Source organism: Corythoichthys intestinalis, chromosome 4 (genome assembly GCF_030265065.1).
Source record: "Corythoichthys intestinalis isolate RoL2023-P3 chromosome 4, ASM3026506v1, whole genome shotgun sequence".
NCBI lineage: Eukaryota > Metazoa > Chordata > Actinopteri > Syngnathiformes > Syngnathidae > Corythoichthys > Corythoichthys intestinalis.
Window position 1 is genome coordinate 66,275,674 of NC_080398.1, and position 144,179 is coordinate 66,419,852.

Sequence of the window (144,179 nt, forward strand, 5' to 3'; positions counted from 1 at the left end):
TAGATCTCACTGTGAAAAGGCTTAAATGGCTTTTTTGACCTAAGTTTAATAATTGCGCTCAAACCAAATGTCCTAGAACGAAATTTTCAAATGTAACTACTAGAATGTGATACAATACACTATTGGGTGAAGTTTGGTTGACTTCTGCGCAGCGGTTTGGGAGTTAACATCAAAATTACATTTCTCGGCCATATCGCATAGATCTCACTGTGAAAAGGCTTAAATGGCTTTTTTGACCTAAGTTTGAGGATTGCGCTCAAATCAAATGTCCTAGAACCAAATTTCCACATGTAACTACTAGATTGTGATACAATACACTAATAGGTGAAGTTTGGTTGACTTCTGCGCAGCGGTTTGGGAGTTAACATCAAAATTACATTTCTCGGCCATATCGCATAGCTCTCACTGTGAAAAGGCTTAAATGGCTTTTTTGACCTAAGTTTGAGGATTGCGCTAAAATCAAATGTCCAATAACCAAATTTCCACATGTAACTACTAGATTGTGATACAATACACTAATGGGTGAAGTTTGGTTGACTTCTGCGCAGCGGTTTGGGAGTTAACATCAAAATTACATTTCTCGGCCATATCGCATAGATCTCACTGTGAAAAGGCTTAAATGACTTTTTTAATTAAGTTTGATGATTGCGTTCAAACAAAATGTCCTAGAACAAAATTTTCAAATGTAACTACTAGATTGTGATACAATACACTATTGGGTGAAGTTTGGTTGACTTCTGCGCAGCGGTTTGGGAGTTAACATCAAAATTACATTTCTCGGCCATATCGCATAGATCTCACTGTGAAAAGGCTTAAATGGCTTTTTTGACCTAAGTTTGAGGATTGCGCTCAAATCAAATGTCCTAGAACCAAATTTCCACATGTAACTACTAGATTGTGATACAATACACTAATAGGTGAAGTTTGGTTGACTTCTGCGCAGCGGTTTGGGAGTTAACATCAAAATTACATTTCTCGGCCATATCGCATAGCTCTCACTGTGAAAAGGCTTAAATGGCTTTTTTGACCTAAGTTTGAGGATTGCGCTAAAATCAAATGTCCAATAACCAAATTTCCACATGTAACTACTAGATTGTGATACAATACACTAATGGGTGAAGTTTGGTTGACTTCTGCGCAGCGGTTTGGGAGTTAACATCAAAATTACATTTCTCGGCCATATCGCATAGATCTCACTGTGAAAAGGCTTAAATGACTTTTTTAATTAAGTTTGATGATTGCGTTCAAACAAAATGTCCTAGAACAAAATTTTCAAATGTAACTACTAGATTGTGATACAATACACTATTGGGTGAAGTTTGGTTGACTTCTGCGCAGCGGTTTGGGAGTTAACATCAAAATTACATTTCTCGGCCATATCGCATAGATCTCACTGTGAAAAGGCTTAAATGACTTTTTTAATTAAGTTTAATGATTGCGCTCAAACAAAATGTCCTAGAACAAAAATTTCAAATGTAACTACTAGATTGTGATACAATACACTATTGGGTGAAGTTTAGTTGACTTCTGCGCAGCGGTTTGGGAGTTAACATCAAAATTACATTTCTCGGCCATATCGCATAGATCTCACTGTGAAAAGGCTTAAATGGCTTTTTTGACCTAAGTTTGAGGATTGCGCTCAAATCAAATGTCCTAGAACCAAATTTCTACATGTAACTACTAGATTGTGATACAATACACTAATGGTTGAAGTTTGGTTGACTTCTGCGCAGCGGTTTGGGAGTGAACATCAAAATTACATTTCTCGGCCATATCGCATAGATCTCACTGTGAAAAGGCTTAAATGACTTTTTTTAATTAAGTTTGAAGATTGCCCTCAAATCAAATGTCCTAGAACTAAATTTCCAAATGTAACTACTAGATTGTGATAAAATACACTATTGGGTGAAGTTTGGTTGACTTCTGCGCAGCGGTTTGGAGTTAACATCAAAATTACATTTCTCGGCCATATCGCATAGATCTCACTGTGAAAAGGCTTAAATGGCTTTTTTGACCTAAGTTTGAGGATTGCGCTCAAATCAAATGTCCTATAACCAAATTTCCACATGTAACTACTAGATTGTGATACAATACACTAATGGGTGAAGTTTGGTTGACTTCTGCGCAGCGGTTTGGGAGTTAACATCAAAATTACATTTCTCGGCCATATCGCATAGATCTCACTGTGAAAAGGCTTAAATGACTTTTTTAATTAAGTTTGATGATTGCGTTCAAACAAAATGTCCTAGAACAAAATTTTCAAATGTAACTACTAGATTGTGATACAATACACTATTGGGTGAAGTTTGGTTGACTTCTGCGCAGCGGTTTGGGAGTTAACATCAAAATTACATTTCTCGGCCATATCGCATAGATCTCACTGTGAAAAGGCTTAAATGGCTTTTTTGACCTAAGTTTGAGGATTGCGCTCAAATCAAATGTCCTAGAACCAAATTTCCACATGTAACTACTAGATTGTGATACAATACACTAATGGGTGAAGTTTGGTTTACTTCTGCGCAGCGGTTTGGGAGTTAACATCAAAATTACATTTCTCGGCCATATCGCATAGATCTCACTGTGAAAAGGCTTAAATGGCTTTTTTGACCTAAGTTTAATGATTGCGCTCAAACCAAATGTCCTAGAACGAAATTTTCAAATGTAACTACAAGAATGTGATACAATACACTATTGGGTGAAGTTTGGTTGACTTCTGCGCAGCGGTTTGGGAGTTAACATCAAAATTACATTTCTCGGCCATATCGCATAGATCTCACTGTGAAAAGGCTTAAATGACTTTTTTAATTAAGTTTAATGATTGCGCTCAAACAAAATGTCCTAGAACAAAATTTTCAAATGTAACTACTAGATTGTGATACAATACACTATTGGGTGAAGTTTGGTTGACTTCTGCGCAGCGGTTTGGGAGTTAACATCAAAATTACATTTCTCGGCCATATCGCATAGATCTCACTGTGAAAAGGCTTAAATGACTTTTTTAATTAAGTTTAATGATTGCGCTCAAACCAAATGTCCTAGAACGAAATTTTCAAATGTAACTACTAGAATGTGATACAATACACTATTGGGTGAAGTTTAGTTGACTTCTGCGCAGCGGTTTGGGAGTTAACATCAAAATTACATTTCTCGGCCATATCGCATAGATCTCACTGTGAAAAGGCTTAAATGACTTTTTTAATTAAGTTTGATGATTGCGCTCAAACAAAATTTCCTAGAACCAAATTTCCACATGTAACTACTAGATTGTGATACAATACACTAATGGGTGAAGTTTGGTTTACTTCTGCGCAGCGGTTTGGGAGTTAACATCAAAATTACATTTCTCGGCCATATCGCATAGATCTCACTGTGAAAAGGCTTAAATGGCTTTTTTGACCTAAGTTTAATAATTGCGCTCAAACCAAATGTCCTAGAACGAAATTTTCAAATGTAACTACTAGAATGTGATACAATACACTATTGGGTGAAGTTTGGTTGACTTCTGCGCAGCGGTTTGGGAGTTAACATCAAAATTACATTTCTCGGCCATATCACATAGATCTCACTGTGAAAAGGCTTAAATGGCTTTTTTGACCTAAGTTTGAGGATTGCGCTCAAATCAAATGTCCTAGAACCAAATTTCCACATGTAACTACTAGATTGTGATACAATACACTAATGGGTGAAGTTTGGTTGACTTCTGCGCAGCGGTTTGGGAGTTAACATCAAAATTACATTTCTCGGCCATATCGCATAGATCTCACTGTGAAAAGGCTTAAATGACTTTTTTAATTAAGTTTGATGATTGCGCTCAAACAAAATTTCCTAGAACAAAATTTTCAAATGTAACTACTAGATCAGGGGTTTTCAACCCAGTCCTCAAGGCACACTGTGGGTCCTGGTTTTTGTTCCAGCCGATCCAGCAGAGACAGTTGAACCAATGAGGCTTCTGCTAAAACAAGCCACACCTGACTGCAATCAACTGATTGCACTTGTAAAACACCAGATTGGGGAAAAAGTGTTGTCATCTTGTTTGGTAAGAATGAAATCCTGCACCCACAGTGTGCCTTAGTGGAATAGGTTGGGAACCCCTGTACTAGATTGTGATACAATACACTATTGGGTGAAGTTTGGTTGACTTCTGCGCAGCGGTTTGGGAGTTAACATCAAAATTACATTTCTCGGCCATATCGCATAGATCTCACTGTGAAAAGGCTTAAATGACTTTTTTAATTAAGTTTGATGATTGCGTTCAAACAAAATGTCCTAGAACAAAATTTTCAAATGTAACTACTAGATTGTGATACAATACACTATTGGGTGAAGTTTGGTTGACTTCTGCGCAGCGGTTTGGGAGTTAACATCAAAATTACATTTCTCGGCCATATCGCATAGATCTCACTGTGAAAAGGCTTAAATGGCTTTTTTGACCTAGGTTTGAGGATTGCGCTCAAATCAAATGTCCTAGAACCAAATTTCCACCTGTAACTACTAGATTGTGATACAATACACTAATGGGTGAAGTTTGGTTTACTTCTGCGCAGCGGTTTGGGAGTTAACATCAAAATTACATTTCTCGGCCATATCGCATAGATCTCACTGTGAAAAGGCTTAAATGGCTTTTTTGACCTAAGTTTAATAATTGCGCTCAAACCAAATGTCCTAGAACGAAATTTTCAAATGTAACTACTAGAATGTGATACAATACACTATTGGGTGAAGTTTGGTTGACTTCTGCGCAGCGGTTTGGGAGTTAACATCAAAATTACATTTCTCGGCCATATCGCATAGATCTCACTGTGAAAAGGCTTAAATGGCTTTTTTGACCTAAGTTTGAGGATTGCGCTCAAATCAAATGTCCTAGAACCAAATTTTCACATGTAACTACTAGATTGTGATACAATACACTAATGGGTGAAGTTTGGTTGACTTCTGCGCAGCGGTTTGGGAGTTAACATCAAAATTACATTTCTCGGCCATATCGCATAGATCTCACTGTGAAAAGGCTTAAATGACTTTTTTAATTAAGTTTGATGATTGCGCTCAAACAAAATTTCCTAGAACAAAATTTTCAAATGTAACTACTAGATTGTGATACAATACACTATTGGGTGAAGTTTGGTTGACTTCTGCGCAGCGGTTTGGGAGTTAACATCAAAATTACATTTCTCGGCCATATCGCATAGATCTCACTGTGAAAAGGCTTAAATGACTTTTTTAATTAAGTTTGATGATTGCGCTCAAACAAAATTTCCTAGAACAAAATTTTCAAATGTAACTACTAGAATGTGATACAATACACTATTGGGTGAAGTTTAGTTGACTTCTGCGCAGCGGTTTGGGAGTTAACATCAAAATTACATTTCTCGGCCATATCGCATAGATCTCACTGTGAAAAGGCTTAAATGGCTTTTTTGACCTAGGTTTGAGGATTGCGCTCAAATTAAATGTCCTAGAACCAAATTTCCACATGTAACTACTAGATTGTGATACAATACACTAATGGGTGAAGTTTGGTTGACTTCTGCGCAGCGGTTTGGGAGTGAACATCAAAATTACATTTCTCGGCCATATCGCATAGATCTCACTGTGAAAAGGCTTAAATGACTTTTTTAATTAAGTTTGATGATTGCGTTCAAACAAAATGTCCTAGGAAAACATTTTCAAATGTAACTACTAGATTGTGATACAATACACTATTGGGTGAAGTTTGATTTACTTCTGCGCAGCGGTTTGGGAGTTAACATCAAAATTACATTTCTCGGCCATATCGCATAGATCTCACTGTGAAAAGGCTTAAATGGCTTTTTTGACCTAGGTTTGAGGATTGCGCTCAAATCAAATGTCCTAGAACCAAATTTCCACCTGTAACTACTAGATTGTGATACAATACACTAATGGGTGAAGTTTGGTTTACTTCTGCGCAGCGGTTTGGGAGTTAACATCAAAATTACATTTCTCGGCCATATCGCATAGATCTCACTGTGAAAAGGCTTAAATGGCTTTTTTGACCTAAGTTTAATAATTGCGCTCAAACCAAATGTCCTAGAACGAAATTTTCAAATGTAACTACTAGAATGTGATACAATACACTATTGGGTGAAGTTTGGTTGACTTCTGCGCAGCGGTTTGGGAGTTAACATCAAAATTACATTTCTCGGCCATATCGCATAGATCTCACTGTGAAAAGGCTTAAATGGCTTTTTTGACCTAAGTTTGAGGATTGCGCTCAAATCAAATGTCCTAGAACCAAATTTTCACATGTAACTACTAGATTGTGATACAATACACTAATGGGTGAAGTTTGGTTGACTTCTGCGCAGCGGTTTGGGAGTTAATATCAAAATTACATTTCTCGGCCATATCGCATAGATCTCACTGTGAAAAGGCTTAAATGACTTTTTTAATTAAGTTTGATGATTGCGCTCAAACAAAATTTCCTAGAACCAAATTTTCAAATGTAACTACTAGATTGTGATACAATACACTATTGGGTGAAGTTTGGTTGACTTCTGCGCAGCGGTTTGGGAGTTAACATCAAAATTACATTTCTCGGCCATATCGCATAGATCTCACTGTGAAAAGGCTTAAATGGCTTTTTTGACCTAAGTTTAATGATTGCGCTCAAACCAAATGTCCTAGAACGAAATTTTCAAATGTAACTACTAGAATGTGATACAATACACTATTGGGTGAAGTTTGGTTGACTTCTGCGCAGCGGTTTGGGAGTTAACATCAAAATTACATTTCTCGGCCATATCGCATAGATCTCACTGTGAAAAGGCTTAAATGGCTTTTTTGACCTAAGTTTGAGGATTGCGCTCAAATCAAATGTCCTAGAACCAAATTTTCACATGTAACTACTAGATTGTGATACAATACACTAATGGGTGAAGTTTGGTTGACTTCTGCGCAGCGGTTTGGGAGTTAACATCAAAATTACATTTCTCGGCCATATCGCATAGATCTCACTGTGAAAAGGCTTAAATGACTTTTTTAATTAAGTTTGATGATTGCGCTCAAACAAAATTTCCTAGAACAAAATTTTCAAATGTAACTACTAGATTGTGATACAATACACTATTGGGTGAAGTTTGGTTGACTTCTGCGCAGCGGTTTGGGAGTTAACATCAAAATTACATTTCTCGGCCATATCGCATAGATCTCACTGTGAAAAGGCTTAAATGACTTTTTTAATTAAGTTTGATGATTGCGCTCAAACAAAATTTCCTAGAACAAAATTTTCAAATGTAACTACTAGATTGTGATACAATACACTATTGGGTGAAGTTTGGTTGACTTCTGCGCAGCGGTTTGGGAGTTAACATCAAAATTACATTTCTCGGCCATATCGCATAGATCTCACTGTGAAAAGGCTTAAATGACTTTTTTAATTAAGTTTGATGATTGCGTTCAAACAAAATGTCCTAGAACAAAATTTTCAAATGTAACTACTAGATTGTGATACAATACACTATTGGGTGAAGTTTGGTTGACTTCTGCGCAGCGGTTTGGGAGTTAACATCAAAATTACATTTCTCGGCCATATCGCATAGATCTCACTGTGAAAAGGCTTAAATGGCTTTTTTGACCTAAGTTTGAGGATTGCGCTCAAATCAAATGTCCTAGAACCAAATTTTCACATGTAACTACTAGATTGTGATACAATACACTAATGGGTGAAGTTTGGATGACTTCTGCGCAGCGGTTTGGGAGTTAACATCAAAATTACATTTCTCGGCCATATCGCATAGATCTCACTGTGAAAAGGCTTAAATGACTTTTTTAATTAAGTTTGATGATTGCGCTCAAACAAAATTTCCTAGAACAAAATTTTCAAATGTAACTACTAGATTGTGATACAATACACTATTGGGTGAAGTTTGGTTGACTTCTGCGCAGCGGTTTGGGAGTTAACATCAAAATTACATTTCTCGGCCATATCGCATAGATCTCACTGTGAAAAGGCTTAAATGACTTTTTTAATTAAGTTTGATGATTGCGCTCAAACAAAATTTCCTAGAACAAAATTTTCAAATGTAACTACTAGATTGTGATACAATACACTATTGGGTGAAGTTTGGTTGACTTCTGCGCAGCGGTTTGGGAGTTAACATCAAAATTACATTTCTCGGCCATATCGCATAGATCTCACTGTGAAAAGGCTTAAATGACTTTTTTAATTAAGTTTGATGATTGCGTTCAAACAAAATGTCCTAGAACAAAATTTTCAAATGTAACTACTAGATTGTGATACAATACACTATTGGGTGAAGTTTGGTTGACTTCTGCGCAGCGGTTTGGGAGTTAACATCAAAATTACATTTCTCGGCCATATCGCATAGATCTCACTGTGAAAAGGCTTAAATGACTTTTTTAATTAAGTTTAATTATTGCGCTCAAACCAAATGTCCTAGAACGAAATTTTCAAATGTAACTACTAGAATGTGATACAATACACTATTGGGTGAAGTTTAGTTGACTTCTGCGCAGCGGTTTGGGAGTTAACAACAAAATTACATTTCTCGGCCATATCGCATAGATCTCACTGTGAAAAGGCTTAAATGGCTTTTTTGACCTAGGTTTGAGGATTGCGCTCAAATTAAATGTCCTAGAACCAAATTTCCACATGTAACTACTAGATTGTGATACAATACACTAATGGGTGAAGTTTGGTTGACTTCTGCGCAGCGGTTTGGGAGTGAACATCAAAATTACATTTCTCGGCCATATCGCATAGATCTCACTGTGAAAAGGCTTAAATGACTTTTTTAATTAAGTTTGATGATTGCGTTCAAACAAAATGTCCTAGGACAACATTTTCAAATGTAACTACTAGATTGTGATACAATACACTATTGGGTGAAGTTTGATTGACTTCTGCGCAGCGGTTTGGGAGTTAACATCAAAATTACATTTCTCGGCCATATCGCATAGATCTCACTGTGAAAAGGCTTAAATGGCTTTTTTGACCTAGGTTTGAGGATTGCGCTCAAATCAAATGTCCTAGAACCAAATTTCCACCTGTAACTACTAGATTGTGATACAATACACTAATGGGTGAAGTTTGGTTTACTTCTGCGCAGCGGTTTGGGAGTTAACATCAAAATTACATTTCTCGGCCATATCGCATAGATCTCACTGGGAAAAGGCTTAAATGGCTTTTTTGACCTAAGTTTAATAATTGCGCTCAAACCAAATGTCCTAGAACGAAATTTTCAAATGTAACTACTAGAATCTGATACAATACACTATTGGGTGAAGTTTGGTTGACTTCTGCGCAGCGGTTTGGGAGTTAACATCAAAATTACATTTCTCGGCCATATCGCATAGATCTCACTGTGAAAAGGCTTAAATGGCTTTTTTGACCTAAGTTTGAGGATTGCGCTCAAATCAAATGTCCTAGAACCAAATTTTCACATGTAACTACTAGATTGTGATACAATACACTAATGGGTGAAGTTTGGTTGACTTCTGCGCAGCGGTTTGGGAGTTAATATCAAAATTACATTTCTCGGCCATATCGCATAGATCTCACTGTGAAAAGGCTTAAATGACTTTTTTAATTAAGTTTGATGATTGCGCTCAAACAAAATTTCCTAGAACAAAATTTTCAAATGTAACTACTAGATTGTGATACAATACACTATTGGGTGAAGTTTGGTTGACTTCTGCGCAGCGGTTTGGGAGTTAACATCAAAATTACATTTCTCGGCCATATCGCATAGATCTCACTGTGAAAAGGCTTAAATGGCTTTTTTGACCTAAGTTTAATGATTGCGCTCAAACCAAATGTCCTAGAACGAAATTTTCAAATGTAACTACTAGAATGTGATACAATACACTATTGGGTGAAGTTTGGTTGACTTCTGCGCAGCGGTTTGGGAGTTAAAATCAAAATTACATTTCTCGGCCATATCGCATAGATCTCACTGTGAAAAGGCTTAAATGGCTTTTTTGACCTAAGTTTAATAATTGCGCTCAAACCAAATGTCCTAGAACGAAATTTTCAAATGTAACTACTAGAATGTGATACAATACACTATTGGGTGAAGTTTGGTTGACTTCTGCGCAGCGGTTTGGGAGTTAACATCAAAATTACATTTCTCGGCCATATCGCATAGATCTCACTGTGAAAAGGCTTAAATGGCTTTTTTGACCTAAGTTTGAGGATTGCGCTCAAATCAAATGTCCGAGAACCAAATTTCCACATGTAACTACTAGATTGTGATACAATACACTAATAGGTGAAGTTTGGTTGACTTCTGCGCAGCGGTTTGGGAGTTAACATCAAAATTACATTTCTCGGCCATATCGCATAGATCTCACTGTGAAAAGGCTTAAATGGCTTTTTTGACCTAAGTTTGAGGATTGCGCTCAAATCAAATGTCCTAGAACCAAATTTCCACATGTAATTACTAGATTATGATACAATACACTAATGGGTGAAGTTTGGTTGACTTCTGCGCAGCGGTTTGGGAGTTAACATCAAAATTACATTTCTCGGCCATATCGCATAGATCTCACTGTGAAAAGGCTTTAAATGACTTTTTTAATTAAGTTTAATGATTGCGCTCAAACAAAATGTCCTAGAACAAAAATTTCAAATGTAACTACTAGATTGTGATACAATACACTATTGCGTGAAGTTTAGTTGACTTCTGCGCAGCGGTTTGGGAGTTAACATCAAAATTACATTTCTCGGCCATATCGCATAGATCTCACTGTGAAAAGGCTTAAATGGCTTTTTTGACCTAAGTTTGAGGATTGCGCTCAAATCAAATGTCCTAGAACCAAATTTCCACATGTAACTACTAGATTGTGATACAATACACTAATGGTTGAAGTTTGGTTGACTTCTGCGCAGCGGTTTGGGAGTGAACATCAAAATTACATTTCTCGGCCATATCGCATAGATCTCACTGTGAAAAGGCTTAAATGACTTTTTTTAATTAAGTTTGAAGATTGCGCTCAAATCAAATGTCCTAGAACTAAATTTCCAAATGTAACTACTAGATTGTGATAAAATACACTATTGGGTGAAGTTTGGTTGACTTCTGCGCAGCGGTTTGGGAGTTAACATCAAAATTACATTTCTCGGCCATATCGCATAGATCTCACTGTGAAAAGGCTTAAATGGCTTTTTTGACCTAAGTTTGAGGATTGCGCTCAAATCAAATGTCCTATAACCAAATTTTCACATGTAACTACTAGATTGTGATACAATACACTAATGGGTGAAGTTTGGTTGACTTCTGCGCAGCGGTTTGGGAGTTAACATCAAAATTACATTTCTCGGCCATATCGCATAGATCTCACTGTGAAAAGGCTTAAATGACTTTTTTAATTAAGTTTGATGATTGCGTTCAAACAAAATGTCCTAGAACAAAATTTTCAAATGTAACTACTAGATTGTGATACAATACACTATTGGGTGAAGTTTGGTTGACTTCTGCGCAGCGGTTTGGGAGTTAACATCAAAATTACATTTCTCGGCCATATCGCATAGATCTCACTGTGAAAAGGCTTAAATGGCTTTTTTGACCTAAGTTTGAGGATTGCGCTCAAATCAAATGTCCTAGAACCAAATTTCCACATGTAACTACTAGATTGTGATACAATACACTAATGGGTGAAGTTTGGTTGACTTCTGCGCAGCGGTTTGGGAGTTAACATCAAAATTACATTTCTCGGCCATATCGCATAGATCTCACTGTGAAAAGGCTTAAATGGCTTTTTTGACCTAAGTTTAATGATTGCGCTCAAACCAAATGTCCTAGAACGAAATTTTCAAATGTAACTACAAGAATGTGATACAATACACTATTGGGTGAAGTTTGGTTGACTTCTGCGCAGCGGTTTGGGAGTTAACATCAAAATTACATTTCTCGGCCATATCGCATAGATCTCACTGTGAAAAGGCTTAAATGACTTTTTTTAATTAAGTTTAATGATTGCGCTCAAACAAAATGTCCTAGAACAAAATTTTCAAATGTAACTACTAGATTGTGATACAATACACTATTGGGTGAAGTTTGGTTGACTTCTGCGCAGCGGTTTGGGAGTTAACATCAAAATTACATTTCTCGGCCATATCGCATAGATCTCACTGTGAAAAGGCTTAAATGACTTTTTTAATTAAGTTTAATGATTGCGCTCAAACCAAATGTCCTAGAACGAAATTTTCAAATGTAACTACTAGAATGTGATACAATACACTATTGGGTGAAGTTTAGTTGACTTCTGCGCAGCGGTTTGGGAGTTAACATCAAAATTACATTTCTCGGCCATATCACATAGATCTCACTGTGAAAAGGCTTAAATGGCTTTTTTGACCTAAGTTTGAGGATTGCGCTCAAATCAAATGTCCTAGAACCAAATTTCCACATGTAACTACTAGATTGTGATACAATACACTAATGGGTGAAGTTTGGTTGACTTCTGCGCAGCGGTTTGGGAGTTAACATCAAAATTACATTTCTCGGCCATATCGCATAGATCTCACTGTGAAAAGGCTTAAATGACTTTTTTAATTAAGTTTGATGATTGCGCTCAAACAAAATTTCCTAGAACAAAATTTTCAAATGTAACTACTAGATTGTGATACAATACACTATTGGGTGAAGTTTGGTTGACTTCTGCGCAGCGGTTTGGGAGTTAACATCAAAATTACATTTCTCGGCCATATCGCATAGATCTCACTGTGAAAAGGCTTAAATGACTTTTTTAATTAAGTTTGATGATTGCGTTCAAACAAAATGTCCTAGAACGAAATTTTCAAATGTAACTACTAGAATGTGATACAATACACTATTGGGTGAAGTTTGGTTGACTTCTGCGCAGCGGTTTGGGAGTTAACATCAAAATTACATTTCTCGGCCATATCGCATAGATCTCACTGTGAAAAGGCTTAAATGGCTTTTTTGACCTAAGTTTGAGGATTGCGCTCAAATCAAATGTCCTAGAACCAAATTTTCACATGTAACTACTAGATTGTGATACAATACACTAATGGGTGAAGTTTGGTTGACTTCTGCGCAGCGGTTTGGGAGTTAACATCAAAATTACATTTCTCGGCCATATCGCATAGATCTCACTGTGAAAAGGCTTAAATGACTTTTTTAATTAAGTTTGATGATTGTGCTCAAACAAAATTTCCTAGAACAAAATTTTCAAATGTAACTACTAGATTGTGATACAATACACTATTGGGTGAAGTTTGGTTGACTTCTGCGCAGCGGTTTGGGAGTTAACATCAAAATTACATTTCTCGGCCATATCGCATAGATCTCACTGTGAAAAGGCTTAAATGACTTTTTTAATTAAGTTTGATGATTGCGCTCAAACAAAATTTCCTAGAACAAAATTTTCAAATGTAACCACTAGATTGTGATACAATACACTATTGGGTGAAGTTTGGTTGACTTCTGCGCAGCGGTTTGGGAGTTAACATCAAAATTACATTTCTCGGCCATATCGCATAGATCTCACTGTGAAAAGGCTTAAATGACTTTTTTAATTAAGTTTGATGATTGCGTTCAAACAAAATGTCCTAGAACAAAATTTTCAAATGTAACTACTAGATTGTGATACAATACACTATTGGGTGAAGTTTGGTTGACTTCTGCGCAGCGGTTTGGGAGTTAACATCAAAATTACATTTCTCGGCCATATCGCATAGATCTCACTGTGAAAAGGCTTAAATGGCTTTTTTGACCTAAGTTTGAGGATTGCGCTCAAATCAAATGTCCTAGAACCAAATTTTCACATGTAACTACTAGATTGTGATACAATACACTAATGGGTGAAGTTTGGATGACTTCTGCGCAGCGGTTTGGGAGTTAACATCAAAATTACATTTCTCGGCCATATCGCATAGATCTCACTGTGAAAAGGCTTAAATGACTTTTTTAATTAAGTTTGATGATTGCGCTCAAACAAAATTTCCTAGAACAAAATTTTCAAATGTAACTACTAGATTGTGATACAATACACTATTGGGTGAAGTTTGGTTGACTTCTGCGCAGCGGTTTGGGAGTTAACATCAAAATTACATTTCTCGGCCATATCGCATAGATCTCACTGTGAAAAGGCTTAAATGACTTTTTTAATTAAGTTTGATGATTGCGCTCAAACAAAATTTCCTAGAACAAAATTTTCAAATGTAACTACTAGATTGTGATACAATACACTATTGGGTGAAGTTTGGTTGACTTCTGCGCAGCGGTTTGGGAGTTAACATCAAAATTACATTTCTCGGCCATATCGCATAGATCTCACTGTGAAAAGGCTTAAATGACTTTTTTAATTAAGTTTGATGATTGCGTTCAAACAAAATGTCCTAGAACAAAATTTTCAAATGTAACTACTAGATTGTGATACAATACACTATTGGGTGAAGTTTGGTTGACTTCTGCGCAGCGGTTTGGGAGTTAACATCAAAATTACATTTCTCGGCCATATCGCATAGATCTCACTGTGAAAAGGCTTAAATGACTTTTTTAATTAAGTTTAATTATTGCGCTCAAACCAAATGTCCTAGAACGAAATTTTCAAATGTAACTACTAGAATGTGATACAATACACTATTGGGTGAAGTTTAGTTGACTTCTGCGCAGCGGTTTGGGAGTTAACAACAAAATTACATTTCTCGGCCATATCGCATAGATCTCACTGTGAAAAGGCTTAAATGGCTTTTTTGACCTAGGTTTGAGGATTGCGCTCAAATTAAATGTCCTAGAACCAAATTTCCACATGTAACTACTAGATTGTGATACAATACACTAATGGGTGAAGTTTGGTTGACTTCTGCGCAGCGGTTTGGGAGTGAACATCAAAATTACATTTCTCGGCCATATCGCATAGATCTCACTGTGAAAAGGCTTAAATGACTTTTTTAATTAAGTTTGATGATTGCGTTCAAACAAAATGTCCTAGGACAACATTTTCAAATGTAACTACTAGATTGTGATACAATACACTATTGGGTGAAGTTTGATTGACTTCTGCGCAGCGGTTTGGGAGTTAACATCAAAATTACATTTCTCGGCCATATCGCATAGATCTCACTGTGAAAAGGCTTAAATGGCTTTTTTGACCTAGGTTTGAGGATTGCGCTCAAATCAAATGTCCTAGAACCAAATTTCCACCTGTAACTACTAGATTGTGATACAATACACTAATGGGTGAAGTTTGGTTTACTTCTGCGCAGCGGTTTGGGAGTTAACATCAAAATTACATTTCTCGGCCATATCGCATAGATCTCACTGGGAAAAGGCTTAAATGGCTTTTTTGACCTAAGTTTAATAATTGCGCTCAAACCAAATGTCCTAGAACGAAATTTTCAAATGTAACTACTAGAATCTGATACAATACACTATTGGGTGAAGTTTGGTTGACTTCTGCGCAGCGGTTTGGGAGTTAACATCAAAATTACATTTCTCGGCCATATCGCATAGATCTCACTGTGAAAAGGCTTAAATGGCTTTTTTGACCTAAGTTTGAGGATTGCGCTCAAATCAAATGTCCTAGAACCAAATTTTCACATGTAACTACTAGATTGTGATACAATACACTAATGGGTGAAGTTTGGTTGACTTCTGCGCAGCGGTTTGGGAGTTAATATCAAAATTACATTTCTCGGCCATATCGCATAGATCTCACTGTGAAAAGGCTTAAATGACTTTTTTAATTAAGTTTGATGATTGCGCTCAAACAAAATTTCCTAGAACAAAATTTTCAAATGTAACTACTAGATTGTGATACAATACACTATTGGGTGAAGTTTGGTTGACTTCTGCGCAGCGGTTTGGGAGTTAACATCAAAATTACATTTCTCGGCCATATCGCATAGATCTCACTGTGAAAAGGCTTAAATGGCTTTTTTGACCTAAGTTTAATGATTGCGCTCAAACCAAATGTCCTAGAACGAAATTTTCAAATGTAACTACTAGAATGTGATACAATACACTATTGGGTGAAGTTTGGTTGACTTCTGCGCAGCGGTTTGGGAGTTAAAATCAAAATTACATTTCTCGGCCATATCGCATAGATCTCACTGTGAAAAGGCTTAAATGGCTTTTTTGACCTAAGTTTAATAATTGCGCTCAAACCAAATGTCCTAGAACGAAATTTTCAAATGTAACTACTAGAATGTGATACAATACACTATTGGGTGAAGTTTGGTTGACTTCTGCGCAGCGGTTTGGGAGTTAACATCAAAATTACATTTCTCGGCCATATCGCATAGATCTCACTGTGAAAAGGCTTAAATGGCTTTTTTGACCTAAGTTTGAGGATTGCGCTCAAATCAAATGTCCGAGAACCAAATTTCCACATGTAACTACTAGATTGTGATACAATACACTAATAGGTGAAGTTTGGTTGACTTCTGCGCAGCGGTTTGGGAGTTAACATCAAAATTACATTTCTCGGCCATATCGCATAGATCTCACTGTGAAAAGGCTTAAATGGCTTTTTTGACCTAAGTTTGAGGATTGCGCTCAAATCAAATGTCCTAGAACCAAATTTCCACATGTAATTACTAGATTATGATACAATACACTAATGGGTGAAGTTTGGTTGACTTCTGCGCAGCGGTTTGGGAGTTAACATCAAAATTACATTTCTCGGCCATATCGCATAGATCTCACTGTGAAAAGGCTTTAAATGACTTTTTTAATTAAGTTTAATGATTGCGCTCAAACAAAATGTCCTAGAACAAAAATTTCAAATGTAACTACTAGATTGTGATACAATACACTATTGCGTGAAGTTTAGTTGACTTCTGCGCAGCGGTTTGGGAGTTAACATCAAAATTACATTTCTCGGCCATATCGCATAGATCTCACTGTGAAAAGGCTTAAATGGCTTTTTTGACCTAAGTTTGAGGATTGCGCTCAAATCAAATGTCCTAGAACCAAATTTCCACATGTAACTACTAGATTGTGATACAATACACTAATGGTTGAAGTTTGGTTGACTTCTGCGCAGCGGTTTGGGAGTGAACATCAAAATTACATTTCTCGGCCATATCGCATAGATCTCACTGTGAAAAGGCTTAAATGACTTTTTTTAATTAAGTTTGAAGATTGCGCTCAAATCAAATGTCCTAGAACTAAATTTCCAAATGTAACTACTAGATTGTGATAAAATACACTATTGGGTGAAGTTTGGTTGACTTCTGCGCAGCGGTTTGGGAGTTAACATCAAAATTACATTTCTCGGCCATATCGCATAGATCTCACTGTGAAAAGGCTTAAATGGCTTTTTTGACCTAAGTTTGAGGATTGCGCTCAAATCAAATGTCCTATAACCAAATTTTCACATGTAACTACTAGATTGTGATACAATACACTAATGGGTGAAGTTTGGTTGACTTCTGCGCAGCGGTTTGGGAGTTAACATCAAAATTACATTTCTCGGCCATATCGCATAGATCTCACTGTGAAAAGGCTTAAATGACTTTTTTAATTAAGTTTGATGATTGCGTTCAAACAAAATGTCCTAGAACAAAATTTTCAAATGTAACTACTAGATTGTGATACAATACACTATTGGGTGAAGTTTGGTTGACTTCTGCGCAGCGGTTTGGGAGTTAACATCAAAATTACATTTCTCGGCCATATCGCATAGATCTCACTGTGAAAAGGCTTAAATGGCTTTTTTGACCTAAGTTTGAGGATTGCGCTCAAATCAAATGTCCTAGAACCAAATTTCCACATGTAACTACTAGATTGTGATACAATACACTAATGGGTGAAGTTTGGTTGACTTCTGCGCAGCGGTTTGGGAGTTAACATCAAAATTACATTTCTCGGCCATATCGCATAGATCTCACTGTGAAAAGGCTTAAATGGCTTTTTTGACCTAAGTTTAATGATTGCGCTCAAACCAAATGTCCTAGAACGAAATTTTCAAATGTAACTACAAGAATGTGATACAATACACTATTGGGTGAAGTTTGGTTGACTTCTGCGCAGCGGTTTGGGAGTTAACATCAAAATTACATTTCTCGGCCATATCGCATAGATCTCACTGTGAAAAGGCTTAAATGACTTTTTTTAATTAAGTTTAATGATTGCGCTCAAACAAAATGTCCTAGAACAAAATTTTCAAATGTAACTACTAGATTGTGATACAATACACTATTGGGTGAAGTTTGGTTGACTTCTGCGCAGCGGTTTGGGAGTTAACATCAAAATTACATTTCTCGGCCATATCGCATAGATCTCACTGTGAAAAGGCTTAAATGACTTTTTTAATTAAGTTTAATGATTGCGCTCAAACCAAATGTCCTAGAACGAAATTTTCAAATGTAACTACTAGAATGTGATACAATACACTATTGGGTGAAGTTTAGTTGACTTCTGCGCAGCGGTTTGGGAGTTAACATCAAAATTACATTTCTCGGCCATATCACATAGATCTCACTGTGAAAAGGCTTAAATGGCTTTTTTGACCTAAGTTTGAGGATTGCGCTCAAATCAAATGTCCTAGAACCAAATTTCCACATGTAACTACTAGATTGTGATACAATACACTAATGGGTGAAGTTTGGTTGACTTCTGCGCAGCGGTTTGGGAGTTAACATCAAAATTACATTTCTCGGCCATATCGCATAGATCTCACTGTGAAAAGGCTTAAATGACTTTTTTAATTAAGTTTGATGATTGCGCTCAAACAAAATTTCCTAGAACAAAATTTTCAAATGTAACTACTAGATTGTGATACAATACACTATTGGGTGAAGTTTGGTTGACTTCTGCGCAGCGGTTTGGGAGTTAACATCAAAATTACATTTCTCGGCCATATCGCATAGATCTCACTGTGAAAAGGCTTAAATGACTTTTTTAATTAAGTTTGATGATTGCGTTCAAACAAAATGTCCTAGAACAAAATTTTCAAATGTAACTACTAGATTGTGATACAATACACTATTGGGTGAAGTTTGGTTGACTTCTGCGCAGCGGTTTGGGAGTTAACATCAAAATTACATTTCTCGGCCATATCGCATAGATCTCACTGTGAAAAGGCTTAAATGACTTTTTTAATTAAGTTTAATGATTGCGCTCAAACCAAATGTCCTAGAACGAAATTTTCAAATGTAACTACTAGAATGTGATACAATACACTATTGGGTGAAGTTTAGTTGACTTCTGCGCAGCGGTTTGGGAGTTAACATCAAAATTACATTTCTCGGCCATATCGCATAGATCTCACTGTGAAAAGGCTTAAATGGCTTTTTTGACCTAGGTTTGAGGATTGCGCTCAAATCAAATGTCCTAGAACCAAATTTCCACATGTAACTACTAGATTGTGATACAATACACTAATGGGTGAAGTTTGGTTGACTTCTGCGCAGCGGTTTGGGAGTGAACATCAAAATTACATTTCTCGGCCATATCGCATAGATCTCACTGTGAAAAGGCTTAAATGACTTTTTTAATTAAGTTTGATGATTGCGTTCAAACAAAATGTCCTAGGACAAAATTTTCAAATGTAACTACTAGATTGTGATACAATACACTATTGGGTGAAGTTTGGTTGACTTCTGCGCAGCGGTTTGGGAGTTAACATCAAAATTACATTTCTCGGCCATATCGCATAGATCTCACTGTGAAAAGGCTTAAATGGCTTTTTTGACCTAGGTTTGAGGATTGCGCTCAAATCAAATGTCCTAGAACCAAATTTCCACCTGTAACTACTAGATTGTGATACAATACACTAATGGGTGAAGTTTGGTTTACTTCTGCGCAGCGGTTTGGGAGTTAACATCAAAATTACATTTCTCGGCCATATCGCATAGATCTCACTGTGAAAAGGCTTAAATGGCTTTTTTGACCTAAGTTTAATAATTGCGCTCAAACCAAATGTCCTAGAACGAAATTTTCAAATGTAACTACTAGAATGTGATACAATACACTATTGGGTGAAGTTTGGTTGACTTCTGCGCAGCGGTTTGGGAGTTAACATCAAAATTACATTTCTCGGCCATATCGCATAGATCTCACTGTGAAAAGGCTTAAATAGCTTTTTTGACCTAAGTTTGAGGATTGCGCTCAAATCAAATGTCCTAGAACCAAATTTTCACATGTAACTACTAGATTGTGATACAATACACTAATGGGTGAAGTTTGGTTGACTTCTGCGCAGCGGTTTGGGAGTTAACATCAAAATTACATTTCTCGGCCATATCGCATAGATCTCACTGTGAAAAGGCTTAAATGGCTTTTTTGACCTAAGTTTAATGATTGCGCTCAAACCAAATGTCCTAGAACGAAATTTTCAAATGTAACTACTAGAATGTGATACAATACACTATTGGGTGAAGTTTGGTTGACTTCTGCGCAGCGGTTTGGGAGTTAAAATCAAAATTACATTTCTCGGCCATATCGCATAGATCTCACTGTGAAAAGGCTTAAATGGCTTTTTTGACCTAAGTTTAATAATTGCGCTCAAACCAAATGTCCTAGAACGAAATTTTCAAATGTAACTACTAGAATGTGATACAATACACTATTGGGTGAAGTTTGGTTGACTTCTGCGCAGCGGTTTGGGAGTTAACATCAAAATTACATTTCTCGGCCATATCGCATAGATCTCACTGTGAAAAGGCTTAAATGGCTTTTTTGACCTAAGTTTGAGGATTGCGCTCAAATCAAATGTCCGAGAACCAAATTTCCACATGTAACTACTAGATTGTGATACAATACACTAATAGGTGAAGTTTGGTTGACTTCTGCGCAGCGGTTTGGGAGTTAACATCAAAATTACATTTCTCGGCCATATCGCATAGATCTCACTGTGAAAAGGCTTAAATGGCTTTTTTGACCTAAGTTTGAGGATTGCGCTCAAATCAAATGTCCTAGAACCAAATTTTCACATGTAACTACTAGATTGTGATACAATACACTAATGGGTGAAGTTTGGTTGACTTCTGCGCAGCGGTTTGGGAGTTAACATCAAAATTACATTTCTCGGCCATATCGCATAGATCTCACTGTGAAAAGGCTTAAATGGCTTTTTTGACCTAAGTTTAATGATTGCGCTCAAACCAAATGTCCTAGAACGAAATTTTCAAATGTAACTACTAGAATGTGATACAATACACTATTGGGTGAAGTTTGGTTGACTTCTGCGCAGCGGTTTGGGAGTTAAAATCAAAATTACATTTCTCGGCCATATCGCATAGATCTCACTGTGAAAAGGCTTAAATGGCTTTTTTGACCTAAGTTTAATAATTGCGCTCAAACCAAATGTCCTAGAACGAAATTTTCAAATGTAACTACTAGAATGTGATACAATACACTATTGGGTGAAGTTTGGTTGACTTCTGCGCAGCGGTTTGGGAGTTAAAATCAAAATTACATTTCTCGGCCATATCGCATAGATCTCACTGTGAAAAGGCTTAAATGGCTTTTTTGACCTAAGTTTAATAATTGCGCTCAAACCAAATGTCCTAGAACGAAATTTTCAAATGTAACTACTAGAATGTGATACAATACACTATTGGGTGAAGTTTGGTTGACTTCTGCGCAGCGGTTTGGGAGTTAAAATCAAAATTACATTTCTCGGCCATATCGCATAGATCTCACTGTGAAAAGGCTTAAATGGCTTTTTTGACCTAAGTTTAATAATTGCGCTCAAACCAAATGTCCTAGAACGAAATTTTCAAATGTAACTACTAGAATGTGATACAATACACTATTGGGTGAAGTTTGGTTGACTTCTGCGCAGCGGTTTGGGAGTTAACATCAAAATTACATTTCTCGGCCATATCGCATAGATCTCACTGTGAAAAGGCTTAAATGGCTTTTTTGACCTAAGTTTGAGGATTGCGCTCAAATCAAATGTCCGAGAACCAAATTTCCACATGTAACTACTAGATTGTGATACAATACACTAATAGGTGAAGTTTGGTTGACTTCTGCGCAGCGGTTTGGGAGTTAACATCAAAATTACATTTCTCGGCCATATCGCATAGATCTCACTGTGAAAAGGCTTAAATGGCTTTTTTGACCTAAGTTTGAGGATTGCGCTCAAATCAAATGTCCAATAACCAAATTTCCACATGTAACTACTAGATTGTGATACAATACACTAATGGGTGAAGTTTGGTTGACTTCTGTGCAGCGGTTTGGGAGTTAACATCAAAATTACATTTCTCGGCCATATCGCATAGATCTCACTGTGAAAAGGCTTAAATGACTTTTTTAATTAAGTTTGATGATTGCGCTCAAATCAAATGTCCGAGAACCAAATTTCCACATGTAACTACTAGATTGTGATACAATACACTAATAGGTGAAGTTTGGTTGACTTCTGCGCAGCGGTTTGGGAGTTAACATCAAAATTACATTTCTCGGCCATATCGCATAGATCTCACTGTGAAAAGGCTTAAATGGCTTTTTTGACCTAAGTTTGAGGATTGCGCTCAAATCAAATGTCCTAGAACCAAATTTCCACATGTAACTACTAGATTGTGATACAATACACTAATGGGTGAAGTTTGGTTGACTTCTGCGCAGCGGTTTGGGAGTTAACATCAAAATTACATTTCTCGGCCATATCGCATAGATCTCACTGTGAAAAGGCTTAAATGACTTTTTTAATTAAGTTTGATGATTGCGCTCAAACAAAATTTCCTAGAACAAAATTTTCAAATGTAACTACTAGATTGTGATACAATACACTATTGGGTGAAGTTTGGTTGACTTCTGCGCAGCGGTTTGGGAGTTAACATCAAAATTACATTTCTCGGCCATATCGCATAGATCTCACTGTGAAAAGGCTTAAATGGCTTTTTTGACCTAAGTTTGATGATTGCGTTCAAACAAAATGTCCTAGAACGAAATTTTCAAATGTAACTACTAGATTGTGATACAATACACTATTGGGTGAAGTTTGGTTGACTTCTGCGCAGCGGTTTGGGAGTTAAAATCAAAATTACATTTCTCGGCCATATCGCATAGATCTCACTGTGAAAAGGCTTAAATGGCTTTTTTGACCTAAGTTTAATAATTGCGCTCAAACCAAATGTCCTAGAACGAAATTTTCAAATGTAACTACTAGAATGTGATACAATACACTATTGGGTGAAGTTTGGTTGACTTCTGCGCAGCGGTTTGGGAGTTAACATCAAAATTACATTTCTCGGCCATATCGCATAGATCTCACTGTGAAAAGGCTTAAATGGCTTTTTTGACCTAAGTTTGAGGATTGCGCTCAAATCAAATGTCCTAGAACCAAATTTCCACATGTAACTACTAGATTGTGATACAATACACTAATGGTTGAAGTTTGGTTGACTTCTGCGCAGCGGTTTGGGAGTGAACATCAAAATTACATTTCTCGGCCATATCGCATAGATCTCACTGTGAAAAGGCTTAAATGACTTTTTTTAATTAAGTTTGAAGATTGCGCTCAAATCAAATGTCCTAGAACTAAATTTCCAAATGTAACTACTAGATTGTGATAAAATACACTATTGGGTGAAGTTTGGTTGACTTCTGCGCAGCGGTTTGGGAGTTAACATCAAAATTACATTTCTCGGCCATATCGCATAGATCTCACTGTGAAAAGGCTTAAATGGCTTTTTTGACCTAAGTTTGAGGATTGCGCTCAAATCAAATGTCCTATAACCAAATTTTCACATGTAACTACTAGATTGTGATACAATACACTAATGGGTGAAGTTTGGTTGACTTCTGCGCAGCGGTTTGGGAGTTAACATCAAAATTACATTTCTCGGCCATATCGCATAGATCTCACTGTGAAAAGGCTTAAATGACTTTTTTAATTAAGTTTGATGATTGCGTTCAAACAAAATGTCCTAGAACAAAATTTTCAAATGTAACTACTAGATTGTGATACAATACACTATTGGGTGAAGTTTGGTTGACTTCTGCGCAGCGGTTTGGGAGTTAACATCAAAATTACATTTCTCGGCCATATCGCATAGATCTCACTGTGAAAAGGCTTAAATGGCTTTTTTGACCTAAGTTTGAGGATTGCGCTCAAATCAAATGTCCTAGAACCAAATTTCCACATGTAACTACTAGATTGTGATACAATACACTAATGGGTGAAGTTTGGTTGACTTCTGCGCAGCGGTTTGGGAGTTAACATCAAAATTACATTTCTCGGCCATATCGCATAGATCTCACTGTGAAAAGGCTTAAATGGCTTTTTTGACCTAAGTTTAATGATTGCGCTCAAACCAAATGTCCTAGAACGAAATTTTCAAATGTAACTACAAGAATGTGATACAATACACTATTGGGTGAAGTTTGGTTGACTTCTGCGCAGCGGTTTGGGAGTTAACATCAAAATTACATTTCTCGGCCATATCGCATAGATCTCACTGTGAAAAGGCTTAAATGACTTTTTTTAATTAAGTTTAATGATTGCGCTCAAACAAAATGTCCTAGAACAAAATTTTCAAATGTAACTACTAGATTGTGATACAATACACTATTGGGTGAAGTTTGGTTGACTTCTGCGCAGCGGTTTGGGAGTTAACATCAAAATTACATTTCTCGGCCATATCGCATAGATCTCACTGTGAAAAGGCTTAAATGACTTTTTTAATTAAGTTTAATGATTGCGCTCAAACCAAATGTCCTAGAACGAAATTTTCAAATGTAACTACTAGAATGTGATACAATACACTATTGGGTGAAGTTTAGTTGACTTCTGCGCAGCGGTTTGGGAGTTAACATCAAAATTACATTTCTCGGCCATATCGCATAGATCTCACTGTGAAAAGGCTTAAATGGCTTTTTTGACCTAAGTTTAATAATTGCGCTCAAACCAAATGTCCTAGAACGAAATTTTCAAATGTAACTACTAGAATGTGATACAATACACTATTGGGTGAAGTTTGGTTGACTTCTGCGCAGCGGTTTGGGAGTTAACATCAAAATTACATTTCTCGGCCATATCACATAGATCTCACTGTGAAAAGGCTTAAATGGCTTTTTTGACCTAAGTTTGAGGATTGCGCTCAAATCAAATGTCCTAGAACCAAATTTCCACATGTAACTACTAGATTGTGATACAATACACTAATGGGTGAAGTTTGGTTGACTTCTGCGCAGCGGTTTGGGAGTTAACATCAAAATTACATTTCTCGGCCATATCGCATAGATCTCACTGTGAAAAGGCTTAAATGACTTTTTTAATTAAGTTTGATGATTGCGCTCAAACAAAATTTCCTAGAACAAAATTTTCAAATGTAACTACTAGATTGTGATACAATACACTATTGGGTGAAGTTTGGTTGACTTCTGCGCAGCGGTTTGGGAGTTAACATCAAAATTACATTTCTCGGCCATATCGCATAGATCTCACTGTGAAAAGGCTTAAATGACTTTTTTAATTAAGTTTGATGATTGCGTTCAAACAAAATGTCCTAGAACAAAATTTTCAAATGTAACTACTAGATTGTGATACAATACACTATTGGGTGAAGTTTGGTTGACTTCTGCGCAGCGGTTTGGGAGTTAACATCAAAATTACATTTCTCGGCCATATCGCATAGATCTCACTGTGAAAAGGCTTAAATGACTTTTTTAATTAAGTTTAATGATTGCGCTCAAACCAAATGTCCTAGAACGAAATTTTCAAATGTAACTACTAGAATGTGATACAATACACTATTGGGTGAAGTTTAGTTGACTTCTGCGCAGCGGTTTGGGAGTTAACATCAAAATTACATTTCTCGGCCATATCGCATAGATCTCACTGTGAAAAGGCTTAAATGGCTTTTTTGACCTAGGTTTGAGGATTGCGCTCAAATCAAATGTCCTAGAACCAAATTTCCACATGTAACTACTAGATTGTGATACAATACACTAATGGGTGAAGTTTGGTTGACTTCTGCGCAGCGGTTTGGGAGTGAACATCAAAATTACATTTCTCGGCCATATCGCATAGATCTCACTGTGAAAAGGCTTAAATGACTTTTTTAATTAAGTTTGATGATTGCGTTCAAACAAAATGTCCTAGGACAAAATTTTCAAATGTAACTACTAGATTGTGATACAATACACTATTGGGTGAAGTTTGGTTGACTTCTGCGCAGCGGTTTGGGAGTTAACATCAAAATTACATTTCTCGGCCATATCGCATAGATCTCACTGTGAAAAGGCTTAAATGGCTTTTTTGACCTAGGTTTGAGGATTGCGCTCAAATCAAATGTCCTAGAACCAAATTTCCACCTGTAACTACTAGATTGTGATACAATACACTAATGGGTGAAGTTTGGTTTACTTCTGCGCAGCGGTTTGGGAGTTAACATCAAAATTACATTTCTCGGCCATATCGCATAGATCTCACTGTGAAAAGGCTTAAATGGCTTTTTTGACCTAAGTTTAATAATTGCGCTCAAACCAAATGTCCTAGAACGAAATTTTCAAATGTAACTACTAGAATGTGATACAATACACTATTGGGTGAAGTTTGGTTGACTTCTGCGCAGCGGTTTGGGAGTTAACATCAAAATTACATTTCTCGGCCATATCGCATAGATCTCACTGTGAAAAGGCTTAAATGGCTTTTTTGACCTAAGTTTGAGGATTGCGCTCAAATCAAATGTCCTAGAACCAAATTTTCACATGTAACTACTAGATTGTGATACAATACACTAATGGGTGAAGTTTGGTTGACTTCTGCGCAGCGGTTTGGGAATTAACATCAAAATTACATTTCTCGGCCATATCGCATAGATCTCACTGTGAAAAGGCTTAAATGGCTTTTTTGACCTAAGTTTAATGATTGCGCTCAAACCAAATGTCCTAGAACGAAATTTTCAAATGTAACTACTAGAATGTGATACAATACACTATTGGGTGAAGTTTGGTTGACTTCTGCGCAGCGGTTTGGGAGTTAAAATCAAAATTACATTTCTCGGCCATATCGCATAGATCTCACTGTGAAAAGGCTTAAATGGCTTTTTTGACCTAAGTTTAATAATTGCGCTCAAACCAAATGTCCTAGAACGAAATTTTCAAATGTAACTACTAGAATGTGATACAATACACTATTGGGTGAAGTTTGGTTGACTTCTGCGCAGCGGTTTGGGAGTTAACATCAAAATTACATTTCTCGGCCATATCGCATAGATCTCACTGTGAAAAGGCTTAAATGGCTTTTTTGACCTAAGTTTGAGGATTGCGCTCAAATCAAATGTCCGAGAACCAAATTTCCACATGTAACTACTAGATTGTGATACAATACACTAATAGGTGAAGTTTGGTTGACTTCTGCGCAGCGGTTTGGGAGTTAACATCAAAATTACATTTCTCGGCCATATCGCATAGATCTCACTGTGAAAAGGCTTAAATGGCTTTTTTGACCTAAGTTTGAGGATTGCGCTCAAATCAAATGTCCAATAACCAAATTTCCACATGTAACTACTAGATTGTGATACAATACACTAATGGGTGAAGTTTGGTTGACTTCTGTGCAGCGGTTTGGGAGTTAACATCAAAATTACATTTCTCGGCCATATCGCATAGATCTCACTGTGAAAAGGCTTAAATGACTTTTTTAATTAAGTTTGATGATTGCGTTCAAACAAAATGTCCTAGAACAAAATTTTCAAATGTAACTACTAGATTGTGATACAATACACTATTGGGTGAAGTTTGGTTGACTTCTGCGCAGCGGTTTGGGAGTTAACATCAAAATTACATTTCTCGGCCATATCGCATAGATCTCACTGTGAAAAGGCTTAAATGGCTTTTTTGACCTAAGTTTGAGGATTGCGCTCAAATCAAATGTCCTAGAACCAAATTTCCACATGTAACTACTAGATTGTGATACAATACACTAATGGGTGAAGTTTGGTTGACTTCTGCGCAGCGGTTTGGGAGTTAACATCAAAATTACATTTCTCGGCCATATCGCATAGATCTCACTGTGAAAAGGCTTAAATGACTTTTTTAATTAAGTTTGATGATTGCGCTCAAACAAAATTTCCTAGAACAAAATTTTCAAATGTAACTACTAGATTGTGATACAATACACTATTGGGTGAAGTTTGGTTGACTTCTGCGCAGCGGTTTGGGAGTTAACATCAAAATTACATTTCTCGGCCATATCGCATAGATCTCACTGTGAAAAGGCTTAAATGACTTTTTTAATTAAGTTTGATGATTGCGTTCAAACAAAATGTCCTAGAACAAAATTTTCAAATGTAACTACTAGATTGTGATACAATACACTATTGGGTGAAGTTTGGTTGACTTCTGCGCAGCGGTTTGGGAGTTAACATCAAAATTACATTTCTCGGCCATATCGCATAGATCTCACTGTGAAAAGGCTTAAATGACTTTTTTAATTAAGTTTAATGATTGCGCTCAAACCAAATGTCCTAGAACGAAATTTTCAAATGTAACTACTAGAATGTGATACAATACACTATTGGGTGAAGTTTAGTTGACTTCTGCGCAGCGGTTTGGGAGTTAACATCAAAATTACATTTCTCGGCCATATCGCATAGATCTCACTGTGAAAAGGCTTAAATGGCTTTTTTGACCTAGGTTTGAGGATTGCGCTCAAATCAAATGTCCTAGAACCAAATTTCCACATGTAACTACTAGATTGTGATACAATACACTAATGGGTGAAGTTTGGTTTACTTCTGCGCAGCGGTTTGGGAGTTAACATCAAAATTACATTTCTCGGCCATATCGCATAGATCTCACTGTGAAAAGGCTTAAATGGCTTTTTTGACCTAAGTTTGAGGATTGCGCTCAAATCAAATGTCCAATAACCAAATTTCCACATGTAACTACTAGATTGTGATACAATACACTAATGGGTGAAGTTTGGTTGACTTCTGCGCAGCGGTTTGGGAGTTAACATCAAAATTACATTTCTCGGCCATATCGCATAGATCTCACTGTGAAAAGGCTTAAATGACTTTTTTAATTAAGTTTGATGATTGCGTTCAAACAAAATGTCCTAGAACAAAATTTTCAAATGTAACTACTAGATTGTGATACAATACACTATTGGGTGAAGTTTGGTTGACTTCTGCGCAGCGGTTTGGGAGTTAACATCAAATTACATTTCTCGGCCATATCGCATAGATCTCACTGTGAAAAGGCTTAAATGGCTTTTTTGACCTAAGTTTAATAATTGCGCTCAAACCAAATGTCCTAGAACGAAATTTTCAAATGTAACTACTAGAATGTGATACAATACACTATTGGGTGAAGTTTGGTTGACTTCTGCGCAGCGGTTTGGGAGTTAACATCAAAATTACATTTCTCGGCCATATCGCATAGATCTCACTGTGAAAAGGCTTAAATGGCTTTTTTGACCTAAGTTTGAGGATTGCGCTCAAATCAAATGTCCTAGAACCAAATTTCCACATGTAACTACTAGATTGTGATACAATACACTAATAGGTGAAGTTTGGTTGACTTCTGCGCAGCGGTTTGGGAGTTAACATCAAAATTACATTTCTCGGCCATATCGCATAGATCTCACTGTGAAAAGGCTTAAATGGCTTTTTTGACCTAAGTTTGAGGATTGCGCTCAAATCAAATGTCCTAGAACCAAATTTCCACATGTAACTACTAGATTGTGATAAAATACACTATTGGGTGAAGTTTGGTTGACTTCTGCGCAGCGGTTTTGGAGTTAACATCAAAATTACATTTCTCGGCCATATCGCATAGATCTCACTGTGAAAAGGCTTAAATGGCTTTTTTGACCTAAGTTTGAGGATTGCGCTCAAATCAAATGTCCTATAACCAAATTTCCACATGTAACTACTAGATTGTGATACAATACACTAATGGGTGAAGTTTGGTTGACTTCTGCGCAGCGGTTTGGGAGTGAACATCAAAATTACATTTCTCGGCCATATCGCATAGATCTCACTGTGAAAAGGCTTAAATGACTTTTTTAATTAAGTTTGATGATTGCGTTCAAACAAAATGTCCTAGGACAAAATTTTCAAATGTAACTACTAGATTGTGATACAATACACTATTGGGTGAAGTTTGGTTGACTTCTGCGCAGCGGTTTGGGAGTTAACATCAAAATTACATTTCTCGGCCATATCGCATAGATTTCACTGTGAAAAGGCTTTAATGGCTTTTTTGACCTAGGTTAGAGGATTGCGCTCAAATCAAATGTCCTAGAACCAAATTTCCACCTGTAACTACTAGATTGTGATACAATACACTAATGGGTGAAGTTTGGTTTACTTCTGCGCAGCGGTTTGGGAGTTAACATCAAAATTACATTTCTCGGCCATATCGCATAGATCTCACTGTGAAAAGGCTTAAATGGCTTTTTTGACCTAAGTTTAATAATTGCGCTCAAACCAAATGTCCTAGAACGAAATTTTCAAATGTAACTACTAGAATGTGATACAATACACTATTGGGTGAAGTTTGGTTGACTTCTGCGCAGCGGTTTGGGAGTTAACATCAAAATTACATTTCTCGGCCATATCGCATAGATCTCACTGTGAAAAGGCTTAAATGGCTTTTTTGACCTAAGTTTGAGGATTGCGCTCAAATCAAATGTCCTAGAACCAAATTTTCACATGTAACTACTAGATTGTGATACAATACACTAATGGGTGAAGTTTGGTTGACTTCTGCGCAGCGGTTTGGGAGTTAACATCAAAATTACATTTCTCGGCCATATCGCATAGATCTCACTGTGAAAAGGCTTAAATGGCTTTTTTGACCTAAGTTTAATGATTGCGCTCAAACCAAATGTCCTAGAACGAAATTTTCAAATGTAACTACTAGAATGTGATACAATACACTATTGGGTGAAGTTTGGTTGACTTCTGCGCAGCGGTTTGGGAGTTAAAATCAAAATTACATTTCTCGGCCATATCGCATAGATCTCACTGTGAAAAGGCTTAAATGGCTTTTTTGACCTAAGTTTGAGGATTGCGCTCAAATCAAATGTCCGAGAACCAAATTTCCACATGTAACTACTAGATTGTGATACAATACACTAATAGGTGAAGTTTGGTTGACTTCTGCGCAGCGGTTTGGGAGTTAACATCAAAATTACATTTCTCGGCCATATCGCATAGATCTCACTGTGAAAAGGCTTAAATGGCTTTTTTGACCTAAGTTTGAGGATTGCGCTCAAATCAAATGTCCAATAACCAAATTTCCACATGTAACTACTAGATTGTGATACAATACACTAATTGGTGAAGTTTGGTTGACTTCTGTGCAGCGGTTTGGGAGTTAACATCAAAATTACATTTCTCTGCCATATCGCATAGATCTCACTGTGAAAAGGCTTAAATGACTTTTTTAATTAAGTTTGATGATTGCGTTCAAACAAAATGTCCTAGAACAAAATTTTCAAATGTAACTACTAGATTGTGATACAATACACTATTGGGTGAAGTTTGGTTGACTTCTGCGCAGCGGTTTGGGAGTTAACATCAAAATTACATTTCTCGGCCATATCGCATAGATCTCACTGTGAAAAGGCTTAAATGGCTTTTTTGACCTAAGTTTGAGGATTGCGCTCAAATCAAATGTCCTAGAACCAAATTTCCACATGTAACTACTAGATTGTGATACAATACACTAATGGGTGAAGTTTGGTTGACTTCTGCGCAGCGGTTTGGGAGTTAACATCAAAATTACATTTCTCGGCCATATCGCATAGATCTCACTGTGAAAAGGCTTAAATGACTTTTTTAATTAAGTTTGATGATTGCGCTCAAACAAAATTTCCTAGAACAAAATTTTCAAATGTAACTACTAGATTGTGATACAATACACTATTGGGTGAAGTTTGGTTGACTTCTGCGCAGCGGTTTGGGAGTTAACATCAAAATTACATTTCTCGGCCATATCGCATAGATCTCACTGTGAAAAGGCTTAAATGGCTTTTTTGACCTAGGTTTGAGGATTGCGCTCAAATCAAATGTCCTAGAACCAAATTTCCACATGTAACTACTAGATTGTGATACAATACACTAATGGGTGAAGTTTGGTTTACTTCTGCGCAGCGGTTTGGGAGTTAACATCAAAATTACATTTCTCGGCCATATCGCATAGATCTCACTGTGAAAAGGCTTAAATGGCTTTTTTGACCTAAGTTTGAGGATTGCGCTCAAATCAAATGTCCAATAACCAAATTTCCACATGTAACTACTAGATTGTGATACAATACACTAATGGGTGAAGTTTGGTTGACTTCTGCGCAGTGGTTTGGGAGTTAACATCAAAATTACATTTCTCGGCCATATCGCATAGATCTCACTGTGAAAAGGCTTAAATGACTTTTTTAATTAAGTTTGATGATTGCGTTCAAACAAAATGTCCTAGAACATAATTTTCAAATGTAACTACTAGATTGTGATACAATACACTATTGGGTGAAGTTTGGTTGACTTCTGCGCAGCGGTTTGGGAGTTAACATCAAATTACATTTCTCGGCCATATCGCATAGATCTCACTGTGAAAAGGCTTAAATGGCTTTTTTGACCTAAGTTTAATAATTGCGCTCAAACCAAATGTCCTAGAACGAAATTTTCAAATGTAACTACTAGAATGTGATACAATACACTATTGGGTGAAGTTTGGTTGACTTCTGCGCAGCGGTTTGGGAGTTAACATCAAAATTACATTTCTCGGCCATATCGCATAGATCTCACTGTGAAAAGGCTTAAATGGCTTTTTTGACCTAAGTTTGAGGATTGCGCTCAAATCAAATGTCCTAGAACCAAATTTCCACATGTAACTACTAGATTGTGATACAATACACTAATAGGTGAAGTTTGGTTGACTTCTGCGCAGCGGTTTGGGAGTTAACATCAAAATTACATTTCTCGGCCATATCGCATAGATCTCACTGTGAAAAGGCTTAAATGGCTTTTTTGACCTAAGTTTGAGGATTGCGCTCAAATCAAATGTCCAATAACCAAATTTCCAAATGTAACTACTAGATTGTGATACAATACACTAATGGTTGAAGTTTGGTTGACTTCTGCGCAGCGGTTTGGGAGTGAACATCAAAATTACATTTCTCGGCCATATCGCATAGATCTCACTGTGAAAAGGCTTAAATGACTTTTTTAATTAAGTTTGATGATTGCGTTCAAACAAAATGTCCTAGGACAAAATTTTCAAATGTAACTACTAGATTGTGATACAATACACTATTGGGTGAAGTTTGGTTGACTTCTGCGCAGCGGTTTGGGAGTTAACATCAAAATTACATTTCTCGGCCATATCGCATAGATTTCACTGTGAAAAGGCTTTAATGGCTTTTTTGACCTAGGTTTGAGGATTGCGCTCAAATCAAATGTCCTAGAACCAAATTTCCACCTGTAACTACTAGATTGTGATACAATACACTAATGGGTGAAGTTTGGTTTACTTCTGCGCAGCGGTTTGGGAGTTAACATCAAAATTACATTTCTCGGCCATATCGCATAGATCTCACTGTGAAAAGGCTTAAATGGCTTTTTTGACCTAAGTTTAATAATTGCGCTCAAACCAAATGTCCTAGAACGAAATTTTCAAATGTAACTACTAGAATGTGATACAATACACTATTGGGTGAAGTTTGGTTGACTTCTGCGCAGCGGTTTGGGAGTTAACATCAAAATTACATTTCTCGGCCATATCGCATAGATCTCACTGTGAAAAGGCTTAAATGGCTTTTTTGACCTAAGTTTGAGGATTGCGCTCAAATCAAATGTCCTAGAACCAAATTTTCACATGTAACTACTAGATTGTGATACAATACACTAATGGGTGAAGTTTGGTTGACTTCTGCGCAGCGGTTTGGGAGTTAACATCAAAATTACATTTCTCGGCCATATCGCATAGATCTCACTGTGAAAAGGCTTAAATGGCTTTTTTGACCTAAGTTTAATGATTGCGCTCAAACCAAATGTCCTAGAACGAAATTTTCAAATGTAACTACTAGAATGTGATACAATACACTATTGGGTGAAGTTTGGTTGACTTCTGCGCAGCGGTTTGGGAGTTAAAATCAAAATTACATTTCTCGGCCATATCGCATAGATCTCACTGTGAAAAGGCTTAAATGGCTTTTTTGACCTAAGTTTAATAATTGCGCTCAAACCAAATGTCCTAGAACGAAATTTTCAAATGTAACTACTAGAATGTGATACAATACACTATTGGGTGAAGTTTGGTTGACTTCTGCGCAGCGGTTTGGGAGTTAACATCAAAATTACATTTCTCGGCCATATCGCATAGATCTCACTGTGAAAAGGCTTAAATGGCTTTTTTGACCTAAGTTTGAGGATTGCGCTCAAATCAAATGTCCGAGAACCAAATTTCCACATGTAACTACTAGATTGTGATACAATACACTAATAGGTGAAGTTTGGTTGACTTCTGCGCAGCGGTTTGGGAGTTAACATCAAAATTACATTTCTCGGCCATATCGCATAGATCTCACTGTGAAAAGGCTTAAATGGCTTTTTTGACCTAAGTTTGAGGATTGCGCTCAAATCAAATGTCCTAGAACCAAATTTCCACATGTAACTACTAGATTGTGATACAATACACTAATTGGTGAAGTTTGGTTGACTTCTGCGCAGCGGTTTGGGAGTTAACATCAAAATTACATTTCTCGGCCATATCGCATAGATCTCACTGTGAAAAGGCTTAAATGACTTTTTTAATTAAGTTTGATGATTGCGCTCAAACAAAATTTCCTAGAACAAAATTTTCAAATGTAACTACTAGATTGTGATACAATACACTATTGGGTGAAGTTTGGTTGACTTCTGCGCAGCGGTTTGGGAGTTAACATCAAAATTACATTTCTCGGCCATATCGCATAGATCTCACTGTGAAAAGGCTTAAATGACTTTTTTAATTAAGTTTGATGATTGCGTTCAAACAAAATGTCCTAGAACAAAATTTTCAAATGTAACTACTAGATTGTGATACAATACACTATTGGGTGAAGTTTGGTTGACTTCTGCGCAGCGGTTTGGGAGTTAACATCAAAATTACATTTCTCGGCCATATCGCATAGATCTCACTGTGAAAAGGCTTAAATGACTTTTTTAATTAAGTTTAATGATTGCGCTCAAACCAAATGTCCTAGAACGAAATTTTCAAATGTAACTACTAGAATGTGATACAATACACTATTGGGTGAAGTTTAGTTGACTTCTGCGCAGCGGTTTGGGAGTTAACATCAAAATTACATTTCTCGGCCATATCGCATAGATCTCACTGTGAAAAGGCTTAAATGGCTTTTTTGACCTAGGTTTGAGGATTGCGCTCAAATCAAATGTCCTAGAACCAAATTTCCACATGTAACTACTAGATTGTGATACAATACACTAATGGGTGAAGTTTGGTTTACTTCTGCGCAGCGGTTTGGGAGTTAACATCAAAATTACATTTCTCGGCCATATCGCATAGATCTCACTGTGAAAAGGCTTAAATGGCTTTTTTGACCTAAGTTTGAGGATTGCGCTCAAATCAAATGTCCAATAACCAAATTTCCACATGTAACTACTAGATTGTGATACAATACACTAATGGGTGAAGTTTGGTTGACTTCTGCGCAGCGGTTTGGGAGTTAACATCAAAATTACATTTCTCGGCCATATCGCATAGATCTCACTGTGAAAAGGCTTAAATGACTTTTTTAATTAAGTTTGATGATTGCGTTCAAACAAAATGTCCTAGAACAAAATTTTCAAATGTAACTACTAGATTGTGATACAATACACTATTGGGTGAAGTTTGGTTGACTTCTGCGCAGCGGTTTGGGAGTTAACATCAAAATTACATTTCTCGGCCATATCGCATAGATCTCACTGTGAAAAGGCTTAAATGGCTTTTTTGACCTAAGTTTAATAATTGCGCTCAAACCAAATGTCCTAGAACGAAATTTTCAAATGTAACTACTAGAATGTGATACAATACACTATTGGGTGAAGTTTGGTTGACTTCTGCGCAGCGGTTTGGGAGTTAACATCAAAATTACATTTCTCGGCCATATCGCATAGATCTCACTGTGAAAAGGCTTAAATGGCTTTTTTGACCTAAGTTTGAGGATTGCGCTCAAATCAAATGTCCTAGAACCAAATTTCCACATGTAACTACTAGATTGTGATACAATACACTAATAGGTGAAGTTTGGTTGACTTCTGCGCAGCGGTTTGGGAGTTAACATCAAAATTACATTTCTCGGCCATATCGCATAGATCTCACTGTGAAAAGGCTTAAATGGCTTTTTTGACCTAAGTTTGAGGATTGCGCTCAAATCAAATGTCCAATAACCAAATTTCCACATGTAACTACTAGATTGTGATACAATACACTAATGGTTGAAGTTTGGTTGACTTCTGCGCAGCGGTTTGGGAGTGAACATCAAAATTACATTTCTCGGCCATATCGCATAGATCTCACTGTGAAAAGGCTTAAATGACTTTTTTTAATTAAGTTTGAAGATTGCGCTCAAATCAAATGTCCTAGAACTACATTTCCAAATGTAACTACTAGATTGTGATAAAATACACTATTGGGTGAAGTTTGGTTGACTTCTGCGCAGCGGTTTGGGAGTTAACATCAAAATTACATTTCTCGGCCATATCGCATAGATCTCACTGTGAAAAGGCTTAAATGGCTTTTTTGACCTAAGTTTGAGGATTGCGCTCAAATCAAATGTCCTATAACCAAATTTCCACATGTAACTACTAGATTGTGATACAATACACTAATGGGTGAAGTTTGGTTGACTTCTGCGCAGCGGTTTGGGAGTTAACATCAAAATTACATTTCTCGGCCATATCGCATAGATCTCACTGTGAAAAGGCTTAAATGACTTTTTTAATTAAGTTTGATGATTGCGTTCAAACAAAATGTCCTAGAACAAAATTTTCAAATGTAACTACTAGATTGTGATACAATACACTATTGGGTGAAGTTTGGTTGACTTCTGCGCAGCGGTTTGGGAGTTAACATCAAAATTACATTTCTCGGCCATATCGCATAGATCTCACTGTGAAAAGGCTTAAATGGCTTTTTTGACCTAAGTTTGAGGATTGCGCTCAAATCAAATGTCCTAGAACCAAATTTCCACATGTAACTACTAGATTGTGATACAATACACTAATGGGTGAAGTTTGGTTTACTTCTGCGCAGCGGTTTGGGAGTTAACATCAAAATTACATTTCTCGGCCATATCGCATAGATCTCACTGTGAAAAGGCTTAAATGGCTTTTTTGACCTAAGTTTAATGATTGCGCTCAAACCAAATGTCCTAGAACGAAATTTTCAAATGTAACTACAAGAATGTGATACAATACACTATTGGGTGAAGTTTGGTTGACTTCTGCGCAGCGGTTTGGGAGTTAACATCAAAATTACATTTCTCGGCCATATCGCATAGATCTCACTGTGAAAAGGCTTAAATGACTTTTTTAATTAAGTTTAATGATTGCGCTCAAACCAAATGTCCTAGAACGAAATTTTCAAATGTAACTACTAGAATGTGATACAATACACTATTGGGTGAAGTTTAGTTGACTTCTGCGCAGCGGTTTGGGAGTTAACATCAAAATTACATTTCTCGGCCATATCGCATAGATCTCACTGTGAAAAGGCTTAAATGACTTTTTTATTTAAGTTTGATGATTGCGCTCAAACAAAATTTCCTAGAACCAAATTTCCACATGTAACTACTAGATTGTGATACAATACACTAATGGGTGAAGTTTGGTTTACTTCTGCGCAGCGGTTTGGGAGTTAACATCAAAATTACATTTCTCGACCATATCGCATAGATCTCACTGTGAAAAGGCTTAAATGGCTTTTTTGACCTAAGTTTAATAATTGCGCTCAAACCAAATGTCCTAGAACGAAATTTTCAAATGTAACTACTAGAATGTGATACAATACACTATTGGGTGAAGTTTGGTTGACTTCTGCGCAGCGGTTTGGGAGTTAACATCAAAATTACATTTCTCGGCCATATCGCATAGATCTCACTGTGAAAAGGCTTAAATGGCTTTTTTGACCTAAGTTTGAGGATTGCGCTCAAATCAAATGTCCTAGAACCAAATTTTCACATGTAACTACTAGATTGTGATACAATACACTAATGGGTGAAGTTTGGTTGACTTCTGCGCAGCGGTTTGGGAGTTAACATCAAAATTACATTTCTCGGCCATATCGCATAGATCTCACTGTGAAAAGGCTTAAATGACTTTTTTAATTAAGTTTGATGATTGCGTTCAAACAAAATGTCCTAGAACAAAATTTTCAAATGTAACTACTAGATTGTGATACAATACACTATTGGGTGAAGTTTGGTTGACTTCTGCGCAGCGGTTTGGGAGTTAACATCAAAATTACATTTCTCGGCCATATCGCATAGATCTCACTGTGAAAAGGCTTAAATGACTTTTTTAATTAAGTTTAATGATTGCCCTCAAACCAAATGTCCTAGAACGAAATTTTCAAATGTAACTACTAGAATGTGATACAATACACTATTGGGTGAAGTTTGGTTGACTTCTGCGCAGCGGTTTGGGAGTTAACATCAAAATTACATTTCTCGGCCATATCGCATATATCTCACTGTGAAAAGGTTTAAATGACTTTTTTAATTAAGTTTAATGATTGCGCTCAAACCAAATGTCCTAGAACGAAATTTTCAAATGTAACTACTAGAATGTGATACAATACACTATTGGGTGAAGTTTAGTTGACTTCTGCGCAGCGGTTTGGGAGTTAACATCAAAATTACATTTCTCGGCCATATCGCATAGATCTCACTGTGAAAAGGCTTAAATGGCTTTTTTGACCTAGGTTTGAGGATTGCGCTCAAATCAAATGTCCTAGAACCAAATTTCCACATGTAACTACTAGATTGTGATACAATACACTAATGGGTGAAGTTTGGTTTACTTCTGCGCAGCGGTTTGGGAGTTAACATCAAAATTACATTTCTCGGCCATATCGCATAGATCTCACTGTGAAAAGGCTTAAATGGCTTTTTTGACCTAAGTTTGAGGATTGCGCTCAAATCAAATGTCCAATAACCAAATTTCCACATGTAACTACTAGATTGTGATACAATACACTAATGGGTGAAGTTTGGTTGACTTCTGCGCAGCGGTTTGGGAGTTAACATCAAAATTACATTTCTCGGCCATATCGCATAGATCTCACTGTGAAAAGGCTTAAATGACTTTTTTAAATAAGTTTGATGATTGCGTTCAAACAAAATGTCCTAGAACAAAATTTTCAAATGTAACTACTAGATTGTGATACAATACACTATTGGGTGAAGTTTGGTTGACTTCTGCGCAGCGGTTTGGGAGTTAACATCAAAATTACATTTCTCGGCCATATCGCATAGATCTCACTGTGAAAAGGCTTAAATGGCTTTTTTGACCTAAGTTTAATGATTGCGCTCAAACCAAATGTCCTAGAACGAAATTTTCAAATGTAACTACAAGAATGTGATACAATACACTATTGGGTGAAGTTTGGTTGACTTCTGCGCAGCGGTTTGGGAGTTAACATCAAAATTACATTTCTCGGCCATATCGCATAGATCTCACTGTGAAAAGGCTTAAATGACTTTTTTAATTAAGTTTAATGATTGCGCTCAAACAAAATGTCCTAGAACAAAATTTTCAAATGTAACTACTAGATTGTGATACAATACACTATTGGGTGAAGTTTGGTTGACTTCTGCGCAGCGGTTTGGGAGTTAACATCAAAATTACATTTCTCGGCCATATCGCATAGATCTCACTGTGAAAAGGCTTAAATGACTTTTTTAATTAAGTTTAATGATTGCGCTCAAACCAAATGTCCTAGAACGAAATTTTCAAATGTAACTACTAGAATGTGATACAATACACTATTGGGTGAAGTTTAGTTGACTTCTGCGCAGCGGTTTGGGAGTTAACATCAAAATTACATTTCTCGGCCATATCGCATAGATCTCACTGTGAAAAGGCTTAAATGACTTTTTTATTTAAGTTTGATGATTGCGCTCAAACAAAATTTCCTAGAACCAAATTTCCACATGTAACTACTAGATTGTGATACAATACACTAATGGGTGAAGTTTGGTTTACTTCTGCGCAGCGGTTTGGGAGTTAACATCAAAATTACATTTCTCGACCATATCGCATAGATCTCACTGTGAAAAGGCTTAAATGGCTTTTTTGACCTAAGTTTAATAATTGCGCTCAAACCAAATGTCCTAGAACGAAATTTTCAAATGTAACTACTAGAATGTGATACAATACACTATTGGGTGAAGTTTGGTTGACTTCTGCGCAGCGGTTTGGGAGTTAACATCAAAATTACATTTCTCGGCCATATCGCATAGATCTCACTGTGAAAAGGCTTAAATGGCTTTTTTGACCTAAGTTTGAGGATTGCGCTCAAATCAAATGTCCTAGAACCAAATTTTCACATGTAACTACTAGATTGTGATACAATACACTAATGGGTGAAGTTTGGTTGACTTCTGCGCAGCGGTTTGGGAGTTAACATCAAAATTACATTTCTCGGCCATATCGCATAGATCTCACTGTGAAAAGGCTTAAATGACTTTTTTAATTAAGTTTGATGATTGCGTTCAAACAAAATGTCCTAGAACAAAATTTTCAAATGTAACTACTAGATTGTGATACAATACACTATTGGGTGAAGTTTGGTTGACTTCTGCGCAGCGGTTTGGGAGTTAACATCAAAATTACATTTCTCGGCCATATCGCATAGATCTCACTGTGAAAAGGCTTAAATGACTTTTTTAATTAAGTTTAATGATTGCCCTCAAACCAAATGTCCTAGAACGAAATTTTCAAATGTAACTACTAGAATGTGATACAATACACTATTGGGTGAAGTTTAGTTGACTTCTGCGCAGCGGTTTGGGAGTTAACATCAAAATTACATTTCTCGGCCATATCGCATAGATCTCACTGTGAAAAGGCTTAAATGGCTTTTTTGACCTAAGTTTGAGGATTGCGCTCAAATCAAATGTCCTAGAACCAAATTTTCACATGTAACTACTAGATTGTGATACAATACACTAATGGGTGAAGTTTGGTTGACTTCTGCGCAGCGGTTTGGGAGTTAACATCAAAATTACATTTCTCGGCCATATCGCATAGATCTCACTGTGAAAAGGCTTAAATGACTTTTTTAATTAAGTTTGATGATTGCGTTCAAACAAAATGTCCTAGAACAAAATTTTCAAATGTAACTACTAGATTGTGATACAATACACTATTGGGTGAAGTTTGGTTGACTTCTGCGCAGCGGTTTGGGAGTTAACATCAAAATTACATTTCTCGGCCATATCGCATAGATCTCACTGTGAAAAGGCTTAAATGACTTTTTTAATTAAGTTTAATGATTGCCCTCAAACCAAATGTCCTAGAACGAAATTTTCAAATGTAACTACTAGAATGTGATACAATACACTATTGGGTGAAGTTTAGTTGACTTCTGCGCAGCGGTTTGGGAGTTAACATCAAAATTACATTTCTCGGCCATATCGCATAGATCTCACTGTGAAAAGGCTTAAATGGCTTTTTTGACCTAAGTTTGAGGATTGCGCTCAAATCAAATGTCCTAGAACCAAATTTTCACATGTAACTACTAGATTGTGATACAATACACTAATGGGTGAAGTTTGGTTGACTTCTGCGCAGCGGTTTGGGAGTTAACATCAAAATTACATTTCTCGGCCATATCGCATAGATCTCACTGTGAAAAGGCTTAAATGACTTTTTTAATTAAGTTTGATGATTGCGTTCAAACAAAATGTCCTAGAACAAAATTTTCAAATGTAACTACTAGATTGTGATACAATACACTATTGGGTGAAGTTTGGTTGACTTCTGCGCAGCGGTTTGGGAGTTAACATCAAAATTACATTTCTCGGCCATATCGCATAGATCTCACTGTGAAAAGGCTTAAATGACTTTTTTAATTAAGTTTAATGATTGCCCTCAAACCAAATGTCCTAGAACGAAATTTTCAAATGTAACTACTAGAATGTGATACAATACACTATTGGGTGAAGTTTAGTTGACTTCTGCGCAGCGGTTTGGGAGTTAACATCAAAATTACATTTCTCGGCCATATCGCATAGATCTCACTGTGAAAAGGCTTAAATGGCTTTTTTGACCCAGGTTTGAGGATTGCGCTCAAATCAAATGTCCTAGAACCAAATTTCCACATGTAACTACTAGATTGTGATACAATACACTAATGGGTGAAGTTTGGTTGACTTCTGCGCAGCGGTTTGGGAGTTAACATCAAAATTACATTTCTCGGCCATATCGCATAGATCTCACTGTGAAAAGGCTTAAATGGCTTTTTTGACCTAAGTTTAATAATTGCGCTCAAACCAAATGTCCTAGAATGAAATTTTCAAATGTAACTACTAGAATGTGATACAATACACTATTGGGTGAAGTTTGGTTGACTTCTGCGCAGCGGTTTGGGAGTTAACATCAAAATTACATTTCTCGGCCATATCGCATATATCTCACTGTGAAAAGGTTTAAATGACTTTTTTAATTAAGTTTAATGATTGCGCTCAAACCAAATGTCCTAGAACGAAATTTTCAAATGTAACTACTAGAATGTGATACAATACACTATTGGGTGAAGTTTAGTTGACTTCTGCGCAGCGGTTTGGGAGTTAACATCAAAATTACATTTCTCGGCCATATCGCATAGATCTCACTGTGAAAAGGCTTAAATGGCTTTTTTGACCTAGGTTTGAGGATTGCGCTCAAATCAAATGTCCTAGAACCAAATTTCCACATGTAACTACTAGATTGTGATACAATACACTAATGGGTGAAGTTTGGTTTACTTCTGCGCAGCGGTTTGGGAGTTAACATCAAAATTACATTTCTCGGCCATATCGCATAGATCTCACTGTGAAAAGGCTTAAATGGCTTTTTTGACCTAAGTTTGAGGATTGCGCTCAACTCAAATGTCCAATAACCAAATTTCCACATGTAACTACTAGATTGTGATACAATACACTAATGGGTGAAGTTTGGTTGACTTCTGCGCAGCGGTTTGGGAGTTAACATCAAAATTACATTTCTCGGCCATATCGCATAGATCTCACTGTGAAAAGGCTTAAATGACTTTTTTAAATAAGTTTGATGATTGCGTTCAAACAAAATGTCCTAGAACAAAATTTTCAAATGTAACTACTAGATTGTGATACAATACACTATTGGGTGAAGTTTGGTTGACTTCTGCGCAGCGGTTTGGGAGTTAACATCAAAATTACATTTCTCGGCCATATCGCATAGATCTCACTGTGAAAAGGCTTAAATGGCTTTTTTGACCTAAGTTTAATGATTGCGCTCAAACCAAATGTCCTAGAACGAAATTTTCAAATGTAACTACTAGAATGTGATACAATACACTATTGGGTGAAGTTTGGTTGACTTCTGCGCAGCGGTTTGGGAGTTAAAATCAAAATTACATTTCTCGGCCATATCGCATAGATCTCACTGTGAAAAGGCTTAAATGGCTTTTTTGACCTAAGTTTAATAATTGCGCTCAAACCAAATGTCCTAGAACGAAATTTTCAAATGTAACTACTAGAATGTGATACAATACACTATTGGGTGAAGTTTGGTTGACTTCTGCGCAGCGGTTTGGGAGTTAACATCAAAATTACATTTCTCGGCCATATCGCATAGATCTCACTGTGAAAAGGCTTAAATGGCTTTTTTGACCTAAGTTTGAGGATTGCGCTCAAATCAAATGTCCTAGAACCAAATTTCCACATGTAACTACTAGATTGTGATACAATACACTAATAGGTGAAGTTTGGTTGACTTCTGCGCAGCGGTTTGGGAGTGAACATCAAAATTACATTTCTCGGCCATATCGCATAGATCTCACTGTGAAAAGGCTTAAATGGCTTTTTTGACCTAAGTTTAATAATTGCGCTCAAACCAAATGTCCTAGAATGAAATTTTCAAATGTAACTACTAGAATGTGATACAATACACTATTGGGTGAAGTTTGGTTGACTTCTGCGCAGCGGTTTGGGAGTTAACATCAAAATTACATTTCTCGGCCATATCGCATATATCTCACTGTGAAAAGGTTTAAATGACTTTTTTAATTAAGTTTAATGATTGCGCTCAAACCAAATGTCCTAGAACGAAATTTTCAAATGTAACTACTAGAATGTGATACAATACACTATTGGGTGAAGTTTAGTTGACTTCTGCGCAGCGGTTTGGGAGTTAACATCAAAATTACATTTCTCGGCCATATCGCATAGATCTCACTGTGAAAAGGCTTAAATGGCTTTTTTGACCTAGGTTTGAGGATTGCGCTCAAATCAAATGTCCTAGAACCAAATTTCCACATGTAACTACTAGATTGTGATACAATACACTAATGGGTGAAGTTTGGTTTACTTCTGCGCAGCGGTTTGGGAGTTAACATCAAAATTACATTTCTCGGCCATATCGCATAGATCTCACTGTGAAAAGGCTTAAATGGCTTTTTTGACCTAAGTTTGAGGATTGCGCTCAAATCAAATGTCCAATAACCAAATTTCCACATGTAACTACTAGATTGTGATACAATACACTAATGGGTGAAGTTTGGTTGACTTCTGCGCAGCGGTTTGGGAGTTAACATCAAAATTACATTTCTCGGCCATATCGCATAGATCTCACTGTGAAAAGGCTTAAATGACTTTTTTAAATAAGTTTGATGATTGCGTTCAAACAAAATGTCCTAGAACAAAATTTTCAAATGTAACTACTAGATTGTGATACAATACACTATTGGGTGAAGTTTGGTTGACTTCTGCGCAGCGGTTTGGGAGTTAACATCAAAATTACATTTCTCGGCCATATCGCATAGATCTCACTGTGAAAAGGCTTAAATGGCTTTTTTGACCTAAGTTTAATGATTGCGCTCAAACCAAATGTCCTAGAACGAAATTTTCAAATGTAACTACTAGAATGTGATACAATACACTATTGGGTGAAGTTTGGTTGACTTCTGCGCAGCGGTTTGGGAGTTAAAATCAAAATTACATTTCTCGGCCATATCGCATAGATCTCACTGTGAAAAGGCTTAAATGGCTTTTTTGACCTAAGTTTAATAATTGCGCTCAAACCAAATGTCCTAGAACGAAATTTTCAAATGTAACTACTAGAATGTGATACAATACACTATTGGGTGAAGTTTGGTTGACTTCTGCGCAGCGGTTTGGGAGTTAACATCAAAATTACATTTCTCGGCCATATCGCATAGATCTCACTGTGAAAAGGCTTAAATGGCTTTTTTGACCTAAGTTTGAGGATTGCGCTCAAATCAAATGTCCTAGAACCAAATTTCCACATGTAACTACTAGATTGTGATACAATACACTAATAGGTGAAGTTTGGTTGACTTCTGCGCAGCGGTTTGGGAGTGAACATCAAAATTACATTTCTCGGCCATATCGCATAGATCTCACTGTGAAAAGGCTTAAATGACTTTTTTTAATTAAGTTTGAAGATTGCGCTCAAATCAAATGTCCTAGAACTAAATTTCCAAATGAAACTACTAGATTGTGATAAAATACACTATTGGGTGAAGTTTGGTTGACTTCTGCGCAGCGGTTTGGGAGTTAACATCAAAATTACATTTCTCGGCCATATCGCATAGATCTCACTGTGAAAAGGCTTAAATGGCTTTTTTGACCTAAGTTTGAGGATTGCGCTCAAATCAAATGTCCTAGAACCAAATTTTCACATGTAACTACTAGATTGTGATACAATACACTAATGGGTGAAGTTTGGTTGACTTCTGCGCAGCGGTTTGGGAGTTAACATCAAAATTACATTTCTCGGCCATATCGCATAGATCTCACTGTGAAAAGGCTTAAATGACTTTTTTAATTAAGTTTGATGATTGCGTTCAAACAAAATGTCCTAGAACAAAATTTTCAAATGTAACTACTAGATTGTGATACAATACACTATTGGGTGAAGTTTGGTTGACTTCTGCGCAGCGGTTTGGGAGTTAACATCAAAATTACATTTCTCGGCCATATCGCATAGATCTCACTGTGAAAAGGCTTAAATGACTTTTTTAATTAAGTTTAATGATTGCCCTCAAACCAAATGTCCTAGAACGAAATTTTCAAATGTAACTACTAGAATGTGATACAATACACTATTGGGTGAAGTTTAGTTGACTTCTGCGCAGCGGTTTGGGAGTTAACATCAAAATTACATTTCTCGGCCATATCGCATAGATCTCACTGTGAAAAGGCTTAAATGGCTTTTTTGACCTAGGTTTGAGGATTGCGCTCAAATCAAATGTCCTAGAACCAAATTTCCACATGTAACTACTAGATTGTGATACAATACACTAATGGGTGAAGTTTGGTTGACTTCTGCGCAGCGGTTTGGGAGTTAACATCAAAATTACATTTCTCGGCCATATCGCATAGATCTCACTGTGAAAAGGCTTAAATGGCTTTTTTGGCCTAAGTTTAATAATTGCGCTCAAACCAAATGTCCTAGAACGAAATTTTCAAATGTAACTACTAGAATGTGATACAATACACTATTGGGTGAAGTTTGGTTGACTTCTGCGCAGCGGTTTGGGAGTTAACATCAAAATTACATTTCTCGGCCATATCGCATAGATCTCACTGTGAAAAGGCTTAAATGACTTTTTTAATTAAGTTTGAGGATTGCGCTCAAACAAAATTTCCTAGAACCAAATTTTCACATGTAACTACTAGATTGTGATACAATACACTATTGGGTGAAGTTTGGTTGACTTCTGCGCAGCGGTTTGGGAGTTAACATCAAAATTACATTTCTCGGCCATATTGCATAGATCTCACTGTGAAAAGGCTTAAATGACTTTTTTAATTAAGTTTGATGATTGCGTTCAAACAAAATGTCCTAGAACAAAATTTTCAAATGTAACTACTAGATTGTGATACAATACACTATTGGGTGAAGTTTGGTTGACTGCTGCGCAGCGGTTTGGGAGTTAACATCAAAATTACATTTCTCGGCCATATCGCATAGATCTCACTGTGAAAAGGCTTAAATGGCTTTTTTGACCTAAGTTTAATGATTGCGCTCAAACCAAATGTCCTAGAACGAAATTTTCAAATGTAACTACTAGAATGTGATACAATACACTATTGGGTGACGTTTGGTTGACTTCTGCGCAGCGGTTTGGGAGTTAACATCAAAATTACATTTCTCGGCCATATCGCATAGATCTCACTGTGAAAAGGCTTAAATGGCTTTTTTGACCTAAGTTTAATAATTGCGCTCAAACCAAATGTCCTAGAACGAAATTTTCAAATGTAACTACTAGAATGTGATACAATACACTATTGGGTGAAGTTTGGTTGACTTCTGCGCAGCGGTTTGGGAGTTAAAATCAAAATTACATTTCTCGGCCATATCGCATAGATCTCACTGTGAAAAGGCTTAAATGGCTTTTTTGACCTAAGTTTGAGGATTGCGCTCAAATCAAATGTCCTAGAACCAAATTTCCACATGTAACTACTAGATTGTGATACAATACACTAATAGGTGAAGTTTGGTTGACTTCTGCGCAGCGGTTTGGGAGTTAACATCAAAATTACATTTCTCGGCCATATCGCATAGATCTCACTGTGAAAAGGCTTAAATGGCTTTTTTGACCTAAGTTTGAGGATTGCGCTCAAATCAAATGTCCAATAACCAAATTTCCACATGTAACTACTAGATTGTGATACAATACACTAATGGGTGAAGTTTGGTTGACTTCTGCGCAGCGGTTTGGGAGTTAACATCAAAATTACATTTCTCGGCCATATCGCATAGATCTCACTGTGAAAAGGCTTAAATGACTTTTTTAAATAAGTTTGATGATTGCGTTCAAACAAAATGTCCTAGAACAAAATTTTCAAATGTAACTACTAGATTGTGATACAATGCACTATTGGGTGAAGTTTGGTTGACTTCTGCGCAGCGGTTTGGGAGTTAACATCAAAATTACATTTCTCGGCCATATCGCATAGATCTCACTGTGAAAAGGCTTAAATGGCTTTTTTGACCTAAGTTTAATGATTGCGCTCAAACCAAATGTCCTAGAACGAAATTTTCAAATGTAACTACTAGAATGTGATACAATACACTATTGGGTGAAGTTTGGTTGACTTCTGCGCAGCGGTTTGGGAGTTAAAATCAAAATTACATTTCTCGGCCATATCGCATAGATCTCACTGTGAAAAGGCTTAAATGGCTTTTTTGACCTAAGTTTGAGGATTGCGCTCAAATCAAATGTCCTAGAACCAAATTTCCACATGTAACTACTAGATTGTGATACAATACACTAATAGGTGAAGTTTGGTTGACTTCTGCGCAGCGGTTTGGGAGTTAACATCAAAATTACATTTCTCGGCCATATCGCATAGATCTCACTGTGAAAAGGCTTAAATGGCTTTTTTGACCTAAGTTTGAGGATTGCGCTAAAATCAAATGTCCAATAACCAAATTTCCACATGTAACTACTAGATTGTGATACAATACACTAATGGGTGAAGTTTGGTTGACTTCTGCGCAGCGGTTTGGGAGTTAACATCAAAATTACATTTCTTGGCCATATCGCATAGATCTCACTGTGAAAAGGCTTAAATGACTTTTTTAATTAAGTTTAATGATTGCGCTCAAACAAAATGTCCTAGAACAAAATTTTCAAATGTAACTACTAGATTGTGATACAATACACTATTGGGTGAAGTTTGGTTGACTTCTGCGCAGCGGTTTGGGAGTTAACATCAAAATTACATTTCTCGGCCATATCGCATAGATCTCACTGTGAAAAGGCTTAAATGACTTTTTTAATTAAGTTTAATGATTGCGCTCAAACCAAATGTCCTAGAACGAAATTTTCAAATGTAACTACTAGAATGTGATACAATACACTATTGGGTGAAGTTTAGTTGACTTCTGCGCAGCGGTTTGGGAGTTAACATCAAAATTACATTTCTCGGCCATATCGCATAGATCTCACTGTGAAAAGGCTTAAATGACTTTTTTAATTAAGTTTGATGATTGCGCTCAAACAAAATTTCCTAGAACCAAATTTCCACATGTAACTACTAGATTGTGATACAATACACTTATGGGTGAAGTTTGGTTTACTTCTGCGCAGCGGATTGGGAGTTAACATCAAAATTACATTTCTCGGCCATATCGCATAGATCTCACTGTGAAAAGGCTTAAATGGCTTTTTTGACCTAAGTTTAATAATTGCGCTCAAACCAAATGTCCTAGAACGAAATTTTCAAATGTAACTACTAGAATGTGATACAATACACTATTGGGTGAAGTTTGGTTGACTTCTGCGCAGCGGTTTGGGAGTTAACATCAAAATTACACTTCTCGGCCATATCGCATAGATCTCACTGTGAAAAGGCTTAAATGGCTTTTTTGACCTAAGTTTGAGGATTGCGCTCAAATCAAATGTCCTAGAACCAAATTTTCACATGTAACTACTAGATTGTGATACAATACACTAATGGGTGAAGTTTGGTTGACTTCTGCGCAGCGGTTTGGGAGTTAACATCAAAATTACATTTCTCGGCCATATCGCATAGATCTCACTGTGAAAAGGCTTAAATGACTTTTTTAATTAAGTTTGATGATTGCGTTCAAACAAAATGTCCTAGAACAAAATTTTCAAATGTAACTACTAGATTGTGATACAATACACTATTGGGTGAAGTTTGGTTGACTTCTGCGCAGCGGTTTGGGAGTTAACATCAAAATTACATTTCTCGGCCATATCGCATAGATCTCACTGTGAAAAGGCTTAAATGACTTTTTTAATTAAGTTTAATGATTGCGCTCAAACCAAATGTCCTAGAACGAAATTTTCAAATGTAACTATTAGAATGTGATACAATACACTATTGGGTGAAGTTTAGTTGACTTCTGCGCAGCGGTTTGGGAGTTAACATCAAAATTACATTTCTCGGCCATATCTTATATATCTCACTGTGAAAAGGCTTAAATGGCTTTTTTGACCTAGGTTTGAGGATTGCGCTCAAATCAAATGTCCTAGAACCAAATTTCCACATGTAACTACTAGATTGTGATACAATACACTAATGGGTGAAGTTTGGTTGACTTCTGCGCAGCGGTTTGGGAGTTAACATCAAAATTACATTTCTCGGCCATATCGCATAGATCTCACTGTGAAAAGGCTTAAATGGCTTTTTTGACCTAAGTTTAATAATTGCGCTCAAACCAAATGTCCTAGAACGAAATTTTCAAATGTAACTACTAGAATGTGATACAATACACTATTGGGTGAAGTTTGGTTGACTTCTGCGCAGCGGTTTGGGAGTTAACATCAAAATTACATTTCTCGGCCATATCGCATAGATCTCACTGTGAAAAGGCTTAAATGGCTTTTTTGACCTAAGTTTTAGGATTGCGCTCAAATCAAATGTCCTAGAACAAAATTTCCACATGTAACTACTAGATTGTGATACAATACACTAATGGGTGAAGTTTGGTTGACTTCTGCGCAGCGGTTTGGGAGTTAACATCAAAATTACATTTCTCGGCCATATCGCATAGATCTCACTGTGAAAAGGCTTAAATGACTTTTTTAATTAAGTTTGATGATTGCGTTCAAACAAAATGTCCTAGAACAAAATTTTCAAATGTAACTACTAGATTGTGATACAATACACTATTGGGTGAAGTTTGGTTGACTTCTGCGCAGCGGTTTGGGAGTTAACATCAAAATTACATTTCTCGGCCATATCGCATAGATCTCACTGTGAAAAGGCTTAAATGGCTTTTTTGACCTAAGTTTGAGGATTGCGCTCAAATCAAATGTCCTAGAACCAAATTTCCACATGTAACTACTAGATTGTGATACAATACACTAATGGGTGAAGTTTGGTTGACTTCTGCGCAGCGGTTTGGGAGTTAACATCAAAATTACATTTCTCGGCCATATCGCATAGATCTCACTGTGAAAAGGCTTAAATGACTTTTTTAATTAAGTTTGATGATTGCGCTCAAACAAAATTTCCTAGAACAAAATTTTCAAATGTAACTACTAGATTGTGATACAATACACTATTGGGTGAAGTTTGGTTGACTTCTGCGCAGCGGTTTGGGAGTTAACATCAAAATTACATTTCTCGGCCATATCGCATAGATCTCACTGTGAAAAGGCTTAAATGACTTTTTTAATTAAGTTTAATGATTGCGCTCAAACCAAATGTCCTAGAACGAAATTTTCAAATGTAACTACTAGAATGTGATACAATACACTATTGGGTGAAGTTTAGTTGACTTCTGCGCAGCGGTTTGGGAGTTAACATCAAAATTACATTTCTCGGCCATATCGCATAGATCTCACTGTGAAAAGGCTTAAATGGCTTTTTTGACCTAGGTTTGAGGATTGCGCTCAAATCAAATGTCCTAGAACCAAATTTCCACATGTAACTACTAGATTGTGATACAATACACTAATGGGTGAAGTTTGGTTTACTTCTGCGCAGCGGTTTGGGAGTTAACATCAAAATTACATTTCTCGGCCATATCGCATAGATCTCACTGTGAAAAGGCTTAAATGGCTTTTTTGACCTAAGTTTAATAATTGCGCTCAAATCAAATGTCCTAGAACGAAATTTTCAAATGTAACTACTAGAATGTAATACAATACACTATTGGGTGAAGTTTGGTTTACTTCTGCGCAGAGGTTTGGGAGTTAACATCAAAATTACATTTCTCGGCCATATCGCATAGATCTCACTGTGAAAAGGCTTAAATGGCTTTTTTGACCTAAGTTTGAGGATTGCGCTCAAATCAAATGTCCTAGAACCAAATTTTCACATGTAACTACTAGATTGTGATACAATACACTAATGGGTGAAGTTTGGTTGACTTCTGCGCAGCGGTTTGGGAGTTAACATCAAAATTACATTTCTCGGCCATATCGCATAGATCTCACTGTGAAAAGGCTTAAATGACTTTTTTAATTAAGTTTGATGATTGCGTTCAAACAAAATGTCCTAGAACAAAATTTTCAAATGTAACTACTAGATTGTGATACAATACACTATTGGGTGAAGTTTGGTTGACTTCTGCGCAGCGGTTTGGGAGTTAACATCAAAATTACATTTCTCGGCCATATCGCATAGATCTCACTGTGAAAAGGCTTAAATGGCTTTTTTGACCTAAGTTTGAGGATTGCGCTCAAATCAAATGTCCTAGAACCAAATTTCCACATGTAACTACTAGATTGTGATACAATACACTAATGGGTGAAGTTTGGTTGACTTCTGCGCAGCGGTTTGGGAGTTAACATCAAAATTACATTTCTCGGCCATATCGCATAGATCTCACTGTGAAAAGGCTTAAATGACTTTTTTAATTAAGTTTGATGATTGCGCTCAAACAAAATTTCCTAGAACAAAATTTTCAAATGTAACTACTAGATTGTGATACAATACACTATTGGGTGAAGTTTGGTTGACTTCTGCGCAGCGGTTTGGGAGTTAACATCAAAATTACATTTCTCGGCCATATCGCATAGATCTCACTGTGAAAAGGCTTAAATGACTTTTTTAATTAAGTTTGATGATTGCGTTCAAACAAAATGTCCTAGAACAAAATTTTCAAATGTAACTACTAGATTGTGATACAATACACTATTGGGTGAAGTTTGGTTGACTTCTGCGCAGCGGTTTGGGAGTTAACATCAAAATTACATTTCTCGGCCATATCGCATAGATCTCACTGTGAAAAGGCTTAAATGACTTTTTTAATTAAGTTTAATGATTGCGCTCAAACCAAATGTCCTAGAACGAAATTTTCAAATGTAACTACTAGAATGTGATACAATACACTATTGGGTGAAGTTTAGTTGACTTCTGCGCAGCGGTTTGGGAGTTAACATCAAAATTACATTTCTCGGCCATATCGCATAGATCTCACTGTGAAAAGGCTTAAATGGCTTTTTTGACCTAGGTTTGAGGATTGCGCTCAAATCAAATGTCCTAGAACCAAATTTCCACATGTAACTACTAGATTGTGATACAATACACTAATGGGTGAAGTTTGGTTTACTTCTGCGCAGCGGTTTGGGAGTTAACATCAAAATTACATTTCTCGGCCATATCGCATAGATCTCACTGTGAAAAGGCTTAAATGGCTTTTTTGACCTAAGTTTAATAATTGCGCTCAAATCAAATGTCCTAGAACGAAATTTTCAAATGTAACTACTAGAATGTGATACAATACACTATTGGGTGAAGTTTGGTTGACTTCTGCGCAGCGGTTTGGGAGTTAACATCAAAATTACATTTCTCGGCCATATCGCATAGATCTCACTGTGAAAAGGCTTAAATGGCTTTTTTGACCTAAGTTTGAGGATTGCGCTCAAATCAAATGTCCTAGAACCAAATTTTCACATGTAACTACTAGATTGTGATACAATACACTAATGGGTGAAGTTTGGTTGACTTCTGCGCAGCGGTTTGGGAGTTAACATCAAAATTACATTTCTCGGCCATATCGCATAGATCTCACTGTGAAAAGGCTTAAATGACTTTTTTAATTAAGTTTGATGATTGCGCTCAAACAAAATTTCCTAGAACAAAATTTTCAAATGTAACTACTAGATTGTGATACAATACACTATTGGGTGAAGTTTGGTTGACTTCTGCGCAGCGGTTTGGGAGTTAACATCAAAATTACATTTCTCGGCCATATCGCATAGATCTCACTGTGAAAAGGCTTAAATGGCTTTTTTGACCTAAGTTTAATGATTGCGCTCAAACCAAATGTCCTAGAACGAAATTGTCAAATGTAACTACTAGAATGTGATACAATACACTATTGGGTGAAGTTTGGTTGACTTCTGCGCAGCGGTTTGGGAGTTAAAATCAAAATTACATTTCTCGGCCATATCGCATAAATCTCACTGTGAAAAGGCTTAAATGGCTTTTTTGACCTAAGTTTAATAATTGCGCTCAAACCAAATGTCCTAGAACGAAATTTTCAAATGTAACTACTAGAATGTGATACAATACACTATTGGGTGAAGTTTGGTTGACTTCTGCGCAGCGGTTTGGGAGTTAACATCAAAATTACATTTCTCGGCCATATCGCATAGATCTCACTGTGAAAAGGCTTAAATGGCTTTTTTGACCTAAGTTTAATGATTGCTCTCAAACCAAATGTCCTAGAACGAAATTTTCAAATGTAACTACTAGAATGTGATACAATACACTATTGGGTGAAGTTTGGTTGACTTCTGCGCAGCGGTTTGGGAGTTAAAATCAAAATTACATTTCTCGGCCATATCGCATAGATCTCACTGTGAAAAGGCTTAAATGGCTTTTTTGACCTAAGTTTAATAATTGCGCTCAAACCAAATGTCCTAGAACGAAATTTTCAAATGTAACTACTAGAATGTGATACAATACACTATTGGGTGAAGTTTGGTTGACTTCTGCGCAGCGGTTTGGGAGTTAACATCAAAATTACATTTCTCGGCCATATCGCATAGATCTCACTGTGAAAAGGCTTAAATGGCTTTTTTGACCTAAGTTTGAGGATTGCGCTCAAATCAAATGTCCTAGAACCAAATTTCCACATGTAACTACTAGATTGTGATACAATACACTAATGGGTGAAGTTTGGTTGACTTCTGCGCAGCGGTTTGGGAGTTAACATCAAAATTACATTTCTCGGCCATATCGCATAGATCTCACTGTGAAAAGGCTTAAATGACTTTTTTAATTAAGTTTGATGATTGCGCTCAAACAAAATTTCCTAGAACAAAATTTTCAAATGTAACTACTAGATTGTGATACAATACACTATTGGGTGAAGTTTGGTTGACTTCTGCGCAGCGGTTTGGGAGTTAACATCAAAATTACATTTCTCGGCCATATCGCATAGATCTCACTGTGAAAAGGCTTAAATGACTTTTTTAATTAAGTTTGATGATTGCGTTCAAACAAAATGTCCTAGAACAAAATTTTCAAATGTAACTACTAGATTGTGATACAATACACTATTGGGTGAAGTTTGGTTGACTTCTGCGCAGCGGTTTGGGAGTTAACATCAAAATTACATTTCTCGGCCATATCGCATAGATCTCACTGTGAAAAGGCTTAAATGACTTTTTTAATTAAGTTTAATGATTGCGCTCAAACCAAATGTCCTAGAACGAAATTTTCAAATGTAACTACTAGAATGTGATACAATACACTATTGGGTGAAGTTTAGTTGACTTCTGCGCAGCGGTTTGGGAGTTAACATCAAAATTACATTTCTCGGCCATATCGCATAGATCTCACTGTGAAAAGGCTTAAATGGCTTTTTTGACCTAGGTTTGAGGATTGCGCTCAAATCAAATGTCCTAGAACCAAATTTCCACATGTAACTACTAGATTGTGATACAATACACTAATGGGTGAAGTTTGGTTTACTTCTGCGCAGCGGTTTGGGAGTTAACATCAAAATTACATTTCTCGGCCATATCGCATAGATCTCACTGTGAAAAGGCTTAAATGGCTTTTTTGACCTAAGTTTAATAATTGCGCTCAAATCAAATGTCCTAGAACGAAATTTTCAAATGTAACTACTAGAATGTGATACAATACACTATTGGGTGAAGTTTGGTTGACTTCTGCGCAGCGGTTTGGGAGTTAACATCAAAATTACATTTCTCGGCCATATCGCATAGATCTCACTGTGAAAAGGCTTAAATGGCTTTTTTGACCTAAGTTTGAGGATTGCGCTCAAATCAAATGTCCTAGAACCAAATTTTCACATGTAACTACTAGATTGTGATACAATACACTAATGGGTGAAGTTTGGTTGACTTCTGCGCAGCGGTTTGGGAGTTAACATCAAAATTACATTTCTCGGCCATATCGCATAGATCTCACTGTGAAAAGGCTTAAATGACTTTTTTAATTAAGTTTGATGATTGCGCTCAAACAAAATTTCCTAGAACAAAATTTTCAAATGTAACTACTAGATTGTGATACAATACACTATTGGGTGAAGTTTGGTTGACTTCTGCGCAGCGGTTTGGGAGTTAACATCAAAATTACATTTCTCGGCCATATCGCATAGATCTCACTGTGAAAAGGCTTAAATGGCTTTTTTGACCTAAGTTTAATGATTGCGCTCAAACCAAATGTCCTAGAACGAAATTGTCAAATGTAACTACTAGAATGTGATACAATACACTATTGGGTGAAGTTTGGTTGACTTCTGCGCAGCGGTTTGGGAGTTAAAATCAAAATTACATTTCTCGGCCATATCGCATAAATCTCACTGTGAAAAGGCTTAAATGGCTTTTTTGACCTAAGTTTAATAATTGCGCTCAAACCAAATGTCCTAGAACGAAATTTTCAAATGTAACTACTAGAATGTGATACAATACACTATTGGGTGAAGTTTGGTTGACTTCTGCGCAGCGGTTTGGGAGTTAACATCAAAATTACATTTCTCGGCCATATCGCATAGATCTCACTGTGAAAAGGCTTAAATGGCTTTTTTGACCTAAGTTTAATGATTGCTCTCAAACCAAATGTCCTAGAACGAAATTTTCAAATGTAACTACTAGAATGTGATACAATACACTATTGGGTGAAGTTTGGTTGACTTCTGCGCAGCGGTTTGGGAGTTAAAATCAAAATTACATTTCTCGGCCATATCGCATAGATCTCACTGTGAAAAGGCTTAAATGGCTTTTTTGACCTAAGTTTAATAATTGCGCTCAAACCAAATGTCCTAGAACGAAATTTTCAAATGTAACTACTAGAATGTGATACAATACACTATTGGGTGAAGTTTGGTTGACTTCTGCGCAGCGGTTTGGGAGTTAACATCAAAATTACATTTCTCGGCCATATCGCATAGATCTCACTGTGAAAAGGCTTAAATGGCTTTTTTGACCTAAGTTTGAGGATTGCGCTCAAATCAAATGTCCTAGAACCAAATTTCCACATGTAACTACTAGATTGTGATACAATACACTAATGGGTGAAGTTTGGTTGACTTCTGCGCAGCGGTTTGGGAGTTAACATCAAAATTACATTTCTCGGCCATATCGCATAGATCTCACTGTGAAAAGGCTTAAATGACTTTTTTAATTAAGTTTGATGATTGCGTTCAAACAAAATGTCCTAGAACAAAATTTTCAAATGTAACTACTAGATTGTGATACAATACACTATTGGGTGAAGTTTGGTTGACTTCTGCGCAGCGGTTTGGGAGTTAACATCAAAATTACATTTCTCGGCCATATCGCATAGATCTCACTGTGAAAAGGCTTAAATGACTTTTTTAATTAAGTTTAATGATTGCGCTCAAACCAAATGTCCTAGAACGAAATTTTCAAATGTAACTACTAGAATGTGATACAATACACTATTGGGTGAAGTTTAGTTGACTTCTGCGCAGCGGTTTGGGAGTTAACATCAAAATTACATTTCTCGGCCATATCGCATAGATCTCACTGTGAAAAGGCTTAAATGGCTTTTTTGACCTAGGTTTGAGGATTGCGCTCAAATCAAATGTCCTAGAACCAAATTTCCACATGTAACTACTAGATTGTGTTACAATACACTAATGGGTGAAGTTTGGTTTACTTCTGCGCAGCGGTTTGGGAGTTAACATCAAAATTACATTTCTCGGCCATATCGCATAGATCTCACTGTGAAAAGGCTTAAATGGCTTTTTTGACCTAAGTTTAATGATTGCGCTCAAACCAAATGTCCTAGAACGAAATTGTCAAATGTAACTACTAGAATGTGATACAATACACTATTGGGTGAAGTTTGGTTGACTTCTGCGCAGCGGTTTGGGAGTTAAAATCAAAATTACATTTCTCGGCCATATCGCATAGATCTCACTGTGAAAAGGCTTAAATGGCTTTTTTGACCTAAGTTTAATAATTGCGCTCAAACCAAATGTCCTAGAACGAAATTTTCAAATGTAACTACTAGAATGTGATACAATACACTATTGGGTGAAGTTTGGTTGACTTCTGCGCAGCGGTTTGGGAGTTAACATCAAAATTACATTTCTCGGCCATATCGCATAGATCTCACTGTGAAAAGGCTTAAATGGCTTTTTTGACCTAAGTTTGAGGATTGCGCTCAAATCAAATGTCCTAGAACCAAATTTCCACATGTAACTACTAGATTGTGATACAATACACTAATAGGTGAAGTTTGGTTGACTTCTGCGCAGCGGTTTGGGAGTTAACATCAAAATTACATTTCTCGGCCATATCGCATAGATCTCACTGTGAAAAGGCTTAAATGGCTTTTTTGACCTAAGTTTGAGGATTGCGCTCAAATCAAATGTCCAATAACCAAATTTCCACATGTAACTACTAGATTGTGATACAATACACTAATGGGTGAAGTTTGGTTGACTTCTGCGCAGCGGTTTGGGAGTTAACATCAAAATTACATTTCTCGGCCATATCGCATAGATCTCACTGTGAAAAGGCTTAAATGACTTTTTTAATTAAGTTTGATGATTGCGTTCAAACAAAATGTCCTAGAACAAAATTTTCAAATGTAACTACTAGATTGTGATACAATACACTATTGGGTGAAGTTTGGTTGACTTCTGCTTAGCGGTTCGGGAGTTAACATCAAAATTACATTTCTCGGCCATATCGCATAGATCTCACTGTGAAAAGGCTTAAATGACTTTTTTAATTAAGTTTAATGATTGCGCTCAAACCAAATGTCCTAGAACGAAATTTTCAAATGTAACTACTAGAATGTGATACAATACACTATTGGGTGAAGTTTAGTTGACTTCTGCGCAGCGGTTTGGGAGTTAACATCAAAATTACATTTCTCGGCCATATCGCATAGATCTCACTGTGAAAAGGCTTAAATGGCTTTTTTGACCTAGGTTTGAGGATTGCGCTCAAATCAAATGTCCTAGAACCAAATTTCCACATGTAACTACTAGATTGTGTTACAATACACTAATGGGTGAAGTTTGGTTTACTTCTGCGCAGCGGTTTGGGAGTTAACATCAAAATTACATTTCTCGGCCATATCGCATAGATCTCACTGTGAAAAGGCTTAAATGGCTTTTTTGACCTAAGTTTAATAATTGCGCTCAAACCAAATGTCCTAGAACGAAATTTTCAAATGTAACTACTAGAATGTGATACAATACACTATTGGGTGAAGTTTGGTTGACTTCTGCGCAGCGGTTTGGGAGTTAACATCAAAATTACATTTCTCGGCCATATCGCATAGATCTCACTGTGAAAAGGCTTAAATGGCTTTTTTGACCTAAGTTTGAGGATTGCGCTCAAATCAAATGTCCTAGAACCAAATTTTCACATGTAACTACTAGATTGTGATACAATACACTATTGGGTGAAGTTTGGTTGACTTCTGCGCAGCGGTTTGGGAGTTAACATCAAAATTACATTTCTCGGCCATATCGCATAGATCTCACTGTGAAAAGGCTTAAATGGCTTTTTTGACCTAAGTTTAATGATTGCGCTCAAACCAAATGTCCTAGAACGAAATTTTCAAATGTAACTACTAGAATGTGATACAATACACTATTGGGTGAAGTTTGGTTGACTTCTGCGCAGCGGTTTGGGAGTTAACATCAAAATTACATTTCTCGGCCATATCGCATAGATCTCACTGTGAAAAGGCTTAAATGACTTTTTTAATTAAGTTTGATGATTGCGTTCAAACAAAATGTCCTAGAACAAAATTTTCAAATGTAACTACTAGATTGTGATACAATACACTATTGGGTGAAGTTTGGTTGACTTCTGCGCAGCGGTTTGGGAGTTAACATCAAAATTACATTTCTCGGCCATATCGCATAGATCTCACTGTGAAAAGGCTTAAATGACTTTTTTAATTAAGTTTAATGATTGCGCTCAAACCAAATGTCCTAGAACGAAATTTTCAAATGTAACTACTAGAATGTGATACAATACACTATTGGGTGAAGTTTAGTTGACTTCTGCGCAGCGGTTTGGGAGTTAACATCAAAATTACATTTCTCGGCCATATCGCATAGATCTCACTGTGAAAAGGCTTAAATGGCTTTTTTGACCTAGGTTTGAGGATTGCGCTCAAATCAAATGTCCTAGAACCAAATTTCCACATGTAACTACTAGATTGTGTTACAATACACTAATGGGTGAAGTTTGGTTTACTTCTGCGCAGCGGTTTGGGAGTTAACATCAAAATTACATTTCTCGGCCATATCGCATAGATCTCACTGTGAAAAGGCTTAAATGGCTTTTTTGACCTAAGTTTAATAATTGCGCTCAAACCAAATGTCCTAGAACGAAATTTTCAAATGTAACTACTAGAATGTGATACAATACACTATTGGGTGAAGTTTGGTTGACTTCTGCGCAGCGGTTTGGGAGTTAACATCAAAATTACATTTCTCGGCCATATCGCATAGATCTCACTGTGAAAAGGCTTAAATGGCTTTTTTGACCTAAGTTTGAGGATTGCGCTCAAATCAAATGTCCTAGAACCAAATTTTCACATGTAACTACTAGATTGTGATACAATACACTATTGGGTGAAGTTTGGTTGACTTCTGCGCAGCGGTTTGGGAGTTAACATCAAAATTACATTTCTCGGCCATATCGCATAGATCTCACTGTGAAAAGGCTTAAATGGCTTTTTTGACCTAAGTTTAATGATTGCGCTCAAACCAAATGTCCTAGAACGAAATTTTCAAATGTAACTACTAGAATGTGATACAATACACTATTGGGTGAAGTTTGGTTGACTTCTGCGCAGCGGTTTGGGAGTTAACATCAAAATTACATTTCTCGGCCATATCGCATAGATCTCACTGTGAAAAGGCTTAAATGACTTTTTTAATTAAGTTTGATGATTGCGTTCAAACAAAATGTCCTAGAACAAAATTTTCAAATGTAACTACTAGATTGTGATACAATACACTATTGGGTGAAGTTTGGTTGACTTCTGCGCAGCGGTTTGGGAGTTAACATCAAAATTACATTTCTCGGCCATATCGCATAGATCTCACTGTGAAAAGGCTTAAATGACTTTTTTAATTAAGTTTAATGATTGCGCTCAAACCAAATGTCCTAGAACGAAATTTTCAAATGTAACTACTAGAATGTGATACAATACACTATTGGGTGAAGTTTAGTTGACTTCTGCGCAGCGGTTTGGGAGTTAACATCAAAATTACATTTCTCGGCCATATCGCATAGATCTCACTGTGAAAAGGCTTAAATGGCTTTTTTGACCTAGGTTTGAGGATTGCGCTCAAATCAAATGTCCTAGAACCAAATTTCCACATGTAACTACTAGATTGTGTTACAATACACTAATGGGTGAAGTTTGGTTTACTTCTGCGCAGCGGTTTGGGAGTTAACATCAAAATTACATTTCTCGGCCATATCGCATAGATCTCACTGTGAAAAGGCTTAAATGGCTTTTTTGACCTAAGTTTAATAATTGCGCTCAAACCAAATGTCCTAGAACGAAATTTTCAAATGTAACTACTAGAATGTGATACAATACACTATTGGGTGAAGTTTGGTTGACTTCTGCGCAGCGGTTTGGGAGTTAACATCAAAATTACATTTCTCGGCCATATCGCATAGATCTCACTGTGAAAAGGCTTAAATGGCTTTTTTGACCTAAGTTTGAGGATTGCGCTCAAATCAAATGTTCTAGAACCAAATTTTCACATGTAACTACTCGATTGTGATACAATACACTATTGGGTGAAGTTTGGTTGACTTCTGCGCAGCGGTTTGGGAGTTAACATCAAAATTACATTTCTCGGCCATATCGCATAGATCTCACTGTGAAAAGGCTTAAATGGCTTTTTTGACCTAAGTTTAATGATTGCGCTCAAACCAAATGTCCTAGAACGAAATTTTCAAATGTAACTACTAGAATGTGATACAATACACTATTGGGTGAAGTTTGGTTGACTTCTGCGCAGCGGTTTGGGAGTTAACATCAAAATTACATTTCTCGGCCATATCGCATAGATCTCACTGTGAAAAGGCTTAAATGACTTTTTTAATTAAGTTTGATGATTGCGTTCAAACAAAATGTCCTAGAACAAAATTTTCAAATGTAACTACTAGATTGTGATACAATACACTATTGGGTGAAGTTTGGTTGACTTCTGCGCAGCGGTTTGGGAGTTAACATCAAAATTACATTTCTCGGCCATATCGCATAGATCTCACTGTGAAAAGGCTTAAATGACTTTTTTAATTAAGTTTAATGATTGCGCTCAAACCAAATGTCCTAGAACGAAATTTTCAAATGTAACTACTAGAATGTGATACAATACACTATTGGGTGAAGTTTAGTTGACTTCTGCGCAGCGGTTTGGGAGTTAACATCAAAATTACATTTCTCGGCCATATCGCATAGATCTCACTGTGAAAAGGCTTAAATGGCTTTTTTGACCTAGGTTTGAGGATTGCGCTCAAATCAAATGTCCTAGAACCAAATTTCCACATGTAACTACTAGATTGTGTTACAATACACTAATGGGTGAAGTTTGGTTTACTTCTGCGCAGCGGTTTGGGAGTTAACATCAAAATTACATTTCTCGGCCATATCGCATAGATCTCACTGTGAAAAGGCTTAAATGGCTTTTTTGACCTAAGTTTAATAATTGCGCTCAAACCAAATGTCCTAGAACGAAATTTTCAAATGTAACTACTAGAATGTGATACAATACACTATTGGGTGAAGTTTGGTTGACTTCTGCGCAGCGGTTTGGGAGTTAACATCAAAATTACATTTCTCGGCCATATCGCATAGATCTCACTGTGAAAAGGCTTAAATGGCTTTTTTGACCTAAGTTTAATAATTGCGCTCAAACCAAATGTCCTAGAACGAAATTTTCAAATGTAACTACTAGAATGTGATACAATACACTATTGGGTGAAGTTTGGTTGACTTCTGCGCAGCGGTTTGGGAGTTAACATCAAAATTACATTTCTCGGCCATATCGCATAGATCTCACTGTGAAAAGGCTTAAATGGCTTTTTTGACCTAAGTTTGAGGATTGCGCTCAAATCAAATGTCCTAGAACCAAATTTCCACATGTAACTATTAGATTGTGATACAATACACTAATAGGTGAAGTTTGGTTGACTTCTGCGCAGCGGTTTGGGAGTTAACATCAAAATTACATTTCTCGGCCATATCGCATAGATCTCACTGTGAAAAGGCTTAAATGACTTTTTTAATTAAGTTTAATGATTGCGCTCAAACCAAATGTCCTAGAACGAAATTTTCAAATGTAACTACTAGAATGTGATACAATACACTATTGGGTGAAGTTTAGTTGACTTCTGCGCAGCGGTTTGGGATTTAACATCAAAATTACATTTCTCGGCCATATCGCATAGATCTCACTGTGAAAAGGCTTAAATGGCTTTTTTGACCTAGGTTTGAGGATTGCGCTCAAATCAAATGTCCTAGAACCAAATTTCCACATGTAACTACTAGATTGTGATACAATACACTAATGGGTGAAGTTTGGTTGACTTCTGCGCAGCGGTTTGGGAGTTAACATCAAAATTACATTTCTCGGCCATATCGCATAGATCTCACTGTGAAAAGGCTTAAATGGCTTTTTTGACCTAAGTTTAATAATTGCGCTCAAACCAAATGTCCTAGAACGAAATTTTCAAATGTAACTACTAGAATGTGATACAATACACTATTGGGTGAAGTTTGGTTGACTTCTGCGCAGCGGTTTGGGAGTTAACATCAAAATTACATTTCTCGGCCATATCGCATAGATCTCACTGTGAAAAGGCTTAAATGACTTTTTTAATTAAGTTTGAGGATTGCGCTCAAACAAAATTTCCTAGAACCAAATTTTCACATGTAACTACTAGATTGTGATACAATACACTATTGGGTGAAGTTTGGTTGACTTCTGCGCAGCGGTTTGGGAGTTAACATCAAAATTACATTTCTCGGCCATATCGCATAGATCTCACTGTGAAAAGGCTTAAATGACTTTTTTAATTAAGTTTGATGATTGCATTCAAACAAAATGTCCTAGAACAAAATTTTCAAATGTAACTACTAGATTGTGATACAATACACTATTGGGTGAAGTTTAGTTGACTTCTGCGCAGCGGTTTGGGAGTTAACATCAAAATTACATTTCTCGGCCATATCGCATAGATCTCACTGTGAAAAGGCTTAAATGGCTTTTTTGACCTAGGTTTGAGGATTGCGCTCAAATCAAATGTCCTAGAACCAAATTTCCACATGTAACTACTAGATTGTGATACAATACACTAATGGGTGAAGTTTGGTTGACTTCTGCGCAGCGGTTTGGGAGTTAACATCAAAATTACATTTCTCGGCCATATCGCATAGATCTCACTGTGAAAAGGCTTAAATGGCTTTTTTGACCTAAGTTTAATAATTGCGCTCAAACCAAATGTCCTAGAACGAAATTTTCAAATGTAACTACTAGAATGTGATACAATACACTATTGGGTGAAGTTTGGTTGACTTCTGCGCAGCGGTTTGGGAGTTAACATCAAAATTACATTTCTCGGCCATATCGCATAGATCTCACTGTGAAAAGGCATAAATGGCTTTTTTGACCTAAGTTTGAGGATTGCGCTCAAATCAAATGTCCTAGAACCAAATTTTCACATGTAACTACTAGATTGTGATACAATACACTAATGGGTGAAGTTTGGTTGACTTCTGCGCAGCGGTTTGGGAGTTAACATCAAAATTACATTTCTCGGCCATATCGCATAGATCTCACTGTGAAAAGGCTTAAATGACTTTTTTAATTAAGTTTAATGATTGCCCTCAAAGCAAATGTCCTAGAACGAAATTTTCAAATGTAACCACTAGAATGTGATACAATACACTATTGGGTGAAGTTTAGTTGACTTCTGCGCAGCGGTTTGGGAGTTAACATCAAAATTACATTTCTCGGCCATATCGCATAGATCTCACTGTGAAAAGGCTTAAATGGCTTTTTTGACCTAGGTTTGAGGATTGCGCTCAAATCAAATGTCCTAGAACCAAATTTCCACATGTAACTACTAGATTGTGATACAATACACTAATGGGTGAAGTTTGGTTGACTTCTGCGCAGCGGTTTGGGAGTTAACATCAAAATTACATTTCTCGGCCATATCGCATAGATCTCACTGTGAAAAGGCTTAAATGGCTTTTTTGACCTAAGTTTAATAATTGCGCTCAAACCAAATGTCCTAGAACGAAATTTTCAAATGTAACTACTAGAATGTGATACAATACACTATTGGGTGAAGTTTGGTTGACTTCTGCGCAGCGGTTTGGGAGTTAACATCAAAATTACATTTCTCGGCCATATCGCATAGATCTCACTGTGAAAAGGCTTAAATGACTTTTTTAATTAAGTTTGAGGATTGCGCTCAAACAAAATTTCCTAGAACCAAATTTTCACATGTAACTACTAGATTGTGATACAATACACTATTGGGTGAAGTTTGGTTGACTTCTGCGCAGCGGTTTGGGAGTTAACATCAAAATTACATTTCTCGGCCATATCGCATAGATCTCACTGTGAAAAGGCTTAAATGACTTTTTTAATTAAGTTTGATGATTGCGTTCAAACAAAATGTCCTAGAACAAAATTTTCAAATGTAACTACTAGATTGTGATACAATACACTATTGGGTGAAGTTTGGTTGACTTCTGCGCAGCGGTTTGGGAGTTAACATCAAAATTACATTTCTCGGCCATATCGCATAGATCTCACTGTGAAAAGGCTTAAATGACTTTTTTAATTAAGTTTAATGATTGCGCTCAAATCAAATGTCCTAGAACGAAATTTTCAAATGTAACTACTAGAATGTGATACAATACACTATTGGGTGAAGTTTAGTTGACTTCTGCGCAGCGGTTTGGGAGTTAACATCAAAATTACATTTCTCGGCCATATCGCATAGATCTCACTGTGAAAAGGCTTAAATGGCTTTTTTGACCTAGGTTTGAGGATTGCGCTCAAATCAAATGTTCTAGAACCAAATTTCCACATGTAACTACTAGATTGTGATACAATACACTAATGGGTGAAGTTTGGTTTACTTATGCGCAGCGGTTTGGGAGTTAACATCAAAATTACATTTCTCGGCCATATCGCATAGATCTCACTGTGAAAAGGCTTAAATGGCTTTTTTGACCTAAGTTTGAGGATTGCGCTCAAATCAAATGTCCAATAACCAAATTTCCACATGTAACTACTAGATTGTGATACAATACACTAATGGGTGAAGTTTGGTTGACGTCTGCGCAGCGGTTTGGGAGTTAACATCAATATTACATTTCTCGGCCATATCGCATAGATCTCACTGTGAAAAGGCTTAAATGACTTTTTTAAATAAGTTTGATGATTGCGTTCAAACAAAATGTCCTAGAACAAAATTTTCAAATGTAACTACTAGATTGTGATACAATACACTATTGGGTGAAGTTTGGTTGACTTCTGCGCAGCGGTTTGGGAGTTAACATCAAAATTACATTTCTCGGCCATATCGCATAGATCTCACTGTGAAAAGGCTTAAATGGCTTTTTTGACCTAAGTTTAATGATTGCGCTCAAACCAAATGTCCTAGAACGAAATTTTCAAATGTAACTACTAGAATGTGATACAATACACTATTGGGTGAAGTTTGGTTGACTTCTGCGCAGCGGTTTGGGAGTTAAAATCAAAATTACATTTCTCGGCCATATCGCATAGATCTCACTGTGAAAAGGCTTAAATGGCTTTTTTGACCTAAGTTTAATAATTGCGCTCAAACCAAATGTCCTAGAACGAAATTTTCAAATGTAACTACTAGAATGTGATACAATACACTATTGGGTGAAGTTTGGTTGACTTCTGCGCAGCGGTTTGGGAGTTAACATCAAAATTACATTTCTCGGCCATATCGCATAGATCTCACTGTGAAAAGGCTTAAATGGCTTTTTTGACCTAAGTTTGAGGATTGCGCTCAAATCAAATGTCCTAGAACCAAATTTCCACATGTAACTACTAGATTGTGATACAATACACTAATAGGTGAAGTTTGGTTGACTTCTGCGCAGCGGTTTGGGAGTTAACATCAAAATTACATTTCTCGGCCATATCGCATAGATCTCACTGTGAAAAGGCTTAAATGACTTTTTTAATTAAGTTTGATGATTGCGCTCAAACAAAATTTCCTAGAACAAAATTTTCAAATGTAACTACTAGATTGTGATACAATACACTATTGGGTGAAGTTTGGTTGACTTCTGCGCAGCGGTTTGGGAGTTAACATCAAAATTACATTTCTCGGCCATATCGCATAGATCTCACTGTGAAAAGGCTTAAATGACTTTTTTAATTAAGTTTGATGATTGCGTTCAAACAAAATGTCCTAGAACAAAATTTTCAAATGTAACTACTAGATTGTGATACAATACACTATTGGGTGAAGTTTTGTTGACTTCTGCGCAGCGGTTTGGGAGTTAACATCAAAATTACATTTCTCGGCCATATCGCATAGATCTCACTGTGAAAAGGCTTAAATGACTTTTTTAATTAAGTTTAATGATTGCGCTCAAACCAAATGTCCTAGAACGAAATTTTCAAATGTAACTACTAGAATGTGATACAATACACTATTGGGTGAAGTTTAGTTGACTTCTGCGCAGCGGTTTGGGAGTTAACATCAAAATTACATTTCTCGGCCATATCGCATAGATCTCACTGTGAAAAGGCTTAAATGGCTTTTTTGACCTAGGTTTGAGGATTGCGCTCAAATCAAATGTCCTAGAACCAAATTTCCACATGTAACTACTAGATTGTGATACAATACACTAATGGGTGAAGTTTGGTTGACTTCTGCGCAGCGGTTTGGGAGTTAACATCAAAATTACATTTCTCGGCCATATCGCATAGATCTCACTGTGAAAAGGCTTAAATGATTTTTTTAATTAAGTTTAATGATTGCGCTCAAACCAAATGTCCTAGAACGAAATTTTCAAATGTAACTACTAGAATGTGATACAATACACTATTGGGTGAAGTTTAGTTGACTTCTGCGCAGCGGTTTGGGAGTTAACATCAAAATTACATTTCTCGGCCATATCGCATAGATCTCACTGTGAAAAGGCTTAAATGACTTTTTTATTTAAGTTTGATGATTGCGCTCAAACAAAATTTCCTAGAACCAAATTTCCACATGTAACTACTAGATTGTGATACAATACACTAATGGGTGAAGTTTGGTTGACTTCTGCGCAGCGGTTTGGGAGTTAACATCAAAATTACATTTCTCGGCCATATCGCATAGATCTCACTGTGAAAAGGCTTAAATGGCTTTTTTGACCTAAGTTTAATAATTGCGCTCAAACCAAATGTCCTAGAACGAAATTTTCAAATGTAACTACTAGAATGTGATACAATACACTATTGGGTGAAGTTTAGTTGACTTCTGCGCAGCGGTTTGGGAGTTAACATCAAAATTGCATTTCTCGGCCATATCGCATAGATCTCACTGTGAAAAGGCTTAAATGGCTTTTTTGACCTAGGTTTGAGGATTGCGCTCAAATCAAATGTCCTAGAACCAAATTTCCACATGTAACTACTAGATTGTGATACAATACACTAATGGGTGAAGTTTGGTTGACTTCTGCGCAGCGGTTTGGGAGTTAACATCAAAATTACATTTCTCGGCCATATCGCATAGATCTCACTGTGAAAAGGCTTAAATGACTTTTTTAATTAAGTTTAATGATTGCGCTCAAACCAAATGTCCTAGAACGAAATTTTCAAATGTAACTACTAGAATGTGATACAATACACTATTGGGTGAAGTTTAGTTGACTTCTGCGCAGCGGTTTGGGAGTTAACATCAAAATTACATTTCTCGGCCATATCGCATAGATCTCACTGTGAAAAGGCTTAAATGGCTTTTTTGACCTAGGTTTGAGGATTGCGCTCAAATAAAATGTCCTAGAACCAAATTTCCACATGTAACTACTAGATTGTGTTACAATACACTAATGGGTGAAGTTTGGTTTACTTCTGCGCAGCGGTTTGGGAGTTAACATCAAAATTACATTTCTCGGCCATATCGCATAGATCTCACTGTGAAAAGGCTTAAATGGCTTTTTTGACCTAAGTTTAATAATTGCGCTCAAACCAAATGTCCTAGAACGAAATTTTCAAATGTAACTACTAGAATGTGATACAATACACTATTGGGTGAAGTTTGGTTGACTTCTGCGCAGCGGTTTGGGAGTTAACATCAAAATTACATTTCTCGGCCATATCGCATAGATCTCACTGTGAAAAGGCTTAAATGGCTTTTTTGACCTAAGTTTGAGGATTGCGCTCAAATCAAATGTTCTAGAACCAAATTTTCACATGTAACTACTAGATTGTGATACAATACACTATTGGGTGAAGTTTGGTTGACTTCTGCGCAGCGGTTTGGGAGTTAACATCAAAATTACATTTCTCGGCCATATCGCATAGATCTCACTGTGAAAAGGCTTAAATGGCTTTTTTGACCTAAGTTTAATGATTGCGCTCAAACCAAATGTCCTAGAACGAAATTTTCAAATGTAACTACTAGAATGTGATACAATACACTATTGGGTGAAGTTTGGTTGACTTCTGCGCAGCGGTTTGGGAGTTAACATCAAAATTACATTTCTCGGCCATATCGCATAGATCTCACTGTGAAAAGGCTTAAATGACTTTTTTAATTAAGTTTGATGATTGCGTTCAAACAAAATGTCCTAGAACAAAATTTTCAAATGTAACTACTAGATTGTGATACAATACACTATTGGGTGAAGTTTGGTTGACTTCTGCGCAGCGGTTTGGGAGTTAACATCAAAATTACATTTCTCGGCCATATCGCATAGATCTCACTGTGAAAAGGCTTAAATGACTTTTTTAATTAAGTTTAATGATTGCGCTCAAACCAAATGTCCTAGAACGAAATTTTCAAATGTAACTACTAGAATGTGATACAATACACTATTGGGTGAAGTTTAGTTGACTTCTGCGCAGCGGTTTGGGAGTTAACATCAAAATTACATTTCTCGGCCATATCGCATAGATCTCACTGTGAAAAGGCTTAAATGGCTTTTTTGACCTAGGTTTGAGGATTGCGCTCAAATCAAATGTCCTAGAACCAAATTTCCACATGTAACTACTAGATTGTGTTACAATACACTAATGGGTGAAGTTTGGTTTACTTCTGCGCAGCGGTTTGGGAGTTAACATCAAAATTACATTTCTCGGCCATATCGCATAGATCTCACTGTGAAAAGGCTTAAATGGCTTTTTTGACCTAAGTTTAATAATTGCGCTCAAACCAAATGTCCTAGAACGAAATTTTCAAATGTAACTACTAGAATGTGATACAATACACTATTGGGTGAAGTTTGGTTGACTTCTGCGCAGCGGTTTGGGAGTTAACATCAAAATTACATTTCTCGGCCATATCGCATAGATCTCACTGTGAAAAGGCTTAAATGGCTTTTTTGACCTAAGTTTAATAATTGCGCTCAAACCAAATGTCCTAGAACGAAATTTTCAAATGTAACTACTAGAATGTGATACAATACACTATTGGGTGAAGTTTGGTTGACTTCTGCGCAGCGGTTTGGGAGTTAACATCAAAATTACATTTCTCGGCCATATCGCATAGATCTCACTGTGAAAAGGCTTAAATGGCTTTTTTGACCTAAGTTTGAGGATTGCGCTCAAATCAAATGTCCTAGAACCAAATTTCCACATGTAACTATTAGATTGTGATACAATACACTAATAGGTGAAGTTTGGTTGACTTCTGCGCAGCGGTTTGGGAGTTAACATCAAAATTACATTTCTCGGCCATATCGCATAGATCTCACTGTGAAAAGGCTTAAATGACTTTTTTAATTAAGTTTAATGATTGCGCTCAAACCAAATGTCCTAGAACGAAATTTTCAAATGTAACTACTAGAATGTGATACAATACACTATTGGGTGAAGTTTAGTTGACTTCTGCGCAGCGGTTTGGGATTTAATATCAAAATTACATTTCTCGGCCATATCGCATAGATCTCACTGTGAAAAGGCTTAAATGGCTTTTTTGACCTAGGTTTGAGGATTGCGCTCAAATCAAATGTCCTAGAACCAAATTTCCACATGTAACTACTAGATTGTGATACAATACACTAATGGGTGAAGTTTGGTTGACTTCTGCGCAGCGGTTTGGGAGTTAACATCAAAATTACATTTCTCGGCCATATCGCATAGATCTCACTGTGAAAAGGCTTAAATGGCTTTTTTGACCTAAGTTTAATAATTGCGCTCAAACCAAATGTCCTAGAACGAAATTTTCAAATGTAACTACTAGAATGTGATACAATACACTATTGGGTGAAGTTTGGTTGACTTCTGCGCAGCGGTTTGGGAGTTAACATCAAAATTACATTTCTCGGCCATATCGCATAGATCTCACTGTGAAAAGGCTTAAATGACTTTTTTAATTAAGTTTGAGGATTGCGCTCAAACAAAATTTCCTAGAACCAAATTTTCACATGTAACTACTAGATTGTGATACAATACACTATTGGGTGAAGTTTGGTTGACTTCTGCGCAGCGGTTTGGGAGTTAACATCAAAATTACATTTCTCGGCCATATCGCATAGATCTCACTGTGAAAAGGCTTAAATGACTTTTTTAATTAAGTTTGATGATTGCATTCAAACAAAATGTCCTAGAACAAAATTTTCAAATGTAACTACTAGATTGTGATACAATACACTATTGGGTGAAGTTTAGTTGACTTCTGCGCAGCGGTTTGGGAGTTAACATCAAAATTACATTTCTCGGCCATATCGCATAGATCTCACTGTGAAAAGGCTTAAATGGCTTTTTTGACCTAGGTTTGAGGATTGCGCTCAAATCAAATGTCCTAGAACCAAATTTCCACATGTAACTACTAGATTGTGATACAATACACTAATGGGTGAAGTTTGGTTGACTTCTGCGCAGCGGTTTGGGAGTTAACATCAAAATTACATTTCTCGGCCATATCGCATAGATCTCACTGTGAAAAGGCTTAAATGGCTTTTTTGACCTAAGTTTAATAATTGCGCTCAAACCAAATGTCCTAGAACGAAATTTTCAAATGTAACTACTAGAATGTGATACAATACACTATTGGGTGAAGTTTGGTTGACTTCTGCGCAGCGGTTTGGGAGTTAACATCAAAATTACATTTCTCGGCCATATCGCATAGATCTCACTGTGAAAAGGCATAAATGGCTTTTTTGACCTAAGTTTGAGGATTGCGCTCAAATCAAATGTCCTAGAACCAAATTTTCACATGTAACTACTAGATTGTGATACAATACACTAATGGGTGAAGTTTGGTTGACTTCTGCGCAGCGGTTTGGGAGTTAACATCAAAATTACATTTCTCGGCCATATCGCATAGATCTCACTGTGAAAAGGCTTAAATGACTTTTTTAATTAAGTTTGATGATTGCGTTCAAACAAAATGTCCTAGAACAAAATTTTCAAATGTAACTACTAGATTGTGATACAATACACTATTGGGTGAAGTTTGGTTGACTTCTGCTTAGCGGTTTGGGAGTTAACATCAAAATTACATTTCTCGGCCATATCGCATAGATCTCACTGTGAAAAGGCTTAAATGACTTTTTTAATTAAGTTTAATGATTGCCCTCAAACCAAATGTCCTAGAACGAAATTTTCAAATGTAACTACTAGAATGTGATACAATACACTATTGGGTGAAGTTTAGTTGACTTCTGCGCAGCGGTTTGGGAGTTAACATCAAAATTACATTTCTCGGCCATATCGCATAGATCTCACTGTGAAAAGGCTTAAATGGCTTTTTTGACCTAAGTTTAATAATTGCGCTCAAACCAAATGTCCTAGAACGAAATTTTCAAATGTAACTACTAGAATGTGATACAATACACTATTGGGTGAAGTTTGGTTGACTTCTGCGCAGCGGTTTGGGAGTTAACATCAAAATTACATTTCTCGGCCATATCGCATAGATCTCACTGTGAAAAGGCTTAAATGACTTTTTTAATTAAGTTTGAGGATTGCGCTCAAACAAAATTTCCTAGAACCAAATTTTCACATGTAACTACTAGATTGTGATACAATACACTATTGGGTGAAGTTTGGTTGACTTCTGCGCAGCGGTTTGGGAGTTAACATCAAAATTACATTTCTCGGCCATATCGCATAGATCTCACTGTGAAAAGGCTTAAATGACTTTTTTAATTAAGTTTGATGATTGCGTTCAAACAAAATGTCCTAGAACAAAATTTTCAAATGTAACTACTAGATTGTGATACAATACACTATTGGGTGAAGTTTGGTTGACTTCTGCGCAGCGGTTTGGGAGTTAACATCAAAATTACATTTCTCGGCCATATCGCATAGATCTCACTGTGAAAAGGCTTAAATGACTTTTTTAATTAAGTTTAATGATTGCGCTCAAATCAAATGTCCTAGAACGAAATTTTCAAATGTAACTACTAGAATGTGATACAATACACTATTGGGTGAAGTTTAGTTGACTTCTGCGCAGCGGTTTGGGAGTTAACATCAAAATTACATTTCTCGGCCATATCGCATAGATCTCACTGTGAAAAGGCTTAAATGGCTTTTTTGACCTAGGTTTGAGGATTGCGCTCAAATCAAATGTTCTAGAACCAAATTTCCACATGTAACTACTAGATTGTGATACAATACACTAATGGGTGAAGTTTGGTTTACTTATGCGCAGCGGTTTGGGAGTTAACATCAAAATTACATTTCTCGGCCATATCGCATAGATCTCACTGTGAAAAGGCTTAAATGGCTTTTTTGACCTAAGTTTGAGGATTGCGCTCAAATCAAATGTCCAATAACCAAATTTCCACATGTAACTACTAGATTGTGATACAATACACTAATGGGTGAAGTTTGGTTGACGTCTGCGCAGCGGTTTGGGAGTTAACATCAATATTACATTTCTCGGCCATATCGCATAGATCTCACTGTGAAAAGGCTTAAATGACTTTTTTAAATAAGTTTGATGATTGCGTTCAAACAAAATGTCCTAGAACAAAATTTTCAAATGTAACTACTAGATTGTGATACAATACACTATTGGGTGAAGTTTGGTTGACTTCTGCGCAGCGGTTTGGGAGTTAACATCAAAATTACATTTCTCGGCCATATCACATAGATCTCACTGTGAAAAGGCTTAAATGGCTTTTTTGACCTAAGTTTAATGATTGCGCTCAAACCAAATGTCCTAGAACGAAATTTTCAAATGTAACTACTAGAATGTGATACAATACACTATTGGGTGAAGTTTGGTTGACTTCTGCGCAGCGGTTTGGGAGTTAAAATCAAAATTACATTTCTCGGCCATATCGCATAGATCTCACTGTGAAAAGGCTTAAATGGCTTTTTTGACCTAAGTTTAATAATTGCGCTCAAACCAAATGTCCTAGAACGAAATTTTCAAATGTAACTACTAGAATGTGATACAATACACTATTGGGTGAAGTTTGGTTGACTTCTGCGCAGCGGTTTGGGAGTTAACATCAAAATTACATTTCTCGGCCATATCGCATAGATCTCACTGTGAAAAGGCTTAAATGGCTTTTTTGACCTAAGTTTGAGGATTGCGCTCAAATCAAATGTCCTAGAACCAAATTTCCACATGTAACTACTAGATTGTGATACAATACACTAATAGGTGAAGTTTGGTTGACTTCTGCGCAGCGGTTTGGGAGTTAACATCAAAATTACATTTCTCGGCCATATCGCATAGATCTCACTGTGAAAAGGCTTAAATGACTTTTTTAATTAAGTTTGATGATTGCGCTCAAACAAAATTTCCTAGAACAAAATTTTCAAATGTAACTACTAGATTGTGATACAATACACTATTGGGTGAAGTTTGGTTGACTTCTGCGCAGCGGTTTGGGAGTTAACATCAAAATTACATTTCTCGGCCATATCGCATAGATCTCACTGTGAAAAGGCTTAAATGACTTTTTTAATTAAGTTTGATGATTGCGTTCAAACAAAATGTCCTAGAACAAAATTTTCAAATGTAACTACTAGATTGTGATACAATACACTATTGGGTGAAGTTTTGTTGACTTCTGCGCAGCGGTTTGGGAGTTAACATCAAAATTACATTTCTCGGCCATATCGCATAGATCTCACTGTGAAAAGGCTTAAATGACTTTTTTAATTAAGTTTAATGATTGCGCTCAAACCAAATGTCCTAGAACGAAATTTTCAAATGTAACTACTAGAATGTGATACAATACACTATTGGGTGAAGTTTAGTTGACTTCTGCGCAGCGGTTTGGGAGTTAACATCAAAATTACATTTCTCGGCCATATCGCATAGATCTCACTGTGAAAAGGCTTAAATGGCTTTTTTGACCTAGGTTTGAGGATTGCGCTCAAATCAAATGTCCTAGAACCAAATTTCCACATGTAACTACTAGATTGTGATACAATACACTAATGGGTGAAGTTTGGTTGACTTCTGCGCAGCGGTTTGGGAGTTAACATCAAAATTACATTTCTCGGCCATATCGCATAGATCTCACTGTGAAAAGGCTTAAATGATTTTTTTAATTAAGTTTAATGATTGCGCTCAAACCAAATGTCCTAGAACGAAATTTTCAAATGTAACTACTAGAATGTGATACAATACACTATTGGGTGAAGTTTAGTTGACTTCTGCGCAGCGGTTTGGGAGTTAACATCAAAATTACATTTCTCGGCCATATCGCATAGATCTCACTGTGAAAAGGCTTAAATGACTTTTTTATTTAAGTTTGATGATTGCGCTCAAACAAAATTTCCTAGAACCAAATTTCCACATGGAACTACTAGATTGTGATACAATACACTAATGGGTGAAGTTTGGTTGACTTCTGCGCAGCGGTTTGGGAGTTAACATCAAAATTACATTTCTCGGCCATATCGCATAGATCTCACTGTGAAAAGGCTTAAATGGCTTTTTTGACCTAAGTTTAATAATTGCGCTCAAACCAAATGTCCTAGAACGAAATTTTCAAATGTAACTACTAGAATGTGATACAATACACTATTGGGTGAAGTTTAGTTGACTTCTGCGCAGCGGTTTGGGAGTTAACATCAAAATTACATTTCTCGGCCATATCGCATAGATCTCACTGTGAAAAGGCTTAAATGGCTTTTTTGACCTAGGTTTGAGGATTGCGCTCAAATCAAATGTCCTAGAACCAAATTTCCACATGTAACTACTAGATTGTGATACAATACACTAATGGGTGAAGTTTGGTTGACTTCTGCGCAGCGGTTTGGGAGTTAACATCAAAATTACATTTCTCGGCCATATCGCATAGATCTCACTGTGAAAAGGCTTAAATGGCTTTTTTGACCTAAGTTTAATAATTGCGCTCAAACCAAATGTCCTAGTACGAAATTTTCAAATGTAACTACTAGAATGTGATACAATACACTATTGGGTGAAGTTTGGTTGACTTCTGCGCAGCGGTTTGGGAGTTAACATCAAAATTACATTTCTCGGCCATATCGCATAGATCTCACTGTGAAAAGGCTTAAATGACTTTTTTAATTAAGTTTGAGGATTGCGCTCAAACAAAATTTCCTAGAACCAAATTTTCACATGTAACTACTAGATTGTGATACAATACACTATTGGGTGAAGTTTGGTTGACTTCTGCGCAGCGGTTTGGGAGTTAACATCAAAATTACATTTCTCGGCCATATCGCATAGATCTCACTGTGAAAAGGCTTAAATGACTTTTTTAATTAAGTTTGATGATTGCGTTCAAACAAAATGTCCTAGAACAAAATTTTCAAATGTAACTACTAGATTGTGATACAATACACTATTGGGTGAAGTTTGGTTGACTTCTGCGCAGCGGTTTGGGAGTTAACATCAAAATTACATTTCTCGGCCATATCGCATAGATCTCACTGTGAAAAGGCTTAAATGACTTTTTTAATTAAGTTTAATGATTGCGCTCAAATCAAATGTCCTAGAACGAAATTTTCAAATGTAACTACTAGAATGTGATACAATACACTATTGGGTGAAGTTTAGTTGACTTCTGCGCAGCGGTTTGGGAGTTAACATCAAAATTACATTTCTCGGCCATATCGCATAGATCTCACTGTGAAAAGGCTTAAATGGCTTTTTTGACCTAGGTTTGAGGATTGCGCTCAAATCAAATGTCCTAGAACCAAATTTCCACATGTAACTACTAGATTGTGATACAATACACTAATGGGTGAAGTTTGGTTTACTTATGCGCAGCGGTTTGGGAGTTAACATCAAAATTACATTTCTCGGCCATATCGCATAGATCTCACTGTGAAAAGGCTTAAATGGCTTTTTTGACCTAAGTTTGAGGATTGCGCTCAAATCAAATGTCCAATAACCAAATGTCCACATGTAACTACTAGATTGTGATACAATACACTAATGGGTGAAGTTTGGTTGACGTCTGCGCAGCGGTTTGGGAGTTAACATCAAAATTACATTTCTCGGCCATATCGCATAGATCTCACTGTGAAAAGGCTTAAATGACTTTTTTAAATAAGTTTGATGATTGCGTTCAAACAAAATGTCCTAGAACAAAATTTTCAAATGTAACTACTAGATTGTGATACAATACACTATTGGGTGAAGTTTGGTTGACTTCTGCGCAGCGGTTTGGGAGTTAACATCAAAATTACATTTCTCGGCCATATCGCATAGATCTCACTGTGAAAAGGCTTAAATGGCTTTTTTGACCTAAGTTTAATGATTGCGCTCAAACCAAATGTCCTAGAACGAAATTTTCAAATGTAACTACTAGAATGTGATACAATACACTATTGGGTGAAGTTTGGTTGACTTCTGCGCAGCGGTTTGGGAGTTAAAATCAAAATTACATTTCTCGGCCATATCGCATAGATCTCACTGTGAAAAGGCTTAAATGGCTTTTTTGACCTAAGTTTAATAATTGCGCTCAAACCAATTGTCCTAGAACGAAATTTTCAAATGTAACTACTAGAATGTGATACAATACACTATTGGGTGAAGTTTGGTTGACTTCTGCGCAGCGGTTTGGGAGTTAACATCAAAATTACATTTCTCGGCCATATCGCATAGATCTCACTGTGAAAAGGCTTAAATGGCTTTTTTGACCTAAGTTTGAGGATTGCGCTCAAATCAAATGTCCTAGAACCAAATTTCCACATGTAACTACTAGATTGTGATACAATACACTAATAGGTGAAGTTTGGTTGACTTCTGCGCAGCGGTTTGGGAGTTAACATCAAAATTACATTTCTCGGCCATATCGCATAGCTCTCACTGTGAAAAGGCTTAAATGGCTTTTTTGACCTAAGTTTGAGGATTGCGCTAAAATCAAATGTCCAATAACCAAATTTCCACATGTAACTACTAGATTGTGATACAATACACTAATGGGTGAAGTTTGGTTGACTTCTGCGCAGCGGTTTGGGAGTTAACATCAAAATTACATTTCTCGGCCATATCGCATAGATCTCACTGTGAAAAGGCTTAAATGACTTTTTTAATTAAGTTTGATGATTGCGTTCAAACAAAATGTCCTAGAACAAAATTTTCAAATGTAACTACTAGATTGTGATACAATACACTATTGGGTGAAGTTTGGTTGACTTCTGCGCAGCGGTTTGGGAGTTAACATCAAAATTACATTTCTCGGCCATATCGCATAGATCTCACTGTGAAAAGGCTTAAATGGCTTTTTTGACCTAAGTTTGAGGATTGCGCTCAAATCAAATGTCCTAGAACCAAATTTCCACATGTAATTACTAGATTATGATACAATACACTAATGGGTGAAGTTTGGTTGACTTCTGCGCAGCGGTTTGGGAGTTAACATCAAAATTACATTTCTCGGCCATATCGCATAGATCTCACTGTGAAAAGGCTTAAATGACTTTTTTAATTAAGTTTAATGATTGCGCTCAAACAAAATGTCCTAGAACAAAAATTTCAAATGTAACTACTAGATTGTGATACAATACACTATTGGGTGAAGTTTAGTTGACTTCTGCGCAGCGGTTTGGGAGTTAACATCAAAATTACATTTCTCGGCCATATCGCATAGATCTCACTGTGAAAAGGCTTAAATGACTTTTTTAATTAAGTTTAATGATTGCCCTCAAACCAAATGTCCTAGAACGAAATTTTCAAATGTAACTACTAGAATGTGATACAATACACTATTGGGTGAAGTTTAGTTGACTTCTGCGCAGCGGTTTGGGAGTTAACATCAAAATTACATTTCTCGGCCATATCGCATAGATCTCACTGTGAAAAGGCTTAAATGGCTTTTTTGACCTAGGTTTGAGGATTGCGCTCAAATCAAATGTCCTAGAACCAAATTTCCACATGTAACTACTAGATTGTGATACAATACACTAATGGGTGAAGTTTGGTTGACTTCTGCGCAGCGGTTTGGGAGTTAACATCAAAATTACATTTCTCGGCCATATCGCATAGATCTCACTGTGAAAAGGCTTAAATGGCTTTTTTGACCTAAGTTTAATAATTGCGCTCAAACCAAATGTCCTAGAACGAAATTTTCAAATGTAACTACTAGAATGTGATACAATACACTATTGGGTGAAGTTTGGTTGACTTCTGCGCAGCGGTTTGGGAGTTAACATCAAAATTACATTTCTCGGCCATATCGCATAGATCTCACTGTGAAAAGGCTTAAATGACTTTTTTAATTAAGTTTGAGGATTGCGCTCAAACAAAATTTCCTAGAACCAAATTTTCACATGTAACTACTAGATTGTGATACAATACACTATTGGGTGAAGTTTGGTTGACTTCTGCGCAGCGGTTTGGGAGTTAACATCAAAATTACATTTCTCGGCCATATCGCATAGATCTCACTGTGAAAAGGCTTAAATGACTTTTTTAATTAAGTTTGATGATTGCATTCAAACAAAATGTCCTAGAACAAAATTTTCAAATGTAACTACTAGATTGTGATACAATACACTATTGGGTGAAGTTTAGTTGACTTCTGCGCAGCGGTTTGGGAGTTAACATCAAAATTACATTTCTCGGCCATATCGCATAGATCTCACTGTGAAAAGGCTTAAATGGCTTTTTTGACCTAGGTTTGAGGATTGCGCTCAAATCAAATGTCCTAGAACCAAATTTCCATATGTAACTACTAGATTGTGATACAATACACTAATGGGTGAAGTTTGGTTGACTTCTGCGCAGCGGTTTGGGAGTTAACATCAAAATTACATTTCTCGGCCATATCGCATAGATCTCACTGTGAAAAGGCTTAAATGGCTTTTTTGACCTAAGTTTAATAATTGCGCTCAAACCAAATGTCCTAGAACGAAATTTTCAAATGTAACTACTAGAATGTGATACAATACACTATTGGGTGAAGTTTGGTTGACTTCTGCGCAGCGGTTTGGGAGTTAACATCAAAATTACATTTCTCGGCCATATCGCATAGATCTCACTGTGAAAAGGCTTAAATGACTTTTTTAATTAAGTTTGAGGATTGCGCTCAAACAAAATTTCCTAGAACCAAATTTTCACATGCAACTACTAGATTGTGATACAATACACTATTGGGTGAAGTTTGGTTGACTTCTGCGCAGCGGTTTGGGAGTTAACATCAAAATTACATTTCTCGGCCATATCGCATAGATCTCACTGTGAAAAGGCTTAAATGGCTTTTTTGACCTAAGTTTGAGGATTGCGCTCAAATCAAATGTCCTAGAACCAAATTTCCACATGTAATTACTAGATTATGATACAATACACTAATGGGTGAAGTTTGGTTGACTTCTGCGCAGCGGTTTGGGAGTTAACATCAAAATTACATTTCTCGGCCATATCGCATAGATCTCACTGTGAAAAGGCTTAAATGACTTTTTTAATTAAGTTTAATGATTGCGCTCAAACAAAATGTCCTAGAACAAAAATTTCAAATGTAACTACTAGATTGTGATACAATACACTATTGGGTGAAGTTTAGTTGACTTCTGCGCAGCGGTTTGGGAGTTAACATCAAAATTACATTTCTCGGCCATATCGCATAGATCTCACTGTGAAAAGGCTTAAATGACTTTTTTAATTAAGTTTAATGATTGCCCTCAAACCAAATGTCCTAGAACGAAATTTTCAAATGTAACTACTAGAATGTGATACAATACACTATTGGGTGAAGTTTAGTTGACTTCTGCGCAGCGGTTTGGGAGTTAACATCAAAATTACATTTCTCGGCCATATCGCATAGATCTCACTGTGAAAAGGCTTAAATGGCTTTTTTGACCTAGGTTTGAGGATTGCGCTCAAATCAAATGTCCTAGAACCAAATTTCCACATGTAACTACTAGATTGTGATACAATACACTAATGGGTGAAGTTTGGTTGACTTCTGCGCAGCGGTTTGGGAGTTAACATCAAAATTACATTTCTCGGCCATATCGCATAGATCTCACTGTGAAAAGGCTTAAATGGCTTTTTTGACCTAAGTTTAATAATTGCGCTCAAACCAAATGTCCTAGAACGAAATTTTCAAATGTAACTACTAGAATGTGATACAATACACTATTGGGTGAAGTTTGGTTGACTTCTGCGCAGCGGTTTGGGAGTTAACATCAAAATTACATTTCTCGGCCATATCGCATAGATCTCACTGTGAAAAGGCTTAAATGACTTTTTTAATTAAGTTTGAGGATTGCGCTCAAACAAAATTTCCTAGAACCAAATTTTCACATGTAACTACTAGATTGTGATACAATACACTATTGGGTGAAGTTTGGTTGACTTCTGCGCAGCGGTTTGGGAGTTAACATCAAAATTACATTTCTCGGCCATATCGCATAGATCTCACTGTGAAAAGGCTTAAATGACTTTTTTAATTAAGTTTGATGATTGCATTCAAACAAAATGTCCTAGAACAAAATTTTCAAATGTAACTACTAGATTGTGATACAATACACTATTGGGTGAAGTTTAGTTGACTTCTGCGCAGCGGTTTGGGAGTTAACATCAAAATTACATTTCTCGGCCATATCGCATAGATCTCACTGTGAAAAGGCTTAAATGGCTTTTTTGACCTAGGTTTGAGGATTGCGCTCAAATCAAATGTCCTAGAACCAAATTTCCATATGTAACTACTAGATTGTGATACAATACACTAATGGGTGAAGTTTGGTTGACTTCTGCGCAGCGGTTTGGGAGTTAACATCAAAATTACATTTCTCGGCCATATCGCATAGATCTCACTGTGAAAAGGCTTAAATGGCTTTTTTGACCTAAGTTTAATAATTGCGCTCAAACCAAATGTCCTAGAACGAAATTTTCAAATGTAACTACTAGAATGTGATACAATACACTATTGGGTGAAGTTTGGTTGACTTCTGCGCAGCGGTTTGGGAGTTAACATCAAAATTACATTTCTCGGCCATATCGCATAGATCTCACTGTGAAAAGGCTTAAATGACTTTTTTAATTAAGTTTGAGGATTGCGCTCAAACAAAATTTCCTAGAACCAAATTTTCACATGCAACTACTAGATTGTGATACAATACACTATTGGGTGAAGTTTGGTTGACTTCTGCGCAGCGGTTTGGGAGTTAACATCAAAATTACATTTCTCGGCCATATCGCATAGATCTCACTGTGAAAAGGCTTAAATGACTTTTTTAATTAAGTTTGATGATTGCGTTCAAACAAAATGTCCTAGAACAAAATTTTCAAATGTAACTACTAGATTGTGATACAATACACTATTGGGTGAAGTTTGGTTGACTTCTGCGCAGCGGTTTGGGAGTTAACATCAAAATTACATTTCTCGGCCATATCGCATAGATCTCACTGTGAAAAGGCTTAAATGACTTTTTTAATTAAGTTTAATGATTGCGCTCAAATCAAATGTCCTAGAACGAAATTTTCAAATGTAACTACTAGAATGTGATACAATACACTATTGGGTGAAGTTTAGTTGACTTCTGCGCAGCGGTTTGGGAGTTAACATCAAAATTACATTTCTCGGCTGAAATGAATAGATCTCACTGTGAAAAGGCTTAAATGGCTTTTTTGACCTAAGTTTAATGATTGCGCTCAAACCAAATGTCCTAGAACGAAATTTTCAAATGTAACTACTAGAATGTGATACAATACACTATTGGGTGAAGTTTGGTTGACTTCTGCGCAGCGGTTTGGGAGTTAAAATCAAAATTACATTTCTCGGCCATATCGCATAGATCTCACTGTGAAAAGGCTTAAATGGCTTTTTTGACCTAAGTTTAATAATTGCGCTCAAACCAAATGTCCTAGAACGAAATTTTCAAATGTAACTACTAGAATGTGATACAATACACTATTGGGTGAAGTTTGTTTGACTTCTGCGCAGCGGTTTGGGAGTTAACATCAAAATTACATTTCTCGGCCATATCGCATAGATCTCACTGTGAAAAGGCTTAAATGGCTTTTTTGACCTAAGTTTGAGGATTGCGCTCAAATCAAATGTCCTAGAACCAAATTTCCACATGTAACTACTAGATTGTGATACAATACACTAATAGGTGAAGTTTGGTTGACTTCTGCGCAGCGGTTTGGGAGTTAACATCAAAATTACATTTCTCGGCCATATCGCATAGATCTCACTGTGAAAAGGCTTAAATGACTTTTTTAATTAAGTTTGATGATTGCGCTCAAACAAAATTTCCTAGAACAAAATTTTCAAATGTAACTACTAGATTGTGATACAATACACTATTGGGTGAAGTTTGGTTGACTTCTGCGCAGCGGTTTGGGAGTTAACATCAAAATTACATTTCTCGGCCATATCGCATAGATCTCACTGTGAAAAGGCTTAAATGACTTTTTTAATTAAGTTTGATGATTGCGTTCAAACAAAATGTCCTAGAACAAAATTTTCAAATGTAACTACTAGATTGTGATACAATACACTATTGGGTGAAGTTTTGTTGACTTCTGCGCAGCGGTTTGGGAGTTAACATCAAAATTACATTTCTCGGCCATATCGCATAGATCTCACTGTGAAAAGGCTTAAATGACTTTTTTAATTAAGTTTAATGATTGCGCTCAAACCAAATGTCCTAGAACGAAATTTTCAAATGTAACTACTAGAATGTGATACAATACACTATTGGGTGAAGTTTAGTTGACTTCTGCGCAGCGGTTTGGGAGTTAACATCAAAATTACATTTCTCGGCCATATCGCATAGATCTCACTGTGAAAAGGCTTAAATGATTTTTTTAATTAAGTTTAATGATTGCGCTCAAACCAAATGTCCTAGAACGAAATTTTCAAATGTAACTACTAGAATGTGATACAATACACTATTGGGTGAAGTTTAGTTGACTTCTGCGCAGCGGTTTGGGAGTTAACATCAAAATTACATTTCTCGGCCATATCGCATAGATCTCACTGTGAAAAGGCTTAAATGACTTTTTTATTTAAGTTTGATGATTGCGCTCAAACAAAATTTCCTAGAACCAAATTTCCACATGTAACTACTAGATTGTGATACAATACACTAATGGGTGAAGTTTGGTTGACTTCTGCGCAGCGGTTTGGGAGTTAACATCAAAATTACATTTCTCGGCCATATCGCATAGATCTCACTGTGAAAAGGCTTAAATGGCTTTTTTGACCTAAGTTTAATAATTGCGCTCAAACCAAATGTCCTAGAACGAAATTTTCAAATGTAACTACTAGAATGTGATACAATACACTATTGGGTGAAGTTTGGTTGACTTCTGCGCAGCGGTTTGGGAGTTAACATCAAAATTACATTTCTCGGCCATATCGCATAGATCTCACTGTGAAAAGGCTTAAATGGCTTTTTTGACCTAAGTTTGAGGATTGCGCTCAAATCAAATGTCCTAGAACCAAATTTTCACATGTAACTACTAGATTGTGATACAATACACTAATGGGTGAAGTTTGGTTGACTTCTGCGCAGCGGTTTGGGAGTTAACATCAAAATTACATTTCTCGGCCATATCGCATAGATCTCACTGTGAAAAGGCTTAAATGACTTTTTTAATTAAGTTTGATGATTGCGTTCAAACAAAATGTCCTAGAACAAAATTTTCAAATGTAACTACTAGATTGTGATAAAATACACTATTGGGTGAAGTTTGGTTGACTTCTGCGCAGCGGTTTGGGAGTTAACATCAAAATTACATTTCTCGGCCATATCGCATAGATCTCACTGTGAAAAGGCTTAAATGACTTTTTTAATTAAGTTTAATGATTGCCCTCAAACCAAATGTCCTAGAACGAAATTTTCAAATGTAACTACTAGAATGTGATACAATACACTATTGGGTGAAGTTTAGTTGACTTCTGCGCAGCGGTTTTGGAGTTAACATCAAAATTACATTTCTCGGCCATATCGCGTAGATCTTACTGTGAAAAGGCTTAAATGACTTTTTTTTTTAACTAAGTTTGAGGATTGCGCTCAAACCAAATGTCCTAGAACCAAATTTCCAAATGTAACTACTAGATTGTGATACAATACACTATTGGGTGAAGTTTGGTTGACTTCTGCGCAGCGGTTTGGGAGTTAACATCAAAATTACATTTCTCGGCCATATCGCGTAGATCTCACTGCGAAAAGGCTTAAATGACTTTTTTTAACTAAGTTTGAGGATTGCGCTCAAGCCAAATGTCCTAGAACCAAATTTCTAAATGTAACTACTAGATTGTGATACAATACACTATTGGGTGAAGTTTGGTTGACTTCTGCGCAGCGGTTTGGGAGTTAACATCAAAATTACATTTCTCGGCCATATCGCGTAGATCTCACTGCGAAAAGGCTTAAATGACTTTTTTTTTAACTAAGTTTGAGGATTGCGCTCAAATCAAATGTCCTAGAACCAAATTTCCATATGTAACTACTAGATTGTGATACAATACACTAATGGGTGAAGTTTGGTTGACTTCTGCGCAGCGGTTTGGGAGTTAACATCAAAATTACATTTCTCGGCCATATCGCATAGATCTCACTGTGAAAAGGCTTAAATGGCTTTTTTGACCTAAGTTTAATAATTGCGCTCAAACCAAATGTCCTAGAACGAAATTTTCAAATGTAACTACTAGAATGTGATACAATACACTATTGGGTGAAGTTTGGTTGACTTCTGCGCAGCGGTTTGGGAGTTAACATCAAAATTACATTTCTCGGCCATATCGCATAGATCTCACTGTGAAAAGGCTTAAATGGCTTTTTTGACCTAAGTTTGAGGATTGCGCTCAAATCAAATGTCCTAGAACCAAATTTCCACATGTAACTACTAGATTGTGATACAATACACTAATAGGTGAAGTTTGGTTGACTTCTGCGCAGCGGTTTGGGAGTTAACATCAAAATTACATTTCTCGGCCATATCGCATAGATCTCACTGTGAAAAGGCTTAAATGACTTTTTTAATTAAGTTTGATGATTGCGCTCAAACAAAATTTCCTAGAACAAAATTTTCAAATGTAACTACTAGATTGTGATACAATACACTATTGGGTGAAGTTTGGTTGACTTCTGCGCAGCGGTTTGGGAGTTAACATCAAAATTACATTTCTCGGCCATATCGCATAGATCTCACTGTGAAAAGGCTTAAATGACTTTTTTAATTAAGTTTGATGATTGCGTTCAAACAAAATGTCCTAGAACAAAATTTTCAAATGTAACTACTAGATTGTGATACAATACACTATTGGGTGAAGTTTTGTTGACTTCTGCGCAGCGGTTTGGGAGTTAACATCAAAATTACATTTCTCGGCCATATCGCATAGATCTCACTGTGAAAAGGCTTAAATGACTTTTTTAATTAAGTTTAATGATTGCGCTCAAACCAAATGTCCTAGAACGAAATTTTCAAATGTAACTACTAGAATGTGATACAATACACTATTGGGTGAAGTTTAGTTGACTTCTGCGCAGCGGTTTGGGAGTTAACATCAAAATTACATTTCTCGGCCATATCGCATAGATCTCACTGTGAAAAGGCTTAAATGATTTTTTTAATTAAGTTTAATGATTGCGCTCAAACCAAATGTCCTAGAACGAAATTTTCAAATGTAACTACTAGAATGTGATACAATACACTATTGGGTGAAGTTTAGTTGACTTCTGCGCAGCGGTTTGGGAGTTAACATCAAAATTACATTTCTCGGCCATATCGCATAGATCTCACTGTGAAAAGGCTTAAATGACTTTTTTATTTAAGTTTGATGATTGCGCTCAAACAAAATTTCCTAGAACCAAATTTCCACATGTAACTACTAGATTGTGATACAATACACTAATGGGTGAAGTTTGGTTGACTTCTGCGCAGCGGTTTGGGAGTTAACATCAAAATTACATTTCTCGGCCATATCGCATAGATCTCACTGTGAAAAGGCTTAAATGGCTTTTTTGACCTAAGTTTAATAATTGCGCTCAAACCAAATGTCCTAGAACGAAATTTTCAAATGTAACTACTAGAATGTGATACAATACACTATTGGGTGAAGTTTGGTTGACTTCTGCGCAGCGGTTTGGGAGTTAACATCAAAATTACATTTCTCGGCCATATCGCATAGATCTCACTGTGAAAAGGCTTAAATGGCTTTTTTGACCTAAGTTTGAGGATTGCGCTCAAATCAAATGTCCTAGAACCAAATTTTCACATGTAACTACTAGATTGTGATACAATACACTAATGGGTGAAGTTTGGTTGACTTCTGCGCAGCGGTTTGGGAGTTAACATCAAAATTACATTTCTCGGCCATATCGCATAGATCTCACTGTGAAAAGGCTTAAATGACTTTTTTAATTAAGTTTGATGATTGCGTTCAAACAAAATGTCCTAGAACAAAATTTTCAAATGTAACTACTAGATTGTGATAAAATACACTATTGGGTGAAGTTTGGTTGACTTCTGCGCAGCGGTTTGGGAGTTAACATCAAAATTACATTTCTCGGCCATATCGCATAGATCTCACTGTGAAAAGGCTTAAATGACTTTTTTAATTAAGTTTAATGATTGCCCTCAAACCAAATGTCCTAGAACGAAATTTTCAAATGTAACTACTAGAATGTGATACAATACACTATTGGGTGAAGTTTAGTTGACTTCTGCGCAGCGGTTTTGGAGTTAACATCAAAATTACATTTCTCGGCCATATCGCGTAGATCTTACTGTGAAAAGGCTTAAATGACTTTTTTTTTTAACTAAGTTTGAGGATTGCGCTCAAACCAAATGTCCTAGAACCAAATTTCCAAATGTAACTACTAGATTGTGATACAATACACTATTGGGTGAAGTTTGGTTGACTTCTGCGCAGCGGTTTGGGAGTTAACATCAAAATTACATTTCTCGGCCATATCGCGTAGATCTCACTGCGAAAAGGCTTAAATGACTTTTTTTAACTAAGTTTGAGGATTGCGCTCAAGCCAAATGTCCTAGAACCAAATTTCTAAATGTAACTACTAGATTGTGATACAATACACTATTGGGTGAAGTTTGGTTGACTTCTGCGCAGCGGTTTGGGAGTTAACATCAAAATTACATTTCTCGGCCATATCGCGTAGATCTCACTGCGAAAAGGCTTAAATGACTTTTTTTAACTAAGTTTGAGGATTGCGCTCAAACCAAATGTCCTAGAACCAAATTTCCAAATGTAACTACGAGATTGTGATACAATACACTATTGGGTGAAGTTTGGTTGACTTCTGCGCAGCGGTTTTGGAGTTAACATCAAAATTACATTTCTCGGCCATATCGCGTAGATCTCACTGTGAAAAGGCTTAAATGACTTTTTTTTAACTAAGTTTGAGGATTGCGCTCAAACCAAATGTCCTAGAACCAAATTTCCAAATGTAACTACTAGATTGTGATACAATACACTATTGGGTGAAGTTTGGTTGACTTCTGCGCAGCGGTTTGGGAGTTAACATCAAAATTACATTTCTCGGCCATATCGCGTAGATCTCACTGCGAAAAGGCTTAAATGACTTTTTTTAACTAAGTTTGAGGATTGCGCTCAAGCCAAATGTCCTAGAACCAAATTTCTAAATGTAACTACTAGATTGTGATACAATACACTATTGGGTGAAGTTTGGTTGACTTCTGTGCAGCGGTTTGGGAGTTAACATCAAAATTACATTTCTCGGCCATATCGCGTAGATCTCACTGCGAAAAGGCTTAAATGACTTTTTTTAACTAAGTTTGAGGATTGCGCTCAAACCAAATGTCCTAGAACCAAATTTCCAAATGTAACTACTAGATTGTGATACAATACACTATTGGGTGAAGTTTGGTTGACTTCTGCGCAGTGGTTTGGGAGTTACATCAAAATTACATTTCTCGGCCATATCGCGTAGATCTCACTGCGAAAATGCTTAAATGACTTTTTTTAACTAAGTTTGAGGATTGCGCTCAAACCAAATGTCCTAGAACCAAATTTCCAAATGTAACTACTAGATTGTTTTACAATACACTATTGGGTGAAGTTTGGTTGACTTCTGCGCAGCGGTTTTGGAGTTAACATCAAAATTACATTTCTCGGCCATATCGTGTAGATCTCACTGCGAAAAGGCTTAAATGACTTTTTTTTTAACTAAGTTTGAGGATTGCGCTCAAACCAAATGTCCTAGAACCAAATTTCCAAATGTAACTACTAGATTGTGATACAATACACTATTGGGTGAAGTTTGGTTGACTTCTGCGCAGCGGTTTGGGAGTTAACATCAAAATTACATTTCTCGGCCATATCGCGTAGATCTCACTGCGAAAAGGCTTAAATGACTTTTTTTAACTAAGTTTGAGGATTGCGTTCAAACCAAATGTCCTAGAACCAAATTTCCAAATGTAACTACTAGATTGTGATACAATACACTATTGGGTGAAGTTTGGTTGACTTCTGCGTAGCGGTTTTGGAGTTAACATCAAAATTACATTTCTCGGCCATATCGCGTAGATCTCACTGTGAAAAGGCTTAAATGACTTTTTTTTAACTAAGTTTGAGGATTGCGCTCAAACCAAATGTCCTAGAACCAAATTTCCAAATGTAACTACTAGATTGTGATACAATACACTATTGGGTGAAGTTTGGTTGACTTCTGCGCAGCGGTTTGGGAGTTAACATCAAAATTACATTTCTCGGCCTTATCGCGTATATCTCACTGAGAAAAGGCTTAAATGACTTTTTTAAACTAAGTTTGAGGATTGCGCTCAAACCAAATGTCCTAGAACCAAATTTTCAAATGTAACTACTAGATTGTGATACAATACACTATTGGGTGAAGTTTGGTTGACTTCTGCGCAGCGGTTTGGGAGTTAACATCAAAATTACATTTCTCGGCCATATCGCGTAGATCTCACTGCGAAAAGGCTTAAATGACTTTTTTTAACTAAGTTTGAGGATTGCGCTCAAACCAAATGTCCTAGAACCAAATTTCCAAATTTAACTACTAGATTGTGATACAATACACTACTGGGTGAAGTTTGGTTCACTTCTGCGCAGCAGTTTAGGAGTTATCATTAAATTGCATTTCTCGGCTGAATTGAATATATCTCACTGTGAAAAGGCCTAAATGGCTTTTTGAAATAAGTATGAGGATTGCGCTCAAACCAAATGTCCTAGAACCAAATTTCCAAATTTAACTACTAGATTCTGATACAATACACTATTGGGTGAAGTTTGGTTCATTTCTGCGCAGCGGTTTGGGAGTTAACATCAAAATTACATTTCTCGGCCATATCGCGTAGATCTCACTGCGAAAAGGCTTAAATGACTTTTTTAAACTAAGTTTGAGGATTGCGCTCAAGCCAAATGTCCTAGAACCAAATTTCTAAATGTAACTACTAGATTGTGATACAATACACTATTGGGTGAAGTTTGGTTGACTTCTGCGCAGCGGTTTGGGAGTTAACATCAAAATTACATTTCTCGGCCATATCGCGTAGATCTCACTGCGAAAAGGCTTAAATGACTTTTTTTAACTAAGTTTGAGGATTGCGCTCAAACCAAATGTCCTAGAACCAAATTTCCAAATGTAACTACTAGATTGTGATACAATACACTATTGGGTGAAGTTTGGTTGACTTCTGCGCAGTGGTTTGGGAGTTACATCAAAATTACATTTCTCGGCCATATCGCGTAGATCTCACTGCGAAAATGCTTAAATGACTTTTTTTAACTAAGTTTGAGGATTGCGCTCAAACCAAATGTCCTAGAACCAAATTTCCAAATGTAACTACTAGATTGTTTTACAATACACTATTGGGTGAAGTTTGGTTGACTTCTGCGCAGCGGTTTTGGAGTTAACATCAAAATTACATTTCTCGGCCATATCGTGTAGATCTCACTGCGAAAAGGCTTAAATGACTTTTTTTTTAACTAAGTTTGAGGATTGCGCTCAAACCAAATGTCCTAGAACCAAATTTCCAAATGTAACTACTAGATTGTGATACAATACACTATTGGGTGAAGTTTGGTTGACTTCTGCGCAGCGGTTTGGGAGTTATCATCAAAATTACATTTCTCGGCTGAAATGAATAGATCTCGCTGTTAGAAAGGCGTAAATGGCTTTTTTGAACTAAGTTTGAGGGTTGCGCTCAAACCAAATGTCCTAGAACCAAATTTCCAAATGTAACTACTAGATTGTGATACAATACACTATTGGGTGAAGTTTGGTTCACTTCTGCGCAGCGGTTTAGGAGTTATCATCAAAATTGCATTTCTCGGCTGAAATGAATAGATCTCACTGTGAAAAGGCGTAAATGGCATTTTTGAACTAAGTTTGAGGATTGCGCTCAAACCAAATGTCCTAGAACCAAATTTCCAAATGTAACTACTAGATTGTGATACAATACACTATTGGGTGAAGTTTGGTTCAATTCTGCGCAGCGGTTAGGGAGTTATCATCAAAATTACATTTCTCGGCTGAAATGAATAGATCTCGCTGTCAGAAGGCGTAAATGGCATTTTTGAATTAAGTTTGAGGATTACACTCAAACCAAATGTCCTAGAACCAAATTTCCAAATGTAACTACTAGATTGTAATACAATACACTATTGGGTGAAGTTTGGTTCACTTCTGCGCAGCGGTTTAGGAGTTATCATCAAAATTGCATTTCTCGGCTGAAATGAATAGATCTCACTGTGAAAAGGCCTAAATGGCTTTTTTGAACTAAGTATGAGGATTGCGCTCAAACCAAATGTCCTAGAACCAAATTTCCAAATGTAACTACTAGATTGTGATACTATTGGGTGAAGTTTGGTTCACTTTTGCGCAGCGGTTTGGGAGTTATCATCAAAATTACATTTCTCGGCTGAAATGAATAGATCTCGCTGTCAGAAGGCGTGAATTGCTTTTTTGAACTAAGTTTGAGGATTGCGCTCAAACCAAAAGTCCTAGAACCAAATTTCCAATTGTAACTACTAGATTGTGATACAATACACTATTGGGTGAAGTTTGGTTCATTTCTGCGCAGCGGTTTGGGAGTTAACATCAAAATTACATTTCTCGGCCATATCGCGTAGATCTCACTGCGAAAAGGCTTAAATGACTTTTTTTAACTAAGTTTGAGGATTGCGCTCAAGCCAAATGTCCTAGAACCAAATTTCTAAATGTAACTACTAGATTGTGATACAATACACTATTGGGTGAAGTTTGGTTGACTTCTGCGCAGCGGTTTGGGAGTTAACATCAAAATTACATTTCTCGGCCATATCGCGTAGATCTCACTGCGAAAAGGCTTAAATGACTTTTTTTAACTAAGTTTGAGGATTGCGCTCAAACCAAATGTCCTAGAACCAAATTTCCAAATGTAACTACTAGATTGTGATACAATACACTATTGGGTGAAGTTTGGTTGACTTCTGCGCAGTGGTTTGGGAGTTACATCAAAATTACATTTCTCGGCCATATCGCGTAGATCTCACTGCGAAAATGCTTAAATGACTTTTTTTAACTAAGTTTGAGGATTGCGCTCAAACCAAATGTCCTAGAACCAAATTTCCAAATGTAACTACTAGATTGTTTTACAATACACTATTGGGTGAAGTTTGGTTGACTTCTGCGCAGCGGTTTTGGAGTTAACATCAAAATTACATTTCTCGGCCATATCGCATAGATCTCACTGTGAAAAGGCTTAAATGACTTTTTTAATTAAGTTTGATGATTGCGCTCAAACAAAATTTCCTAGAACAAAATTTTCAAATGTAACTACTAGATTGTGATACAATACACTATTGGGTGAAGTTTGGTTGACTTCTGCGCAGCGGTTTGGGAGTTAACATCAAAATTACATTTCTCGGCCATATCGCATAGATCTCACTGTGAAAAGGCTTAAATGACTTTTTTAATTAAGTTTGATGATTGCGTTCAAACAAAATGTCCTAGAACAAAATTTTCAAATGTAACTACTAGATTGTGATACAATACACTATTGGGTGAAGTTTTGTTGACTTCTGCGCAGCGGTTTGGGAGTTAACATCAAAATTACATTTCTCGGCCATATCGCATAGATCTCACTGTGAAAAGGCTTAAATGACTTTTTTAATTAAGTTTAATGATTGCGCTCAAACCAAATGTCCTAGAACGAAATTTTCAAATGTAACTACTAGAATGTGATACAATACACTATTGGGTGAAGTTTAGTTGACTTCTGCGCAGCGGTTTGGGAGTTAACATCAAAATTACATTTCTCGGCCATATCGCATAGATCTCACTGTGAAAAGGCTTAAATGATTTTTTTAATTAAGTTTAATGATTGCGCTCAAACCAAATGTCCTAGAACGAAATTTTCAAATGTAACTACTAGAATGTGATACAATACACTATTGGGTGAAGTTTAGTTGACTTCTGCGCAGCGGTTTGGGAGTTAACATCAAAATTACATTTCTCGGCCATATCGCATAGATCTCACTGTGAAAAGGCTTAAATGACTTTTTTATTTAAGTTTGATGATTGCGCTCAAACAAAATTTCCTAGAACCAAATTTCCACATGTAACTACTAGATTGTGATACAATACACTAATGGGTGAAGTTTGGTTGACTTCTGCGCAGCGGTTTGGGAGTTAACATCAAAATTACATTTCTCGGCCATATCGCATAGATCTCACTGTGAAAAGGCTTAAATGGCTTTTTTGACCTAAGTTTAATAATTGCGCTCAAACCAAATGTCCTAGAACGAAATTTTCAAATGTAACTACTAGAATGTGATACAATACACTATTGGGTGAAGTTTGGTTGACTTCTGCGCAGCGGTTTGGGAGTTAACATCAAAATTACATTTCTCGGCCATATCGCATAGATCTCACTGTGAAAAGGCTTAAATGGCTTTTTTGACCTAAGTTTGAGGATTGCGCTCAAATCAAATGTCCTAGAACCAAATTTTCACATGTAACTACTAGATTGTGATACAATACACTAATGGGTGAAGTTTGGTTGACTTCTGCGCAGCGGTTTGGGAGTTAACATCAAAATTACATTTCTCGGCCATATCGCATAGATCTCACTGTGAAAAGGCTTAAATGACTTTTTTAATTAAGTTTGATGATTGCGTTCAAACAAAATGTCCTAGAACAAAATTTTCAAATGTAACTACTAGATTGTGATAAAATACACTATTGGGTGAAGTTTGGTTGACTTCTGCGCAGCGGTTTGGGAGTTAACATCAAAATTACATTTCTCGGCCATATCGCATAGATCTCACTGTGAAAAGGCTTAAATGACTTTTTTAATTAAGTTTAATGATTGCCCTCAAACCAAATGTCCTAGAACGAAATTTTCAAATGTAACTACTAGAATGTGATACAATACACTATTGGGTGAAGTTTAGTTGACTTCTGCGCAGCGGTTTTGGAGTTAACATCAAAATTACATTTCTCGGCCATATCGCGTAGATCTTACTGTGAAAAGGCTTAAATGACTTTTTTTTTTAACTAAGTTTGAGGATTGCGCTCAAACCAAATGTCCTAGAACCAAATTTCCAAATGTAACTACTAGATTGTGATACAATACACTATTGGGTGAAGTTTGGTTGACTTCTGCGCAGCGGTTTGGGAGTTAACATCAAAATTACATTTCTCGGCCATATCGCGTAGATCTCACTGCGAAAAGGCTTAAATGACTTTTTTTAACTAAGTTTGAGGATTGCGCTCAAGCCAAATGTCCTAGAACCAAATTTCTAAATGTAACTACTAGATTGTGATACAATACACTATTGGGTGAAGTTTGGTTGACTTCTGCGCAGCGGTTTGGGAGTTAACATCAAAATTACATTTCTCGGCCATATCGCGTAGATCTCACTGCGAAAAGGCTTAAATGACTTTTTTTTTAACTAAGTTTGAGGATTGCGCTCAAATCAAATGTCCTAGAACCAAATTTCCATATGTAACTACTAGATTGTGATACAATACACTAATGGGTGAAGTTTGGTTGACTTCTGCGCAGCGGTTTGGGAGTTAACATCAAAATTACATTTCTCGGCCATATCGCATAGATCTCACTGTGAAAAGGCTTAAATGGCTTTTTTGACCTAAGTTTAATAATTGCGCTCAAACCAAATGTCCTAGAACGAAATTTTCAAATGTAACTACTAGAATGTGATACAATACACTATTGGGTGAAGTTTGGTTGACTTCTGCGCAGCGGTTTGGGAGTTAACATCAAAATTACATTTCTCGGCCATATCGCATAGATCTCACTGTGAAAAGGCTTAAATGGCTTTTTTGACCTAAGTTTGAGGATTGCGCTCAAATCAAATGTCCTAGAACCAAATTTCCACATGTAACTACTAGATTGTGATACAATACACTAATAGGTGAAGTTTGGTTGACTTCTGCGCAGCGGTTTGGGAGTTAACATCAAAATTACATTTCTCGGCCATATCGCATAGATCTCACTGTGAAAAGGCTTAAATGACTTTTTTAATTAAGTTTGATGATTGCGCTCAAACAAAATTTCCTAGAACAAAATTTTCAAATGTAACTACTAGATTGTGATACAATACACTATTGGGTGAAGTTTGGTTGACTTCTGCGCAGCGGTTTGGGAGTTAACATCAAAATTACATTTCTCGGCCATATCGCATAGATCTCACTGTGAAAAGGCTTAAATGACTTTTTTAATTAAGTTTGATGATTGCGTTCAAACAAAATGTCCTAGAACAAAATTTTCAAATGTAACTACTAGATTGTGATACAATACACTATTGGGTGAAGTTTTGTTGACTTCTGCGCAGCGGTTTGGGAGTTAACATCAAAATTACATTTCTCGGCCATATCGCATAGATCTCACTGTGAAAAGGCTTAAATGACTTTTTTAATTAAGTTTAATGATTGCGCTCAAACCAAATGTCCTAGAACGAAATTTTCAAATGTAACTACTAGAATGTGATACAATACACTATTGGGTGAAGTTTAGTTGACTTCTGCGCAGCGGTTTGGGAGTTAACATCAAAATTACATTTCTCGGCCATATCGCATAGATCTCACTGTGAAAAGGCTTAAATGATTTTTTTAATTAAGTTTAATGATTGCGCTCAAACCAAATGTCCTAGAACGAAATTTTCAAATGTAACTACTAGAATGTGATACAATACACTATTGGGTGAAGTTTAGTTGACTTCTGCGCAGCGGTTTGGGAGTTAACATCAAAATTACATTTCTCGGCCATATCGCATAGATCTCACTGTGAAAAGGCTTAAATGACTTTTTTATTTAAGTTTGATGATTGCGCTCAAACAAAATTTCCTAGAACCAAATTTCCACATGTAACTACTAGATTGTGATACAATACACTAATGGGTGAAGTTTGGTTGACTTCTGCGCAGCGGTTTGGGAGTTAACATCAAAATTACATTTCTCGGCCATATCGCATAGATCTCACTGTGAAAAGGCTTAAATGGCTTTTTTGACCTAAGTTTAATAATTGCGCTCAAACCAAATGTCCTAGAACGAAATTTTCAAATGTAACTACTAGAATGTGATACAATACACTATTGGGTGAAGTTTGGTTGACTTCTGCGCAGCGGTTTGGGAGTTAACATCAAAATTACATTTCTCGGCCATATCGCATAGATCTCACTGTGAAAAGGCTTAAATGGCTTTTTTGACCTAAGTTTGAGGATTGCGCTCAAATCAAATGTCCTAGAACCAAATTTTCACATGTAACTACTAGATTGTGATACAATACACTAATGGGTGAAGTTTGGTTGACTTCTGCGCAGCGGTTTGGGAGTTAACATCAAAATTACATTTCTCGGCCATATCGCATAGATCTCACTGTGAAAAGGCTTAAATGACTTTTTTAATTAAGTTTGATGATTGCGTTCAAACAAAATGTCCTAGAACAAAATTTTCAAATGTAACTACTAGATTGTGATAAAATACACTATTGGGTGAAGTTTGGTTGACTTCTGCGCAGCGGTTTGGGAGTTAACATCAAAATTACATTTCTCGGCCATATCGCATAGATCTCACTGTGAAAAGGCTTAAATGACTTTTTTAATTAAGTTTAATGATTGCCCTCAAACCAAATGTCCTAGAACGAAATTTTCAAATGTAACTACTAGAATGTGATACAATACACTATTGGGTGAAGTTTAGTTGACTTCTGCGCAGCGGTTTTGGAGTTAACATCAAAATTACATTTCTCGGCCATATCGCGTAGATCTTACTGTGAAAAGGCTTAAATGACTTTTTTTTTTAACTAAGTTTGAGGATTGCGCTCAAACCAAATGTCCTAGAACCAAATTTCCAAATGTAACTACTAGATTGTGATACAATACACTATTGGGTGAAGTTTGGTTGACTTCTGCGCAGCGGTTTGGGAGTTAACATCAAAATTACATTTCTCGGCCATATCGCGTAGATCTCACTGCGAAAAGGCTTAAATGACTTTTTTTAACTAAGTTTGAGGATTGCGCTCAAGCCAAATGTCCTAGAACCAAATTTCTAAATGTAACTACTAGATTGTGATACAATACACTATTGGGTGAAGTTTGGTTGACTTCTGCGCAGCGGTTTGGGAGTTAACATCAAAATTACATTTCTCGGCCATATCGCGTAGATCTCACTGCGAAAAGGCTTAAATGACTTTTTTTAACTAAGTTTGAGGATTGCGCTCAAACCAAATGTCCTAGAACCAAATTTCCAAATGTAACTACGAGATTGTGATACAATACACTATTGGGTGAAGTTTGGTTGACTTCTGCGCAGCGGTTTTGGAGTTAACATCAAAATTACATTTCTCGGCCATATCGCGTAGATCTCACTGTGAAAAGGCTTAAATGACTTTTTTTTAACTAAGTTTGAGGATTGCGCTCAAACCAAATGTCCTAGAACCAAATTTCCAAATGTAACTACTAGATTGTGATACAATACACTATTGGGTGAAGTTTGGTTGACTTCTGCGCAGTGGTTTGGGAGTTACATCAAAATTACATTTCTCGGCCATATCGCGTAGATCTCACTGCGAAAATGCTTAAATGACTTTTTTTAACTAAGTTTGAGGATTGCGCTCAAACCAAATGTCCTAGAACCAAATTTCCAAATGTAACTACTAGATTGTTTTACAATACACTATTGGGTGAAGTTTGGTTGACTTCTGCGCAGCGGTTTTGGAGTTAACATCAAAATTACATTTCTCGGCCATATCGTGTAGATCTCACTGCGAAAAGGCTTAAATGACTTTTTTTTTAACTAAGTTTGAGGATTGCGCTCAAACCAAATGTCCTAGAACCAAATTTCCAAATGTAACTACTAGATTGTGATACAATACACTATTGGGTGAAGTTTGGTTGACTTCTGCGCAGCGGTTTGGGAGTTAACATCAAAATTACATTTCTCGGCCATATCGCGTAGATCTCACTGCGAAAAGGCTTAAATGACTTTTTTTAACTAAGTTTGAGGATTGCGTTCAAACCAAATGTCCTAGAACCAAATTTCCAAATGTAACTACTAGATTGTGATACAATACACTATTGGGTGAAGTTTGGTTGACTTCTGCGTAGCGGTTTTGGAGTTAACATCAAAATTACATTTCTCGGCCATATCGCGTAGATCTCACTGTGAAAAGGCTTAAATGACTTTTTTTTAACTAAGTTTGAGGATTGCGCTCAAACCAAATGTCCTAGAACCAAATTTCCAAATGTAACTACTAGATTGTGATACAATACACTATTGGGTGAAGTTTGGTTGACTTCTGCGCAGCGGTTTGGGAGTTAACATCAAAATTACATTTCTCGGCCTTATCGCGTATATCTCACTGAGAAAAGGCTTAAATGACTTTTTTAAACTAAGTTTGAGGATTGCGCTCAAACCAAATGTCCTAGAACCAAATTTTCAAATGTAACTACTAGATTGTGATACAATACACTATTGGGTGAAGTTTGGTTGACTTCTGCGCAGCGGTTTGGGAGTTAACATCAAAATTACATTTCTCGGCCATATCGCGTAGATCTCACTGCGAAAAGGCTTAAATGACTTTTTTTAACTAAGTTTGAGGATTGCGCTCAAACCAAATGTCCTAGAACCAAATTTCCAAATTTAACTACTAGATTGTGATACAATACACTACTGGGTGAAGTTTGGTTCACTTCTGCGCAGCAGTTTAGGAGTTATCATTAAATTGCATTTCTCGGCTGAATTGAATATATCTCACTGTGAAAAGGCCTAAATGGCTTTTTGAAATAAGTATGAGGATTGCGCTCAAACCAAATGTCCTAGAACCAAATTTCCAAATTTAACTACTAGATTCTGATACAATACACTATTGGGTGAAGTTTGGTTCATTTCTGCGCAGCGGTTTGGGAGTTAACATCAAAATTACATTTCTCGGCCATATCGCGTAGATCTCACTGCGAAAAGGCTTAAATGACTTTTTTAAACTAAGTTTGAGGATTGCGCTCAAGCCAAATGTCCTAGAACCAAATTTCTAAATGTAACTACTAGATTGTGATACAATACACTATTGGGTGAAGTTTGGTTGACTTCTGCGCAGCGGTTTGGGAGTTAACATCAAAATTACATTTCTCGGCCATATCGCGTAGATCTCACTGCGAAAAGGCTTAAATGACTTTTTTTAACTAAGTTTGAGGATTGCGCTCAAACCAAATGTCCTAGAACCAAATTTCCAAATGTAACTACTAGATTGTGATACAATACACTATTGGGTGAAGTTTGGTTGACTTCTGCGCAGTGGTTTGGGAGTTACATCAAAATTACATTTCTCGGCCATATCGCGTAGATCTCACTGCGAAAATGCTTAAATGACTTTTTTTAACTAAGTTTGAGGATTGCGCTCAAACCAAATGTCCTAGAACCAAATTTCCAAATGTAACTACTAGATTGTTTTACAATACACTATTGGGTGAAGTTTGGTTGACTTCTGCGCAGCGGTTTTGGAGTTAACATCAAAATTACATTTCTCGGCCATATCGTGTAGATCTCACTGCGAAAAGGCTTAAATGACTTTTTTTTTAACTAAGTTTGAGGATTGCGCTCAAACCAAATGTCCTAGAACCAAATTTCCAAATGTAACTACTAGATTGTGATACAATACACTATTGGGTGAAGTTTGGTTGACTTCTGCGCAGCGGTTTGGGAGTTATCATCAAAATTACATTTCTCGGCTGAAATGAATAGATCTCGCTGTTAGAAAGGCGTAAATGGCTTTTTTGAACTAAGTTTGAGGGTTGCGCTCAAACCAAATGTCCTAGAACCAAATTTCCAAATGTAACTACTAGATTGTGATACAATACACTATTGGGTGAAGTTTGGTTCACTTCTGCGCAGCGGTTTAGGAGTTATCATCAAAATTGCATTTCTCGGCTGAAATGAATAGATCTCACTGTGAAAAGGCGTAAATGGCATTTTTGAACTAAGTTTGAGGATTGCGCTCAAACCAAATGTCCTAGAACCAAATTTCCAAATGTAACTACTAGATTGTGATACAATACACTATTGGGTGAAGTTTGGTTCAATTCTGCGCAGCGGTTAGGGAGTTATCATCAAAATTACATTTCTCGGCTGAAATGAATAGATCTCGCTGTCAGAAGGCGTAAATGGCATTTTTGAATTAAGTTTGAGGATTACACTCAAACCAAATGTCCTAGAACCAAATTTCCAAATGTAACTACTAGATTGTAATACAATACACTATTGGGTGAAGTTTGGTTCACTTCTGCGCAGCGGTTTAGGAGTTATCATCAAAATTGCATTTCTCGGCTGAAATGAATAGATCTCACTGTGAAAAGGCCTAAATGGCTTTTTTGAACTAAGTATGAGGATTGCGCTCAAACCAAATGTCCTAGAACCAAATTTCCAAATGTAACTACTAGATTGTGATACTATTGGGTGAAGTTTGGTTCACTTTTGCGCAGCGGTTTGGGAGTTATCATCAAAATTACATTTCTCGGCTGAAATGAATAGATCTCGCTGTCAGAAGGCGTGAATTGCTTTTTTGAACTAAGTTTGAGGATTGCGCTCAAACCAAAAGTCCTAGAACCAAATTTCCAATTGTAACTACTAGATTGTGATACAATACACTATTGGGTGAAGTTTGGTTCATTTCTGCGCAGCGGTTTGGGAGTTAACATCAAAATTACATTTCTCGGCCATATCGCGTAGATCTCACTGCGAAAAGGCTTAAATGACTTTTTTTAACTAAGTTTGAGGATTGCGCTCAAGCCAAATGTCCTAGAACCAAATTTCTAAATGTAACTACTAGATTGTGATACAATACACTATTGGGTGAAGTTTGGTTGACTTCTGCGCAGCGGTTTGGGAGTTAACATCAAAATTACATTTCTCGGCCATATCGCGTAGATCTCACTGCGAAAAGGCTTAAATGACTTTTTTTAACTAAGTTTGAGGATTGCGCTCAAACCAAATGTCCTAGAACCAAATTTCCAAATGTAACTACTAGATTGTGATACAATACACTATTGGGTGAAGTTTGGTTGACTTCTGCGCAGTGGTTTGGGAGTTACATCAAAATTACATTTCTCGGCCATATCGCGTAGATCTCACTGCGAAAATGCTTAAATGACTTTTTTTAACTAAGTTTGAGGATTGCGCTCAAACCAAATGTCCTAGAACCAAATTTCCAAATGTAACTACTAGATTGTTTTACAATACACTATTGGGTGAAGTTTGGTTGACTTCTGCGCAGCGGTTTTGGAGTTAACATCAAAATTACATTTCTCGGCCATATCGTGTAGATCTCACTGCGAAAAGGCTTAAATGACTTTTTTTTTAACTAAGTTTGAGGATTGCGCTCAAACCAAATGTCCTAGAACCAAATTTCCAAATGTAACTACTAGATTGTGATACAATACACTATTGGGTGAAGTTTGGTTGACTTCTGCGCAGCGGTTTGGGAGTTAACATCAAAATTACATTTCTCGGCCATATCGCGTAGATCTCACTGCGAAAAGGCTTAAATGACTTTTTTTAACTAAGTTTGAGGATTGCGCTCAAACCAAATGTCCTAGAACCAAATTTCCAAATGTAACTACGAGATTGTGATACAATACACTATTGGGTGAAGTTTGGTTGACTTCTGCGCAGCGGTTTTGGAGTTAACATCAAAATTACATTTCTCGGCCATATCGCGTAGATCTCACTGTGAAAAGGCTTAAATGACTTTTTTTTAACTAAGTTTGAGGATTGCGCTCAAACCAAATGTCCTAGAACCAAATTTCCAAATGTAACTACTAGATTGTGATACAATACACTATTGGGTGAAGTTTGGTTGACTTCTGCGCAGCGGTTTGGGAGTTAACATCAAAATTACATTTCTCGGCCATATCGCGTAGATCTCACTGCGAAAAGGCTTAAATGACTTTTTTTAACTAAGTTTGAGGATTGCGCTCAAGCCAAATGTCCTAGAACCAAATTTCTAAATGTAACTACTAGATTGTGATACAATACACTATTGGGTGAAGTTTGGTTGACTTCTGTGCAGCGGTTTGGGAGTTAACATCAAAATTACATTTCTCGGCCATATCGCGTAGATCTCACTGCGAAAAGGCTTAAATGACTTTTTTTAACTAAGTTTGAGGATTGCGCTCAAACCAAATGTCCTAGAACCAAATTTCCAAATGTAACTACTAGATTGTGATACAATACACTATTGGGTGAAGTTTGGTTGACTTCTGCGTAGCGGTTTTGGAGTTAACATCAAAATTACATTTCTCGGCCATATCGCGTAGATCTCACTGTGAAAAGGCTTAAATGACTTTTTTTTAACTAAGTTTGAGGATTGCGCTCAAACCAAATGTCCTAGAACCAAATTTCCAAATGTAACTACTAGATTGTGATACAATACACTATTGGGTGAAGTTTGGTTTACTTCTGCGCAGCGGTTTGGGAGTTAACATCAAAATTACATTTCTCGGCCTTATCGCGTATATCTCACTGAGAAAAGGCTTAAATGACTTTTTTAAACTAAGTTTGAGGATTGCGCTCAAACCAAATGTCCTAGAACCAAATTTTCAAATGTAACTACTAGATTGTGATACAATACACTATTGGGTGAAGTTTGGTTGACTTCTGCGCAGCGGTTTGGGAGTTAACATCAAAATTACATTTCTCGGCCATATCGCGTAGATCTCACTGCGAAAAGGCTTAAATGACTTTTTTTAACTAAGTTTGAGGATTGCGCTCAAACCAAATGTCCTAGAACCAAATTTCCAAATTTAACTACTAGATTGTGATACAATACACTACTGGGTGAAGTTTGGTTCACTTCTGCGCAGCAGTTTAGGAGTTATCATTAAATTGCATTTCTCGGCTGAATTGAATATATCTCACTGTGAAAAGGCCTAAATGGCTTTTTGAAATAAGTATGAGGATTGCGCTCAAACCAAATGTCCTAGAACCAAATTTCCAAATTTAACTACTAGATTCTGATACAATACACTATTGGGTGAAGTTTGGTTCATTTCTGCGCAGCGGTTTGGGAGTTAACATCAAAATTACATTTCTCGGCCATATCGCGTAGATCTCACTGCGAAAAGGCTTAAATGACTTTTTTTAACTAAGTTTGAGGATTGCGCTCAAACCAAATGTCCTAGAACCAAATTTCCAAATGTAACTACTAGATTGTGATACAATACACTATTGGGTGAAGTTTGGTTGACTTCTGCGTAGCGGTTTTGGAGTTAACATCAAAATTACATTTCTCGGCCATATCGCGTAGATCTCACTGTGAAAAGGCTTAAATGACTTTTTTTTTAACTAAGTTTGAGGATTGCGCTCAAACCAAATGTCCTAGAACCAAATTTCCAAATGTAACTACTAGATTGTGATACAATACACTATTGGGTGAAGTTTGGTTGACTTCTGCGCAGCGGTTTGGGAGTTAACATCAAAATTACATTTCTCGGCCATATCGCGTAGATCTCACTGCGAAAAGGCTTAAATGACTTTTTTTAACTAAGTTTGAGGATTGCGCTCAAACCAAATGTCCTAGAACCAAATTTCCAAATGTAACTACGAGATTGTGATACAATACACTATTGGGTGAAGTTTGGTTGACTTCTGCGCAGCGGTTTTGGAGTTAACATCAAAATTACATTTCTCGGCCATATCGCGTAGATCTCACTGTGAAAAGGCTTAAATGACTTTTTTTTAACTAAGTTTGAGGATTGCGCTCAAACCAAATGTCCTAGAACCAAATTTCCAAATGTAACTACTAGATTGTGATACAATACACTATTGGGTGAAGTTTGGTTGACTTCTGCGCAGCGGTTTGGGAGTTAACATCAAAATTACATTTCTCGGCCATATCGCGTAGATCTCACTGCGAAAAGGCTTAAATGACTTTTTTTAACTAAGTTTGAGGATTGCGCTCAAGCCAAATGTCCTAGAACCAAATTTCTAAATGTAACTACTAGATTGTGATACAATACACTATTGGGTGAAGTTTGGTTGACTTCTGTGCAGCGGTTTGGGAGTTAACATCAAAATTACATTTCTCGGCCATATCGCGTAGATCTCACTGCGAAAAGGCTTAAATGACTTTTTTTAACTAAGTTTGAGGATTGCGCTCAAACCAAATGTCCTAGAACCAAATTTCCAAATGTAACTACTAGATTGTGATACAATACACTATTGGGTGAAGTTTGGTTGACTTCTGCGCAGAGGTTTGGGAGTTACATCAAAATTACATTTCTCGGCCATATCGCGTAGATCTCACTGCGAAAATGCTTAAATGACTTTTTTTAACTAAGTTTGAGGATTGCGCTCAAACCAAATGTCCTAGAACCAAATTTCCAAATGTAACTACTAGATTGTTTTACAATACACTATTGGGTGAAGTTTGGTTGACTTCTGCGCAGCGGTTTTGGAGTTAACATCAAAATTACATTTCTCGGCCATATCGTGTAGATCTCACTGCGAAAAGGCTTAAATGACTTTTTTTTTTAACTAAGTTTGAGGATTGCGCTCAAACCAAATGTCCTAGAACCAAATTTCCAAATGTAACTACTAGATTGTGATACAATACACTATTGGGTGAAGTTTGGTTGACTTCTGCGCAGCGGTTTGGGAGTTAACATCAAAATTACATTTCTCGGCCATATCGCGTAGATCTCACTGCGAAAAGGCTTAAATGACTTTTTTTAACTAAGTTTGAGGATTGCGCTCAAACCAAATGTCCTAGAACCAAATTTTCAAATGTAACTACTAGATTGTGATACAATACACTATTGGGTGAAGTTTGGTTGACTTCTGCGCAGCGGTTTGGGAGTTAACATCAAAATTACATTTCTCGGCCATATCGCGTAGATCTCACTGCGAAAAGGCTTAAATGACTTTTTTTAACTAAGTTTGAGGATTGCGCTCAAACCAAATGTCCTAGAACCAAATTTCCAAATTTAACTACTAGATTGTGATACAATACACTACTGGGTGAAGTTTGGTTCACTTCTGCGCAGCAGTTTAGGAGTTATCATTAAATTGCATTTCTCGGCTGAATTGAATATATCTCACTGTGAAAAGGCCTAAATGGCTTTTTGAAATAAGTATGAGGATTGCGCTCAAACCAAATGTCCTAGAACCAAATTTCCAAATTTAACTACTAGATTCTGATACAATACACTACTGGGTGAAGTTTGGTTCACTTTTGCGCAGCGGTTTGGGAGTTATCAAAATTACATTTCTCAGCTGAAATGAATCGATCTCACTGTGAAAAGGCCTAAATGGCTTTTTTGAACTAAGTTTGAGGGTTGCACTCAAACCAAATGTCCTAGAACCAAATTTCCAAATGTAACTACTAGATTCTGATACAATACACTACTGGGTGAAGTTTGGTTCACTTCTGCGCAGCGGTTTGGGATTTATCATCAAAATTACATTTCTCGGCTGAAATGAATAGATCTCGCTGTCAGAAGGCGTAAATGGCTTTTTTGAACTAAGTTTGAGGGTTGCACTCAAACCAAATGTCCTAGAACCAAATTTCCAAATGTAACTACTAGATTGTAATACAATACACTATTGGGTGAAGTTTGGTTCACTTCTGCGCAGCGGTTTAGGAGTTATCATCAAAATTGCATTTCTCGGCTGAAATGAATAGATCTCACTGTGAAAAGGCCTAAAAGGCTTTTTTGAACTAAGTTTGAGGATTGCGCTCAAACCAAATGTCCTAGAACCAAATTTCCAAATGTAACTACTAGATTGTGATACAATACACTATTGGGTGAAGTTTGGTTCACTTCTGCGCAGCGGTTTGGGAGTAATCATCAAAATTATATTTCTCGGCTGAAATGAATAGATCTCACTGTGAAAAGGCCTAAATGGGTTTTTGAAATAAGTATGAGGATTGCGCTCAAACCAAATGTCCGAGAACCAAATTTCCAAATGTAACTACTAGTTTGTGATACAATACACTATTGGGTGAAGTTTGGTTCATTTCTGCGCAGCGGTTTAGGAGTTATCATCAAAATTGCATTTCTCGGCTGAAATGAATAGATCTCACTGTGAAAATAACTAAAAGGCTTTTTTGAAATAAGTTTGAGGATTGCGTTTAAACCAAATGTCCTAGAACCAAATTTCCATATGTAACTACTAGATTGTAATACAATACACTATTGGGTGAAGTTTTGTTCATTTCTGCGCAGGGGTTTAGGAGTTATCATCAAAATTGCATTTCTCGGCTGAAATGAATAGATCTCACTGTGAAAATGCCTAAAAGGCTTTTTTGAAATAAGTTTGAGGATTGCGCTCAAACCAAATGTCCTAGAACCAAATTTCCAAATGTCACTACTAGATGGTAATACAATACACTATTGGGTGAAGTTTGGTTCATTTGTGCGCAGCGGTTTAGGAGTTATCATCAAAATTGCATTTCTCGGTTGAAATGAATAGATCTCACTGTTAAAATAACTAAAAGGCTTTTTTGAAATAAGTTTGAGGATTGCGCTCAAACCAAATGTCCTAGAACCAAATTTCCAAATGTAACTACTAGATTGTGATACAATACACTACTGGGTGAAGTTTGGTTCACTTCTGCTCAGCAGTTTAGGAGTTATCATCAAAATTGCATTTCTCGGCTGAATTGAATAGATCTCACTGTGAAAAGGCCTAAATGGCTTTTTGAAATAAGTATGAGGATTGCGCTCAAACCAAATGTCCTAGAATCAAATTTCCAAATGTAACTACTAGATTCTGATACAATACACTACTGGGTGAAGTTTGGTTCACTTCTGCGCAGCGGTTTGGGAGTTATCAAAATTACATTTCTCGGCTGAAATGAATCGATCTCACTGTGAAAAGGCCTAAATGGCTTTTTTGAACTAAGTTTGAGGATTGCGCTCAAACCAAATGTCCTAGAACCAAATTTCCAAATGTAACTACTAGATTGTGATACAATACACTATTGGGTGAAGTTTGGTTCACTTCTGCGCAGCGGTTTAGGAGTTATCATCAAAATTGCATTTCTCGGATGAAATGAATAGATCTCACTGTGAAAAGGCCTAAATGGCTTTTTTGAACTAAGTATGAGGATTGCGCTCAAACCAAATGTCCTAGAACCAAATTTCCCAATGTAACTACTAGATTGTGATACTATTGGGTGAAGTTTGGTTCACTTTTGCGCAGCGGTTTGGGAGTTATCATCAAAATTACATTTCTCGGCTGAAATGAATAGATTTCGCATTCAGAAGGCGTAAATTGCTTTTTTGAACTAAGTTTGAGGATTGCGCTCAAACCAAAAGTCCTAGAACCAAATTTCCAATTGTAACTACTTGATTGTGATACAATACACTATTGGGTGAAGTTTGGTTCATTTCTGCGCAGCGGTTTGGGAGTTATCATCAAAATTGCATTTCTCGGCTGAAATAAATAGATCTCACTGTCAGAAGGCGTACATTGCTTTTTTGAACTAAGTTTGAGGATTGCGCTCAAACCAAAAGTCCTAGAACCAAATTTCCAATTGTAACTACTAGATTGTGATACAATACACTATTGGGTGAAGTTTGGTTGACTTCTGCGCAGCGGTTTGGGAGTTAACATCAAAATTACATTTCTCGGCCATATCGCTTAGATCTCACTGCGAAAAGGCTTAAATGACTTTTTTTAACTAAGTTTCAGGATTGCGCTCAAACCAAATGTCCTAGAACCAAATTTCCAAATGTAACTACTAGATTGTGATACAATACACTATTGGGTGAAGTTTGGTTGACTTCTGTGCAGCGGTTTTGGAGTTAACATCAAAATTACATTTCTCGGCCATATCGCTTAGATCTCACTGCGAAAAGGCTTAAATGACTTTTTTTAACTAAGTTTCAGGATTGCGCTCAAACCAAATGTCCTAGAACCAAATTTCCAAATGTAACTACTAGATTGTGATACAATACACTATTGGGTGAAGTTTGGTTGACTTCTGCGCAGCGGTTTTGGAGTTAACATCAAAATTACATTTTTCGGCCATATCGCGTAGATCTTACTGTGAAAAGGCTTAAATGACTTTTTTTTTTAACTAAGTTTGAGGATTTCGCTCAAACCAAATGTCCTAGAACCAAATTTCCAAATGTAACTACTAGATTGTGATACAATACACTATTGGGTGAAGTTTGGTTGACTTCTGCGCAGCGGTTTGGGAGTTAACATCAAAATTACATTTCTCGGCCATATCGCGTAGATCTCACTGCGAAAAGGCTTAAATGACTTTTTTTAACTAAGTTTGAGGATTGCGCTCAAGCCAAATGTCCTAGAACCAAATTTCTAAATGTAACTACTAGATTGTGATACAATACACTATTGGGTGAAGTTTGGTTGACTTCTGCGCAGCGGTTTGGGAGTTAACATCAAAATTACATTTCTCGGCCATATCGCGTAGATCTCACTGCGAAAAGGCTTAAATGACTTTTTTTTAACTAAGTTTGAGGATTGCGCTCAAACCAAATGTCCTAGAACCAAATTTCCAAATGTAACTACTAGATTGTGATACAATACACTATTGGGTGAAGTTTGGTTGACTTCTGCGCAGCGGTTTGGGAGTTACATCAAAATTACATTTCTCGGCCATATCGCGTAGATCTCACTGCGCAAATGCTTAAATGACTTTTTTTAACTAAGTTTGAGGATTGCGCTCAAACCAAATGTCCTAGAACCAAATTTCCAAATGTAACTACTAGATTGTTTTACAATACACTATTGGGTGAAGTTTGGTTGACTTCTGCGCAGCGGTTTTGGAGTTAACATCAAAATTACATTTCTCGGCCATATCGTGTAGATCTCACTGCGAAAAGGCTTAAATGACTTTTTTTTTAACTAAGTTTGAGGATTGCGCTCAAACCAAATGTCCTAGAACCAAATTTCCAAATGTAACTACTAGATTGTGATACAATACACTATTGGGTGAAGTTTGGTTGACTTCTGCGCAGCGGTTTGGGAGTTAACATCAAAATTACATTTCTCGGCCATATCGCGTAGATCTCACTGCGAAAAGGCTTAAATGACTTTTTTTAACTAAGTTTGAGGATTGCGCTCAAACCAAATGTCCTAGAACCAAATTTCCAAATGTAACTACTAGATTGTGATACAATACACTATTGGGTGAAGTTTGGTTGACTTCTGCGCAGCGGTTTTGGAGTTAACATCAAAATTACATTTCTCGGCCATATCGCGTAGATCTCACTGTGAAAAGGCTTAAATGACTTTTTTTTAACTAAGTTTGAGGATTGCGCTCAAACCAAATGTCCTAGAACCAAATTTCCAAATGTAACTACTAGATTGTGATACAATACACTATTGGGTGAAGTTTGGTTTACTTCTGCGCAGCGGTTTGGGAGTTAACATCAAAATTACATTTCTCGGCCTTATCGCGTATATCTCACTGAGAAAAGGCTTAAATGACTTTTTTAAACTAAGTTTGAGGATTGCGCTCAAACCAAATGTCCTAGAACCAAATTTTCAAATGTAACTACTAGATTGTGATACAATACACTATTGGGTGAAGTTTGGTTGACTTCTGCGCAGCGGTTTGGGAGTTAACATCAAAATTACATTTCTCGGCCATATCGCGTAGATCTCACTGCGAAAAGGCTTAAATGACTTTTTTTAACTAAGTTTGAGGATTGCGCTCAAACCAAATGTCCTAGAACCAAATTTCCAAATGTAACTACTAGATTGTGATACAATACACTATTGGGTGAAGTTTGGTTGACTTCTGCGCAGCGGTTTTGGAGTTAACATCAAAATTACTTTTCTCGGCTGAAATGAATAGATTTCGCTGTCAGAAGGCGTAAATTGCTTTTTTGAACTAAGTTTGAGGATTGCGCTCAAACCAAAAGTCCTAGAACCAAATTTCCAATTGTAACTACTTGATTGTGATACAATACACTATTGGGTGAAGTTTGGTTCATTTCTGCGCAGCGGTTTGGGAGTTATCATCAAAATTGCATTTCTCGGCTGAAATAAATAGATCTCACTGTCAGAAGGCGTAAATTGCTTTTTTGAACTAAGTTTGAGGATTGCGCTCAAAACAAAAGTCCTAGAACCAAATTTCCAATTGTAACTACTAGATTGTGATACAATACACTATTGGGTGAAGTTTGGTTGACTTCTGCGCAGCGGTTTGGGAGTTAACATCAAAATTACATTTCTCGGCCATATTGCTTAGATCTCACTGCGAAAAGGCTTAAATGACTTTTTTAACTAAGTTTCAGGATTGCGCTCAAACCAAATGTCCTAGAACCAAATTTCCAAATGTAACTACTAGATTGTGATACAATACACTATTGGGTGAAGTTTGGTTGACTTCTGCGCAGCGGTTTTGGAGTTAACATCAAAATTACATTTCTCGGCCATGTCGCGTAGATCTTACTGTGAAAAGGCTTAAATGACTTTTTTTTTTAACTAAGTTTGAGGATTGCGCTCAAACCAAATGTCCTAGAACCGAATTTCCAAATGTAACTACTAGATTGTGATACAATACACTATTGGGTGAAGTTTGGTTGACTTCTGCGCAGCGGTTTGGGAGTTAACATCAAAATTACATTTCTCGGCCATATCGCGTAGATCTCACTGCGAAAAGGCTTAAATGACTTTTTTTAACTAAGTTTGAGGATTGCGCTCAAGCCAAATGTCCTAGAACCAAATTTCTAAATGTAACTACTAGATTGTGATACAATACACTATTGGGTGAAGTTTGGTTGACTTCTGCGCAGCGGTTTTGGAGTTAACATCAAAATTACATTTCTCGGCCATATCGCGTAGATCTCACTGCGAAAAGGCTTAAATGACTTTTTTTAACTAAGTTTGAGGATTGCGCTCAAACCAAATGTCCTAGAACCAAATTTCCAAATGTAACTACTAGATTGTGATACAATACACTATTGGGTGAAGTTTGGTTGACTTCTGCGCAGCGGTTTGGGAGTTAACACCAAAATTACATTTCTCGGCCATATCGCGTAGATCTCACTGCGAAAAGGCTTAAATGACTTTTTTTAACTAAGTTTGAGGATTGCGCTCAAGCCAAATGTCCTAGAACCAAATTTCTAAATGTAACTACTAGATTGTGATACAATACACTATTGGGTGAAGTTTGGTTGACTTCTGCGCAGCGGTTTTGGAGTTAACATCAAAATTACATTTCTCGGCCATATCGCGTAGATCTCACTGCGAAAAGGCTTAAATGACTTTTTTTAACTAAGTTTGAGGATTGCGCTCAAACCAAATGTCCTAGAACCAAATTTCCAAATGTAACTACTAGATTGTGATACAATACACTATTGGGTGAAGTTTGGTTGACTTCTGCGCAGCGGTTTGGGAGTTACATCAAAATTACATTTCTCGGCCATATCGCGTAGATCTCACTGCGAAAAGGCTTAAATGACTTTTTTTAACTAAGTTTGAGGATTGCGCTCAAACCAAATGTCCTAGAACCAAATTTCCAAATGTAACTACTAGATTGTGATACAATACACTATTGGGTGAAGTTTGGTTGACTTCTGCGCAGCGGTTTTGGAGTTAACATCAAAATTACATTTCTCGGCCATATCGCGTGATCTCACTGTGAAAAGGCTTAAATGACTTTTTTTTAACTAAGTTTGAGGATTGCTCTCAAACCAAATGTCCTAGAACCAAATTTCCAAATGTAACTACTAGATTCTGATACAATACACTACTGGGTGAAGTTTGGTTCACTTCTGCGCAGCGGTTTGGGAGTTATCATCAAAATTACATTTCTCGGCTGAAATGAATAGATCTCGCTGTCAGAAGGCGTAAATGGCTTTTTTGAACTAAGTTTGAGGGTTGCGCTCAAACCAAATGTCCTTGAACCAAATTTCCAAATGTAACTACTAGATTGTGATACAATACACTATTGGGTGAAGTTTGGTTCACTTCTGCGCAGCGGTTTAGGAGTTATCATCAAAATTGCATTTCTCGGCTGAAATGAATAGATCTCACTGTGAAAAGGCATAAATGGCATTTTTGAACTAAGTTTGAGGATTGCGCTCAAACCAAATGTCCTAGAACCAAATTTCCAAATGTAACTACTAGATTGTGATACTATTGGGTGAAGTTTGGTTCACTTCTGCGCAGCGGTTTGGGAGTTATCATCAAAATTAAATTTCTCGGCTGAAATGAATAGATCTCGCTGTCAGAAGGCGTAAATGGCATTTTTGAATTAAGTTTGAGGATTACGCTCAAACCAAATGTCCTAGAACCAAATTTCCAAATGTAACTACTAGATTGTAATACAATACACTATTGGGTGAAGTTTGGTTCACTTCTGCGCAGCGGTTTAGGAGTTATCATCAAAATTGCATTTCTCGGCTGAAATGAATAGATCTCACTGTGAAAAGGCCTAAATGGCTTTTTTGAACTAAGTATGAGGATTGCGCTCAAACCAAATGTCCTAGAACCATATTTCCAAATGTAACTACTAGATTGTGATACTATTGGGTGAAGTTTGGTTCACTTTTGCGCAGCGGTTTGGGAGTTATCATCAAAATTACATTTCTCGGCTGAAATGAATAGATCTCGCTGTCAGAAGGCGTAAATTGCTTTTTTGAACTAAGTTTGAGGATTGCGCTCAAACCAAAAGTCCTAGAACCAAATTTCCAATTGTAAGTACTAGATTGTGATACAATACACTATTGGGTGAAGTTTGGTTCATTTCTGCGCAGCGGTTTGGGAGTTATCATCAAAATTGCATTTCTCGGCTGAAATGAATAGATCTCACTGTGAAAAGGCCTAAATGGCTTTTTTGAACTAAGTTTGAGGATTGCGCTCAAACCAAATGTCCTAGAACCAAATATCCAAATGTAACTACTAGATTGTGATACAATACACTATTGGGTGAAGTTTGGTTCACTTCTGCGCAGCGGTTTGGGAGTTATAAGCAAAATTACATTTCTCGGCTGAAATGAATAGATCTCGCTGTCAGAAGGCGTGAATGGATTTTTTGAACTAAGTTTGAGGATTGCGCTCAAACCAAATGTCCTAGAACCAAATTTCCAAATGTAACTACTAGATTGTAATACAATACACTATTGGGTGAAGTTTAGTTCACTTCTGCGCAGCCGTTTAGGAGTTATCATCAAAATTGCATTTCTCGGCTGAAATGAATAGATCTCACTGTGAAAAGGCGTAAATGGCATTTTTGAATTAAGTTTGAGGATTACGCTCAAACCAAATGTCCTAGAACCAAATTTCCAAATGTAACTACTAGATTGTAATACAATACACTATTGGGTGAAGTTTGGTTCACTTCTGCGCAGCGGTTTAGGAATTATCATCAAAATTGCATTTCTCGGCTGAAATGAATAGATCTCACTGTGAAAAGGCGTAAATGGCATTTTTGAATTAAGTTTGAGGATTACGCTCAAACCAAATGTCCTAGAACCAAATTTCCAAATGTAACTACTAGATTGTAATACAATACACTATTGGGTGAAGTTTGGTTGACTTCTGCGCAGCGGTTTGGGAGTTAACATCAAAATTACATTTCTCGGCCATATCGCTTAGATCTCACTGCGAAAAGGCTTAAATGACTTTTTTAAACTAAGTTTCAGGATTGCGCTCAAACCAAATGTCCTAGAACCAAATTTCCAAATGTAACTACTAGATTGTGATACAATACACTATTGGGTGAAGTTTGGTTGACTTCTGCGCAGCGGTTTTGGAGTTAACATCAAAATTACATTTCTCGGCCATATCGCGTAGATCTTACTGTGAAAAGGCTTAAATGACTTTTTTTTTTAACTAAGTTTGAGGATTGCGCTCAAACCAAATGTCCTAGAACCAAATTTCCAAATGTAACTACTAGATTGTGATACAATACACTATTGGGTGAAGTTTGGTTGACTTCTGCGCAGCGGTTTGGGAGTTAACACCAAAATTACATTTCTCGGCCATATCGCGTAGATCTCACTGCGAAAAGGCTTAAATGACTTTTTTTAACTAAGTTTGAGGATTGCGCTCAAGCCAAATGTCCTAGAACCAAATTTCTAAATGTAACTACTAGATTGTGATACAATACACTATTGGGTGAAGTTTGGTTGACTTCTGCGCAGCGGTTTTGGAGTTAACATCAAAATTACATTTCTCGGCCATATCGCGTAGATCTCACTGCGAAAAGGCTTAAATGACTTTTTTTAACTAAGTTTGAGGATTGCGCTCAAACCAAATGTCCTAGAACCAAATTTCCAAATGTAACTACTAGATTGTGATACAATACACTATTGGGTGAAGTTTGGTTGACTTCTGCGCAGCGGTTTGGGAGTTACATCAAAATTACATTTCTCGGCCATATCGCGTAGATCTCACTGCGAAAATGCTTAAATGACTTTTTTTAACTAAGTTTGAGGATTGCGCTCAAACCAAATGTCCTAGAACCAAATTTCCAAATGTAACTACTAGATTGTTTTACAATACACTATTGGGTGAAGTTTGGTTGACTTCTGCGCAGCGGTTTTGGAGTTAACATCAAAATTACATTTCTCGGCCATATCGTGTAGATCTCACTGCGAAAAGGCTTAAATGACTTTTTTTTTAACAAAGTTTGAGGATTGCGCTCAAACCAAATGTCCTAGAACCAAATTTCCAAATGTAACTACTAGATTGTGATACAATACACTATTGGGTGAAGTTTGGTTGACTTCTGCGCAGCGGTTTGGGAGTTAACATCAAAATTACATTTCTCGGCCATATCGCGTAGATCTCACTGCGAAAAGGCTTAAATGACTTTTTTTAACTAAGTTTGAGGATTGCGCTCAAACCAAATGTCCTAGAACCAAATTTCCAAATGTAACTACTAGATTGTGATACAATACACTATTGGGTGAAGTTTGGTTGACTTCTGCGCAGCGGTTTTGGAGTTAACATCAAAATTACATTTCTCGGCCATATCGCGTGATCTCACTGTGAAAAGGCTTAAATGACTTTTTTTTAACTAAGTTTGAGGATTGCTCTCAAACCAAATGTCCTAGAACCAAATTTCCAAATGTAACTACTAGATTGTGATACAATACACTATTGGGTGAAGTTTGGTTTACTTCTGCGCAGCGGTTTGGGAGTTAACATCAAAATTACATTTCTCGGCCTTATCGCGTATATCTCACTGAGAAAAGGCTTAAATGACTTTTTTAAACTAAGTTTGAGGATTGCGCTCAAACCAAATGTCCTAGAACCAAATTTTCAAATGTAACTACTAGATTGTGATACAATACACTATTGGGTGAAGTTTGGTTGACTTCTGCGCAGCGGTTTTGGAGTTAACATCAAAATTACATTTCTCGGCCATATCGCGTAGATTTCACTGTGAAAAGGCTTATATGACATTTTTTTAACTAAGTTTGAGGATTGCGCTCAAACCAAATGTCCTAGAACCAAATTTCCAAATGTAACTACTAGATTCTGATACAATACACTACTGGGTGAAGTTTGGTTCACTTCTGCGCAGCGGTTTGGGAGTTATCATCAAAATTACATTTCTCGGCTGAAATGAATAGATCTCGCTGTCAGAAGGCGTAAATGGCTTTTTTGAACTAAGTTTGAGGGTTGCGCTCAAACCAAATGTCCTTGAACCAAATTTCCAAATGTAACTACTAGATTGTGATACAATACACTATTGGGTGAAGTTTGGTTCACTTCTGCGCAGCGGTTTAGGAGTTATCATCAAAATTGCATTTCTCGGCTGAAATGAATAGATCTCACTGTGAAAAGGCATAAATGGCATTTTTGAACTAAGTTTGAGGATTGCGCTCAAACCAAATGTCCTAGAACCAAATTTCCAAATGTAACTACTAGATTGTGATACTATTGGGTGAAGTTTGGTTCACTTCTGCGCAGCGGTTTGGGAGTTATCATCAAAATTAAATTTCTCGGCTGAAATGAATAGATCTCGCTGTCAGAAGGCGTAAATGGCATTTTTGAATTAAGTTTGAGGATTACGCTCAAACCAAATGTCCTAGAACCAAATTTCCAAATGTAACTACTAGATTGTAATACAATACACTATTGGGTGAAGTTTGGTTCACTTCTGCGCAGCGGTTTAGGAGTTATCATCAAAATTGCATTTCTCGGCTGAAATGAATAGATCTCACTGTGAAAAGGCCTAAATGGCTTTTTTGAACTAAGTATGAGGATTGCGCTCAAACCAAATGTCCTAGAACCATATTTCCAAATGTAACTACTAGATTGTGATACTATTGGGTGAAGTTTGGTTCACTTTTGCGCAGCGGTTTGGGAGTTATCATCAAAATTACATTTCTCGGCTGAAATGAATAGATCTCGCTGTCAGAAGGCGTAAATTGCTTTTTTGAACTAAGTTTGAGGATTGCGCTCAAACCAAAAGTCCTAGAACCAAATTTCCAATTGTAAGTACTAGATTGTGATACAATACACTATTGGGTGAAGTTTGGTTCATTTCTGCGCAGCGGTTTGGGAGTTATCATCAAAATTGCATTTCTCGGCTGAAATGAATAGATCTCACTGTGAAAAGGCCTAAATGGCTTTTTTGAACTAAGTTTGAGGATTGCGCTCAAACCAAATGTCCTAGAACCAAATATCCAAATGTAACTACTAGATTGTGATACAATACACTATTGGGTGAAGTTTGGTTCACTTCTGCGCAGCGGTTTGGGAGTTATAAGCAAAATTACATTTCTCGGCTGAAATGAATAGATCTCGCTGTCAGAAGGCGTGAATGGATTTTTTGAACTAAGTTTGAGGATTGCGCTCAAACCAAATGTCCTAGAACCAAATTTCCAAATGTAACTACTAGATTGTAATACAATACACTATTGGGTGAAGTTTAGTTCACTTCTGCGCAGCCGTTTAGGAGTTATCATCAAAATTGCATTTCTCGGCTGAAATGAATAGATCTCACTGTGAAAAGGCGTAAATGGCATTTTTGAATTAAGTTTGAGGATTACGCTCAAACCAAATGTCCTAGAACCAAATTTCCAAATGTAACTACTAGATTGTAATACAATACACTATTGGGTGAAGTTTGGTTCACTTCTGCGCAGCGGTTTAGGAGTTATCATCAAAATTGCATTTCTCGGCTGAAATAAATAGATCTCACTGTGAAAAGGCCTAAATGGCTTTTTTGAACTAAGTATGAGGATTGCGCTCAAACCAAATGTCCTAGAACCAAATTTCCAAATGTAACTACTAGATTGTGATACAATACACTATTGGGTGAAGTTTGGTTCATTTCTGCGCAGCGGTTTAGGAGTTATCATCAAAATTGCATTTCTCGACTGAAATGAATAGATCTCACTGTGAAAATAACTAAAAGGCTTTTTTGAACTAAGTTTGAGGATTGCGCTCAAACCAAATGTCCTAGAACCAAATTTCCAAATATAACTACTAGATTGTGATACAATACACTATTGGGTGAAGTTTGGTTCATTTCTGCACAGCGGTTTAGGAGTTATCATCAAAATTGCATTTCTCGGCTGAAATGAATAGATCTCACTGTGAAAATAACTAAAAGGCTTTTTTGAAATAAGTTTGAGGATTGCGTTTAAACCAAATGTCCTAGAACCAAATTTCCAAATGTAACTACTAGATTGTAATACAATACAATATTGGGTGAAGTTTGGTTCATTTCTGCGCAGGGGTTTAGGAGTTATCATCAAAATTGCATTTCTCGGCTGAAATGAATAGATCTCACTGTGAAAATGCCTAAAAGGCTTTTTTGAAATGAGTTTGAGGATTGCGCTCAAACAAATGTCCTAGAACCAAATTTCCAAATGTAACTACTAGATTGTGATACAATACACTATTGGGTGAAGTTTGGTTCACTTCTGCGCAGCGGTTTGGGAGTTATCAAAATTACATTTCTCGGCTGAAATGAATCGATCTCACTGTGAAAATGCCTAAAAGGCTTTTTTTTAACTAAGTTTGAGGATTGCTCTCAAACCAAATGTCCTAGAACCAAATTTCCAAATGTAACTACTAGATTGTGATACAATACACTATTGGGTGAAGTTTGGTTTACTTCTGCGCAGCGGTTTGGGAGTTAACATCAAAATTACATTTCTCGGCCTTATCGCGTATATCTCACTGAGAAAAGGCTTAAATGACTTTTTTAAACTAAGTTTGAGGATTGCGCTCAAACCAAATGTCCTAGAACCAAATTTTCAAATGTAACTACTAGATTGTGATACAATACACTATTGGGTGAAGTTTGGTTGACTTCTGCGCAGCGGTTTTGGAGTTAACATCAAAATTACATTTCTCGGCCATATCGCGTAGATTTCACTGTGAAAAGGCTTATATGACATTTTTTTAACTAAGTTTGAGGATTGCGCTCAAACCAAATGTCCTAGAACCAAATTTCCAAATGTAACTACTAGATTCTGATACAATACACTACTGGGTGAAGTTTGGTTCACTTCTGCGCAGCGGTTTGGGAGTTATCATCAAAATTACATTTCTCGGCTGAAATGAATAGATCTCGCTGTCAGAAGGCGTAAATGGCTTTTTTGAACTAAGTTTGAGGGTTGCGCTCAAACCAAATGTCCTTGAACCAAATTTCCAAATGTAACTACTAGATTGTGATACAATACACTATTGGGTGAAGTTTGGTTCACTTCTGCGCAGCGGTTTAGGAGTTATCATCAAAATTGCATTTCTCGGCTGAAATGAATAGATCTCACTGTGAAAAGGCATAAATGGCATTTTTGAACTAAGTTTGAGGATTACGCTCAAACCAAATGTCCTAGAACCAAATTTCCAAATGTAACTACTAGATTGTGATACTATTGGGTGAAGTTTGGTTCACTTCTGCGCAGCGGTTTGGGAGTTATCATCAAAATTAAATTTCTCGGCTGAAATGAATAGATCTCGCTGTCAGAAGGCGTAAATGGCATTTTTGAATTAAGTTTGAGGATTACGCTCAAACCAAATGTCCTAGAACCAAATTTCCAAATGTAACTACTAGATTGTAATACAATACACTATTGGGTGAAGTTTGGTTGACTTCTGTGCAGCGGTTTTGGAGTTAACATCAAAATTACATTTCTCGGCCATATCGCTTAGATCTCACTGCGAAAAGGCTTAAATGACTTTTTTTAACTAAGTTTCAGGATTGCGCTCAAACCAAATGTCCTAGAACCAAATTTCCAAATGTAACTACTAGATTGTGATACAATACACTATTGGGTGAAGTTTGGTTGACTTCTGCGCAGCGGTTTTGGAGTTAACATCAAAATTACATTTTTCGGCCATATCGCGTAGATCTTACTGTGAAAAGGCTTAAATGACTTTTTTTTTTAACTAAGTTTGAGGATTTCGCTCAAACCAAATGTCCTAGAACCAAATTTCCAAATGTAACTACTAGATTGTGATACAATACACTATTGGGTGAAGTTTGGTTGACTTCTGCGCAGCGGTTTGGGAGTTAACATCAAAATTACATTTCTCGGCCATATCGCGTAGATCTCACTGCGAAAAGGCTTAAATGACTTTTTTTAACTAAGTTTGAGGATTGCGCTCAAGCCAAATGTCCTAGAACCAAATTTCTAAATGTAACTACTAGATTGTGATACAATACACTATTGGGTGAAGTTTGGTTGACTTCTGCGCAGCGGTTTGGGAGTTAACATCAAAATTACATTTCTCGGCCATATCGCGTAGATCTCACTGCGAAAAGGCTTAAATGACTTTTTTTTAACTAAGTTTGAGGATTGCGCTCAAACCAAATGTCCTAGAACCAAATTTCCAAATGTAACTACTAGATTGTGATACAATACACTATTGGGTGAAGTTTGGTTGACTTCTGCGCAGCGGTTTGGGAGTTACATCAAAATTACATTTCTCGGCCATATCGCGTAGATCTCACTGCGCAAATGCTTAAATGACTTTTTTTAACTAAGTTTGAGGATTGCGCTCAAACCAAATGTCCTAGAACCAAATTTCCAAATGTAACTACTAGATTGTTTTACAATACACTATTGGGTGAAGTTTGGTTGACTTCTGCGCAGCGGTTTTGGAGTTAACATCAAAATTACATTTCTCGGCCATATCGTGTAGATCTCACTGCGAAAAGGCTTAAATGACTTTTTTTTTAACTAAGTTTGAGGATTGCGCTCAAACCAAATGTCCTAGAACCAAATTTCCAAATGTAACTACTAGATTGTGATACAATACACTATTGGGTGAAGTTTGGTTGACTTCTGCGCAGCGGTTTGGGAGTTAACATCAAAATTACATTTCTCGGCCATATCGCGTAGATCTCACTGCGAAAAGGCTTAAATGACTTTTTTTAACTAAGTTTGAGGATTGCGCTCAAACCAAATGTCCTAGAACCAAATTTCCAAATGTAACTACTAGATTGTGATACAATACACTATTGGGTGAAGTTTGGTTGACTTCTGCGCAGCGGTTTTGGAGTTAACATCAAAATTACATTTCTCGGCCATATCGCGTAGATCTCACTGTGAAAAGGCTTAAATGACTTTTTTTTAACTAAGTTTGAGGATTGCGCTCAAACCAAATGTCCTAGAACCAAATTTCCAAATGTAACTACTAGATTGTGATACAATACACTATTGGGTGAAGTTTGGTTTACTTCTGCGCAGCGGTTTGGGAGTTAACATCAAAATTACATTTCTCGGCCTTATCGCGTATATCTCACTGAGAAAAGGCTTAAATGACTTTTTTAAACTAAGTTTGAGGATTGCGCTCAAACCAAATGTCCTAGAACCAAATTTCCAAATGTAACTACTAGATTGTGATACTATTGGGTGAAGTTTGGTTCACTTTTGCGCAGCGGTTTGGGAGTTATCATCAAAATTGCATTTCTCGGCTGAAATGAATAGATCTCACTGTGAAAAGGCCTAAATGGCTTTTTTGAACTAAGTTTGAGGATTGCGCTCAAACCAAATGTCCTAGAACCAAATATCCAAATGTAACTACTAGATTGTGATACAATACACTATTGGGTGAAGTTTGGTTCACTTCTGCGCAGCGGTTTGGGAGTTATCATAAAAATTACATTTCTCGGCTGAAATGAATAGATCTCACAGTGAAAAGGATTAAATGGCTTTTTTGAACTAGGTTTGAGGATTGCGCTCAAACCAAAAGTCCTAGAACCAAATTTCCAATTGTAACTACTTGATTGTGATACAATACACTATTGGGTGAAGTTTGGTTCATTTCTGCGCAGCGGTTTGGGAGTTATCATCAAAATTGCATTTCTCGGCTGAAATAAATAGATCTCACTGTCAGAAGGCGTAAATTGCTTTTTTGAACTAAGTTTGAGGATTGCGCTCAAACCAAAAGTCCTAGAACCAAATTTCCAATTGTAACTACTAGATTGTGATACAATACACTATTGGGTGAAGTTTGGTTGACTTCTGCGCAGCGGTTTGGGAGTTAACATCAAAATTACATTTCTCGGCCATATCGCTTAGATCTCACTGCGAAAAGGCTTAAATGACTTTTTTTAACTAAGTTTCAGGATTGCGCTCAAACCAAATGTCCTAGAACCAAATTTCCAAATGTAACTACTAGATTGTGATACAATACACTATTGGGTGAAGTTTGGTTGACTTCTGCGCAGCGGTTTTGGAGTTAACATCAAAATTACATTTCTCGGCCATATCGCGTAGATCTTACTGTGAAAAGGCTTAAATGACTTTTTTTTTTAACTAAGTTTGAGGATTGCGCTCAAACCAAATGTCCTAGAACCAAATTTCCAAATGTAACTACTAGATTGTGATACAATACAGTATTGGGTGAAGTTTGGTTGACTTCTGCGCAGCGGTTTGGGAGTTAACATCAATATTACATTTCTCGGCCATATCGCGTAGATCTCACTGCGAAAAGGCTTAAATGACTTTTTTTAACTAAGTTTGAGGATTGCGCTCAAGCCGAATGTCCTAGAACCAAATTTCCAAATGTAACTACTAGATTGTTTTACAATACACTATTGGGTGAAGTTTGGTTGACTTCTGCGCAGCGGTTTTGGAGTTAACATCAAAATTACATTTCTCGGCCATATCGTGTAGATCTCACTGCGAAAAGGCTTAAATGACTTTTTTTTTAACTAAGTTTGAGGATTGCGCTCAAACCAAATGTCCTAGAACCAAATTTCCAAATGTAACTACTAGATTGTGATACAATACACTATTGGGTGAAGTTTGGTTGACTTCTGCGCAGCGGTTTGGGAGTTAACATCAAAATTACATTTCTCGGCCATATCGCGTAGATCTCACTGTGAAAAGGCTTAAATGACTTTTTTTAACTAAGTTTGAGGATTGCGCTCAAACCAAATGTCCTAGAACCAAATTTCCAAATGTAACTACTAGATTGTGATACAATACACTATTGGGTGAAGTTTGGTTGACTTCTGCGCAGCGGTTTGGGAGTTAACATCAAAATTACATTTCTCGGCCATATCGCGTAGATCTCACTGCGAAAAGGCTTAAATGACTTTTTTTAACTAAGTTTGAGGATTGCGCTCAAACCAAATGTCCTAGAACCAAATTTCCAAATGTAACTACTTGATTGTGATACAATACACTATTGGGTGAAGTTTGGTTCATTTCTGCGCAGCGGTTTGGGAGTTATCATCAAAATTGCATTTCTCGGCTGAAATAAATAGATCTCACTGTCAGAAGGCGTAAATTGCTTTTTTGAACTAAGTTTGAGGATTGCGCTCAAACCAAAAGTCCTAGAACCAAATTTCCAATTGTAACTACTAGATTGTGATACAATACACTATTGGGTGAAGTTTGGTTGACTTCTGCGCAGCGGTTTGGGAGTTAACATCAAAATTACATTTCTCGGCCATATCGCTTAGATCTCACTGCGAAAAGGCTTAAATGACTTTTTTTAACTAAGTTTCAGGATTGCGCTCAAACCAAATGTCCTAGAACCAAATTTCCAAATGTAACTACTAGATTGTGATACAATACACTATTGGGTGAAGTTTGGTTGACTTCTGCGCAGCGGTTTTGGAGTTAACATCAAAATTACATTTCTCGGCCATATCGCGTAGATCTTACTGTGAAAAGGCTTAAATGACTTTTTTTTTTAACTAAGTTTGAGGATTGCGCTCAAACCAAATGTCCTAGAACCAAATTTCCAAATGTAACTACTAGATTGTGATACAATACACTATTGGGTGAAGTTTGGTTGACTTCTGCGCAGCGGTTTGGGAGTTAACATCAAAATTACATTTCTCGGCCATATCGCGTAGATCTCACTGCGAAAAGGCTTAAATGACTTTTTTTAACTAAGTTTGAGGATTGCGCTCAAGCCAAATGTCCTAGAACCAAATTTCCAAATGTAACTACTAGATTGTTTTACAATACACTATTGGGTGAAGTTTGGTTGACTTCTGCGCAGCGGTTTTGGAGTTAACATCAAAATTACATTTCTCGGCCATATCGTGTAGATCTCACTGCGAAAAGGCTTAAATGACTTTTTTTTTAACTAAGTTTGAGGATTGCGCTCAAACCAAATGTCCTAGAACCAAATTTCCAAATGTAACTACTAGATTGTGATACAATACACTATTGGGTGAAGTTTGGTTGACTTCTGCGCAGCGGTTTGGGAGTTAACATCAAAATTACATTTCTCGGCCATATCGCGTAGATCTCACTGCGAAAAGGCTTAAATGACTTTTTTTAACTAAGTTTGAGGATTGCGCTCAAACCAAATGTCCTAGAACCAAATTTCCAAATGTAACTACTAGATTGTGATACAATACACTATTGGGTGAAGTTTGGTTGACTTCTGCGCAGCGGTTTTGGAGTTAACATCAAAATTACATTTCTCGGCCATATCGCGTAGATCTCACTGTGAAAAGGCTTAAATGACTTTTTTTAAACTAAGTTTGAGGATTGCGCTCAAACCAAATGTCCTAGAACCAAATTTCCAAATGTAACTACTAGATTGTAATACAATACACTATTGGGTGAAGTTTAGTTCACTTCTGCGCAGCCGTTTAGGAGTTATCATCAAAATTGCATTTCTCGGCTGAAATGAATAGATCTCACTGTGAAAAGGCGTAAATGGCATTTTTGAATTAAGTTTGAGGATTACGCTCAAACCAAATGTCCTAGAACCAAATTTCCAAATGTAACTACTAGATTGTAATACAATACACTATTGGGTGAAGTTTGGTTCACTTCTGCGCAGCGGTTTAGGAGTTATCATCAAAATTGCATTTCTCGGCTGAAATGAATAGATCTCACTGTGAAAAGGCCTAAATGGCTTTTTTGAACTAAGTATGAGGATTGCGCTCAAACCAAATGTCCTAGAACCAAATTTCCAAATGTAACTACTAGATTGTGATACAATACACTATTGGGTGAAGTTTGGTTCATTTCTGCGCAGCGGTTTAGGAGTTATCATCAAAATTGCATTTCTCGACTGAAATGAATAGATCTCACTGTGAAAATAACTAAAAGGCTTTTTTGAACTAAGTTTGAGGATTGCGCTCAAACCAAATGTCCTAGAACCAAATTTCCAAATATAACTACTAGATTGTGATACAATACACTATTGGGTGAAGTTTGGTTCATTTCTGCACAGCGGTTTAGGAGTTATCATCAAAATTGCATTTCTCGGCTGAAATGAATAGATCTCACTGTGAAAATAACTAAAAGGCTTTTTTGAAATAAGTTTGAGGATTGCGTTTAAACCAAATGTCCTAGAACCAAATTTCCAAATGTAACTACTAGATTGTGATACAATACACTATTGGGTGAAGTTTGGTTCACTTCTGCGCAGCGGTTTGGGAGTTATCAAAATTACATTTCTCGGCTGAAATGAATCGATCTCACTGTCAGAAGGCGTAAATGGCTTTTTTGAACTAAGTTTGAGGATCGCGCTCAAACCAAATGTCCTAGAACCAAATTTCCAAATGTAACTACTAGATTGTGATACTATTGGGTGAAGTTTGGTTCACTTCTGCCTAGCGGTTTGGGAGTTATCATCAAAATTACATTTCTCGGCTGAAATGAATAGATCTCGCTGTCAGAAGGCGTAAATGGCTTTTTTGAACTAAGTTTGAGGGTTGCGCTCAAACCAAATGTCCTAGAACCAAATTTCCAAATGTAACTACTAGATTGTGATACAATACACTATTGGGTGAAGTTTGGTTGACTTCTGCGCAGCGGTTTAGGAGTTATCATCAAAATTACATTTCTCGGCCATATCGTGTAGATCTCACTGCGAAAAACTGTGAAAAGGCGTAAATGACATTTTTGAACTAAGTTTGAGGATTGCGCTCAAACCAAATGTCCTAGAACCAAATTTCCAAATGTAACTACTAGATTGTGATACAATACACTATTGGGTGAAGTTTGGTTCACTTCTGCGCAGCGGTTTGGGAGTTATCAGCAAAATTACATTTCTCGGCCATATCGCGTAGATCTCACTTTGAAAAGGCTTAAATGACTTTTTTTAACTAAGTATGAGGATTGCGCTCAAACCAAATGTCCTAGAACCAAATTTCCAAATGTAACTACTAGATTGTAATACAATACACTATTGGGTGAAGTTTGGTTCACTTCTGCTCAGTGGTTTAGGAGTTATCATCAAAATTGCATTTCTCGGCTGAAATGAATAGATCTCACTGTGAAAAGACCTAAATGGCTTTTTTGAACTAAGTATGAGGATTGCGCTCAAACCAAATGTCCTAGAACCCAATTTCCAAATGTAACTACTAGATTGTGATACTATTGGGTGAAGTTTGGTTCACTTTTGCGCAGCGGTTTGGGAGTTATCATCAAAATTACATTTCTCGGCTGAAATGAATAGATCTCGCTGTCAGAAGGCGTAAATTGCTTTTTTGAACTAAGTTTGAGGATTGCGCTCAAACCAAAAGTCCTAGAACCAAATTTCCAATTGTAAGTACTAGATTGTGATACAATACACTATTGGGTGAAGTTTGGTTCATTTCTGCGCAGCGGTTTGGGAGTTATCATCAAAATTGCATTTCTCGGCTGAAATGAATAGATCTCACTGTGAAAAGGCCTAAATGGCTTTTTTGAACTAAGTTTGAGGATTGCGCTCAAACCAAATGTCCTAGAACCAAATATCCAAATGTAACTACTAGATTGTGATACAATACACTATTGGGTGAAGTTTGGTTCACTTCTGCGCAGCGGTTTGGGAGTTATCATCAAAATTACATTTCTCGGCTGAAATGAATAGATCTCACAGTGAAAAGGCCTAAATGGCTTTTTTGAACTAAGTTTGAGGATTGCGCTCAAACCAAATGTCCTAGAACAAAATTTTCAAATGTAACTACTAGATTGTAATGCAATACACTATTGGGTGAAGTTTGGTTCATTTCTGCGCAGCCGTTTAGGAGTTATCATCAAAATTGCATTTCTCGGCTGAAATGAATAGATCTCACTGTGAAAAGGCGTAAATTGCATTTTTGAACTAAGTTTGATGATTGCACTCAAACCAAATGTCCTAGAACCAAATTTCCAAATATAACTACTAGATTGTGATACAATACACTATTGGGTGAAGTTTGGTTCATTTCTGCGCAGCGGTTTAGGAGTTATCATTAAAATTGCATTTCTCGATTGAAATGAATAGATCTCACTGTGAAAATAACTAAAAGGCTTTTTTGAAATAAGTTTGAGGATTGCGCTCAAACCAAATGTCCTAGAACCAAATTTCCAAATATAACTACTAGATTGTGATACAATACACTATTGGGTGAAGTTTGGTTCATTTCTGTGCAGCGGTTTAGGAGTTATCATCAAAATTGCATTTCTCGGCTGAAATGAATAGATCTCACTGTGAAAATAACTAAAAGGCTTTTTTGAACTAAGTTTGAGGATTGCGCTCAAACCAAATGTCCTAGAACCAAATTTCCAACTGTAACTACTAGATTGTGATACAATACACTATTGGGTGAAGTTTGGTTCACTTCTGCGCAGCGGTTTGGGAGTTATCAAAATTACATTTCTCGGCTGAAATGAATCGATCTCACTGTGAAAATGCCTAAAAGGCTTTTTTGAAATAAGTTTGAGGATTGCGCTCAAACCAAATGTCCTAGAACCAAATTTCCAAATGTCACTACTAGACGGTAATACAATACACTATTGGGTGAAGTTTGGTTCATTTGTGCGCAGCGGTTTAGGAGTTATCATCAAAATTACATTTCTCGGCTGAAATGAATAGATCTCGCTGTCAGAAGGCGTAAATGGCTTTTTTGAACTAAGTTTGAGGGTTGCGCTCAAACCAAATGTCCTAGAACCAAATTTCCAAATGTAACTACTAGATTGTAATACAATACACTATTGGGTGAAGTTTAGTTCACTTCTGCGCAGCCGTTTAGGAGTTATCATCAAAATTGCATTTCTCGGCTGAAATGAATAGATCTCACTGTGAAAAGGCGTAAATGGCATTTTTGAATTAAGTTTGAGGATTACGCTCAAACCAAATGTCCTAGAACCAAATTTCCAAATGTAACTACTAGAATGTGATACAATACACTATTGGGTGAAGTTTGGTTTACTTCTGCGCAGCGGTTTGGGAGTTAACATCAAAATCACATTTCTCGGCCATATCGCGTAGATCTCACTTTGAAAAGGCTTAAATGACTTTTTTTAACTAAGTATGAGGATTGCGCTCAAACCAAATGTCCTAGAACCAAATTTCCAAATGTAACTACTAGATTGTGATACTATTGGGTGAAGTTTGGTTCACTTTTGCGCAGCGGTTTGGGAGTTATCATCAAAATTACATTTCTCGGCTGAAATGAATAGATCTCGCTGTCAGAAGGCGTAAATTGCTTTTTTGAACTAAGTTTGAGGATTGCGCTCAAACCAAAAGTCCTAGAACCAAATTTCCAATTGTAAGTACTAGATTGTGATACAATACACTATTGGGTGAAGTTTGGTTCATTTCTGCGCAGCGGTTTGGGAGTTATCATCAAAATTGCATTTCTCGGCTGAAATGAATAGATCTCACTGTGAAAAGGCCTAAATGGCTTTTTTGAACTAAGTTTGAGGATTGCGCTCAAACCAAATGTCCTAGAACCAAATATCCAAATGTAACTACTAGATTGTGATACAATACACTATTGGGTGAAGTTTGGTTCACTTCTGCGCAGCGGTTTGGGAGTTATCATCAAAATTACATTTCTCGGCTGAAATGAATAGATCTCACAGTGAAAAGGCCTAAATGGCTTTTTTGAACTAAGTTTGAGGATTGCGCTCAAACCAAATGTCCTAGAACAAAATTTTCAAATGTAACTACTAGATTGTAATGCAATACACTATTGGGTGAAGTTTGGTTCATTTCTGCGCAGCCGTTTAGGAGTTATCATCAAAATTGCATTTCTCGGCTGAAATGAATAGATCTCACTGTGAAAAGGCGTAAATTGCATTTTTGAACTAAGTTTGATGATTGCACTCAAACCAAATGTCCTAGAACCAAATTTCCAAATATAACTACTAGATTGTGATACAATACACTATTGGGTGAAGTTTGGTTCATTTCTGCGCAGCGGTTTAGGAGTTATCATTAAAATTGCATTTCTCGATTGAAATGAATAGATCTCACTGTGAAAATAACTAAAAGGCTTTTTTGAAATAAGTTTGAGGATTGCGCTCAAACCAAATGTCCTAGAACCAAATTTCCAAATATAACTACTAGATTGTGATACAATACACTATTGGGTGAAGTTTGGTTCATTTCTGTGCAGCGGTTTAGGAGTTATCATCAAAATTGCATTTCTCGGCTGAAATGAATAGATCTCACTGTGAAAATAACTAAAAGGCTTTTTTGAACTAAGTTTGAGGATTGCGCTCAAACCAAATGTCCTAGAACCAAATTTCCAACTGTAACTACTAGATTGTGATACAATACACTATTGGGTGAAGTTTGGTTCACTTCTGCGCAGCGGTTTGGGAGTTATCAAAATTACATTTCTCGGCTGAAATGAATCGATCTCACTGTGAAAATGCCTAAAAGGCTTTTTTGAAATAAGTTTGAGGATTGCGCTCAAACCAAATGTCCTAGAACCAAATTTCCAAATGTCACTACTAGACGGTAATACAATACACTATTGGGTGAAGTTTGGTTCATTTGTGCGCAGCGGTTTAGGAGTTATCATCAAAATTACATTTCTCGGCTGAAATGAATAGATCTCGCTGTCAGAAGGCGTAAATGGCTTTTTTGAACTAAGTTTGAGGGTTGCGCTCAAACCAAATGTCCTAGAACCAAATTTCCAAATGTAACTACTAGATTGTAATACAATACACTATTGGGTGAAGTTTAGTTCACTTCTGCGCAGCCGTTTAGGAGTTATCATCAAAATTGCATTTCTCGGCTGAAATGAATAGATCTCACTGTGAAAAGGCGTAAATGGCATTTTTGAATTAAGTTTGAGGATTACGCTCAAACCAAATGTCCTAGAACCAAATTTCCAAATGTAACTACTAGATTGTAATACAATACACTATTGGGTGAAGTTTGGTTCACTTCTGCGCAGCGGTTTAGGGGTTATCATCAAAATTGCATTTCTCGGCTGAAATGAATAGATCTCACTGTGAAAAGGCCTAAATGGCTTTTTTGAACTAAGTATGAGGATTGCGCTCAAACCAAATGTCCTAGAACCAAATTTCCAAATGTAACTACTAGATTGTGATACAATACACTATTGGGTGAAGTTTGGTTCATTTCTGCGCAACGGTTTAGGAGTTATCATTAAAATTGCATTTCTCGACTGAAATGAATAGATCTCACTGTGAAAAGGCCTAAATGGCTTTTTTGAACTAAGTTTGAGGATTGCGCTCAAACCAAATGTCCTAGAACCAAATATCCAAATGTAACTACTAGATTGTGATACAATACACTATTGGGTGAAGTTTGGTTCACTTCTGCGCAGCGGTTTGGGAGTTATAATCAAAATTACATTTCTCGGCTGAAATGAATAGATCTCGCTGTCAGAAGGCGTGAATGGATTTTTTGAACTAAGTTTGAGGATTGCGCTCAAACCAAATGTCCTAGAACAAAATTTTCAAATGTAACTACTAGATTGTAATGCAATACACTATTGGGTGAAGTTTGGTTACTTTCTGCGCAGCGGTTTGGGAGTTATCATCAAAATTACATTTCTCGGCTGAAATGAATAGATCTCACAGTGAAAAGGCCTAAATGGCTTTTTTGAACTAAGTTTGAGGATTGCGCTCAAACCAAATGTCCTAGAACCAAATTTCCAAATGTAACTACTAGATTGTAATACAATACACTATTGGGTGAAGTTTAGTTCACTTCTGCGCAGCTGTTTAGGAGTTATCATCAAAATTGCATTTCTCGGCTGAAATGAATAGATCTCACTGTGAAAAGGCGTAAATGGCATTTTTGAACTAAGTTTGATGATTGCGCTCAAACCAAATGTCCTAGAACCAAATTTCCAAATGTAACTACTAGATTGTGATACTATTGGGTGAAGTTTGGTTCACTTTTGCGCAGCGGTTTGGGAGTTATCATCAAAATTACATTTCTCGGCTGAAATGAATAGATCTCGCTGTCAGAAGGTGTAAATTGCTTTTTTGAACTAAGTTTGAGGATTGCGCTCAAACCAAATGTCCTAGAACCAAATTTCCAAATGTAACTACTAGATTGTTATACAATACACTATTGGGTGAAGTTTGGTTCACTTCTGCGCAGCGGTTTGGGAGTTATCATCAAAATTACATTTCTCGGCTGAAATGAATAGATCTCGCTGTCAGAAGGCGTGAATGGAATTTTTGAACTAAGTTTGAGGATTGCGCTCAAACCAAATGTCCTAGAACAAAATTTTCAAATGTAACTACTAGATTGTGATACAATACACTATTGGGTGAAGTTTGGTTCATTTCTGCGCAGCCGTTTAGGAGTTATCATCAAAATTGCATTTCTCGGCTGAAATGAATAGATCTCACTGTGAAAAGGCGTAAATTGCGTTTTTGAACTAAGTTTGATGATTGCGCTCAAACCAAATGTCCTAGAACCAAATTTCCAGATGTAACTACTAGATTGTAATACAATACACTATTGGGTGAAGTTTAGTTCACTTCTGCGCAGCCGTTTAGGAGTTATCATCAAAATTGCATTTCTCGGCTGAAATGAATAGATCTCACTGTGAAAAGGCCTAAATGGCATTTTTGAATTAAGTTTGAGGATTACGCTCAAACCAAATGTCCTAGAACCAAATTTCCAAATGTAACTACTAGATTGTAATACAATACACTATTGGGTGAAGTTTGGTTCACTTCTGCGCAGCGGTTTAGGAGTTATCATCAAAATTGCATTTCTCGGCTGAAATGAATAGATCTCACTGTGAAAAGGCCTAAATGGCTTTTTTGAACTAAGTATGAGGATTGCGCTCAAACCAAATGTCCTAGAACCAAATTTCCAAATGTAACTACTAGATTGTGATACAATACACTATTGGGTGAAGTTTGGTTCATTTCTGCGCAGCGGTTTAGGAGTTATCATTAAAATTGCATTTCTCGACTGAAATGAATAGATCTCACTGTGAAAATAACTAAAAGGCTTTTTTGAAATAAGTTTGAGGATTGCGCTCAAACCAAATGTCCTAGAACCAAATTTCCAAATATAACTACTAGATTGTGATACAATACACTATTGGGTGAAGTTTGGTTCATTTCTGTGCAGCGGTTTAGGAGTTATCATCAAAATTGCATTTCTCGGCTGAAATGAATAGATCTCACTGTGAAAATAACTAAAAGGCTTTTTTGAACTAAGTTTGAGGATTGCGCTCAAACCAAATGTCCTAGAACCAAATTTCCAAATGTAACTACTAGATTGTGATACAATACACTATTGGGTGAAGTTTGGTTCACTTCTGCGCAGCGGTTTGGGAGTTATCAAAATTATATTTCTCGGCTGAAATGAATCGATCTCACTGTGAAAATGCCTAAAAGGCTTTTTTGAAATAAGTTTGAGGATTGCGCTCAAACCAAATGTCCTAGAACCAAATTTCCAAATGTCACTACTAGATGGTAATACAATACACTATTGGGTGAAGTTTGGTTCATTTGTGCGCAGCGGTTTAGGAGTTATCATCAAAATTACATTTCTCGGCTGAAATGAATAGATCTCGCTGTCTAAAGGCGTAAATGGCTTTTTTGAACTAAGTTTGAGGGTTGCGCTCAAACCAAATGTCCTAGAACCAAATTTCCAAATGTAACTACTAGATTGTGATACTATTGGGTGAAGTTTGGTTCACTTCTGCGCAGCGGTTTGGGAGTTATCATCAAAATTACATTTCTCGGCTGAAATGAATAGATCTCGCTGTCAGAAGGCGTGAATGGATTTTTTGAACTAAGTTTGAGGATTGCGCTCAAACCAAATGTCCTAGAACAAAATTTTCAAATGTAACTACTAGATTGTAATGCAATACACTATTGGGTGAAGTTTGGTTCATTTCTGCGCAGCCGTTTAGGAGTTATCATCAAAATTGCATTTCTCGGCTGAAATGAATAGATCTCACTGTGAAAAGGCGTAAATTGCATTTTTGAACTAAGTTTGATGATTGCGCTCAAACCAAATGTCCTAGAACCAAATTTCCAAATGTAACTACTAGATTGTAATACAATACACTATTGGGTGAAGTTTAGTTCACTTCTGCGCAGCCGTTTAGGAGTTATCATCAAAATTGCATTTCTCGGCTGAAATGAATAGATCTCACTGTGAATAGGCGTAAAAGGCATTTTTGAATTAAGTTTGAGGATTACGCTCAAACCAAATGTCCTAGAACCAAATTTCCAAATGTAACTACTAGATTGTAATACAATACACTATTGGTTGAAGTTTGGTTCATTTCTGCGCAGGGGTTTAGGAGTTATCATCAAAATTGCATTTCTCGGCTGAAATGAATAGATCTCACTGTGAAAATGCCTAAAAGGCTTTTTTGAAATAAGTTTGAGGATTGCGCTCAAACCAAATGTCCTAGAACCAAATTTCCAAATGTAACTACTAGATTGTGATACAATACACTATTGGGTGAAGTTTGGTTCACTTCTGCGCAGCGGTTTGGGAGTTATCAAAATTACATTTCTCGGCTGAAATGAATCGATCTCACTGTGAAAATGCCTAAAAGGCTTTTTTGAAATAAGTTTGAGGATTGCGCTCAAACCAAATGTCCTAGAACCAAATTTCCAAATGTCACTACTAGATGGTAATACAATACACTATTGGGTGAAGTTTGGTTCATTTGTGCGCAGCGGTTTAGGAGTTATCATCAAAATTACATTTCTCGGCTGAAATGAATAGATCTCGCTGTCAGAAGGCGTAAATGGCTTTTTTGAACTAAGTTTGAGGGTTGCGCTCAAACCAAATGTCGTAGAACCAAATTTCCAAATGTAACTACTAGATTGTGATACTATTGGGTGAAGTTTGGTTCACTTCTGCGCAGCGGTTTGGGAGTTATCATCAAAATTACATTTCTCGGCTGAAATGAATAGATCTCGCTGTCAGAAGGCGTAAATGGCTTTTTTGAACTAAGTTTGAGGGTTGCGCTCAAACCAAATGTCCTAGAACCAAATTTCCAAATGTAACTACTAGATTGTGATACAATACACTATTGGGTGAAGTTTGGTTCACTTCTGCGCAGCGGTTTAGGAGTTATCATCAAAATTGCATTTCTCGGCTGAAATGAATAGATCTCACTGTGAAAAGGCGTAAATGACATTTTTGAACTAAGTTTGAGGATTGCGCTCAAACCAAATGTCCTAGAACCAAATTTCCAAATGTAACTACTAGATTGTGATACAATACACTATTGGGTGAAGTTTGGTTCAATTCTGCGCAGCGGTTTGGGAGTTATCATCAAAATTACATTTCTCGGCTGAAATGAATCGATCTCGCTGTCAGAAGGCGTAAATGGCATTTTTGAATTAAGTTTGAGGATTACGCTCAAACCAAATGTCCTAGAACCAAATTTCCAAATGTAACTACTAGATTGTAATACAATACACTATTGGGTGAAGTTTGGTTCACTTCTGCGCAGCGTTTTAGGAGTTATCATCAAAATTGCATTTCTCGGCTGAAATGAATAGATCTCACTGTGAAAAGGCGTAAATGGCATTTTTGAACTAAGTTTGATGATTGCGCTCAAACCAAATGTCCTAGAACCAAATTTCCAAATGTAACTACTAGATTGTAATACAATACACTATTGGGTGAAGTTTAGTTCACTTCTGCGCAGCTGTTTAGGAGTTATCATCAAAATTGCATTTCTCGGCTGAAATGAATAGATCTCACTGTGAAAAGGCGTAAATGGCATTTTTGAACTAAGTTTGATGATTGAGCTCAAACCAAATGTCCTAGAACCAAATTTCCAAATGTAACTACTAGATTGTGATACTATTGGGTGAAGTTTGTTTCACTTTTGCGCAGCGGTTTGGGAGTTATCATCAAAATTACATTTCTCGGCTGAAATGAATAGATCTCGCTGTCAGAAGGCGTAAATTGCTTTTTTGAACTAAGTTTGAGGATTGCGCTCAAACCAAAAGTCCTAGAACCAAATTTCCAATTGTAAGTACTAGATTGTGATACAATACACTATTGGGTGAAGTTTGGTTCATTTCTGCGCAGCGGTTTGGGAGTTATCATCAAAATTGCATTTCTCGGCTGAAATGAATAGATCTCACTGTGAAAAGGCCTAAATGGCTTTTTTGAACTAAGTTTGAGGATTGCGCTCAAACCAAACGTCCTAGAACCACATTTCCAAATGTAACTACTAGTTTGTCATACAATACACTATTGGGTGAAGTTTGGTTCACTTCTGCGCAGCGGTTTGGGAGTTATCATCAAAATTACATTTCTCGGCTGAAATGAATAGATCTCACTGTGAAAAGGCCTAAATGGCTTTTTTGAACTAAGTTTGAGGATTGCGCTCAAACCAAATGTCCTAGAACCAAATTTCCAAATGTAACTACTAGATTGTGATACACCACACTATTGGGTGAAGTTTGGTTCACTTCTGCGCAGCGGTTTGGGAGTTATCATCAAAATTACATTTCTCGGCTGAAATGAATAGATCTCGCTGTCAGAAGGCGTGAATGGATTTTTTGAACTAAGTTTGAGGATTGCGCTCAAACCAAATGTCCTAGAACAAAATTTTCAAATGTAACTACTAGATTGTAATGCAATACACTATTGGGTGAAGTTTGGTTCATTTCTGCGCAGCCGTTTAGGAGTTATCATCAAAATTGCATTTCTCGGCTGAAATGAATAGATCTCACTGTGAAAATAACTAAAAGGCTTTTTTGAAATAAGTTTGAGGATTGCGTTTAAACCAAATGTCCTAGAACCAAATTTCCAAATGTAACTACTAGATTGTAATACAATACACTATTGGGTGAAGTTTGGTTCATTTCTGCGCAGGGGTTTAGGAGTTATCATCAAAATTGCATTTCTCGGCTGAAATGAATAGATCTCACTGTGAAAAGGCCTAAATGGCTTTTTTGAACTAAGTTTGAGGATTGCGCTCAAACCAAACGTCCTAGAACCACATTTCCAAATGTAACTACTAGTTTGTCATACAATACACTATTGGGTGAAGTTTGGTTCACTTCTGCGCAGCGGTTTGGGAGTTATCATCAAAATTGCATTTCTCGGCTGAAATGAATAGATCTCACTGTGAAAAGGCCTAAATGGCTTTTTTGAACTAAGTTTGAGGATTGCGCTCAAACCAAACGTCCTAGAACCACATTTCCAAATGTAACTACTAGTTTGTCATACAATACACTATTGGGTGAAGTTTGGTTCACTTCTGCGCAGCGGTTTGGGAGTTATCATCAAAATTACATTTCTCGGCTGAAATGAATAGATCTCACTGTGAAAAGGCCTAAATGGCTTTTTTGAACTAAGTTTGAGGATTGCGCTCAAACCAAATGTCCTAGAACCAAATTTCCAAATGTAACTACTAGATTGTAATACACCACACTATTGGGTGAAGTTTGGTTCACTTCTGCGCAGCGGTTTGGGAGTTATCATCAAAATTACATTTCTCGGCTGAAATGAATAGATCTCGCTGTCAGAAGGCGTGAATGGATTTTTTGAACTAAGTTTGAGGATTGCGCTCAAACCAAATGTCCTAGAACAAAATTTTCAAATGTAACTACTAGATTGTAATGCAATACACTATTGGGTGAAGTTTGGTTCATTTCTGCGCAGCCGTTTAGGAGTTATCATCAAAATTGCATTTCTCGGCTGAAATGAATAGATCTCACTGTGAAAATAACTAAAAGGCTTTTTTGAAATAAGTTTGAGGATTGCGTTTAAACCAAATGTCCTAGAACCAAATTTCCAAATGTAACTACTAGATTGTAATACAATACACTATTGGGTGAAGTTTGGTTCATTTCTGCGCAGGGGTTTAGGAGTTATCATCAAAATTGCATTTCTCGGCTGAAATGAATAGATCTCACTGTGAAAATGCCTAAAAGGCTTTTTTGAAATAAGTTTGAGGATTGCGCTCAAACCAAATGTCCTAGAACCAAACTTCCAAATGTAACTACTAGATTGTGATACAATACACTATTGGGTGAAGTTTGGTTCACTTCTGCGCAGCGGTTTGGGAGTTATCAAAATTACATTTCTCGGCTGAAATGAATCGATCTCACTGTGAAAATGCCTAAAAGGCTTTTTTGAAATATGTTTGAGGATTGCGCTCAAACCAAATGTCCTAGAACCAAATTTCCAAATGTCACTACTAGATGGTAATACAATACACTATTGGGTGAAGTTTGGTTCATTTGTGCGCAGCGGTTTAGGAGTTATCATCAAAATTGCATTTCTCGGCTGAAATGAATAGATCTCACTGTGAAAATAACTAAAAGGCTTTTTTGAAATAAGTTTGAGGATTGCGCTCAAACCAAATGTCCTAGAACCAAATTTCCAAATGTAACTACTAGATTGTGATACTATTGGGTGAAGTTTGGTTCACTTCTGCGCAGCGGTTTGGGAGTTATCATCAAAATTACATTTCTCGGCTGAAATGAATAGATCTCGCTGTCAGAAGGCGTAAATGGCTTTTTTGAACTAAGTTTGAGGGTTGCGCTCAAACCAAATGTCCTAGAACCAAATTTCCAAATGTAACAACTACATTGTGATACAATACACTATTGGGTGAAGTTTTGTTCACTTCTGCGCAGCGGTTTAGGAGTTATCATCAAAATTGCATTTCTCGGCTGAAATGAATAGATCTCACTGTGAAAAGGCGTAAATGACATTTTTGAACTAAGTTTGAGGATTGCGCTCAAACCAAATGTCCTAGAACCAAATTTCCAAATGTAACTACTAGATTGTGATACAATACACTATTGGGTGAAGTTTGGTTCAATTCTGCGCAGCGGTTTGGGAGTTATCATCAAAATTACATTTCTCGGCTGAAATGAATCGATCTCGCTGTCAAAAGGCGTAAATGGCATTTTTGAATTAAGTTTGAGGATTACGCTCAAACCAAATGTCCTAAAACCAAATTTCCAAATGTAACTACTAGATTGTAATACAATACACTATTGGGTGAAGTTTTGTTCACTTCTGCGCAGCGGTTTAGGAGTTATCATCAAAATTGCATTTCTCGGCTGAAATGAATAGATCTCACTGTGAAAAGGCCTAAATGGCTTTTTTGAACTAAGTATGAGGATTGCGCTCAAACCAAATGTCCTAGAACCAAATTTCCAAATGTAACTACTAGATTGTGATACTATTGGGTGAAGTTTGGTTCACTTTTGCGCAGCGGTTTGGGAGTTATCATCAAAATTACATTTCTCGGCTGAAATGAATAGATCTCGCTATCAGAAGGCGTAAATGGCTTTTTTGAACTAAGTTTGAGGGTTGCGCTCAAACCAAATGTCGTAGAACCAAATTTCCAAATGTAACTACTAGATTGTGATACTATTGGGTGAAGTTTGGTTCACTTCTGCGCAGCGGTTTGGGAGTTATCATCAAAATTACATTTCTCGGCTGAAATGAATAGATCTCGCTGTCAGAAGGCGTAAATGGCTTTTTTGAACTAAGTTTGAGGGTTGCGCTCAAACCAAATGTCCTAGAACCAAATTTCCAAATGTAACTACTAGATTGTGATACAATACACTATTGGGTGAAGTTTGGTTGACTTCTGCGCAGCGGTTTTGGAGTTAACATCAAAATTACATTTCTTGGCCATATCGCGTAGATCTCACTGTGAAAAGGCTTAAATGACTTTTTGTAACTAAGTTTGATGATTGCGCTCAAACCAAATGTCCTAGAACCAAATTTCCAAATGTAACTACTAGATTGTGATACAATACACTATTGGGTGAAGTTTGGTTCAATTCTGCGCAGCGGTTTGGGAGTTATCATCAAAATTACATTTCTCGGCTGAAATGAATCGATCTCGCTGTCAGAAGGCGTAAATGGCATTTTTGAATTAAGTTTGAGGATTACGCTCAAACCAAATGTCCTAGAACCAAATTTCCAAATGTAACTACTAGATTGTAATACAATACACTATTGGGTGAAGTTTAGTTCACTTCTGCGCAGCTGTTTAGGAGTTATCATCAAAATTGCATTTCTCGGCTGAAATGAATAGATCTCACTGTGAAAAGGCGTAAATGGCATTTTTGAACTAAGTTTGATGATAGAGCTCAAACCAAATGTCCTAGAACCAAATTTCCAAATGTAACTACTAGATTGTGATACTATTGGGTGAAGTTTGTTTCACTTTTGCGCAGCGGTTTGGGAGTTATCATCAAAATTACATTTCTCGGCTGAAATGAATAGATCTCGCTGTCAGAAGGCGTAAATTGCTTTTTTGAACTAAGTTTGAGGATTGCGCTCAAACTAAAAGTCCTAGAACCAAATTTCCAATTGTAAGTACTAGATTGTGATACAATACACTATTGGGTGAAGTTTGGTTCATTTCTGCGCAGCGGTTTGGGAGTTATCATCAAAATTGCATTTCTCGGCTGAAATGAATAGATCTCACTGTGAAAAGGCCTAAATGGCTTTTTTGAACTAAGTTTGAGGATTGCGCTCAAACCAAACGTCCTAGAACCACATTTCCAAATGTAACTACTAGTTTGTCATACAATACTCTATTGGGTGAAGTTTGGTTCACTTCTGCGCAGCGGTTTGGGAGTTATCATCAAAATTACATTTCTCGGCTGAAATGAATAGATCTCACTGTGAAAAGGCCTAAATGGCTTTTTTGAACTAAGTTTGAGGATTGCGCTCAAACCAAATGTCCTAGAACCAAATTTCCAAATGTAACTACTAGATTGTGATACAACACACTATTGGGTGAAGTTTGGTTCACTTCTGCGCAGCGGTTTGGGAGTTATCATCAAAATTACATTTCTCGGCTGAAATGAATAGATCTCGCTGTCAGAAGGCGTGAATGGATTTTTTGAACTAAGTTTGAGGATTGCGCTCAAACCAAATGTCCTAGAACAAAATTTTCAAATGTAACTACTAGATTGTAATGCAATACACTATTGGGTGAAGTTTGGTTCATTTCTGCGCAGCCGTTTAGGAGTTATCATCAAAATTGCATTTCTCGGCTGAAATGAATAGATCTCACTGTGAAAAGGCCTAAATGGCTTTTTTGAACTAAGTATGAGGATTGCGCTCAAACCAAATGTCCTAGAACCAAATTTCCAAATGTAACTACTAGATTGTAATACAATACACTATTGGGTGAAGTTTGGTTCACTTCTGCGCAGCGGTTTAGGAGTTATCATCAAAATTGCATTTCTCGGCTGAAATGAATAGATCTCACTGTGAAAAGGCCTAAATGGCTTTTTTGAACTTAGTATGAGGATTGCGCTCAAACCAAATGTCCTAGAACCAAATTTCCAAATGTAACTACTAGATTGTGATACAATACACTATTGGGTGAAGTTTGGTTCATTTCTGCGCAGCGGTTTAGGAGTTATCATTAAAATTGCATTTCTCGACTGAAATGAATAGATCTCACTGTGAAAATAACTAAAAGGCTTTTTTGAAATAAGTTTGAGGATTGCGCTCAAACCAAATGTCCTAGAACCAAATTTCCAAATATAACTACTAGATTGTGATACAATACACTATTGGGTGAAGTTTGGTTCATTTCTGCGCAGCGGTTTAGGAGTTATCATCAAAATTGCATTTCTCGGCTGAAATGAATAGATCTCACTGTGAAAATAACTAAAAGGCTTTTTTGAAATAAGTTTGAGGATTGCGTTTAAACCAAATGTCCTAGAACCAAATTTCCAAATGTAACTACTAGATTGTAATACAATACACTATTGGGTGAAGTTTGGTTCATTTCTGCGCAGGGGTTTAGGAGTTATCATCAAAATTGCATTTCTCGGCTGAAATGAATAGATCTCACTGTGAAAATGCCTAAAAGGCTTTTTTGAAATAAGTTTGAGGATTGCGCTCAAACCAAATGTCCTAGAACCAAACTTCCAAATGTAACTACTAGATTGTGATACAATACACTATTGGGTGAAGTTTTGTTCACTTCTGCGCAGCGGTTTAGGAGTTATCATCAAAATTGCATTTCTCGGCTGAAATGAATAGATCTCACTGTGAAAAGGCGTAAATGACATTTTTGAACTAAGTTTGAGGATTGCGCTCAAACCAAATGTCCTAGAACCAAATTTCCAAATGTAACTACTAGATTGTGATACAATACACTATTGGGTGAAGTTTGGTTCAATTCTGCGCAGCGGTTTGGGAGTTATCATCAAAATTACATTTCTCGGCTGAAATGAATCGATCTCGCTGTCAAAAGGCGTAAATGGCATTTTTGAATTAAGTTTGAGGATTACGCTCAAACCAAATGTCCTAGAACCAAATTTCCAAATGTAACTACTAGATTGTAATACAATACACTATTGGGTGAAGTTTGGTTCACTTCTGCGCAGCGGTTTAGGAGTTATCATCAAAATTGCATTTCTCGGCTGAAATGAATAGATCTCACTGTGAAAAGGCCTAAATGGCTTTTTTGAACTAAGTATGAGGATTGCGCTCAAACCAAATGTCCTAGAACCAAATTTCCAAATGTAACTACTAGATTGTGATACTATTGGGTGAAGTTTGGTTCACTTTTGCGCAGCGGTTTGGGAGTTATCATCAAAATTACATTTCTCGGCTGAAATGAATAGATCTCGCTGTCAGAAGGCGTAAATTGCTTTTTTGAACTAAGTTTGAGGATTGCCCTCAAACCAAAAGTCCTAGAACCAAATTTCCAATTGTAAGTACTAGATTGTGATACAATACACTATTGGGTGAAGTTTGGTTCATTTCTGCGCAGCGGTTTGGGAGTTATCATCAAAATTGCATTTCTCGGCTGAAATGAATAGATCTCACTGTGAAAAGGCCTAAATGGTTTTTTTGAACTAAGTTTGAGGATTGCGCTCAAACCAAACGTCCTAGAACCACATTTCCAAATGTAACTACTAGTTTGTCATACAATACACTATTGGGTGAAGTTTGGTTCACTTCTGCGCAGCGGTTTGGGAGTTATCATCAAAATTACATTTCTCGGCTGAAATGAATAGATCTCACTGTGAAAAGGCCTAAATGGCTTTTTTGAACTAAGTTTGAGGATTGCGCTCAAACCAAATGTCCTAGAACCAAATTTCCAAATGTAACTACTAGATTGTAAGACAATACACTATTGGGTGAAGTTTAGTTCACTTCTGCGCAGCCGTTTAGGAGTTATCATCAAAATTGCATTTCTCGGCTGAAATGAATAGATCTCACTGTGAAAAGGCGTAAATTGCATTTTTGAACTAAGTTTGATGATTGCGCTCAAACCAAATGTCCTAGAACCAAATTTCCAAATGTAACTACTAGATTGTAATACAATACACTATTGGGTGAAGTTTAGTTCACTTCTGCGCAGCCGTTTAGGAGTTATCATCAAAATTGCATTTCTCGGCTGAAATGAATAGATCTCACTGTGAAAAGGTGTAAATGGCATTTTTGAATTAAGTTTGAGGATTACGCTCAAACCAAATGTCCTAGAACCAAATTTCCAAATGTAACTACTAGATTGTAATACAATACACTATTGGGTGAAGTTTGGTTCACTTCTGCGCAGCGGTTTAGGAGTTATCATCAAAATTGCATTTCTCGGCTGAAATGAATAGATCTCACTGTGAAAAGGCCTAAATGGCTTTTTTGAACTAAGTATGAGGATTGCGCTCAAACCAAATGTCCTAGAACCAAATTTCCAAATGTAACTACTAGATTGTGATACAATACACTATTGGGTGAAGTTTGGTTCATTTCTGCGCAGCGGTTTAGGAGTTATCATCAAAATTGCATTTCTCGACTGAAATGAATAGATCTCACTGTGAAAATAACTAAAAGGCTTTTTTGAAATAAGTTTGAGGATTGCGCTCAAACCAAATGTCCTAGAACCAAATTTCCAAATATAACTACTAGATTGTGATACAATACACTATTGGGTGAAGTTTGGTTCATTTCTGCGCAGCGGTTTAGGAGTTATCATCAAAATTGCATTTCTCGGCTGAAATGAATAGATCTCACTGTGAAAATAACTAAAAGTCTTTTTTGAAATAAGTTTGAGGATTGCGTTTAAACCAAATGTCCTAGAACCAAATTTCCAAATGTAACTACTAGATTGTAATACAATACACTATTGGGTGAAGTTTGGTTCATTTCTGCGCAGGGGTTTAGGAGTTATCATCAAAATTGCATTTCTCGGCTGTAATGAATAGATCTCACTGTGAAAATGCCTAAAAGGCTTTTTTGAAATAAGTTTGAGGATTGCGCTCAAACAAAATGTCCTAGAACCAAATTTCCAAATGTCACTACTAGATGGTAATACAATACACTATTGGGTGAAGTTTGGTTCATTTGTGCGCAGCGGTTTAGGAGTTATCATCAAAATTGCATTTCTCGGCTGAAATGAATAGATCTCACTGTGAAAATAACTAAAAGGCTTTTTTGAAATAAGTTTGAGGATTGCGCTCAAACCAAATGTCCTAGAACCAAATTTCCAAATGTA